This window comes from Orcinus orca, chromosome 2, assembly GCF_937001465.1.
Source record: "Orcinus orca chromosome 2, mOrcOrc1.1, whole genome shotgun sequence".
NCBI classification, from domain to species: domain Eukaryota; kingdom Metazoa; phylum Chordata; class Mammalia; order Artiodactyla; family Delphinidae; genus Orcinus; species Orcinus orca.
In genome coordinates, this window is record NC_064560.1 from 182,388,255 (window position 1) to 182,532,433 (window position 144,179).

Genomic DNA, 144,179 nt, shown 5'->3' on the forward strand with positions numbered 1-144,179 from the left:
GCCTGGATTTTTTCAAATATATAACTGAAAAGATGCAAAGCTTATCAGATCATAGAAAATAGAATTTTCATCTTTCCCTAAAATGATGACTACTCATGGTAGGAAATCAACTTAAATTGATGTTGGATGAATCTAGTTTTGCAAATTTCATACATAGAACCTTAACTCTTTAGCCCATTCATTCATTTACCTCAGATTTCTTCAGCCCATGCTAGAGGCTGAGGACATAATGGTGATTAAAAGCAGATGATCTTCATTTCCTGAGGCCTGCAATCTAGTTAAGAGATCAATCAATAATATAACTGCCTGATAAATGTACACTGACAGCTCATCAAATTGCTAGAAAGAAGAGTGTATGACAACATGCCAGTATAAGAGGGAAATTCCACTTTTTGAGGGTTCAATTTAACAAAATCTCTTTCCTGAGGTTCTAACCCTGAGCTGTGATTTGAAGAATGGACAAGGGCTAAGCATATGAAGAAGTCAAGAGGATATTCCAATCAGAACAAACAAACATATTTGTGGCTAAGAGAAGAATGTCAGAAAGAAAACGAGTGACTCTGGTAGACAGAGTGAGGCTAAGTGAGGCTGTAGGGGCTGACTGTTCTAATTGTAGGTCACTGTGTTAGTTTTCTCTTGCAACTAACAAACCAACAAAAATGTGGGAACTTTCAACAACAACCATTTATGAACTCACAGTTTCGTAGGTCAGGAGCCTGGTGGGCTCAGCTGGATACTCTGCTCAGAGTTTCACTAAGCAGAAACCATTGTGGGATAGCCTGCCTTCCTTATGGGGCCCTGGAAGAGAATCTGCTTCTAAGATCATTCACATCATTAGCAGAATTCAATTCCTTTCAGCTGTAGGATGGAGGTCCTGTTTCCTTGTTGGCTGTCAGGTGGATGCTGGTCTTTGCTCCTAGAGACCACCTGCATCTCTTCTCAATTTTCTCAAATACCGTTTTCCAGGAACCATGGGTCAAGGCTCTGTCATGCTTTGCAACTTTCTCACTTACCCTGCAGCTGCATCTCTCTGACTGACGCTTCTGCTTTCCTCTTCAACTTTTAAGGGCGCCTGTGGTTGCATTGGGCCCACCTGGATAATCCATGATAATATCCCTATTTTCAAGTCAGCTGATGCATAACATTAATTACATCGGCAAAGTCCTTTTACAGCAGTACCTAGTTAGTGTTTAATTGAAGAACCAGAACAGTCATTACGGAATGTTTACTTATTTCTAAGATGTTTGTCATGCCACTGAAGGATTTGAAAAGTAATGGTGGAGGTAGTGGTGATGATGTAAGCCTTAGTAGTATGTCACTGAAATATTTTCAGCTACTAGTAAAACAATAAAGTAAAATAGCATTTCTATCAGGAACTGTGGAAGAGAAGCAATGTGTGTGAACAATCAAGAAATGTTTGAGAAATTCAAGCAGTGAATCCAGCCTGGGCCTTAAATCCAAATAGAAAACATTTAAAAGGAAACAAGTATTCTCACCCCAGGGAAATTAGTTACTAGCAGAGAAGCCTGAATAAGCAAGCAAAATAAAATAGAGAGGGGGTTGAACCAATATATATTGCCAAAACTATTTACTAAGGAGTTGAAAGATATTCTGGGAATGAAAGTGATCAAAGAATTAGAAAGTTAAGGTGAGGGGACCATGAAATTCACATCTCTTTCTAAATATATATTACAGTCGATTTGTTTTAAATTAAGATTGTTTTTAATGTAGGGGGTTGTGGTTTAGCATCCTACTAGGCGCTGAACCTATCTGTAACTCCTGAAAGCAGGTCAAAAATCAAGTACAGGGAAATGTATTATGTAACAGCTCTGCAGGAGACACATTGTAGATGGCTATCCCAAAGAGACATGGTATCTGGAAATCTACCTGGCAAACTCACATCAAGGCAGTACGTGATGCAGAGGAGGGGTTGACATCCTTCTACTTTCTGTGCATGGGTTGATAGCAAAGGCAATCAATGAGAATTTCCTCTGACTTATTTTTTGTGTGTGTGTATGAGGAAATAAATAGAACTCCAGTAAGAGCTGAGATTAGAAATCAGTACTCATAATAAATACTCACATAATACATTTTACTTTTCTATAAATGCTAGATACTTGGAATAACTGTCCCTGGTCTTGTCCAGTTTTCTTGTAGAATAAGACAAACACAAGTTCAAGGAAGATTCACAAGAAAATGTGGGAGTATGTGTAAGCTGGGACATTTTAATTCTGGAAAGCCCTATTTGGCAGTTTTTAGATTAATAATGATACATTTTATTTCTAATTGTGGTCAAACTATTTTTAAGTCTTTCCAAACCAAAGACAGTTTTATCAGGAACATCCAGATTAATCTCTAATACAAGATCACAGCATAATTCAAACGTACTCTCTCACCAACACCAAGGTACAGAAATTTCCAGCTCCCAAAACGTTTCCTTCTTGCTCCTTCCTAGTCAATATCCCTGCCTAAGAATTGATCACTATTTTTAGTCCTACACTAGAATAATTGGCCTGCTCTTAAACTTCATATGAAAAGTAATCACACAATATATACATTTTGTATCTGACTCATTTCACTGAATCACTATGACAGTATCTCAAATAGCTACTGATTCTTTGTCAGTAGACTACTTTTATAATAGCTTTATTAACATGATAGTATAGAGTTTCTGTATAATCCCATACCTGTTTCCCTTCTTATTAATATGTTACATTATCATGTTATTACTAATTTGTTACAACTTATAAACCAACACTGATACAGTATTTTAAACTAACGTCAATAGTGTATTCAGATTCCCTCAGTCTATACCTAATGTCCTTTTCTGTTCCAGTTCCATGATACTACATTACATTAGTTGTCAGGTCTCCTTAGGATCGTCTTGGTTATAGAAGTTTCTCACACTTGCCTTACTTGTGATGATCCTGATAGTTTTGAGGAGTGTTGATCAGTTGTATTGCAGTTATATCAGGTGTATTCCCTGTTGGAAATTTTATGTTTTTCCCATGATTAGACTGGTGCTTTGGGTTTGGGGGTGGAAGATCACAGAAGTAACATGTAGTTTTCATTAAATCTTATCAAAGGTACATAATAACAACATGATTTATGACTTGGTGTTGCCCTTGCTCCCCTGGCTAATGTAATTTTTGTCATATTTCTCAATAATAAAGTACTTCCCCACCCCTTTCATACTGTGTAGTCTTTGGAAGGAAGTCACTATGCATAGGCCAGACTTAAAAGGTGAAAAATTATTTTCTCCCTCTTTTAATTTGTTTGTAATTCTTTTGCATGGGAGATATATCTCTTCTCCCTCACGTATTAATCTATTCAATCCTTTATTTACATGATATGGAATCATGATATATATTTTATACTTGGGGTTTTAATCTGATACTAATTTATGTTTTTTTGTTTTTGTTTTTTTGCTCAAATTGCTCCAGTTTTGGCAATAGAAATCTCTTTTTATAATTTTTTTTTGAAAGTTCATAGTAAGGCAATGGACAAGGAAATTTAGTTATTTTTGAGATATACATTTTAAAGTAATAACTAGAATTATGACATATAACATTATACCAGAACATATAAGATTTTTAGAAATTTCATGTAATATCTGAAACATTTATATTAACATATTTCCATACAAATAACTCAAAGTAGAAAGCTCTTTTAATTGGCTCCTATGCTCATGTGACATAGCCTCACTTACGTGTATGTTTGTGTATGTTTATTTGTGTATGTGTATATGTATGTTTTGAGCACTGCCTTGCTTTCTGGCACTGGGTCATTTTGCGTATTTCATACATAGTCCTATGACCAACCATTTCTTGAATGGATTAAAAACAATAGGTAAATATTTTAATTGTTTAATAGCTCCTCTAAAAACTATAAATATATGGTTCCTTTTATTGGAAAATGGATTGAAGAACTGGGTGCTGGCCTTAATTGTTATTACTGGGATGTCATTTCTATTAGGTCCCCTTAGCTGACAGAATAAAGAAATACATGTGTGCATACTCACCTATGTATATACGTATATCTATAAATATTTCTATATGTAACCATTTATGTTTATATTAAGTTAAACATGGATTGTTACTGATGTCTCCAGTGCTAATCCATTAGCATATGGCTCATTCAGCCCCCTCTCCTTGCTAATCTCTAAATTTCATCCCCAACAGTTAGAAACCTGGCTTTCACTTCCTACCATCCATTTACTTAATTGCTCCATTCCAATATACATATGTATCTACGTCAGAATTGTTAACCTGTATCCCCGTAGGAAACAAGTTTATTGACCTTACTATAGTACTTACGTGCAGTTCCTTTTGCCTTTAGACTTACACGATCAATTCATTTCCAAAGTTACTTATGTCAGCAGCTTTCCTGTCACCCCCTTCAGTGAGGCTCTTTGGCACACTTTTAATACATATAGTTTCTCTTATCACAATCTCTCTTGTCACATTCTTTCTGTGAAGCCACTGGCTTCCTAAATAATTTAAAAGTTTTTATACATTAAGGTTCACTGTGTTATAAAGTTTCATAAGTTTTGACAAATATGTAATGTCATGTGTCCACATCACAGTAACATAGAGTTGTTTCACCATCTTAAAAATCTCTGCGATTCACTTATTCATTGCTTCCACTCAGCTATTAATCCCTGCTAACTACTCCATTTTACTTGCTGTAGAGTCTGCCTTTTCTAGAAATGTTATAAAACTAGAATCATACTATATCACCTTTTCAGACTGACTTCTTTCACTTAGCAATATGCATTGAAGACTCCTCCATGTTTAGCTTGATAACTCATTTCTTTTTATGGATGAATAATATAGCATTACATCATATTAATTATCAAAGTTTATTCATCCATTAACTTATTGAAGGCCAACATGTTTGCTACTGCTTCTTCTCCTTCTCCTTCTTCTTTTGCCATAAATATTCATGTGCAGATCTCTATGTGGTCATAAGTTTGCAGCTCAAATGGTTAAATATCTGACAGCATGATTACTGGATCGAATGACAAGACTTTAAAAAAACAAAATCTTTGTAAGAAAATACCAAAGTTTCTACCATACCATTTGCATGCTCATCAGAAATGAATGAGAGTCCCTGCTATTCCACATCCTTGCCAGCATTTGGTATTGTCAGTATTTTTATTTTAGGCAATTTTATAGATATGTAGTAGTATACATTTGATTTTTTTAAAAAAAAAATTTGAAATTTCCTAATGATGTGAATCTTTTCATATCTCTATATCACATATATATATATAAAGCGAGAGAAAGAGATGATATAGATGTATTTATCTATCATCTTTGGTCAGGTGTCTGTTTAGATCTTTTGTCCATTTTCTAATTGAGTTTTTTTTATCTTCTTGTATTTGAGTTTTAAAAGTTATTTGTATACAGAGAACAAACTGGTTGTTACCAGACAGGAGGGGTTAGGGAGAGGGACAAGATAGGTAAAGGAGATTAAGATTACAAACTACTAAGTATAAAATAAATAAATTGAAAGGATGTAATGTGCAACACAGGGAATATATAGTCAGTATTTTATAATAACTTTGTATGGAGGGTAATCTATAAAAATATCAATTTACTATGTAGTACACCTGCAACTATTATAATAATGTAAGTCAACTACACTTCAATTTTAGAAAAATTCCAAGAAAAAACTTATTTGTATATTTTGGATACAAGTCCTTTATCAGACATAAGTTTAGCACATATTTTCTCCCATTCTTTAGCTTGTCTTTTCATTATCTTAACAGTATCTTTTACAGAGTAAAAGTTTTCAACTTTAGTACAGCCAAATATGCATTTTTCTATCATTGATCATGTGTTTTGTGCTGTATCCAAATACTCATAATAACCATAGATTTTCTTCTATGTTATCTTTAAGGAGTTTTATGGTTTTGCATTTTACCTTTAGATACAGGATTTGTTTTGAGTTAGTTTTTGTGAAAGTTAAAAAAATCTGTGCCTAGATTCTTTTCTTTCTTTCTTCTTTATTTTTTTTTTTAATATATGGACATCTAATTGCTCAGCATCATTTGTTGGAAAAACCTATCCTTTCCTTATTGACTTTCCTCTGCTCTTTTGAAGAAGATATTTTTGCTTTATTTGTATTGACATATTTCTGTGCTCTATATTCTGTTCAACTAATGAATTTGTATGTTCTTTTATCAAGATCACATTGTCTTTCTTGATCACTGTAGCTTTATAATAAGTCTTGAAGACAGGTTAATGTCAATCCTCCAACTTTGTTCTTCTCATTCAGTATCTTTTGGCTATCCTGGGTTTTTGCCTTTCCATGTAAATTTTACAATCAGTTTGTCAATATCTTTAAAATGGCTTGCTGGTTTTAATTGGAATTGTAATGAATCTATAGATCATTTGGGAAAAATTCACATTTTAACAGTTTTGAGTCTTCCAATTCATGAACATGGCATATCTTTCCATTTGTGTTGATCTTCTCTCAACAGGGTTTTGTTTTTCATATAGATTCTATGTGTATTTTGTTAAACTTAGACCTAAGTATTTCATTTTTATACTAATGTAAATGGAATTGTATTTACATTTCAAATTTCAGCTGTTCATTGCTAGTATACTAAAAACAGCAGTTCACTTTTGTATATTAATCTTGTATCCTCTGACCTTGCTATAATCACTATTGAGCTTAAGTAATTTTCTGTCAATTTTTCGAGATTGAAAATTTTGTCAACTCTTTGTCTCTATATACAATCATTTCTTCTATCAGCAAAGATAGTTTTATCACCCCAACATACATATGGTTTATTTCTTTTTAAAAAAATCTTATTGTAGCTATATTTCTCTCTTCAGTTTGTCTATTTCTCCTTGCAGTTCTACCAGTTTTTGTCCCATGTATATGATAACTTGGTTGTTAGGTAGATACACATTAAGAATTATTATGTCTTCTTAAATAATTGACCCTTTTATTTATATAAACTAGGTTTTCAGAGACAACATATAATTTCACCTTGTTTTGTAACCACACTGAGAGTCTGTCTTTTAATTGATTTATTGAGACCACAGACATATAAAGTGACTATAGGGAAAAATGTAATGATTGACAGCCCTGTTTTAAAGGACAAAAGGGAGAAACTGGAAATACTTCATTATAAGGTTTTTGCTGTGAAATTGTCTGGTATTATTTGAAGGTGGACTTCAATTAGTTGTAAATGTATGTTGCAAATTCTACAGCAACCATTAATATTTTCTTAAAAGGAAGTGCAATTCATATGCTAATTAAGGAGAGAAAATGGAATCCTAAATGCTCAGTTAAATACAGAGATGGCAAAAAGGAGGGACAAATTAAAAAGACACAAAAGACAAATGAAATAAATAGGAAACCATCACAAACATGGTGGATATTAATCCAACTATATCAATAATCATTTCCAATTCCATTGGGTCCTCTTCTGTAAATTCTATGCTGCTTTGACCAAGCTGTATGTGCCAAGGGTGTTTTCTTCTTTGTGAAAGCCTTTGCCTTTACTTACACATTTGCTTTTAGTAGCTTTGTTTGTTTGTTTTGTTTCCTTTCTTCTAATATGCTTTGCAAGAAGCTGGCTGTAGCTGTGTGATGCTGAGTCTCTCAATCTTTTTAACATGAATACTCAGCCTGTGTTTTCTCTTTAACACTTCATTTTCCTTTGGAACTGAGATTTTCTGCTATGGAGAATTTCACCCTTGAGCTATCATTTTTTTACTGAAGGGAGTTACATATTATGTCCTGACTCTTTCTCTTAACCACAAAAGATCTGTTTCTTTTTTTTCTCCCTTAGTTTTCTGCACTGTTCCAGGTCATATTAAAAGCAAGAAAATATTTAGAACCCTATAGTAGACACGATTGTGTAAGACCAGACAATGGGGTAATGTTTATTATTTACTCCCAGTGAGCAGTCACAAAAGAGGGAAAAAGCCAGAGTTATGCTCTCTTGTTCCAGCCTGTGTAATTATGCAAAGTCTGACTTTCTTGAAGATGGAGTCTGGATTAAAGTCAAGATTATACTTCCCTCTCCCCAAAATGACAGGATGAATAATGTCTGCTTATCCACTCCCATGGTACACTCGAGATTTCCCTCTGAGGATTAGGCTTTTTTGAAAAGGGACAAAGGCTTGGATCAAACTAATGGATGCACCTAGGTCAGTACTGACAGAGTATTCACTCTCTCTTTCATTTTCTAAGACAAGAAATGAGATTATCAGTAACATTTTTTCAGCGATTGCCCAAATGTCACAGTGTCCTCATATTTCTAGCCAACTTTTTAGCATCTAGAAGCAGAGATAGGTCATATGAAATGAGAAAAGTTTATTCTCTCTAAATTCAGCCTTATCTGTGAGTTGAAATCATGGAAGTGCCAACTTTATGTCGGTGTGAGGTATCTTCTCTACAGCATTGCTTAAAACGGTTGACCCACATTTTCAGACGATCAAAGTAAGAAAACTGTTGTCTGTATTAGCAACTGTCTTGTCTTAACTCATCCCTGCAAAATGAAGCTACATTTATTTAAGTTCTTTTTTCCTAACTGTAAATGTATCTGTTCTTCATATTATAATTTCTAGCGTTACTGGTTGAATGAAAATATATTGTTTTGATTAGTGATGTTTTGTATTTGGGCTATAAACCCAAAGGCTTTTCTTCCCCATCCCTAGCTCTCTGATCATCTACATGTATTTGCCTTCCTTTTATACACTGTAAACTTATGCTGGTCCAGGGTAGGCAGCAAACCACACCTCTTGCAATATTACTCTTTCTTTAAGTGACATTGTTCCTGAAATTCTACCAATGAAGATGAAAGACTTTTGTTTGAAGTACCAAAGTCTAATGAATCTCATATAAATTACACCTCTGTCTAGAAGTAGAAATTGATGAAACTCATACCAATCATTTATATTTTGTTATGAAACATTATGAAATACATGAAAACATTCATCTAATATGAAAAGTATATTATTGTGAAATAATACATATTATTTATTCTTTATGAAATGTTATAAAATTAACTATAAGCATGGGACTAAAGAGAAGAGAACTCATGAAAGCTAATAAAACTATAGAAACCCCCTGTGAGAGGGAAGAGGTCAGCTATCTAAATCATGATATTACCAGGGTTAAAGCCACATGAGTCTGAGCTGGTGGGTGGGCTTAATGTGATAGCTCCTAGCCAAACATGAGCCTCAGGATCAGGTATGTGGTTTCTATTGTTCTTCATATGAGAACATATTTCAACATAATTCATATTCATATTTCACCAAATCTAAACAACTAACTAAAACTCCTACAGTTAAATGGGGTGGGAAAGAGCAGAAACCCTTTCTCAAGTAAACGGTGCATTTTGGTAGAGTTATTATGACCGCAGACAACTAAACTAGAATTGAAAATAAAGCTTCATTCTTAAGGGAAAAAAGAAGATTATAATTCATAGGAACAAAGGAGAAAACCAGGAACATGGGTATAGAAGAAGGAGTAGGGAAAGGAAGGAATGAAAAGTGTGTGAGGTCTCACACAATTTAGAAAATTGTGTGAGGTCCCAATTTAGACAACACACATGCAGGCTTAGGTTACTCAGATTCATTTCAGATATACCCCCGACCCATCATAACCCCCAAATCAAGACTAGAGTACCTAGTACAACACTGGTTTATGCAGAATAGGTTGGGAGCTGGCTGGCACCCAGTCTGCCACTGAGCACCAGGACTGATGGCTGAGCAAGACTGGGAAAGGCAGAGACTGTGACTCCTGAGACCCAGGTCTCAGGGCACAAAGTAAATGGGGACAAGAAGGGAAGGCCATGGTTTGGGGAAAACCAAGCCAGGGGAACTAAACCTGAGGAAAACCAGAGAGAGGGAGAAGAGAAGAAAACAAAAAAATAGTAAGGCTCCTGTACCTCTCCCTTTCCCTAGCTCCCTGGCCCAAATAAAGCAGAAGATATATTTCTCAGTTTTGCTAGAAGTTGGTACTGCTCATAATACAGAATATAAAATTTTGTAGTTTTTCTTGACCACCGAAAATTAGACATCATTTGATCTAACACGTGCATCAGTGAATGAGAAAATGCAGACTCAGAGAGATCAAGTGACTCGCAGCATTTCATAAAGTGTGGATGAGCTGCCTTCACTTGTCCCCTGGTTTCCTGTCTTCCGCCACAGTTTGGGTCCTGAGCCAGGCAGACTCAGACAGAGTGCACAGGGAGTCTATTAGGGAGGGCTCCTCTGAAAAAACAGCTAGGAAGTGAAGGGAAGAAAGCAAGGGTAAACAAAGGTAGAAGATGACTGCAATGCTATCTCAGTGGAAGACTCAGCAAACTCTAGAGGGGATTCAGAAGATGAAATGATCCTTGATAGCTGTCCTAAGTGAGAGAGCCAGGCCTTTATACTCCTGCATTGATCAATGCTTGAATGCCATGGCTCCATAAAGGTGGAGTGACTGTGGGCAAGGGGTACTATTCAGCTGGGGCATCCCTAAACAGGTCTAACTGATGGGGTCAGTCTGCCCATAGAGATTTACATTTCTGGGGTAATAAGTTCTTCATTCCTGATGGGGTACGTATCTGGGTAGCACATCACAGCTTGCACCACATAGGCCTTCTTTTATTTTATGACTCAGGAAGAATGAGATTGTCACAGAGGCAGAGAAAGACATTTGGCTGGACCCACAGAATCAATAGAGACAATAGCTGGAGAACCATTTCAAGATGGTTCTGATTCCAAGGGAAAAGAATGTGTTGCTGTGCAGTGGACATCTCTATACTTGGAAGGCGGCAGCTTTCCTGTTGTGTGAACATCACTGCTGCAGGTTCCTGGGTCACCATTGACTGAGACACACTTTTCTCTAACTGGACTCTTAGAAAGAGCACTGACCTTGGAGCCTGGAGACCAGAGTTCTCCCCTGTCTCTGGTAGGACCTCATTGAATTGGTATCTCAGCCTGCAGTCCATTTCCACATCTACAATAGAGCATTCAAATCTCTGTCTCAGCCCCCCATCAAAACTATGAGAATGACATAAATATTTATGGAAAAATGCTTCATAACCTGAAGGTTACATTGACGTTTCCATGAAAATCTGGGGATAATGTAGGTTGGATTTGTCTCGCACTGAGACCTTATTTAGGATTTTTCTACTTTACTGCTTTGTATGCTTTCACTTGATATATTTTCAGTCATCAATAATCGAAGGATTAATTGCTGGTAAAGTTTGCTGACTTTTTAAAACATATGCAGTTATTTGTAGCAATACAAATATCTTTCTTATCCATGGCATCTGGAAAAACTAAAAGTAACTAAAAGGCAATGTTTTGTTTTGCCTATCTCTCTTCTACAGAACAGTTTCTCTTTGCTCTTACAAAAGGAGAATAGAGTTTCTACTTTATTAGATCATTAATTCTAAGCCTGAGAGAAGTTATTGTGCCCTGATAAAACCTTCTCTTGTCATAAATACCAGAAAAATAGAACTTGGCTTCATGTCTCTAACTTGTAATTTTATAACCTCCAAAGAACTTTAGGCCTCTTTTGTACCTCAATTTGACTCTTTCTAAAATAGGAATTTAAAAAAATATATTGTCATGTTAAGATTCATAGGCAAAATATAATTAGTGATAAAAATGATGAATAATAGAAATGTCTTTTCATTAATTTTGACCATAATGATAATAGTACAGTACTTGTAGAAATGCCTTTCACAGAAATCAAAAGACAAATTTCCTTTCTATAGTCAAGGAACAAATGAGGCTTCATTTCTGGATATGATTTTTCAAACTTTTCAAATATTGCCTAACCTGATGTTTTCAAATTCTGCTAAACAACATCTTTTAATGGTGGCTTAAGTTCCCACTATTATTTCCTTCATTTAGGGTCTTCCAGGTCACTTACAAAGCAAAATACCTATCTGAAGAAATTATTTCTATGAAAATTTCAAGATTTATTCAATGATGAAGTTGGCTAGTGATTTACTTCCCAAAAGAATAAAGAATAAGACAATGGGTTTTATTGCAAGAAACTGGGAAGGTCAGACTTGGGGCCATCACCTTGAGCAGATTTGAGGCCATTATTTTGAGACAGAAAAGGGATTAAGAAACTTCAAAAGAATACTGAAGACTTATCTCAAGTAATTCAACATTTTGTTTAGAATCGTTACTCTATTTTGAATATATGGACATTTAAAATGATTGTTTTCCAAAAATTTGGCTGGATTAGACCAGCAAGCCAGTGATCAAATTATGAAATCTGCTTATCTCTGACATATTCATATGCTCTTGTCATACTTTTAAAATCAGCAATAAGCCAGGAAGGCTATAAAAAGAGACTGTATAATTGTTGTGAGTTAGACTGACCTTTTATCTGAGCTATGAGTTGCTTTGCATAATCAACGAGGCCCCCTATCTACCCAGCTTCAAACTGTCTATTGTTCTGCAGCCATGCTGACAAATGTATTAGAACTGAGAACTTGGTTCCATAAAGGGCAAAATGACAAGTTGCTGAAGTGACCAGAGATTCCGATTGGACTCATCTATTGATAATATTAATAAATTTCTCACTCATTAACCTGAGAGTTCCTGTAGGGCAAGAGATGTGTCTTTAAATTCTAGCAGTGTTAATTGGCCTCTGTCAGGAGCAAGTCTTAAAATCATCCAGTTTCCTTTAGTTAGTGGAGGGTATATTATCAGAATAGATGGAGAAGTAAAAAGATTAGGAAGAAATGTGTCCTGAACTCAAGGAAAACTTCCCTGGACTTCATCTCAGTATACAAAGGAGTTCTGGGAGACAAACATGCATCTCACCTCCCCACTCCTTCCCTGCTTCTTTTTCTACCTGTGTTTCCTTTCTACTACTCACAATTAACTATCATTTGTATCATTTCCTTTTTCTTCTTTCTTTTTTCACCCTCATGGTTTCTGTTTTTTTCTTGGCTTCATTACTTTTTTACTTATCTCCTCTCATCCCATGTTGGCTTACCACCTTCTCTTTTTATAGCTCTACATGTAGGGTCCCTCTCTTTTCTGTGTCTATGTTCAACCTTTTCAAAAGTGAGGAACTGATTGATCATCAGCCTCATTCAAAAACAGAGCATCCCTTTTTGGAAGAGCACTCACTTAAGGCTAACCACAGGCTCCCTAGCAGGCACATAGGTTATTGTTGTGGGACCAAGTGTCTTACCTTTGGTTCTATCACCCATTGGCAGCATGGTCAGGTCACATGTCTCAAAGCATGTTTGCCTCCTTCAGAAAGTCATCGGGGGCGTCAAAGGAAAACAAAGTCAGACATTTGTTAATGGGGTGAAAACAGATTTTATTCGGGAACTACTGACAGAAGGGGAAAGAGATGAGCTCCATTCCGCTTTGCAAAACTGTGACCTGGCATTTTAAAGGAAGAAGGATGGAGTAGAGAGAGGGAGGGAGTGAGGGCTGAATCAGAGTCAGGGAAGTAAATAATTACAAAGGGTTGGTCAGTGCAAATACTGATGTGGCCAGTTGTGTCTGCTCGCTGGCCACTGCCTAACTTAGGATTCTTTCCTCCCACAGAGACTGGGAGGCAGAAGCTCTATCACTCTTGATGATCACATTTCAAAGGGATGGTTTTCAGGTCCTTGAGATAGATACTCCTGAGTTGTAGAAGATATAGAACATCTCAAAGGGACAGAGGAAGAATCCACAATTGTAAGCCCTTTTTAGTCAATGCTGAGAAAGGGCGGTTAAGGGTTTATCATCAGGTGTTGACTAGAACAAACACTAAGTTCTTTTGACACTTTGTGATTTTTCAGATAGGAACTCAAAAAGGTGATAGGTTGTCCAAGGGACTCGGCCTTGGGCTGCTAGAAGCCATGCTAAAGTTTCGTCAAATCTCTTAGTGCAGGGTTTGGACAGAGTTGTTATGTGCTGAGAGTTCTGTTTTAGTTCTCAGGTGCACAGCCTTTCAGAAGAGTGAGAGTCACATACATTTAATCCAGCATGTACAACAGTACTTGGAGCACCAGTACTTACTGAAGGACTGTGTGCAGATATGAATGCACATGTTAATTAGTATGATCTGGAACAATTACATTCTTGTTTTCAAAAAATTGAAAAAAAAATTTAGAATTAAAAAAAATTAATTAGAAAAAATTTAGTTACCATATCAATGACCACTGTGAATGTGAAAAATGTTTTTCCTAAGTGAAGTTACAGAAACTGTTTTACCACATTGGATGAGAATCAGGAAACTTGGGTTCTCATTTTTCTTCTGCCTAGGAACACACACGTAGCTTGTAGGCTGTGTCCCAGATGAGGAGACAAAGTGAAGCCCTACACTGGGAGTTGTGGCTTAGTGAGTGGAGAGTACACTGAATTTCAGCTCCACACATCCTTTTGTCTGTCACTCCCTAGATAAAGATGTTTTATTCCTAGTTTGTCCAAAGGTGACATATTGGCTGGCACTGGGCCTGGTTCTGCTGATACATACCTTTTTAAACTTGTGAAACTCATGTAACTCATAGAAGCTTAAAATTCTCATTTAGAAATCATGGAATTTGGTTCCAAGAAACATGAAAACAAGTCCATTACAATTCTGAGACTTTGTAACTATACTGGGAAATATGTAAACATAAGTCATTTCATCATGGCAACTTTTGTTTGTATATCTCTATATAAACAAATCTAAAGCAAATCTAATCTAAAAATAAAGTAATAAAAATAACTTTTATGATGTAAGTGATTCTAGAAGCTAAATCTAAGATGTACATGAAGTTTACTTACCCCATTGTATGTTTCTACTTTATTTGTTGTCCCAGATAAACTCAGTTTCTCCTTTACTCTCACCCTCAGAACATTTCTGGCACCAGATGGGTGGGTTCTCCACACCAAGCCATTCTGACATTAACTGCCTGGACTTAGCCTCAGATCCCATAAGTTAACGGCTCAGCCCACAGGATAGCTCCTCCTTCAGGCACTGATCACAAACCCCCAGCTTGTCCACAATACTTTTCACTGACTGGCTATAAGCAGGTCTCACAAACCCTCCTTGGGTTTAATAATGTGCTAGAAGTGCTCAGAGAACTCAGGAAAACACATTTACCAGTTTATTAGAAGGGTTATTAAAGAATACAGATGAACAACCAGATAAAGAGATATGTAGGACATGGTGCAGGGGAAGGACGTGGAGGTTCTTGCATGCTCCCTCTGGGTGTGCCACCCTCCCAGGATTTCCCTGTGTTCAGCTACCTGGAAACTCTCCCAACCCCATACTTTGGGGATTTTTATGGAAGTTTCACTATATAGGCATGATCAATCATTATCTCAATATTTGGACCCTCGTCCCTTCCTAGATGATGGGGTGGGGCTGAATGTTCCAATCTTCTAATTGTGGCTTGCTCTTTCTGGTGGCCTGTCCCCATCCTGAAGCTATCCAGGAGCCCACCAATGGTCATTTCACTAGAGCAAAAGACACTCCTATCACCTTGGAAATTCCAAGGGATTTAGGAGTTCTGTGTCAGGAAACATGTTCAAATACCAAATTTTAGAACAAAAGAAGATCCTAGTGCTCTTATCACCTAGGAATTTACAAGGGTTTTAGGAGCTCTGTGACAGGAACAGAGAGCAGAGACCAATAAATGTATTTTCTATTATTTCACATTTGTGTTTAACACAGGACACTGCTAGAAACACTCCTAGATTAGCATAATTGAAATTTATTTGTAATATGTACTTTCATTATTGTAAACAAAAGTGTCACTCTTAAAGAAGCCTACATGGCTTCATAATAATTCATATACTATCATTTTCATAAGATTTAATTATATGTTTCTCTTTAGCTTCCAGATTATGACTTGCATGGCCAAGACCTCAGCCTTCTTAGGTCCCAAATGTTCTCTGTTATCCTGCCTCTCTAACCTTCCAAGGCTGACCCCAACTTCCTCTGTGTCTCAAAGCTTTCTCTGAGATCCCTTGGTATCCTACGCATCTTCTCATCTTGGGGATTTTACACATGCCATTTCCCCTGTCTGTACTGCTCTTCCCCCAGTTAATTACAACTTGTAATTTTACATGTCTTTTCAGTTAAAAATTTATTAGCATTTCTCTCAATTAGACTGTAAGTATGAGAGGAATTCTCTGTCTGTTGCTTTAGGTGTGTTCAAAAATAATTGTTGAATAAATGAATGGAAAGGTGAATAAGTTAATACATTCTACCTTCTTTGTACAAAAGCTTGCAGTTTTGAAGTTTTGTGAGCTTTCTCTCCATACAACAATTTGTTTCTCCACAGAAATGTAAAGTCTTTGTTTTGATTTTAGAAAAAATATGAATAAGATGGCACAGTTATTTGACTATACAACTGTACAACACAAATAAAAGCAAACATGTTTGGGAAACATGCAAGAATTGAGATGACTTAACAGTGAATTAAATGTAATTATGAAGTATAAATGTGAATAGCACATTGTCTTGGGTTTAATTGTGTCCCCTACTCCTAGTCCAGATGTATTGAAATCCTAACCTCTGTACCTGTGACTGTGACCTTATTTGGAAATATGGTCTCTGCAGATACAATCAAGTTAAGATACTACCATTATGAAGATACCAAACTAGGGTGGGTCTTAATCCAATGACTGGTGTCTCTGTAAGAAGAGGAAAATTTAGACACACAGACACATGGGGAAAGTGCCATGTGATAATAGAGGCAGACATTGGAGTGATGCAGCTACAAGCCTAGGAGTGCCAAGGATTCCTGGTAACCACCAGAAAAAAAGAAAGAGGCAGGGAAGCATTTTCCCCTAGAGCTTTCAGAGAGAGCATGGTCCTGCTGAAAATTTGATCTTGTATTAGTAGCCTCCAATACCATGAAACAATGAATTTCTGTTATTTTAAGCCACATAGTTTGTGGTAGTTTGTTATGGAAGCCCTAAAATACAAATACACCCACCAGTGTCTGGTAGTCGCGAACGATACTTCTGGAATCTGTACTGATCTTTGAAAGATCCAACTGCCTTTTTAAATCAGAGAATCCTATTACCATTTATTTCTTCCAACATTCTGAATGACCATCGGTCAACAATAGAGAGACATTTCCAGAAATGCCCACACGTACAGTTCAAAGGCTGAAGATGATTCATCAAACTTTCAAAAGTGACCTGGAGTTTGGAAAAAAAATGTTATTTGTTTTCAGTAACAAAATCCTGAGAAAACAGAAGGTTTAAATAGAGATCATTTTTAACTCGATGGTATTTTTTTTTCCTCTCTTTAATTACTTCTCAATGAAAGGAAACTGAAGGAGGATGACTATAACTGTGAAAAGCCTCAATAATTAAAATGTCACCTAGAAACTTTAAGAAGCCCTGGCACGAAGCTTAGTATTTTGTTTGAAAATAAGGATTTCACTATCTAGTTTTCACAGTTTGGATTTTCCAGCAGGATGACACAGCTGTGTCTACATCGAGCCAAAGCACCATGATGGAGAGTTACATTCAGCCCAACATTGATAGAGTCCTAGGTAACCAGATGTGGAGTTTTGGATAAGCTTTCAGATGACTCACTAAATGTACCATTTTAATCTTTGTGTTGTTATTGCACTGACAATGGTTAAGTTAATTTGGAAAGTTTTGTGAGACTTTAAATAAACAGTTCAGAAATAAGTACTGGTGGAGATGGCTTCTTATCTTTTTAATTTTATTATTTTATTTGATTATTATTTTATTAATGTATTTTATTTACTAAAAATTCTTACCTATCATTTTATCACTCATTCACTCATTTGTTAAATATTAATTATACAGCTATTATGTGCCAGACGCTTCAGTTGTTGGATCATTCAGGATTTTCTTATCTGCAGAGAGCTGCTTCATCCAAGGTCACACCCTTCCCTGAGACAGTCCACATTTAATAGCTGGTGGAGTTGAAGTCAAACCCTTGCCCTTAATTCTAATGAAGGACAACTTTGGTAGGACATATTTGTTTTAAAGCTCACCATGGGGCTGGCTAAGGCTGATGTAAGTCAGAGAGGTCCTGGCATCTTTGGTGGTGGCCCGGTGGCTGGGCAGATTATAGGAAGGGTGCATTACAGTATTGGCCACATTATGGCAATTGGGATGGTAGGATTGGAAACAGTAAAGAGCAGGTAGTGGTGCTTCACCCCCAGAAGGCAGGAGGCTGCAATTTTTATAATGAGTGACAAGGTTAGAGTAGCAGTCAAGAGGCCTGATGAACGTAGTGTTATGGACCAGGTTAATAGAACACAGAATCCCTAGGGATGCACAATCAACAAAGGCACTGCCACGCTCTGACAACTCTGGAAGTCAGAAAGACCTATGATTTTTGTCCTAGCTCAATCACTTACCATCCATGTGGCATCAAATAACTGACTTAACTTCTCTGAATTTTTATTTTTCTAAATATAAGATAATAAAACCTGCTTTCCTGGATTTTTGCTAGATTTAAATTGATTATATACCAAAATATATAAGACAGATTTTGGCTCATAGTAGGACCTCAATAAGGCATAAGGGGTAGCAATTATTACGATTTTATCCATGATACTGATTAGCAGAAAATTAATAAACCCTTCTTTAGAATTTTAACAAAGAGAGCGCTGTAAGCAATAGATTAGGAAAGGTTTGGGAAGAAAAACCACTAGATATCCACAATGACTAGTCATAGAACACTAATAGATGTTATGGATATATCTAAATTGTCTCTAAGATAAAATAATGAGAATGAGAAGGGCCATTTTGGAAAAAAGAATACTCAACAATAAAGTAAAAAGAGAAATTTAAGACCCAGTTTCTACTTTATATTATAAAATTAGACTTTTAAATAAATACATTGGAAAAAATTTATAACTTTGAGGAAAAACTCAAGAGGAGAGCAAAAATACGTTTTTAAAGACTGGGAGATGTAGAAAGATAATTTAAATAATATGATTTATATTTTTATAGTTAAAAGACAATTTTATAGTATGCATCTTGAGGTTTGCCTAGTAAAAAGATGACATTTCTTTAAACCTAAATATAAATGCATGGCAAAAAAGAGAAGACAGAAACAGCCTGTCAACATGTGACAGTCAACTGTAAAATTGTAAGTGAACAATGATAGTAAATGAAGACATATGACTTGAAATCTGTCCTTACACTTGAGAAGGATTAAGTTTGGCAATATTACACATTTTTCATGGAAATAAAAAATTAAAAGTGAAGCTACGCGTATCTGAGAAGGTAAGGTCTGTTTTCTGAAATTAAAACTCTCCCTCCTCAATGCCTAGGCACCCTTAACTTTATCTCTAAATTTTAAATTTTATCTCTAGAATGTAGCTGTTTTAATTGTCAGAAATGTGACAACTTTTTAAAGTCCTTTTGACCAATTTCATTTTCCCTAAACCTTTCTAGCTTGTTCTTTTTCCCTCTCAGATCATTTCCTTCTAGAGGAAACATGAATTTTGCAAATGTGACTTTGGGGTGATAAGTCATTTAATAAGCAAATAGTTCATATAAAATGGACCGGTTGAAAGCTGTAGAATTAAATCTTAAAAATATTTGAATTCAGTTCCAGTTCTACTACATACTAGCTGTGCAATTTGGGGTGGGTTAGGTTTCACTATCTATAAGTTGGAAATTAATAATATCATCCCTTTTTGGATAAGTAGTTTACTTTTGTCTATTCATTTGATTGGATGTTTAATAATAAAATGATATTACATACCCTAAATTATTTTTAAGTGTTAAAAGATTGGTGCACCATGTATTTTTATTTCTTCATGAACTGATTGCTGACTGAACAGTTAAATTCAATGTAAAACTATATATATATATATATATATATATATATTTGTTTGTTTTGTTTGTTTGTTTGTTTTGTTTTGTTTTGTGGTACGCGGGCCTCTCACTGCTGTGGCCTCTCCCGTTGCGGAGCACAGGCTCCGGACGCGCAGGCTCAGCGGCCATGGCTCACGGGCCCAACCGCTCTGTGGCATGTGGGATCCTCCCGGACCGGGGCACGAACCTGTGTCCCCTGCATCGGCAGGTGGACTCTCAACCACCGCACCACCAGGGAAGCCCTATTGTGGTTTTAATTTCTCTAGTGATCAATGATGTGGGGCATTTTCCATGTTCTTAATAGAATTTACATCTTTTCTAAAGAATTTTTTCAAGTAGTTTGACCATTTATATTGGACTATTTTCTTTTTTTAATTGTATATATGTTTAATTATTTATAATCCTGTATACAAACCGTTTTCCAAATACGTCTATTGTATATGTTTCTTCAAGTCATTGGATTGTGATTCACTTTCTTCATGGTGACTTTCAAGAACCAAATTTATTACTTTTTATGAAGTCCAACTTATCCTTTTTTTTTTTTTTTTACTGTTATGAGCTGAATTATGTTCCCCCAATATTCATATGATAAAGTTATAACCCCAAATAATTCAGAATGTACCTGGATTTGGAGATAGGGCATTTGAATATGTTATTAAGGTAAAATGAGGTAATATGCATAGGCCCAAATCCAAAATGGCTGCTCTACATATAGAAGATAATGCACACAGAGGAAAGACCATGTGAGGACACAGAAAGAATGCAGCCACCTCCAAGGCAAGGAAGGAGGATTCAGAGAATCCAAAATGACAAATATCTTGGCCTCGGACTTCTGACCTTCAGAACAGTGAGAAAATAAATTTCTGTTGTTTAAGCTACCCAGTCTATGGCTGCCATAGCATCGCAGTTCATATAATGACTATTTTAAATATATATATATATTTCTAAGACATCTTTGCTTACTCCAAGCCTGTAAAGCTATTCTCTTTATCCATTCATCTGCCAATGAATACTTAGGTTGCTTCCATGTCTTGGCTATTGTAAATAATGTCACAATAAACATGGGAGTGCAGATATCGCTTCAAGACAGTGCTTCGCTTCCATTGGATGTATGCCTAGAAGTGGGGCTGTTGGATCATATGGTAATTTGATTTTTTAATTTTTATATTTTGAGGAACCTTCATACTGTTTTCCATAGTGGTTGTACCATTTACACTCCCACCAATAAATTACAAGGATTCCCTTTCTCAACATCGTAGATAGCATTTGTCATCTCTTTTTCTTTTTCAATAGCCATTCTAACAGGTGGGGTTTTGATTTGCATTTCCCTAATGATTAGTGATGTTGAGCACTGTTTCATATACTTGCTGGCCATTTATATGTCTTCTTTGGGAATATGTCTATTCAAGTCCTCTGCTTGTCCTCTGGATGCTTCTACAGATCTGCAAGTGTATAATCAGCTTTGCTAAAATAAGGCTGTACAATAAAATATCTCCAAACTCAGTGGCTTATAACAGCAATAAAATGTGTCTTACTAATAATTTTTCAGATCAGCTGGGGCACTATTGACCTTAGCATGTATCCACATTTCAGGTTGGATTGAATCTAGCTTTAAATTTCTCCTCAGTCCGGAATCAACAGCTAACTAGGCATGTTCTTCTGAGTAGAAGGAAGAATCACAAGAGAGTAAGTGGTAACATGTATTGCAAGATAGTTTAGAAACGGTAAAGTGTTATTTTGCATATATTCTTTTGGTCAGAACAAGTCACGTGGTCAAATCAAAAATCACTAAAGTACGTGCTCTGCCTATTATACTGGGAAATACAACAAAGTTACATAATAAAGGGTAAGGCTGTTACTCCTAGAAGGGTCTAGTGAATAATTGAGAATGAACTTCCTATCTTTATTTGAATGCTTAGTGTTACTTCTTTTGAATATGCTCCAGCCACTTTTTCTTTAATAAATCCTCTCCCCTCTGTCCAAAACCCAACAGTAGATAGAGGTTCATTCTAAGTGTGTTCCTCTTATCCTATGCTTTAACCTATAATAACACACTTCACAATACATATTATCACTGATTTTATTTCCACTTATTCAATGACTGTAGTGGAAATCTTAGGTCATACTGTGTTTTTTTACCTTGTATCTTCAGCATTTTGCGTCTCACCAAGAACAGTATTAGCATTTGGAAATGTTAAATAAATGACTGGATGAATGAATGCCTTATCTGCACTTATTCCTATCTACCCTTAGTTAGTTTTACTTCAAATTTAACTTTGAGAGAAGATGCACGAGTTGTTAAGAAAGTCAAATGTACCCAAATTGCTTTCCAGACTGAGTACAAATATTCACAGGGGGAAGAAAGAAAGAAAGGAAGAAAGAAATAAAGAAAAAGAAAAAGGAGGGAGAGAGGAAGGAAAGGAGGGAGGGAAGGAGGAGGAAGGGAGGGAAGAAAGGAAATAAGAAAGAAGGAAGGAGGGAAGAAGAAAAAGAAAGAGAGGGAAGAGGGAGGAAGGGAGGGAAGAAAAGAGAGAGTGAGAGCAAGAGAGAGAAAAAGGCTTTAAAAGAAGGAAATAGTCATAGTTTTAAGATCTGAAAAGTGAATAAGATATCAAATATATATTGAGGCAGTGTATTAAATGAAAAATATGGCTACATATAGTGAATTTAAAACACATTCATGTACTGTATTTAAATAAAATCAATTTGCTGTAACTAATTCTTCCTTTGATTTGCATAGAACCTACTTTTGTTTAAGCATTTCTTAAAGATTTTTTTTCCTACTTGTGGCGGGATGGGTAGGATACAAGATTAGAATGATGCTGTACAAAATTTGGGGTAAGCACATTATGATTTTGTACACATAATTAAGAATTACATTTTTGGGGTGATTGTTTTGTTTATCCAACAAATGTTAAATTTAAAACAACCTTGGAAGGGACGTGTGTTTCTATTGTTAATTTATAGGTGGTGATATAAATTTTAGGTGGTTAACTATATTTCCCAGTGACATTCAACTATTAATGACAGACGTGGAATTAAAACACAGGTCATTATTAAAAATAATATTAATATACTTAATTTCGCAAGTAGTGTGTGTACATAAAATAATCAAGGAATTCTAAATCAAAACAAATTATCAGTTGAAGCCCTAAGGAAAAGTGTATAAAAATCTTATAGTGTCTAGAACGATTATCTTCCTCTTAACTTTTTCTAAAACTCATGAATATTTTCCTAACTCCATTGCTAATAGGCAAAGTAAAGAGATAAAGTGAGACTTTTTCTTATTTAATTCTTAAGAAGATAACAACTTCCGTCCTTTCTCTCATCTTTAGCCTTTGAAACTGGGACTCAGCATGAGCATATTTTTGGCAATTACTATCATCTGGAATAACTTTTTATCTTTCTTTTCCAATGGCTTTTTACCTGGTCCTCATTACTCACCACCAAACAAGATGTCTTCCTCTTGTTAACACTTCTTACCTCCATTCCCTTTCAACTGTGAATTACTATCAGCATAAGCTATGTATCTCGGAAAAGCAATTCCTTTGATTTGTCCAATCAAATCAAGTCATGCTTCATGATGGGAAGATTTCCAAAGAGGCAGCCCTGCATTTCTGAGGATAGCTTCTGAAACCTAAAGCACCCACAATATCCATTAATTAACACATATTTAATGAGAGTCCTCTTTGTCGAAAGTGTGGCAGTGCTCTTTGCAGTGGAACTCTATGAAGATTAGACCCAATTACTGACCTTAAAAAGTATCCAGTCTATTTGAGGAGACTGGAATATACATGTAAAAAGATTATGTATTATTATTTTAACAAAATGTGGAGTATGTCCTACATTACAGGTTCGGTACTGGATACTGAGGTTATGGTAATATACAAAAGAGACATAACAATCCTCACTCTAGTGTACCTTATATTTAAATAGAGAACACAAACAATAAAGAATAAATATGATAAATAATTAATAACATACTTAGGAAGTTATAAGTGCGATGGAAATATACACAGGTTAATGTAAATGGAAAGTGCTGGGGGTTGTATGGGGTTTCAATTTTAGATGCATGGCCAAGATAGGGTGTAATGAGAAAGCAGCATGTGGTTACCTTGCTGATTAGTGTCCCTGGAAGATGGAGCAAATAAGGCATAGACTTTGAGATGGGAGCGCCTGGCATATTTGTAATCAAGAAATGGGGAGTAGAACAGTATGTTGTAGCAAACTGTGCAATGCGGTACTGATAGGAAGTAAGGTCAATCATTTCATTTGTTGACAATTTTTGTAGGGTCTTTTAGGTCATTGTAGGTTCTCTGGCTTTTGTTTTGGAAGAAATGAAAAGGTATTTTCAGAAAATATTATCTAACTTTATGTGGACAAAGGCATTTGCCAAAAAATCAATTGAAGAACACAGCAAAAACCCATGATAGTGAAGATGGAGGCTTGAACCAGGGTAGCAGGGGTGGGTGTGGTGAGAAGTTGGTCTCCCTAGATGTAGTGAGAAATTCAGGATACATTTTGAAGGAACAGCCAATGGCATTTTATAATAGATTGGATGTGGTGTTTGAGAAAATGAGAGATGACTTCAAGATTTTTAAACCAAAACTAAGATAGAAACTCCTAAAATAAAACTATGGATTTCTGGAATTGAGGTAATTTGATACAACCATAATAATACTTTCTCCATTGGTGAAGTCACTCAGAAAATAACTACAATCTTATAGATGCAGCAGGTTTAAAACTGAGTCTTCAGGGATGTGTAGGATTTAGCGAGAAAAGAGCAGAGGTATGTATGAGGTAAATGTCACAAGCAGAAGAAATAAGATACACACACACACACGTGTGTGTGTGTGTGTGTGTGTGTGTGTGTGTGTGTATATATGTGTGTATATATATATATATATATATATATATATATAGCAAGCTTGGTCTGAACCAAGAGTCAAGGGAGCTAGGTAAAACAATTAGAAATCAGTTAGGAATTAAATTGAGGAGACATTTAGGGGTTAGATCAAACTGAGTACGATTAGTGAATAGAAAATATACATAATAGTTTCAAAAATTATCTAGAGATAATAAGGGAATACAATGATTCTCTTTAATCGAATTAAAAGCTATTTTCATTCTAAGTGACAATACAAAATTTCATACCTGTGCTAATATATTCAATCCATTATAGTATGTTTTATCCATTTAGAAGCCAACCTTTAGATTACTAGCAGTTTCAAGTGCAATGCAAAATAGGCACAACAATAACTAGGCCAATTTGGACAGCATTTCAAAAATGCAACCATGATCAAATACTTAATCCATTAAGTATGTTTGGTTACCTCTAGTTGAGAGCGGTACTGTTGTTTTTGAGTTTTATAATAGGCAAATAATCAGGTGTCACCCAGAGAGATATTGGTGACCATAAAGTGACTGAACAATGCCCCAAAAGGACTACTTACTGTTTGCTTTTTACTACTCAGTAATTTAATGGAAGTTTCCCTAAAGACAGTCTTTAACATACTATCTTCTCAGTAAATGTAGTATTACACATGGACTTTGTTGCGTCAGATGCCTGTCTTTTTGGTTTTTTGTTTATTTCCTAACAGAAAACCTCTAATTCTGCATATGTGTATTCTCTAAGGGAGCCACGCTGTAGAGTCCATTTATGGCTCATTGATAGGAAAACTGAGGGATGACAGGGAAGCACTGTGCTGTATACAATATTGTATTACTTCTAGAAGAAAAATACTGAAAGAAATATAATGTAATTTGCATGTATATGAAAGAGGTAATGTCAGTTTATATAAGTAATTATGTACAGTATACAATGCAAGTGCATTGATGTACATGCACTTTAAATGGGTGTCTTTCTGCAATATGAAATATTTTCAAGGACAGCAGCTAGAGTCCCACAGCTGGAATAATTTGTAGGAGAAGTTTTCTAAAAAGGGACTTTCTAAAATTCACTTTCACACTAGCACCTTTAAAATAAACTAAATGACCAAAAACGGTTTAATCTAATCACTGATTCAGATTTACTACAGATCTCTTACAAGTAGACAGAGGTACTTATCCTCGACATGAATCTCATTACTGTCTGCTGACTTCTGTGTACCATGTAATGAACGTTGGAGAGCTCTGTCAGCCCATCACCAAACTCCTATGGCCCCAGAGTGTGAGAAATAGTGCATTTATTCACTCACAGTAGCTGCCTCCAGACCACAAGCAATTTACCTAGAGAATGAGTCAGCTTATCAGTTCTCTCCCTCCTATCACTCTTCTCTAACCACATTATCCTGAAACTGCATTTCCCAAGCTTCTTTTAACCAGGTATCATTCACGTGTTTCACCACTTGCAGTACTATTTAATTTTTTTCATTAAATTGACAAATTTTAAACAAACAGGCTGATAATACTAATTTCACAGTAATATAACCTCTTAAATATTAAAAAAGAGAATGTTTCTGGGCTTCCCTGGTGGCGCAGTGGTTGAGAGTCCGCCTTCCAATTCAGGGGACACGGGTTCGTGCTCCGGTGCGGGAAGATCCCACATGCCGCCGAGCGGCTGGGCCCGTGAGCCATGGCCGCTGAGCTTGCGCGTCCGGAGCCTGTGCTCCGCAATGGGAGAGGCCACAACAGTGAGAGGCCCGCGTACCACAAAAAGAAAAGAAAAGAAAACCCTTTTTAATATTGTTTATCACGTCTTGAAATATACTGACTTCCAAATTTTGACTGAGGGTAAGGTCGGATTCTTCCTAAATCCATGTTGAGGTTGGGCTCAACTGTTTTCCTCTATTGTAAAATTGTGAAAATTACTTAAGAGATTCATTCAAGAGAAATGATATGCAACTCATGATCATAAGGGAGTATTTTCCTACATCGGAGAATCACATGAGAACATGGCTTGGTATCCATTTTCAAAGAGCTTATGAGATATCAGGGACACAAATTACCATGTTGCAAGAAACTAAGAGAGTTTAGATAAAGCTATAAAGGAATTTAGAAGAAGGAAACATACTTCTCATTGGGGGATAAGAATTCAGGAATAGGCAGAGTTTGTACTGGCCTTTAAATGGCACATTAAACATTTAGTCTATGAATATTAATGAGGGGTTGCGGGAAGATGTTGCTAAAGATTTCTGGTGGCTGGAATAACATTAACAAAGATACTGAAAAGGGTTGGGCAGGGTCAGGAGACTACACGTGGCTCTTAGAGTACAGGGTACAGGAATTTCACTTAGTAGAGAAGAAGGCTGGAAGTGGATTCAGGTAGTGGATTGTGCAATACTTTATATGCCAGCATATAGGATTTGGAATTCTGCAGTAAGGTTTCTGTAATTATTTTTCTTTCTATTACATGTATACGTATTTACTTGCTACATTGTATAATGCATCACCATTATGAAATATTTATCATCATCATTATTACTACTGTTATGATAGTATATATATTACCTTGGTATTATTATTAATGTGATATATTACATGACTAATATATATAGTATTTCATATGTATGTCTATATGCATATTTATGTGTATACACACACACACATGCATAAGGCATTGCTGCTCTGAACATTATGCATTACTTAAACCGAAAGAAAAAGCACACTCTTAGGTAGACTTTGTTATCCATGTTTTACAAATCTGAAAACTGGCAATCAGAAGCACTGTCATAGTTTAAAGTCACAGAATTATGGTTCATACCCCAGTCTGCAATGACTCAGTCTATGCTTCTATGAAGTAAAACCTCCATGATAGACACTGACTAGGGTAAATGAGTTTCTCTTATTCAGATTCTTCTGGTGGCTGATAACTCTTTTCATGAGTTATAAATCGAGTCTCTCTGTTTCAGAACAAACACATAGTCTCTCTAACAACAGATTTGTAGAAGCGCCACAATAACCAGAATTTAATAACCATTATACTGAGGATAGCTAGCAGAATCAGATGTGGATCCACGACATCTAGCTGATGGATACGTTACTGAAGTCACAACTTTTCTGAACGTCAGTGTCTTCAGTTGGAATACAAGGATCTCTGAATTCAGTTATCCTGGAAATCCTTGCAAAAAATATGAAGATATGAGAACATACTTATCACCAGCAAGGAAAGTAGGTCTCAGTCATTTTTATCAAGTTCTTGATTTCAGTAATCAGTATGGTCAATTTTAGGAAAAGTAAAATAATTGAGGTTGTTTTGAACTGTTATTAATTTTGAAGACTGTACAAATAGAGAGATGATCTTTATTGTGTTTCAACTGTGGTATCATCAAAAGAAAAAAAAATCTATGGGTTCAACCCATGGATCAGTCATTTCCTGCCTATGTGATCATGAATAATGTATCTATAGACTCAATTTCAGCTTCTGAATCTATAAATTCAGGGTGTTAAGGATTAGAGAGGCTAGCCATACATCTGGCCCTCAATAGAGATAATATAGTATGTTTTTTACAGCACAGGTTTTGGCATCAACTGGCCCTGGGTGATGAGTTGTATAACCTTGAAGGTACATGACTCAACCTCTCGAGGACTTTAAAACAGAGACTGTAATAATACCTACTTCATAGTGTGGTTGTGAAAAATAGAGGAAATATTACATAAAAACTGCTTGTCACAGTGCAGTCAATCAATATATACATATATTTTTTTCACTAGTTTTAATAACTAGTAACAGTCACAAATACTAATAAGCGATAACAAAAGATAATTGCTATGGCTATTATTGTTCCCATAAGAAGGACTTATGATCATGTCATTTTGACTATTTGAAATGCATAATTTAAAATACCAATTTACAATTTTGAAAACAATAGGCATATTTGAAGTGACATAACATATAGAGTATTTATTCCGGTAAGGCTTTAACACTGGCCACTGAAAATTAGGTGCCAAGAACAGAATTTCCCTAAGTGGTGAGAGTCGTTTTGAAAATTCTTTCATTTTCTTTTTAAGACGTGAATGACAGATTAAAGTTGCCAAACCAGGTTATTACCAAGAAACTTTTCTAGTATGATATAATTAAACAGTATGAGAGAGGGCAATGGAATTTCTTAGTTTTATTTCTAAAAGTTCTAGGAAAAAAAATATCCCAAATCCACATTTTGGTCATTGCTTATGAAAGTTAAGAAAAGAGATCTATTTTCTCTTCTAATTTTAAATGCAAGAACACATATTCTGTTACATAAAGTTTCAATGTCTAAACACAAAACTACTAAAATATGTATTGGAATCAATTTATAATGATTAGGAGTTTGAATAGGAAGCAATGTCTTTCTGGTGTCATTTTTCATAAAATACCAGTCTATTTTATTATTTAATTATAACCACAAGTTGTTTCCTTTTCAGGGTAAAATAGCCAGTATTATTTTACTCCTTATGTGAGTGTTCTCCAAGTTTATTTATTCTTGTCCTAACTTTTGCCCTAATGAATGCATTATCTGTTCTTTCCTAATCCTGCTACACAGGAATTGTAAGGGAAATCCGGCATGAGTGCCTTTTGACCTTAATCTTAAGTGCATTGCAACATTCCTGAAAGTCAAACCAGCGTGCCTTTTCACTTCTCCATTCCTGAAATCTCATACTTGTAGTGTGTTGTGTTTGTCTGCCTTATTTGCCTCAGGACAGAAATCCTGACCTTCTGGACCATTAACTCTACCATGCACCTTTGTGGTTCTTGAGAGCTAGGTTCTTGAAGGAAAGGCAGATGGTAAGATCAATCATTTAGAATATCTTTGAATTCTTTCATGTAAATATCTATATGTATATGTTTTAAAACCATTAATATATATTTTTATTTATACATTATATATATATTGCATACGTATTTTTTTCTTATGTAAGTTTCTATTAACTCCTATGTTAAGACAGGGGGTTGGTGCTATGACCAGGTCATGTGCTTAAAAAGTGAAATCTCTGTCTATCATAATAGATGAATATCATAAACAAAAAACAGCCAAAGGAGTCAAACCCAAAAGAGGACATTAGTTATGATTCCATTTTGTACCAATCTGTGTTCTTGGAGATCATGCTAGTAACTAGTCCTAACAAGGCAGTAACGACTAGACAAGAGTATGAGGGGTGTTTCTAGATGTGGGTCCTTGGATATGTGTGTGATCACTATGAAAATTCATCGTTATACTATTATGACATAGTCCTTTATATATATTTCAATTTGATAGTGTTATAAAAGGTACTTCATGTAGAGAATCAAACTTACAATTCTTATTTATAGAGGTGCAGGCTTCTTATATTTTATCAATCTTGAGAGGCACAGAAAATTGCATTTTATGAAAAGACTGTTCCAAAAAGAAATAAGGAAAGGAACTATGATTTAGCATAAAATTACCAAAAATGTCTAATTATTCTTCAAATATTTTTTAGCACGTTCTCTTTAAATGATAATACCCTGACAGGCTTTGGTCACACAGAAGTGATTAAAAGGGAGTCCTGCATATAAACACTACCAAATGTAAAATAGATAGCTAGTGGGAAACTGCTGCATAGCACAGGGAGAATCAGCTCCATGCTTTGTAACCACCTAGAGGGGTGGGATAGGGAGGGTGGGAGGGAGGGAGACGCAAGAGGGAAGAGATATGGGAATATATGTATATGTATAACTGATTCACCTTGTTATAAAGCAGAAACTAACACACACAAAAAGGGAGTCCTGACTGCAAGGAGCTTACATTCTAGTGGGAAAGAGAACAAAAACCAAGGGAAATTAATATAATACTTTTAATAGGTTAATTACTCTAATAAAGGTGTATTGCCTATGGTAATATTTCAGCTCTGAGGGAGAACATATGGAAATATGCATTTGTACATCACCTACACACATCCTCCCCTATACTTTTTTTTTTAAGTCTTTATTGAATTTGTTACAATATTGCTTTTATTTTATGTTTTGTTTTTTTGGACACGAGCCATGTGGGATCTTAACTCCCTGACCAGGGATTGAAACTGCACCCCCTGCACTGGAAGGTGAAATCTTAACCACTGGACTGCCAGGGAAGTCCCTTTCCCTATACTTTAAATCATTTCTAGATTACTTATAACACCTAATACAATGTAAATGCTACAGAAGTAGTTTCCAGTGCATGGCAAATTCAAATTTTGCTTTTTGGAAATTTCTGGATTTTTTTTTCCTGAATATTTTTGGTCCAAGGTTAGTTAACTTTGTGGATGTGGAAACTGCAGATTTGGAAAGCCAAGTTTGCTCTCAACATTTTCTCAGTTGAACTCCAGATGAGACACTAATGAGCCTTCCTGAAGATAAGGCCAAAAAAAGAAAATGTATGTGGCTTCTGAGTGTCCCAAGTGATGATGCCCCAGAAGAAGGACATATGTGTGAAAGGAGGATAAACTGAACAGCCCACAAGAACTATTTTAAAGGTAATTAATTTCTACTTGAAGCTAAGAATCTTAGCTTCTAAACTTTCGCTGTTGGCTAATTTAGGATTCGTGTGGTTTATCAGCAGGGTTTTAGAAGTAACAAATTTATTTACAGAACAGAAACAAACTCACAGACTTAGAGAACTAGCTTATGGTTACCAGAGGGTAAGGGGTCAGGGGAAGAAATGGATTGGGAGTTTGGGATTGACACGTACACATAACTATATTTAAAATAGATAATCAACAAGGACCTACTGTATAACACAGGGAACGCTGCTCAAAATTTCCCATTTAATAACCTAAATGGGAAAATAATTTGAAAAAGAATAGATACATGTATATGTGTAACTGAATCACTTTGCTGTATACCTGAAACTAACACAACATTGTTAATCAACTATACTCCAATATAAAATAAAAATTAAAAAAAAATAAATATGTTTCTTCTTGTCTAGGCATAACACAAAGAAAACAGACATGTGAATACTTGTGGTGAAAGGGAAAAATTTAAAGCAAACAAACAACAACAAAACTTTTCTAGAAGAAAAGCATTTCAAAAATATTTACTATCCTGGAAGGGCTTGAACCAGTGAATACACATGCTTAGATCAACTCCCTAAAAAATTATCATTGGAAGTATAAGTTTCCTTCAGAGTCCAATGGGCTAAACATTTATTTGAATGAATAGAAAAGCAGCTCTAATGAAAGTGTTTAGTTGAACTTAAATGTTAGCATACTGCAAATATACAGTATATATTAGTCTACATATACATTAGTCTACATAACAAAGTCAAAACTCCTTATTACAGCACACAAAGCTCTTCATCATCTGGATCCTGACCATCTTTCCAGCCTCTATTTTCTTTATCCCCTCACACTCACACAATGTATTTCTACTGGGGTGACTTCCTTAAAATTCCCAAATCAGTTGTGTTTTGTCATACTTCCACATCTTTAAATATGCCCTTTGCTTTACCAAGAATGACCATTGCATGAGAGATAATACATCCCAATACCTTCACAATGCTTAACATAATGAAGGATTTCCATAAAGATTTGTGGAATGTAAAACATGAAAGAGAATTAGATTGTATTTGTGAACTTAAAGACATTATTCAAGGTTATTGAAAGATGCTAAATTTAAATAATCCCTGAACTTGCAATGATGATTACCTCCTTCACTGTCCTGAATCTTCATCAGACACAGCTCATTTACTCTCACTGGGTACCTAATAAGAGAATGGTTCAGGAGACAGGGCCTGAGGTGAAATGCAGTTGTTCTTGATAAGTTTTGAGACCGAGAGTTTACATCTGGAGTGAAGTGAAAGTATGTTGTTTTTCCTACCTTGGAGCTTGAAAATGCCGATTCACATTCTCTCTTCCAGTTATCTATGCTCAATTGTCTATTCCAATATCACTGCTGATTTGTAAAATTCTCTTGAATGTCACAATACTAAGAGGTTGCAATTATTAGAGGTTTACTGTATGCTAGGCACTGGCATATACTGACTACCTCATTTAATACTTTAAAAAAATGCCATCAATTAGATTCCAATAGATGCACACATTATAAATGAGGAATTTAAGGCAAGGGATTATAGATAGATTGCCAAAGGGTACACAGCTGATAAGAGATGGAGCCAGGATTTTAAAACATGAAGAGCCCAGAGTCCTTGTCTTTAATTTCTATACTATCATGTTTCCATGTTTCCCCTGTATTAACATTATCTCATTTGAAATTTACTAGAATTTTGTTTTCTTTATAGATGTCAAAAACATAACTCGGATAGGTGAAGACCCTTGCCGTAAGCTGTGAAATTAATTAGTTAATTGTCAAAACTAAGTTCCAAATCCATGTACTCTAATTTAGAGAAAATAAATAATGAAATGATTATGCTTTAGAAGAAAAAGCAGGTTATTTCATAAATGCCTTCCAATGACAGTAGTATGGGAACACAAAAATAATAACAAGAAAAATGTAAAGAAGCATGGGATGAAAGGGGTAACTCTAAGAAGTTGTGATGACAGGCAGAGACCCAGATGATTTCTATGTATTTCTCTCTAGTTAGGTTAAAAGGATTAGGGCTTTACCAAAATGTTGTGCACAAAGACAACTGTGGACCTAGAATGCTTTCAGCCACCTGTAATGCAATTTTAGAAGAAAGCTCACACATTGCCCTCTCCTTCAATGAGTCCTTGAACTTTACACATAAAACCTGTCTGCTGTCTTCTTCCTTACCCCTGTTTATCCTCTCTCTTATCATAGACCACATTTAGTTAAGTATTTGCTATTACAGAATTATGGCTCAAAACAACACTCAGTTAGTGCCATTGCCAGTTTAAAGACCCGGTTTGTCTAATTCATTCCTTTGATTGAATGCCAATGTATGCAGTTTCATTTTTCTCATTTTATTCTCAGTACCCAGGGCAAAACCACAAAAGCGTTCACAGTCAAACAGAAGAAAAGAAACTGGAAATAGTTACAATATACAAAATAAGCTTAATAATGTGGATATGAAGGACTTTATGAGCCCATAAGAATAAATTCATAATTTAGCCCAAGGAAGTCCAGAAAGACTTAGTAGGGCAGGAATTGTCACCCGTGTCCTCCCGGAGGTTTGGGGTAGGACAATGGATACTTAGCTCTGAAGAGACAATTTTCGTTGCAATTGCTTCTTTTATTTTAAACCTAATGCAGCTTTACTATCATTCATAATTTATGTGTTTAATTTTGGATAGTAAAATATCTAAATCCTTGAGTAAAATGAAAAAACCAGGGAGAAGCCCCTTGCCATAAATGAAGTCCAGTTTAAGAATCAGAGCCTAAGTAGAAGACTGCACCTGGGTGAGTGGAGGTCTGGGTGTGGAAGGAGGCCCAGTGGATGTGGCTCAGGGTGTGCAAAGGCAACCAGTTCTAGAAAGCTAAGAGGTCTGCATGTTCCATGAAAGTCAGGAGATCAGAAAGGCTGGAGCACAGGGCAAGCAGACAGTGAATTTTACTACCAGTGTAGGTGCTATTGGCTTTGGGGGGATTGGATAAAATAATAAGAGTTTAAAATTGCTATCTGAAGATGTTATCACACATTTTTAACTCAGTTGTTTCCCCAGATAGCTGTCACAGCAGGCTGTCCTCTTGTGTTTGGGGTACTTTTTTTAAATTGGGAAAAGAAAGGGAGAGCTATGCTTTAAGTTCTTGCTCTAATGTCATCTTCAATTTCCACTCTCTTCATTCATCAGGCCATAGAAAAGCAGAAAGTAATGCCTGAAATTCTGTTTGTGAAATACTACTCTCTAAACACTGTGGGAATATGAAACATGAAGTTTTCTGTATGAGAAACTTTATTATTAATATTACTCTTGTTTTAAAATTTTAATTATACTTTTTCATTTATTATTAGAGCATTTTTTTAAAAGAAAGCTCATTCTACATTCCCCACTTGAAACCAATTTTTATTTTCTCTTGGTTCTTTATAGTGTTCTTTGTCATTGAAAAGTCAAAGTGTTCCACATAGAAAAATGCTATCCTTTTGTTTTATGTGTTAAGTTAAACTCCTGCTTTCACTCTTCCCTGAGAAGCAAATGCCACCTTCTCACACAGACATACACTTCAAGTCTTCAGCTTATTCTGATCATTTAAAGTCATTGCTCTTATGTACTGCAAGCTGTAACTGCTTATAGCAATATAATGCCATACCTCACTAACATAATCGTAATGCAGTTACTAAATATTTTTTACATGGCAGTATCTGTCTTTAGATAACTATTATGTTGGGTATTATTATAACTCTCTTTGTACTATTGTGGCTTGAAGATGTATAGAATAGAGCTGGCTTCTATCTGCTGAGCAATTAAATGAAATATTATAAACAGGACAGTCTATCTGTAAAGCTTGAATGTTTACTTGCTGAATTAGTGTTTAGCAGAGAAGCAGTTGCAGCATGTAGTCCTCTAGGAAGGAACACACTTTATCGAAAATAATGGCAGCTTGCTTCCTTTATGAGGTCTGTATTCAGTCCCTCTGTTATTAGAAGATGATAACAGGGCAGGCAATCCAGCAAGTTTTGACTGCATAAGAAGACAAGGAAGGAGATGGAAGCATCCCCTCTTCAGCTCACATTCAGAAATTCTGCTGACCGAATAGGATAATAAAAACTGGCATTTAGATTATGACTTTCATCCCAAGATCTCAGCCTATGCAGAAATAATTTCCCCCTTTCTATATAATATGATCATCATCACTGGGGTACCTTTAAAAAAATTACCTTTAAAGAGCCCAGTCACCTATCCAAATACCCTCATATCCTCATCCATACAACAATACATAGGAGTTATAGTCAACAAATTGGGATTTTTATAAGATCTGAGGTTGCTTTCCAGTCTTCTTTTTATAATACTTGTGCTGATGAAATGATTATGAGACCTATTTTCATATCCTAAAGAATTATGATACAGTATTGGTCATTAGGGTCATAGACACAAAAAAATTTATATGAAGGGATGTTAGCAAGTTTCTATACTACATTTCCTTGAGATGAGCTGATGTTATCTGTCTTTGATAGCCGGATCCAAATAAATTTCTCTCCTTTTGAGTTGTTATAGCATTTAGATCAAATAATTTCTTGCTTCTTTAGGCATTGTCATGAGCTTTATTTATTTTAATCTCCCATTAAAAATAAAACTCTCTAGAATAAAATTGAGATATAAGATTGCATCCCCCTCACTTTGCAATTACCAGAGTTTAGAGTTTAGTAGGTTTTCAATTGACAATCAACAATTAATAAATTACATGCTCTGAGGAAGTGTTCTATACCAGATGGCTTTCCTATTTCTTTGAAATATATTCTTCTATTTATGCATCTCAAGGCACAGCAAACCTGGATTATTATTTTTTTAAATGTGGGTTTGTGGAAGTGACAGACTTCTGATTAAATCATGTCTGTGGGCTCCTTGAATGTAGGACGTCTGGATAATCAAGGTTTATTCCATACTGTAGTGGTTTATGACTGGGTAGGCAAGCTTTAATTCAAAGGACCTCTAGACCAAATTCATTCATTTTAGGAATGGAGCCAACTGTACTTGTAAAATCAAGAGTATTAAAACTAGATACATTTGTTAAATAGAGAGTTATCTACAGCAAGAGAATATAATTTTTCTGTCAGTCACTTTGCTGTCATGGAATTGAACCTAATCTTTGTCACACAGGTAGGACCCCAACTTTCACATCCAGACTGTTGATGGCAGAAGGCGGAAATGGAGAGAGGGTGACTTATTAGTAGCATTTGTTAAATTTGAAGTAAACTAATCCTGCCACATTGGGTCGAAAAATAAACAAGGTTTTGAAAGAAGAGTACATGCTTCCTAAATTATTTAAATCTGTACTATAATTAATATATAGCGTCATTGATTTAATTAAACTAAGTTGCTTTCTACTAGAGAAGGCCCAAAGTTAATTAGCACCATAGCCTTAAGCAGTTCAAACACACTGAGAAAGTAATTTGGTGGTAAAATGCATGTTTTTCTATTGTAATTTCAAAGACCTTAGCAATTTCTTATTAGTAGTAGATTTATCCCCCCAGTGCATTCTTCTCTTATACAGCTATATGAAGTTAGGTATTATAGAGACATTATCTGTAGTGAGAATGGTGCCAATTCTACAAATATGTCTGTTTAATACAAACTTAGAGCTCCATGGAGAATTGACAGAACCTTCTGGGTTCAACATCCCTGGGGATTAAAAAAAAAATAAAAGATTCTTCTGTCCACTCTCTTCCTTTTTATCTTGAAAAGTTAGTGAGCACTTACTAAGTAAAAGGTAGCCCTGAGAATACAAAAGGCAACCTAAGTGTGAGATCTGGGAGTTATCTGCCATTTTTCTTCATTCTCCGACATCCAAGAAATAGCCACTAATTGCTAATTCTGCCTTTTCAAGGCCAAGATTACAGGCACAAGCAAAGAAAATGTTTTCAGAAGAGACTTTTAAAAAGCCATAGTCTTTCCCTACCTCTGATGCTCCTTTCATTTGAGCTGCTTTTCTTGTGTTCTAACCAACCTCTCTTTAGACTCTGAGGTTAATTCTCCACACAGTTTTCAGGGGGAATTTTTTAAACACCAATCTGTCCATGTGAGCCCCTCCACCCCTTACCCCCAGCTTAATCCCTCCAATGACTTCCTGCTATATATCAAATACAGTCCAAACTTCTTAAAATGAAACCCAAAACTCCTGCTTAGAAAATGGATCTGCAGCACAAACAGGCTTGCAGATTAGATAATTCCAACAGCTAATGATTTGCATCTTTTGTGCTTTTCTCACCGTGTTCTCTCAGCCTAGGTGGCCCTCTTTGATCCTCACCCACTTCACCACCCCGAATCGTTTTATTTAGCATTCACCAACCCCACCTCCCAGCCTACTCTGAATCTCTTGGGCTGAATCACACGTACTGTTTGAAACTCCATAATATGGTATTGATACCCCGCACCTTACTCGTGACACAACAGTCGATACTTGCATATGGTGTGCCTGCCTCACTAGATGATGAACCCTTTTAGAAGAAGGGATGTTCTTAATTTATCTTTATATTTGTAGTGTCTACTACATAGCCTGGCTCATCGTATAGTTTCAGAAATGCATTGTTTACATCTTTAAGAGGAAATAATTTATTTGAGTTATGTAATAATAATAACCTGTTATGGTATACTGTCTAAATGCTAGGCAATTTGCATGTATTATCTCATATAATTTTCCAAGTCATCATGGAATATTTATGTTACATGAAACCTAGAAAATTAAAACTCAGAAGGTTTGGGGACTTAATCATGTGCTTTATTTTATTTTATTTTGGCCATGTGGGATCTTAGTTCCCCAACCAGAGATCAAACCAATGTCTCCTGCATTGGAAGCATGGAGTCTTAACCACTGGACCACAAGGGAAGTCCATTACACATGTGCTTTAGAATAGAAGTTTGATGACTTAAGGGAGTCAGTGGTTCGAGAGTCAATGCTCTTAATGACTATCCTGTAGAAATCAATTGCCTAGACCATATAACTTAAAAGTCTGGGCTGTTATTAGCATACTCCACATAAATACAGTTAATATTCCAAGGATCAAAGTGACACTACAACCTGGAGGCCCAGGTGAAATTTCATGAGAGAGTTTAGGCTTGAGTCTGATTTTCCCTTCTGGGTTTAGATTTTCTCTTACTTCTCCCAACTGACTCCTTCTATCCCTCCCCCTGCAGTGTTAACTTACACATTTATAGCTCCATTATGGGTATTCTCATAAGCAGCAAACTTTTGAGTGTTTTCTTTTTAATCTCTGAGGACTGGAATGACTTGATCTTCAAAGATGCTGAAAATTTTGGTGACCTTGACCTCACTCTGAGAGTATGCATTATCTTTTGGAAAAACTTAACCAGATAAACATATGTTCGCATAAAATCAATAGTTGACATATCACATCTTATAGTGACCTGTCAAGAGGAAGAGCTACTATAAATCCAAGCATTTGTAAAATGTAAATTTAGAGGGCATAAAAAGCCTGTACCATAATACAAAGCAGTATCTAGTCAGAAGAATATAGGGAAGATAGAAAAAAATTATGCACTAACTATAAACTTGAATACACTATAAGTAAAGCACCTGATTAAAGTACCTTTTCCTCTCTCCTTTGTCTATTGTCTGGTACACTTTCTAAAGAAAAGCAAAAGACAATGAACTATGATTGCTTAGAGATTGAAGAGATCCTTCAAATCTTGTCTACAATTGGAGAATGAAAGGAAAAAAAGGTACTTTTTCGTCCCTAAGAATCCAAGATCCAGAAAAGTATCAACTCCTCTCTTCACCCTGCCAAGACTCAATGTCCTTCCTCCCCATTAGAATCTACTGAAGAGGGCTTCCCTGGTGGTGCACTGGTTGAGAGTCTGCCTGCCAATACAGGGGACATGGCTTCGCGCCCCAGACTGGGAGGATCCCACATGCTGCGGAGTGGCTGGGCCCGTGAGCCATGGCCACTGAGCCTGCGTGTCCAGAGCCTGTGCTCTGCAACGGGAGAGGCCACAGCAGTGAGAGGCCCACGTAACACAAGAAAAAAAAAAATCTACTGAAGAAAAAAATTGCAATTATCTATATTTTGTTGTTAATAGTTAAGTATTTTAACAATAGATGGGCATTTGCACTTCTAGGCTACTTGCTTAGCTAGGTATGAAATGTGTCCCCAGAGTCCAGCTTCTCCATATATATCATTCTAAAAAACCTGCTTTCAGAAATCAAAAATGACAAAAAGAGATAGAGAGATATACCATGTTGTTGGATTAGAAGAATCAATATTGTGAAAATGACTATACTACCCAAAGTGGTCTACAGATTCAATGCAATCCCTATCAAATTACCAAGGTCATTTTTCACAGAATTAGAACAAAAAAATTTACACTTTGTATGGAAACACGAGAGACCCTGAATAGTGAAAGCAATCTTGAGGAAGAAGAATGGAGCTGGAGAAATCAGGCTTTCTGACTTCAGACTACACTACAAAGCTACAGTAATCAAAACAGTATGGTACTGGCACAAAAACATAAATATAGATCAATGGAACAGGATAGAAAGCCCAGAGATAATCCAGACACATAATATACAACAAAGAAGGCAAGAATATACAATAGAGAAAAGACAGCCTCTTCAATAAGTGGTGCTGGGAAAACTGGAGAGCTACATATAAAATAATGAAATTAGAACATTTCCTCACACGATATACAAAAATAAACTCAAAATGGATTAAATACCTAAATGTAAAGCTGGATAATATAAAACTCTTAGCGGAAAATATAGGCAGAACACTCTTTGACATAAATCACAGCAAGATCATTTTTGATCCACCCCCTGGAGTAATGAAAATAAAAACAAAAATAAAAAAATGGGACCTAATTAAACTTAAAAACTTTTGCACAGCAAATGAAACTATAAACAAAATGAAAAGACAACACTTGGAATGGGAGAAAATATTTGCAAATGAAACAACTGACAAGGGATTAATATCCAAAATATATAAACAGCTCATGCAGCTCAATATCAAAAAAGCAAGCAACCCAATCAAAAAATGGATGGAAGACCTAGACATTTCACCAAAGAAGACATTCAGATGGCCAACAAACACATGAAAAAATATTCAACATAACAAATTATTAGAGAAATGTAAATCAATGAAGTATCACCTCACACTGGTAGAATGGCCATCATCAAAAAATCTATAAACAATAAATACTGGTGAGGGTATAAGGAAAGGGAACCCTCCTACTTTGTTGGTGGGAATGTAAATTGGTACAGCCACTATGGAGAACAGTAGGAAGTTCCTAAGAAAACTAAAAATAGAGCTACCATATGCCCAGAAATCCCACTCCTAGGCATATATCCGGAGAAAACCACATTTTGAAAGGATGCATGCACCCGGATGTTCATAGCAGCACTATTTACTATAGCCGGGACATGGAAGCAACCTAAATGCTCATCAACAGAGGAATGGATAAAGAAGATGTGGTACATGTATACAATGGAATATTACTCAGCCATAAAAAGGAACGAAATAGTGCCATTTGCAGAGATTTGGGTGGACATAGAGATTGTCATACAGAGTGAAGTAAGTCAGAAAGAAAAAAAAACAAATATCATATAATGTCACTTATATGTGGAATCTAGAAAAAAATGGTACAGATGAACTTATTTGCAAAGCAGAAATAGAGTCACAGATGTCGAGAAAAAACTTGTGGCTACCAACAGGGGAAGTGAGTGTGGGATGAATTGGGAGATAGGGATTGACATATATACACTAATATGTATAAAATAGATAACTAATGGGAACCTACTGTATAACACAGGAAACTCTACTCAGTGCTCTCTGGTGACCTATATGGGAAGGAAATCTAAAAAAGAGTGGATATATGTATATGTATAACTGATTCACTCTTCTGTACAGCAGAAACTAACACAACACTGTAAAGCAACTATACTCCAATAAAAATTAAGAAAAATATAAGAAAACTGCTTTCAAATTCAGTGATGCCTTATTGTCAAATCCAGTAGCCAATTATTTATTTTCTTAACTGAAATTCTACAGTCACATATTGTTGACCAATTTATTTTTCCCTAGTATTCCTGTATTTCTTTTTTATAATTTCCTTTCTGATTTCTTCCTATGATTCTCTTCCTCAGCTTGCTCCTAAATGTCAGGATTCCTCCCGCTTCTTTTCTGTTTAATCATTCTATACATTTCCTTTGGATTATGTCACCCAAGTGTATGCCTTCTATCACCATCTGTGTCATCATCTGTGCTAGTGCTTATGACCCTAAAGTCTAAGTTCCCATCCCTAACTCTTCTCTTGAACTGCAGATACACATGCCTCCTGGTCATCGTTAGTCAAATGCTCTGTAGGTGTTTCCAACTCAGTATCACCAGAGTCTAACACTTGCTTCCCCTCCCCGAATTCCCTCTCACCTTCCTGTATTCTCTGACCCAGTAGGTGACCCATCCCTCTCCAGCGTTTCAAAAAAAGCTGTTTTGGAACTTATATGTTACAAATGTTATGTTAAAGTTCCCCAACATTTGGCACTGTCTCAGAAAAGCAGAGCCAAGCTGTGTTCTGCGTCAACATTGTAGACAGACGGAGAGCACAAAGTTCTCTAATAAAACTCATAACTGCCCAAAACTTGCAGCACTTTGACCTTTATGTGGAGGCTGCCAAAATCAACTTGGCAGGTCCCTCTGCCAAAATGACCTCAAGTGATGTACAAAGAAGTCACCTAACAATCAAAATGCTTGTAGAGCCAAGAAATGTTTATTTTTCAAGGCAAATGAGAGGATATCTTTAGGGTTCAAAGTTGCATTTCATTATAGCATGTAGGTGCATTTAACTGGAAGTCTTCAGCAACCTGAACACCATAGAGACAGAAAGATTAACAAGGAAAGGAAGGAAGAATTGAGCTAGCACCATGGGGATTTCTGGTGTACATTTTTGAATCTCTTCCAAGGCTTCAAAATGGGATTTCTTCAATCTAAAATGCCTAAAACCCATTTTGTCAGAGTTTAGCAGCCTCCTCTGTGAGAAGGTAAGGTAAAGGGAACTAGCTCCTCTGAACTTGATAGCTCATTTCAAATTAGCTTCCTTTATCATGGCCTTGCCCTTTCTGAAACCTCGGCCCTGACCGCTCCGTGGTCCCTAACACTCAGAAGAAATGCTGGGAGTTTACAGTGTGCCTTCTTTCTGTATAGCTCTGGGGATTGGAAGGAAAGCAGCAGGTAAATAGGATCAATAGAATTTTCTAGGATCCCAGGCTCACTTGCTTGTTTTCAAATTTAGGAAGAGGTTATAGAAAATGGCTCTTTCCCTGCATTACAGAAGTTCCCCAACTCCTGCCTGGTCATCTGTGGATCATTTAATGTTCTGTACTGAGCCCACAGTTATATTAAATACCATATCTAAACAGAACTAACAGTTTTTATTCCTGTTAATTAAAACCCAGATTTATAAATTATTTAGTGATCAAAGCTGATATTTACAGAGTTTAACGAGAGATTTTGATCTTTAAACAGTAATCTCCCATGAAGTCGATTCATTATCTAACATTTAAAGGATTCCACTGTCATTTGGCTTATCACCAGACTGTAGCACCCTTCATCACTTCCAAAATAAGAGCTAAGATCGAGACCATTTAAAAAGCATTTTAATCATGGTTTAATATAGAAACTAGCAGAGTGATTCAGCTATGTTACTAACTATTTAAAACCTTGGCCACGGTGGGAACTTCCAGGGAATTTTTAAGTATGGAAGTCTAGTCTATCTAGTTAGGAGGACACATTTTGTCTGGTCCAGTTATTTCATGCATTCCAGAATGTCACTTAATTTTCTATTTTGATGAAAGTATCGTTCTTTTATCATTTGTTTTCTACCACTGTGGTCAAACTGTTTGAGTTTGGGGGTTAAATTCCACTGTTTTCTCTTTTCAGAAGTTGTTTTATTAGAGACTTTTCTCCTATTACCACTTCTAAACACTTGTCCGTACTTATTTTATCCATGCATTCAGCTATACTCCTCTTACTGGGTTGGGGAAGAAAAAAACCCAAAATGTGATACTTAATTAGTTCTGCATTCTCTCCAGTGTTATTCCTAACTTAAAATACCATAAAAAGTAATTTCTCGTCAGAATGCATTTTTATTGAATTTCCTCCTGTGTTTGACTTCAGTGGCAATGTCTAGTTTCAGAGTCCTGCATCAATGTCTATTCACTGGCACACATTATTTGTATCGCATTTCAGGAAACCATCAGTGGAGCTCCCTTGCTTCCTTCGATTAGAGAATCAAATCTGTGAACCAGATCTTAAGTTCTAGGGCTGTACAAATAGATGTGTGCATTCCTGGTAAGTGAAACATACACTTCTTGTATCAGATGCTGTCCTCCATTTCATTCCTTCACTTAGTTTTAAAGAAGTGCAGGAAATTGTGTTTTTGGAGGATAACGTTTGTGGGGCTTTGATGATATGTTACTTTGAAATAAAGACCTCTATAGACTGTTCCTAAACATCTGAATCTCTGTAATTACTACCAGAGAAGGGAAAACAAGATCCTGTTTATATAGTAGATAAAATAAATATTAAGTTCTTCTGAGACTGATATCAAGTTGTTTACAATTCATCAACCAGAACATTCACATCTTATGTCAATAGATCAATACTGCTATTAAATAACACATCAAATCACACTTAAATCCCTGCACTTTGTAAATATTTCAAAATAATCTTCTAAAACTAGATTAGGAATAATACCACTCACTAATTGAAACCCAATAGGTCTCTATAGTCTGTTTTTAGCCTACAGGGGAGTCTGTTTTTCTGAGGCTGACTTATGTCTGAATTGTATCAATCAACCTGTCTCTGCTTTTAAGACATAGTTAGCTGTGAATATAAAAAACAAAGCAACTATATAGGTTGTCAAAGATTATATATAATCCCTCCGGTTTTGATTTCTTGAGACTATAATATGTAGTATATAGAAGCAAGTGTTTTAGTTATTTAATATTATCAATGTTTAATTTAATTAATGGAATATTTCAATAAACTTTTGCTTTTGTGATTCAGGATTCTGAGAAAGTTCAGAGACGCTAAGATAGTGTCAGTGTAAAACACAATTTTATGAAAGCAAGAAAAACAGGAATATGTACCTGATTTGGCTAGGCAAAGTATATGTATGAACAAGTATATGCAAAGTATGACAAGTATGTGCTATGAACCATGAGGAATCTGAAGGAACTGAAGAACAGTGTCTTTTCTGCTCTACAGAAATCAAAATGATTGTAAAAATAAAAACCTTACAAAAAGGAAAGTATGAAGGAGCCATCTAACATAATGTAAAATCACATGGAGAGCTATTGTAGGTACCACACTTCAGGAAAGAAAGAGAGCTGTATGCAGTCACTCAGGGAAGTCTTCTCTGACAGTGGCTGTCAAGGATGGTAGGATTTAGGCAGGCAGAGAGGAAAGGGAAAATCATTCCTTATTGGAGGTATTTATAAACAAGGACCACACCTTGTACTTGGATGGCAAGAAGGTGACTGGAGTGGAGAATTGGGAGGCAAGACTGTGGGTTCTACACTCTATGACAAGATGATGGAAGAGCTTTAACATTACATCACTATCATACATAAAAAAACAATATCAAATTTAGTAAACATTTATTTTATACTCAGAACCATTACATTATATAATTTAAAAAAAACAGAAGACAAAACAAAACAATAAAACCCTTTACCACAATACACTACCTACAGACTCTTGACTTGAAAACTGCAGAAACATGTACTTTAAATATTCACCTTCCTCTCTACTCCACTGACGAACCCCCCTTTTACTCTCAATTCTTTCTTGGTCTGCCTGTCCTGTGTAGGAAATTGCATCACTCATGCAGCATTTTAAAGGATTTCAATGGTTTTCTTATGCACCTAGGGCCACTGTTGCCCTAAATTAGTTTGTGGACTTCAAACAGCAAAGTTCAAGGCCCTCAGAGTTGTTTTGGATCACTCGCTTCAGCTTCACTTGGTAGAATGTAGATTTGGAGTTATGTTTTCAGAGATTCTGATTCAGTGAATCCAGTATGAAAACCCAGAAACTGCTTAAAATCAAGATGAGACAGAGTCCACTTTCTTAACCACAGCCTCTTCTGTTTTGTCATCGTTGTGCCCTAGAGCTGATTTACTAAAATTCCAGTGTGTTATCATGGCTGAGCTGGAAATGACTTGAAACATCTCTTAGAAAAAGGAGAAAAGTCAAAAAGATCATGATAATAAGTTTTCAGTTTATTTAACATGTGGTAGCAATATCTTGCTTGCCCATACAATGACTGGCACAAGAGCAACTGGTAGATATATAATAAAAAACATCAAGTTAATGATTGCATCAATTAATTTATATTTTTCCACATTAATGTTCAAGGCACTAAAAAATAAGGAAAGATATTTGGTATCTCCATGCACCAAAACTCTTTTCTAGATGAAACAGCAGTCCAACTGGTACCTTTCCAGAATAAAGTTTAATTTTTAGATAATCAGAATGTTTTACAGATCAATAATCCTTATCATCCTATCAGGCATAGTGAGATTATTGCTCTAGATTCACTTTTAAAAGAAGATAGAATACTACTATGAAAAGAAGCTAATATGTCGTGGCTCTCATGATGTTCAATGAGAAAGTCATTTCACAATGAAGACTTTTCTACATCCACTGCATTCATGGGGGTTGTCTGTAGTATGAATTCTCTCATTTTGGAAACACTGCTTCTTTTGATTGAGGGCTTAGCAATTTTCACTGCATGTGTAGCATTTATCTCCAAATGAATCTTCTGCTGTTGCAAGGGATAGATTCTTGATGAGGGATTTCCCACATTTATTATTTCCGTGGAACTTTGCCTGCATAAGTGCTCTGATGTTTCGTTTGACATGAAGTGTGTTTAATATGCTTTTCCATATGTCTCACATATGTGGGACTTTTTTCTTTTAGCAACTGTCTGCTTTGTAATAGGAATTGATCTGACTCTCAGACTGGTCTCACGTTCCCAAGATTTCTTTCTTCTGGGGAATTGCAGTTTGCTTTACTTGTATGAGCAAGAAGCACATGCCCAGAATTCTCCTAATCTGGAGAACTCACCTAAATTTCTTCTAAAGGTCATTTCCCAGAAATGCCCTGCTTTGATAATGATGTCTCAGTTTCAGAAAATTTCTCATTATGAAATGGAATGATTGCATTTAAATTTCAACAGAAATCTGAGAATGTAATAGGTGTGAATACCAAATTTATGTACCAGGACAAAATATATTCAAAGCAAATGACACACTAATGCTCCTCAACCACCTGAAAAATATATTAAAATGTCTCAGAGATAATTTTGGTAATAAAAAACTCTTCCAGAGCCTCTTTCCCTCCCAAAGAAGGAGAGTGTGGAGTATCTACTATCCTAACTTAAGCCTGGTAAGGAGAACCTTCAATGTAAGTATTAGAAAAATCAATATATGACTCCTTCACTTGAAAAGATATAGGGTGTTTTAATTATTGCATGGAATTAGGCATTCTAATAGAGACTTTAATTGCAATTGAAAGTCCACTTAAGACTTTATCAGAGAAGGAGCAGTACAAGTGTGAGCCTTTGTAGTTTTCACCTAGGAAATAGAAAGAACACCCCTAACTGAGAGAAAATTCCAAAGAAATAGTAGGAGAGAAAATAAAGTTGTATATTGATCACCTGTCTTACATTTTTCATGATAAATATAGGTTCTGTGAATTTTGGATACATCTCTTTTCATCTGTAACAATCCCTTGTCCTGATTTGAGGATCACACCTATCATCAGGGAAATGTACAAAGTCTATTGAGCTGACTTCACTTGGCTCTTTTCCTTGGGTGAATTCCACAGACAGATTTTAATGATACAGAGTTTCAGAACTTGCCAACACGTTTCTCTTTTCTGTTTTAAGTCTTAAGGTTTTGCTTTTAGAGAAGGAAATACAAAGACATCCAAGAGAAAAAAAAAACAACCCAAAGTGTGTTGCTGCCCTTTTATCTTTGAGAATACAATGGTATGTTTATGAATTCTAGCTTCTGCCTGAAAATTGGTCTTAATTTGTTCTGTGAAGACTGTGGCCCTTGATCTCAGTGCTGACTCATTCTTTCAATTTTTGAGGACAGTGTGCAAAATGGGTGCCCATATCTGCCTATATGTAGCCAGTCTCCACCAGGTCAAGTGGTAACATCACCCTACATGTTATTTCATTCTGGACTTGGGGAACAATTTTTTTCTATTATACCATTGAAACATAGGACAAAAGCCATACAATTTTCTAAACAAAGAGAAACTTCAACAGGACATGTTTTCCTCAGTTTCTACAAATATACAAATTCTTTTCTCAGAAAAGACACACAGAACCTTGTAGTGCATTATTGAACAAGAATAAGAGACAGTCACAGTCTGTTAATTCCTTCTATTTACAATGAGCAAGGAAGAAATGAGTACATGTTGCTACCAGAGGATTTTCAGCTTTAGTGACCATTTTCTTTTTCTCTGTTCATCATAAGGAAACTTGGGTCTTGAAAGGATCTCCATCTTCAGATATTGTGGTGAAAAGTCACGCTTATGATACCCATGCCCTCATTGCTCTCTAGATTTTATGACTTTATCTAAGCCTGGTCATCCCTGGTCTGATGGCCAAAATCTATGGTATAATATGAATTTGAGAAATAGCCTAAAGTTATAGGAATAGACATATGATGTAGTGTTCCAAATTGTACCATGTCTATTTGTTGAAATTAAGTTTGTGAAAACTAATCTCAGTGTCTGCTCTACTGAATGAATATCAGTGGAATTATTGAGAACAAAACCACTGAAGTCAGTTCACATTTTCAAAGGCTAGACAATTCCAAAGATTGAAAAGTTGCCTAATTATATTAAAATAGTATTATTCACCAAAACTCTATTTGAGGAGGATTTCTGGCTCTGTGGGTCACTACAGAGCCCTACAAATCATTTGATCAAACCATCTTCTTACTTAAACTTGGATCTGAGGAGATAGAGCCATGTCCAAGGCCAGGTCCTAAAAATGAGAAATTTCTGCTGGACATGGAAATATGATCTCCATCAGGAAGCCAGTTATCTTTAAATTAAGTTAGAAGATGACTTTGTGTACACCTATCAATAGTGTAATGAAATTCTGTTTCATAAATTCACTCTATTAGTCAGGGTTCTCCAGAGAAACAAAACCAATAAGATGCTATGAAAACTAATTTTATGTGTCAACTTGACTGGATAACAGGATGCCTAGATGTCTCATTAACATTATTTCTAGGTGTGTCTGAAATCAGTTTACATGAATCAGTAAACTGAATAAAGTGAATTGTCCTCCCCAATGTGAATGGGCATCATTTAATCTGTTGAGGGCCTGAATAGGACAGAAAGGAGGAGAAAGGGAGGGTTCTCTTTGTCTCTGCCTCTCTACTTGAGCTGGAATATCAGTCTTCTCTCACCCCCAGTGATCCTGATTCTCAAGCCTTCAGACCCAAACTGGAATCTGTACCATCATCTCTTGAGCTCTCAGACCTTCAAACTACACCACTGGCTTTCTTGGGTCTCAGGCTTGCAAAGGGCAGATTGTAGGACTTCTCAGCCTCCATAGTCACATGAGCCAAAACCTTATAATAAATCTCTTTATATATATATATATATATATATATATATATATATATATATATATATATATATATATATATATAAAATGTGCTATGTTTCTCTGGAATTCCTGACTAAGTATGGTCTGATAAACTAAAGAACAAGTATAGCTAATATTTCAATTCTGGTCCAAAGGCTGGAAGACTGGAAAATTCCCTCTTGCTCTAGAAAGTCTGTCTTTTTGTTCTATTCAGGCCTTCAACTGATTGGATGTGCTCCACCCTCATTACAGAGGGCAATCTGCTTTTCTCAAAGTTCACTGATTTAAAGGTTTGTCTCATCCAAAAAAACCTTTAAGTTGACACATAAAATTAGCCATTACACTTACAGAGACAGAGGATTATCATTAGAAAGAACATAAGAGAGCAGAATGCATGGAAAAATTCGAGAGGGAAAACCAAAAGTGCATGCATAGGATCTGTGGCTGTTGTTATTAATTTTGTTTGTAATTTAAAGAGAAGTTTGAATTGAATGAGTAGTAAAATCTCTTTCACCTCTAAAATTCTGAATGGCAGTGAGCTAGGCGGCTATAAATAATATAAAAATAGGAAGAAATACAGAAGATAATTTTTATTTGGTCAACACTATATTAGTTAGGAACTAATGATTCAATTTGCAAATTATCCAAAATTCTTTCTTTTTCTTTTCATCCACATTATACCTTTCAGATAAGGTAGACCTTCCCAAAATTGACCTTGACCTTGCTGTCAGTCTCTTCTTATAAATAAGAAATTGTCTGAGAGACAAAATTATGATCAATCAATTCTGCTACTAATTAATTTTTTATGTTATCTAAGGATTTCAATTACACACTCATGAGTTCCCTTTTATCATAGTTAATTGGTGGTTTATACCTACAGGGAGTACAGAAAATATTGAATTTCAGAAATAATTTGAAAATCAAAAAATCATGTTATCTAGTAACTCAAATATGTTACATAACAAATCTGATTTTTATAAGGCTAGGATGATTGGCAAAGAAAAGAAAAAAACTCTTGCATTTTTTATTTCTAGCAATATTCATTTATTTTCAGTATAAAATGTTTTTATGAACCATGTTAGTATTGCAATAAGATATTAGCTAGCCTAAAGGAGACAATTTTGATTTACACCTGAGTACTCACTAGGACCAATGTGTCCTTTTGGAACATTTGAGTAAATTTTGAAAATAATAGATACTAATGCAGAAAGAGCCCATAAACCAACTTTTTTTCTTATTTTCTTGGAAGTTTCTCTGTGCTGAATAAATCTCAAAAGTGATGGAATTTTTAACTTTCTGTCTCTTAACTGATAGCATTTCCAGCTTGTACCCATTAACTATTATTTTAAAATTTAATTATTATTCTTCAAATTACATGAAATGTATTTCATAGTACAGGGATAGTTATTGATTTCATTAATATGTCAAGATAAAGCTACAACAATAACAACAACTGATGTGTCATTTCCTGATCAATAAAACAGCTAAAACCTAAAAGTAAATTATACATGATTCCTTTTAAAATATATTTGGTTAGGGCTTCCCTGGTGGCGCAGTGGTTGAGAGTCCGCCTGCCGATGCAAGGGATGCGGGTTCATGCCCTGGACCGGGAAGATTCCACATGCCACAGAGTGGCTGGGCCCGTGAGCCATGGCTGCTGAGCCTGTGTGTCTGGAGCTTGTGCTCCGCAACGAGAAAGGCCACAACAGTGAGAGGCCCGCGTATCGCAAAAAAAAAAAAAAAAATATATATATATATATATATATATATATATATATAGAGAGAGAGAGAGAGAGAGAGAGAGTTATTTTTGCTCATTTGTACGTAATACACAACAAATTAGATACGAATTTTGGGAGCTGGAGTATGATTTATTAATATCACAAAATAAAAAAGATACTCGGTAAATATTTAGAAATTCATGCACAAAAGAACACATTTCAAAGTCTTCTAAAAATATTTTCAAATGTGAACCAACTAAATAGACAAATTCCAATTATAATTGAAGATTTTAACACACCCTCTCTCAGTAACTTATATAACAAGTAGACCCCCCCCCCCAAAAAAAAATCGGTAAGGTTGTAAGTTATGTGAACAACAAGCACATTGACCTATTTAAACTTTTAGAACATTACATCCAACCACTGAAGAATACACACCTTTCCAAGTGTACATGGAACATTCTCTAAGATAGACCATATGCTGGGCCACAAAATAAATCTAAAAATTAATTTAGATATCAATGACATTGAGATGTTGAAAGGAGACAAGGGTATTTGGAAATTTAAAAACATATTACCAGGTAACTGATAACACAGTGATATCATAAGGAAAGTTTTGAATTGAAGGATGATGTAGATATGACATACACAATTTTGAGGTGCAGGTAACGGAGTGCTTAAAGGGAAAATTATAACTCAAAGTGTCCATATTGGAAAATAATAAGCATTAAAATAAATTATTTAAACTAAAAAAAAAGCTAAAGTAAGTATTAGAAATCAAATAAAAGCAGAAATCAATGAAATTGATAATAAATAATACAGAATATTAACAAAATTCACAATTCATTCTTTCAAAAAATTTAACAAATTAGTATACCTTAGCTGACTAAACAAAGGTAAAGAAGGAAGGAGGAAAGAAGGAAGAAATGAAGGGAAGGAGGAAGGATAAAAGGAAGGACAGAAGAAAGGAAGGGGAAGAAAGCAAAAAAATGTTACCAATATCAACAGTGAAAAAGGAAATATCATAGCATCTACAGAAGTGAAAGTAGAATATGTGAATATTATGAGCAACTTTATTCAAATTAATTCAACAATTCTGATGAAATGGACATATTCTAAAAGCATGAGTTGCCAAAACTAACTCAAGACAAAATAAATAATCTGAATACCTCCTATATATTGAAGAGATGATTTGTAATAAATAACCTTCAGATAAAAAAAAATTCCAGGTCCACATGGTTTTATTTGTAAATTCTGCCAAGCATTTAAGGGTAAAATAATACCTATGAAAATAAAGAGAAAAGAGAACCCTTCACAATTTGTTTCTGTAGCTAGCATAGCTACAACACCAAAACCTGACAGACGTATAAGCACAGATAGGTAAACCTGAAAGCACAAAGCTTTAAAACAATTAAAGTACAATAAACTTCTGTTCTTTTGAAATAATATTGCAAAGTGAGCTGTCTTTCTTTGATGAAGGTCCATCAAGGTCTTGCTCTGTTTCTGAATAACAGTGAATCTCAATAAGTAATTAGCAGCCGTCCAAATCATAATGGATTAACATGCAGTTAATCTGTACTAATTCAATCATTTCATCTGATGGTACCTCTCTGAATGCATTGCCTTTATTTCCTTGCTTGCTCAACATTTCAACTTTCTATACTAAAATGACATGACAAAAATCTGTTGGACCTTCCCAGCTTTCAAGATCCCAGAGAGATAGGAAATGCTATTAATTTTAACCAGACATGATTCTGATACATCACACAGCTCTTATTTTCCAGTTGAAGTCATAATTATCCTTTTTGTTTCTCTGTCTAGAATTTAGGTTTATCTCCATGGGTTTAAATCAATGTTCAGGCTGACTAAGGAATGAAGGTGATTCATATCTAAAAAATGATCTTCTATAAGTGATGGTTATTAAGAAAGCCAAGTTGACATACCTTGAAACTCACATTTCTTCTAGGAATGTAACAAATTAATGAGAATGAGATATTTTATTTTGTTATGTACTATTTCTCTTTGGGTCAAGTAAGCAGAGATTTTTGCTTAGGAAATAAATATTTACAAAATTATTTTCAATTTTGACAAGAGTTAACAATTGCTGTCTCATTTGTGGAGTTAGAAACTCTCAGAGGATTTGAAGAACACTCTGATACTCCCTTCACACAATGCACATATGTACACAGATGAAACAAGATGCAAATAATTTCAGAAATCCTGAAGTCCATCCACAGATGAGCTAAGAACTTCAAAATGAGATTTATTAATCTAGGGCTTCCTTTCCACATTTTGAAACAATAATTAATATTGGGTTTTTAAGAGGAATAAGCTGTAAGATTAAGGATTGCATTTTTAATGTAATTGAATGGCTCTGTAACTTAAAGCCAATTTCTCAGTTTAATTAGGAAATATTTAGAACAAAAAACCTAAAGATAACATTTTGACAGTAGATCTAGTTCAACCACAAGTTTGCTGTGTGACCTTGGACAAGGTGTTCAAGCAGAGCAAGACTGTTGCTGCATTGTTAGTTCAGAAAAGAAAACGACCACTTTAATGCAAGGTTATTATAATAAATGAATGATGAAATTTTCCTGAAGCATCCCTAGCTGTGACTGGCGTATTGACTGTTTCCATAAATATTCATCAAACTCACATAAAGCAGATTACAGGGCCCAAGTCGTAATCGTCAACAATTCTCCAGAAGAGCTGCCTTGAAGTCCACAACTTGATTTTCAGAGAAGTCCCACAAGAAACTTCTCTCAGAGGTGCTGACATATTGTATCACTGAAACTACAAATGCAACAGTGTAAACAAACAAAGCCAGGGCCCTTGGAACTTAAGAAGCCCAATAGACTTATTTAACTGGTTTCAAATCCTACCCAAACCCAAAGTACCAAATTCATTGGTTACTTAATGAAAACATGAACAGAGCCTAAAGGTTACAATTGTAGAATAGAGCTGGGGAAAATGTGCACCTGTGAAAGTGATGCCCACCCCCGTGCCGGCAGACAGTCAATGATTTGGAGCCAAGACATGACTGAGTTTTCCACCATAACATCTTGAAGGCCCTACAGTTGCCAGATGCTTCTTTTTCAAATACCAGGAGCTGAAATTCAGGAGGTGTGACTGCTTATGTCCACCTCCACCAACATGGGCTCAGTCAGAGGTTGCTTTCTAGTTCCTTGCCTTCTTTTTCCTGCAGCTGCCCACATCTCTGTGCTCATTTTACGTATTCTAGTTCAGCAAGCAAAAGTGAGATGATCTAGAAATAACAGGGCTTTTCTTTTATTTCTATAACGTGATGTATGCCATCTCAGTTCTTTGCTACTACCTGTTACAATTTTTTCCATTTTCCTGGTGATTCTGGCATGGGCACGCTGTCAATGCCGACCTATTGTAAGCCCCTCACACTTACTCCCACCTCTACGCACACAAAGTGCCCACTTCACTATTACTCTCCTGTCCGATTCCCTTTAGAGGGCACTAGGCATTATGCTAAGCATTTTACAAACATTATCCCGTTTATTTTTTTTCAGGCATCATTGATGTTTTACTAATGAAGGAATCAAGTCTTAGTTTCCTCTTCAGTATCATAACCTATAAAGTGGTAGAGTCACAATACTTTTCTGACATCAAAGCCCAGGTCTTTTAATCACTAAGTTATACACTTCTCCATATGCCTAGAGGATCTATGTGTGGGTATACACAGGTGTTTTTCAAACCTGAAACCTTGTACAATTCAGGAGTACCGTGAGCTTGTATAAATAGCTTGAATGAAACCAGCATTAAATTATTAACCAAAAGGAACAATGTTCTCTGTTTTCTCAAAAGTTTGATGCAACTCTCAGTGGGGTCATAGCGATGTAAGAGAGAAGGCCTGCTAGAGGATAAAGCTACATTGTCAGCCCTTCATATCCTTGGGTTCTGCATCCACAGATTCCACCAACCATGGATCAAAATACTGAAAAAACTTCAGAAATTTCCAAAAAACAAAACTTGAATTTGTCTCATGCTGGCAACTATTTACACAGCATTTACATTGTATTAAGGGTTATAAGAAATTTAGAGAGGATTTAAAGTATATGGGAGGAAGTGCATAGGTTATATGCAAATACTTCGCCATTTTATGTAAGGGACTTGAGCATCCATGGATTTTGGTATCTGCTGTGGGTCCTGGAACCAATCCCTTGTGGATACTGAGGGACAACATTTTTAATGATGTTATGGTCAAGGGTCAAGAATTGTCCAAATTCTTTCCTGTCCAGCCAACCATCCCCTCACCTCTCCTAAAGTTCTAAGAAATCTAAATGCAAAGATCAATGACAAAATGGAAATCCAAAAGCTACTTAATTACTAGCTGTAGAGCTCTGACATCAAGGTTTCCTAACAGTAAGACTGACACTTGGCCTAAGTGGGGTCTCATACTTAGCTTTTGCCCCAGTCCCAGTACTTAGCTTTCCCCTCGGCCACAGTCAAAATACTTGTCAAACCTTAGAACAAGTGCAGTTCACAAGATCAGTGCTGAAGTCCACTCACCTTCATAATCACATGAAATCAGCAGAGCAAAAGAAGAGGATCCAAAGAGCCTCTAATTTATCTAACCTACTGGTGCAAGAAATGTAAGAGGAAGTGAGAAGTTGTGGAGACCACCTTCCTAACAATAATTGTTCTTCTTTAAACTGTCAAGGTCTGGCCAATCACAGCACCAAGAATTCCTCTCTGGTATGGACCCTGGGTGTGTGAGGAAGTATCTAGCAGAGGTGGTACAACCTCCTTAGCAAAGGGAGAAAAGGCTGAAAATGCCTCCTCAGCCCCCCCACACAGATATACTCTAAAGTTTAATATACTCTAAAGTATATTAAAAGTTTAATCAATCATTCATTCATTCTAAAACTATTTATGCATAAAACTGTTTATGGTCCCAGAGAGATTTCAACAAACAGGACAAGTACGTGTCATGCCATCATCAGGATTATATCACAATGATACCTTAGTGGAAATGTGGGAACAACAGACATTATTATGTAAAAAAGTAATTTTAGAGAGTGATAATTGCTATTAAAATGAAAATGAAACAGTGCATATGACAAAAATGCCACCCCATAGGGGAACAATGCAGGTTTGGAAGTCAAAAAGCCTGACTTCTTCAGATATATATTATGGCTCAATGTGCTGTTGCATACTTAATGTAATCTCCCTTGTATTCTCATCTGTAAAATGGAGAGATCAAAATTTTGTGAAGGCAAAATACTCATGAGAAGCAAATATAAGTTACAGCTAATATCAGTTGAGCTCTTGTTTTGTCCAGTCACTGCTCTAAGAATATATCTCATACTAATTTTAATCATTATAACAATCTTAGGAGGTAAATGTTACTGCTATGCCTGTCTTACAAATGATACACTAATGTAGAGAGATGTTAGATAAGGTTCCAAGAGGATGCACCTAGAAGTGGAAGTATCACAAATTGAGCCAAGGTTATCTTCTGTTAAATTTGAGCATACTGGTATATTACAGTTTCTTTTATTAAAAAATATATTATATATACATATATGTATGTATATATATATATATATATATATAAATTGCTGTAGTTGACTGATTTTTTGTGGCAATTAATATTTTTCCCTGGACAGGAGACATCCAAGTGGAGATCCACGAGGTCTCGGGGTTGAGTTATGACTCCTTGTTTCTCTTAGACAGGATTCTCTTATCTAGTAGAGGTGACTGTTGGTCCTTAAATATGTAGATGTATTTTTCTTAAGACATAAATCCTACTGAGATGGTAATATGATAAGTAACATCAATACATTTCAAAGTTTTGTTGCTGTTGTTGTTGTAGTTTTTTATTTTTAAATTTTCCCCCAGTTAAAATATGCTTTTAATAATATGGAATTCCAAGTCATTGCATCTTCTGGAGAAGTGAGATATAGACAGGGAGGGAAATTAGGAGACAGAAAAAAAAAAAAATCAACACTTGGTACAAATAGCCTAAGTTTTGCTCAGTTTCCAGAAGTAGAAACAGTAGTGAGGAACGTGGAAGTCGGATAAGGTGTTCACTTCTTTTCGAAGAGATTCAATGTTGTTGCGAAACCAAGCAGGGATATAAAACCAGTAATTCTTATATAAGTAGAAAATGTTATGGGATTAAATTCACGAAGAGTGAAAAAAATTCTAGAATTTAGAGGAGAGAGATAACCGTGTTGAAGTTACCAGCTCTCCATGGTTTCATATATGTCTTTTTCTTTAGACCTCCCTGGAGCACCACCCAGTTTAACATCCTGAAGGGGAGTGTGGAGGATATACATCACTGGCAGGAACAACAGGTACACCATGAACGTCATATTAGAAATAATCTTTGGGGCCATTTAACCAAACTCACACTAGCGGCAAGAATATTAAATAGGAGCAGCATGAGATGTAGAGGCAAGAATGACAAAGAATGAGGGGAAAGAAACAATGATAAAGTCACATGGAATGGAGGATGCTTGGTGTGAATAGCACAATGTGAAGTAGAACAGATTGTGAAGGGCTTTAAATTCCAAAGTAGTTTGAACCCTAGTCTCATTATCTAGGGACATTTCCTTGGCCAGAAATGATTATCTTCCAAAAGAAGTGAGCTGAGCATCTGAGCTTAGTAGCACTGCATTGCTTTGCCTTGCCTTAGATGCTGTCCCTGCCTTGGACGGAGCCAAGTCAAGAGACTTAACAGCCTTTTTATACAGCGCCATCGTTAAGAGACAAAGTGCCACAGAGATTTGAAATGAAGAGATTACACATGCCTGTCTCTCAGCCCGGCTGTGTATGGTGGCTAATGAGGTTGTCTCCGCTCTATTTGAGCCTCGTCTCTTGGGAACAATTTTAAAAGTGTGACTTAAATGGAATCACTTTAAATGAGTCTGTACAGGGCAGGCTCTGAATATATCATGTGGGAATCAGGCTGTTTGTGTCAGAGAAGAGATGACAGCCTGAGAGGTGGAGGGAGTGTTGCATTTTAAAAGGAGGGCGTTCGGTCTTGAAAATGTTTAACACTATTCTTCTCATTACTACAGAAGTGAAACTAGTCTCTAGTTCCAAGATTGAAGATATTTGTATATTAAATATATGTTCTAATGTCCAACATTTAACATGTATCTCAGTTTAGAAATAACAAAGAAAACTTACAAAAGCATGTGGGTGAGGTCTTCTAGACCTGTGTTCTCAAGTTATCTTTACATATGATGTCTGCGCAAAGTAAGGAACTTTTAAAAAGTGTACTCCCCAGGATATCTATATATGTAAATGTGCTTTTATATCTTAAACAGCAATTATGTTCAAAAATAGTTCATAATTTAGAATCAGTCTGGAATTCTAATATTAAGGTTTTCAGGGGCTAACTATATAACCTCCAACAAAACATTTCACTGAAACCTACCTCAGTGTATTATCAAATAGTCATAATAATATAGACATAATGTTATTGGGAGGAATAAATAAAATAGCAAGTAAAGCTAAAGTTGATGCATAATAGGTACACATCAAATAACTCTTAGTACACCTACATATTCCAATGTGCTGTTATTGCTTTAACCTCCTTTTAAAATTTTCTTAATCTAAGTCTTTCTCAAAGGGAGGACCACAGTAGGATGAATGCTTAAATGAATGATTTACAGACTTGTTTGCTAAACAGTAATCTTCTTTTAATCTGTAATCAGATTATGTGTTTGAAAAAAAATAAATTTACCATTAGTTTACTCAACAAGTCAATTAAAAATGTCAACACATCTTTCCTGGGCCCTTCTTCTAGAAAGGTGAATGTTCTTGGAACAGATTGCTTACTTTATTACACAGCCCTTACTCCTAATGATTTTTCACCACTTCCCAAATTCAGATATCAGACACAAGTCACAGGCAGGCAGGTTGTGAAATCTGCCACCCCTTTTACTGCCAGCCTTGACTCAGCTGATCTGCCCACTGAGTGGATGTTACCTCTCTACATCACAGCTCAACAGGCATCCCTCCCAAAGCTGCTGGATCAAAAATGATGATCTTTATGATCTGTTCAGAAAGAGGAGGTGATATCTTCCCCTCAGTAGTTTGCAGCAAGTAGCTGACCTCTGCCTGAGTCTCCAAATACTTATGAAGGACTATTTATAGGAGAAATGAAGTTTAACTTTAAAGCAGAGATCAGACACGATGACAGGTATCCATATAAGTACTCCCCAAGAATCTAAGGGAAATAAACGTAATCCCAGAAATATTTCAGGCAGTGACAACAGCTATTCCTGGGGAAACACTTAGCCTCACATATGATTTTGGGAGATAATTTTTATCTGAATTGCTCATTTTTGAATCCCGAACTTCTAGTACTTGCCTGGTCCATAGTAGGGGCCACTGTAGTGAATCAATAAATATTTAAGTGAAATAATTTAGATATGTAACTTTAAAATAAAATAGTGTCATTTCTTTGAAGCCGTAGATCTCCTAGGATTCTTTGGAAACATGACATGTTTTACAAAGGTTACTGCATAGAGTCTGTTTCCAAAGTCTCTGACAGGAACACATTATAACCAAAAGTTGTTTACAGTTTAACTTCAACCATCTGATTGTTAGATGCAGCAATAATACTGCTATACATTTTAAAAAACATTCACTATTTTCATATCTGTGTTAGAATGCCAGACTTAACTTCTTGGTTGATTAATCCAATACGTAGTCCAGAACTTCAGATTTTTTTTTTACATTTTAGGAAAACCAAATATATTTCATTACTAAAATGTTTTACATTATGAGACTCCCTTCAGCATTGTTTCTAAACATCTAGTTCAAAATAAAGTAAATTTTACTCTCACAATTATAAGGACAGCTGTGAAAACATTCAGTCTCATCACCAATGAGCATGGATGTTGCATAAGTGGGACTGAAGCCAAATGGAAAGAAAACAGGCTCAGTGTCAGGAATTGTGATCCCACCTGTACCCTTGATTAACTGAGGACTTTGTCAAGAAGTCCCTTTTTTTGTATAAAAATAGAGACAAAGATTTATACCTCTTGGGATTATTGCAATAATTACATGATACAAAGGAAATAACTACATATTAAAGGTCTTGGTACATAGCAGGTACTCAAATCAATGTGTAATCATAGGGGGGTTGATAAGAGTGGCTCTCAGATTATAAAGCATGGTTATTTCGAGGGATGGGCTACTTAAGGAATTTTAAAGGGTCTTAGAAATGAACTAAAGCCAAATTCCATGTGCATTATCAAAGTCTATATATAGAATATTAACATCAGATGAAATAGCTGGACATCTATATAAACAGGAATTTTAAGGCAAGGTAGTTATTTCAAGATGATGTACTTTGATTTGGTAACTGGTAGTTAACCTGTGTGCAGATGTCTTGATTCACAATGTTCTTATTTAAAAGAAATGTTCACTGAATATGACCGTGTAGTATTTTGACTCCAGTTAGCAACTTCTTAATTTGAGTGCTCCCCAGAATCAATATTATCATTGTATTTTAAGGGAATTCTTGGGGAAGGAAAAAGAGCTGCAAAAATCTTAGCTAAAGTCAAGAATTTTCAATAAAGTTAAAGTTTCCTCCCTGACATGACAATACAAGAAATCTGTTAAATATTTTTTTTTTTTTGAAGATCACAAAATGTCAGGAACTCTGAAAATGAAGTGTTGCTTCTCAGCGAGGGTCTTGAAGATAGATGCGAGGCTTTCCCTATCTGACAAAGGGTTCTCATTATCAAGCACACAACAGAAAACGAGGTTGATGCCAAGGCCTGCTTAACTTGGCTAGTAAAGATACACCAAGCCACTTTTAGATTCAGACAGTTTATTATGTACATCAAAAGGAAGAATAGGGCTTCCCTGGTGGCGCAGTGGTTGAGAATCCGCCTGCCGATCCAGGGTATGGGGGTTTGTGCCCCGGTCTGGGAAGATCCCACAGGCCGCAGAGCGGCTGGGCCCGTGAGAAGCCACAACAGTGAGAGGCCCGCGTACCGCTAAAAAAAAAAAAAAAAAAAAAAAAAGGAAGAATAGACGAAGGTGCCATCCATCCTCCCTGTCCTCGCCAATATGTATGTTACAGGACAACGATGGATGACTGCAATGTGAGATGTGGGATATATCTCACTTCTGAGGTGCCAAAGCTAGGCTGCAGCTATGTGGTTATATATCCTGCGGCTCTGTGCTGAGGGAGGCGGGGCAAAGACCCCCATACTCATCAGAACCTGGGAGGTAATGAGAAAGTATTTCATGACAGCCTTCCAGGGGAGGTAGGGAGGTGTGTGGGAGATGAACCCCTAGAAGCCCCTCAAGGTCTACAGTGCTCTCAAGTTCTGGAAGGACCACAGGAGTTCCTCCGAGTCTCAGATAAGCTGTCACGCTAGCCTTTGCCTTGGTGGCCTATGTGAATGTGTGCGAGGTCACCAGGGCACAATGATGGAGACATTCTTTACAGTCACACTCATAGTACTCTTTCATGGTAAGGGAAATACATTATTTTTTACATTATTTGAGAGGAAATACATTATTTCCACCCAAAATATGGAAAGCAAATAGTATCACCATAAAGACGAAAGTCATAGAATTTTCACAAATAGTTTTTAATCCATAATTTGACTATCATGGTCTAAGAATGAAAGTTCAAAATTGCTTAGATAGGGCTTCCCTGGTGGCGCAGTGGTTGAGAGTCCGCCTGCCGATGCAGGGGACACGGGTTCGTGCCCCGGTCCGGAAAGACCCTACATGCCGCGGAGCGGCTGGGCCCGTGAGCCATGGCCGCTGAGTCTGCGCGTCCGGAGCATATATATATATATATATATATATATATATATACACACATATATATATATTTTTTAATGCTACACAAAGTATATTTTGGTTATCTAAGCAATTTTGTGTTTTTGGTTTTGGTTTTTTTTTACGGTACGCGGACCTCTTACTGTTGTGCCCTCTCCCGTTGTGGAGCACAGGCTCCGGACGCGCAGGCTCAGCGGCCATGGCTCAGGGGCCCAGCTGCTCCCCGGCAAGTGGGATCTTCCCGCACCAGGGCACGAACCCGTGTCCCCTGCATCGGCAGGTGGACTCTCAACCACTGCGCCACCAGGGAAGCCCTTAAAAATATATTAAAATAGTTTTTGTTTTGTCACCAAAAAACGTTATAGAACACCTCTGATATTTCTTATCTTTGTGATAGAAAAATTAATAGAGACACCTCTGCCTCTGTTTTCTTATCTGCCAAACTACTGTGATGAATTTTGTGAAATATTATTGACTAGCATTCCTCTTGGGGAGAGCACTAAATTTGTTAGGAAAAAAAAAGAAAAAAAAAGTATATATATATAGGTAAGGGAAATAAACTCTAAAGGAATACACACAAAAAGCAATAAAAAAGTAGATAGCCATTAAATCTGTTCGCATGATTAAGAAGAATGTATTCTACTTCAGAGAGATGGGAGGATCAAATCAATAAAGAGAAGAATTAGGAAAAGGGGAGAAAAGAAAAAAGGTCAGATGACACTGTACTTTCTACAATATGACCCTGCTTATGACCCCTGAATATTCATTTAAATCTTTTAAGCCCAGAAAGTGTTTACAATGAAAGATTTCTTTTTTAACTCGAGTGAGGGATATGCTATGGTTAGATATCAATATGGTTCTTTTAATGAGAAACCTTTCACACTGAATATACCTTACCAAAACCTGGGAGGCCGGGAGATAGTATCTATATCCTCATCCATATCCTTTCTACACTTCTACAAGCTGACATTTGAGAACACTTATAAAACAACCTCTGCCAAAGGGATTTTTTACTGGATTCAGGAACCCTGTTCTATCAATGTATATAGCAGACTGGCAGTATTGGACAGGCAATGTCCTTGGAAGTAGCCCCTCTAATTGTTGGCTGGGATGACAACTCTTAAGGCATTTGCTACAATGTCTCTAAGTTTTCCTCAGCAGAGCTGAGCTCCAGTTACCCACAGAGGTAATTGGCTTGATTACACAACCTTACTGGCTTTTTCCTTTCCTGCCTTATTTTTTCACTCCTCTACCAGAATTCTCTTGGATAACCCCACACACAAATTATTGGCACTTAAATTCTCGTCTCATCATCTGCTTCTGGGAAAACCTAAACCAAGATATGAGTTCATAAGGTGAAACTCACAAAAGAGTGTACACACAGTAGGGGTCCAGGAATCAAATGCTGTCATAGGAGAATACGTTGCTTGGAATTTTCTAAAAATTAACAAGACGGGCTGGGCATTTACACAAGACGCGTAATTACAGTAAGTCCCCTACATACAAACTTTCAAGTTGCAAACTTTCAAAGATGCTAACGTGTGTTCGCATGTCCCATCAAGTAAGTTAGTTCATGTGTCTGGCATACATTGTCACGTGCATGCATCCTCTACAAGTGGTTGTGCTTTAGTGTACTTTACTGTACAGTTTGTTTGCAATTTTTGTGGATTGAGAAGGTGGATGAGGAGTCCAAAGATGTCTTCAGCAACTTAGTGACCCTCCGAGAGAAGCTGGAGCTAGATCTGCAAGAGGATGACTTCACTGAACTCCTTGTTCTGCAACATGGAGCTTACTAATGAAGACCTGATGGAATTGGAGACCCAGAGAAAGGACAAAGAGAGACAAGAGGAAGAAGTAACTGAAGAACTGAAAAGATTCACGATGCAGGAAATGGCAAAGAGATTTTCTTTATTTCAGGAGGCACTATTAGTTTTTGAGGCACAGGACCTGAACATGGAACAAACGGTACACAAAAGTTGAAGCAGCCATTCAGAATACAAGCCAGTGCTACCCTGTCATCTATGATAAGAAAAAAAGAGCTACTACCCAGACATCACTGGATCATATTTTTAAGAGGGTAGATGATATTGAATCCATCAGGGAGCTAGAACGTGTGCCATCAGCGTCAGGTGTGACTGAAGTTGCAGCCTGCCCTCTGTCTCCTGTTGCTGACGATCCTTCAGCTCTACTGTCTCCCACCTCCTCTCCCTCCTCCAGTCAGTAACTCTTTTTGCCTGTTCACTCGATGCCAGCCCCTGTATGCCAGCTGTTGCATTGTACTACTGTACTTTTCAATGTACTGTAATATTAAAAATGTTTTCTTTATTTTTTGTGTTTGCTTTTTTTTTATGTACTATTTGTGTGAAAAGTATTATAAGCCTATTACTGTACAGTATTATATAGCTGATTATGTTAGTTGGGTACCTAGGCTAACTTTGTTCGACTTAACAAGGAAACTGGACTTATGAATGTGCTCTAGGAATGGAACTCGTTCATATGTAGGGGACTTACTCTAATGGCTTCTTAGCAAGTTAAAACTATGTCTATGAGAGGAGTATCTGTCATCTGACTTATGTTAGTATAATAAGCCTTACCACATTAGATGGTTGTGAGGTCTAAAATTAAAAGGATAATACATATTTAAGTGTATTGTAAACTGTTAAGGTCACGAGAAATGTATATCATTTCTCAACCTTGTGATTTTGATATATCGGTGACATTAATGTGATCAGGTATATTTTATAGCTTTGACCTACTTTGTCAAGTTCACTTAGCTTTACCACAGGTCTGTAAGAGAACACTCATGGTTACCCCTACTCTACCTTGTTCCAAGTCTCCAGTCTGTCCTTTCTCTTATTATCACATGAGATCTGCAGCTACAGCAGTTTTTGTGTGAAATCCCTGTGCTAAAATAGTCAGCTTGGGGGTAGGTCACATAGGTGATTCATTGCACAATGGAAGTGAAATGTTATCAGAATTTAACAGAAGATTGATCCCTTGCCTCAGTAGTTATGAAAAAGCAAAGCTTGACATTGTCATGCATATTTTGTGTGTTAGGGTTTTGCTCTCTGAACCAATCATGGCACAGTCAGTAAACAAGTCTTAATACTGTTCTTGTTTACTTTTGTTATCTGATCTATGTTTCTTAATTGATAACTGCTACCCTTTGGAGTTCAAGCCTTATAACACTGATATACTAAGTGTTGAATAGTAATCTTGCTTTATGACATCGGGATTCTTGAAACAGTATCATATTGAGAACAGGGGTTTGTCACACAAACAAACTGCAAAGGTGTTCACAGAGTGTGAATGACAGCTTTGAGACATATATATTGTGGCATTTTTTTTGGTTGTTGGAAGTAGTATGGGCCTCTCACTGTAGATGTCCGAAGTAATTTCAGGTCAGGATGTAATAGAAGGTATTTGTTGCTCCCAGGATTCACTTTTCTCACTCCCTAGCTCACCACAATGCTGTTTAGCAGCATTGTCCAAAGCATTTTTATGGACTTTAAAAGGAAATCATAGCTAAAAAGAATATCCAGTGGGTAAAGCCTGAGTTACCAGACTGAAGCCAGGCCACCATGGAGACTGTGACCCAGTGCGTTCACACAGAGGTCAGCAAAAGATTTGTCCCTTGACTCATTTCAATTCCCAAAAAGGAAAGATGAGAATTAGGATCTTGGCCTTTCCATATTTTGTTGTGTAAAATCATTACCACACATGGACTTCTATAAGGAAGCACATGTGTAGGTCAGCCTTGGAAGAACATGTGCTGGGATATCCTCCCGGGAGCCGAGGGGGAGTGGAAGGCTGGCACCAGGCTGAACTCTCCCACTCCGTTTCTCGTGTGGTTTAACAGCTGCCGAAGCTGAAGGTCCAAGTGTTGCTAACTGACCATAAAATTAAAACCATGACCCCCTACACACTATGCTAACCCATAGACCCACCTGGGTTACATGTGTACAGAAATTTTTAAAAAAGAGGAAAAGAAAGAGAGAGGAAGAAAGAAAATGAAAGAACCATTTAGAAGAATTAGATTGCTACTGCAAAGTTCCTGACACTAGAATAACGCTACTACTTGTGTGAAGTGGTCAGAGAGAGAGAATATGCATCTAGGATTAGGAGAGGGTTTGAGTCCCCACTGAGTGAAACCTTGAATTTCCTCATCTGTAAAGCAGGAATGTCTATCTATCTACCTACAATTCATCTACTTATTTATTTTTTTTGCATAAAACACCGAAGGAGGAAAGTTGTAATAATTAAAGTCTATGTTTGCAAAATGTTTAGCACAATATCCATGAAAAAGGAGATCCTGGATCAATGCTGAATATCAATATGATTGTTCAATGTTTTTCAATGAAAGGAATCTGAATGGATCTATAAATTAAAACAATTTGTTTACATATTCATAAAGTCCCCCTTAAATTCTACCACTGTTGCTGTAGAATTAAAAGTGTAAATAACCTAAAATGGCAGATAAACCAGAAGTCATATATATTTGGAAAAAGCTGTGTATGGTGCTGATTTTGATGTTAGTCTGCACTTATAAACCTGAATCCAAAGAATATGGCAGAAAATGAAGAAATGTAAAGGAATTGGGGTTGTATCCCTAATCTTTTGGTCTAGATGAAAATAATGTCATCAACATCTCAGTTGCACTACAGCTCTCCTTATAATATACTGAATAACTTTGAGTTTTCCAATATATGACCTTGCACAAAGACATTCACGTAGCAGATGTTGACCTTAATTTCTTCATATACTAAATGAAGAGGTTGGATATGATATTTTGTATAAGCCAAATCTAAACTTGCCTGGTTATAGAAAATTCAATAATTTTGTGAACTAAAAAATGAATTTAAATGATTTCCCTGAGTCATAGACCAACACTTTTTTTCCAAAGAATTGCATAGAGTTAGATATTTTTCTCAAAGTTAAATTTTAGAACACTTTTTATATTGAGGAATTTAATATCACTACTGTGAGGTTCTAGTATAGATCGTCACTACCGTGACACTCTCTCTGTATTTGTTTCTAAATCTCTTCCCTGAGATCAGGGCATGATATTGGATTTAGGGGTGTGGGGAAGGAGAGAAGTGGAAGTGCCTATCTTGCTGAACATTGGAAATTTAAATTTGCCACAGATTACCCACAAAATAGATATTCCATAGGTCAATTATTGTAAAGAAAGATATAGAAAATATGTAGATATACATCATACCCTAAGGATACTCTACCAGAATTTCTTTCCCCTGACTATTCTGAAGAGTGAAATAAAAATTATAGAATACAGTTAAATTCTGCATTCCATGAGACTTTATGATACTTACAGAAATTGAAATGGAAATCAGGCCAGCCAATAGAAGTATCAACACACAAGATGCTTTAATGGAGTGCACGCGCAGGCAGCTTGGAGCCCAGTTAATTTTATGTATTCGATGGAAATAATATTCTTTAGCCCTAACACCTTTACCCAGGCTACAATAAAACAAGCTGCATCCCATGAGTCTTCTCTCCTGTACTCCTTGTAGCCTCTCAATTTGTCTAAGGATTGAAATCCATATGTATAAAAGTCTGTTCCTTTTACTGTATAAGCAGGCTATGTGGTGTGTGTGTAGTAGTTTAGGGTTTTTGGAAAAAGTGGGTGGTTTCAAATGCTCATATTGCAAAACAACCATCACTGTTCCTCAGAGAACGAAGCTCACAAAATATTTGTTGCTGGCAAATGGATATGCTCTGAAGCCATCCCAAGAGTTTGCTTTGACAGATGTCAGCTGATGGAGATTTGCACAAAAGTCTATGAACTACCATATTTTATACCCTGTGTCAGTTGGCACATTACTTTCTTGTACCTTCTGTGTTTCCATTAAATTAGCTTGGAAACAAAGCCTCCTATTTACTGAGCAAATTCTTTGCTATGTGAAACGGTGAACAATTACAACCATTACCCTGTCAACCATTTCTATCAGTTCCGTTAAAAACGCCTAAAGGAAAGCGGGGGCGGGTGTGGCGGTGGTGGGATGAATTGGGAGATTGGGATTGACATATATACATTAATATGTATAAAATAGATAACTAATAAGAAAAAAAAAAGACCTAAAAAAAGATGCCTACGCATTGCATTCTGAATCATAGTCACTGTGAGTGGAGCCTGACTCTGGTGTTCAAGACTGGTGAAAAGTCTCTAATCACATTGGGGTGATGGTAGAAGGTCCTTTCATTTGTAGCCTTCTTAAGGATTCTGAGAGTATTAACCATGTGCTGTGAACTGTCAGCACAGTGTTATGTCCCCATTCAAGGGAACAACTTTCCATGACTTACCAAAAAGCCATTATGACTGTCAAAGAGATGCAATGAAAGCATATTTTAAGGAATTAAGTAGAAATAAAGGCAAATTATACACAGTGGGAGATTGTACTTTTTAACAAAGAGTTCAATACCCATGTATTCAAGATATTGTCAAATTCAAAAACATGGGACAAATAGAAGAAACAATTGAGTAATTTTAAAACTCCAAAATATTGTCATATTCTCTGTGTTCCTGTTGGTACTCTTATAATTACCACAGGTCAAATATTATATCAATTTGATCATATTTTATATAATTACAGGAAATATATCTGAATTCATACCTCACTTACCATTATAGAAAAGTTTTAGTCATAAAAAATTTAAGTATAATAACTCATTTATTATCTATTTATCCTATAAGTCATTCATTATATAATATTTTGCTGGGTGACTATAAAGTCCATAACACTTTGCTGGATCATGAAAGAAATTTAGTTGATAACAACTCTAGCCATCTGGATATTATGCATGTTGGTGGTGAGCAAAGTATTCAAGAAACAGTATATATGAATTCAAATTAACACATCATTACAAGCTCAAGTGAGCATGTCAGAGGATGCCTTAACTGGTTTCAGGAGGCATAAAGAGAGGGAGAGACAGACTTTTGGAAATGCATAATTAATAGACACATTCTAAGATTTAACATTAACTTATCATGACTGTTTCAATCCATAGTTGACCAAAGGGGGTTGAGAAAAACACTTGATATTTTAGAAGAAAATGTTTTTAGATTCAATTACAATTTTTTATTTTTTTTGGTACGCAGGCCTCTCACTGTTGTGGCCTCTCCCATTGGGGAGCACAGGCTCCGGACGCGCAGGCTCAGCGGCCATGGCTCACGGGCTTAGTTGCTCCGCCGCATGTGGGATCTTCCCGGACCAGGACACGAACTCGTGTCCGCTGCATCGGCAGGCAGACTCTCAACCACTGCGCCACCAGGGAAGCCCTCAATTGCAATTTAATCAATGTCCATTTTGCTGACATTTAAGTTTTTACTAATAACTAAAAACGTTTCTGGTGGAAAACATATTGAGGGTCAAAATAAAGTGTTATTGTTTCCTGCACTGGAAAACAAAAAAAACTATTATTACAGACTGATTCCATGCTACATCTAATATCATAAATTCTATTTTCCTGTAACATTGTCTGATATGTTGGATATAGAACTAGATCTCAATAAATTCCAGGCTTGCAATTCAGAGCATATTTTTAGGAGGAAATTAACAAAAGAGTTTGAACTGTTCTCTGAATAACTGAGTTCCATAATTCATTGATATTGACTCTTTATTTGTTTGAAATTCTTTTCCTTACCTGCCTTTACATTATAATGAACATTTGCAAGTTTTCTGTTAGAAGTGCTCCTGAATTTGTTTTCATATAACATTTTGAATTAAAAATATAAACTAAATTTGACCAAATGGTTTCTTGTTTTCTCATCAGGATTCTTCTGTTTAACCAGGGCTGCCCCACTTCCCAAAAGAGAAACAGTATCAGGATATATTTCTTATAGGTTTACAAATCTGATTTTTTTTTTTTTTTTTTTTTTATGGCTGCATTGGGTCTTCATTGCTGTCACGGGCTTTCTCTAGTTGTGGCGAGGGGGACTACTCTTCGTTGTGGTGTGTGGGCTTCTCATTGCTGTGGCTTCTCTTGTGGAGCACCGGCTCTAGGTGTGTGGGCTCTAGAGCACAGGCTCAGAAGTCGTGGCGCACAGGCTTAGCCACTCCACGGCATGTGGGATCTTCCCAGACCAAGGATTGAATCCATGTCCCCTGCACTGGCAGGCAGACTCTTAACTACTGCGCCACCAGGGAAGTCCCTGATTTTTTTAAGTTTTTCCGATTTCATATATTCGGTTATCTTCAGGTAACAAATATCCAACCTAGTTATAGGTGGAATACACATATAGGAAGTAACAAAAGTGACAGAACAATATATAAATAAGAATGTGATAATGCCATATGGAGGTAAGGTTATGGGAACTTAAAGTGAGCAATGATCAGAAAATAATAGAGATAATCGGGAAATTTTTATGAAAGAGAAAAATTGGAAAAATTGAAATTCTCATTTATCAAGAAAAGGAAATAGATGGAGTCTTCTGGATTCTGAGTCAGAGATTATGGTTTCTGATGCAGATTCTGCCACATACTAGATATGAATTTGGAAAAATCATCTAGCCCCATTTGTATACCAGGAAAGAGAGACTTACATGCTTCAAGAAAGGGTGAAGCTCAATTTTAATAATGTGCTGAAAACATCTGTAAACTATAATAGGATATGAAGAATAATTATAATTATTGCCAAGGTCCCAGGATGAGAATTTCTTTTTTGCCTGCCTGTCATAAGAAATTGAGTATGCTATAAGAGCTCAAGGAGAAAGAGAAATAGGGCACATTAGAATTTCAAGCTATCTTTAAGAAAGACTCTAGCATTGAACTGTCCAACAGCAGTCATGAGTCATATGTAGCCATTTAAACTAACATTTAAATTAGCAAAATTAAATATAATTAATAATTGTAATTAAATGTAATTAATAATTATACATTTCAAAGGCTTACTAGCCACATATGGCTAATGGCTACTATATTGGACCACAAATATACAGATCACTTCCATCATCACAGAAAGGTTTTTTTGTTTGTTTTGTGTGTTTTTTTGATAGGTTCTGCTCTAGAGCTGTGGTTCTCAACTGAGGGAAATTTCGTTCTCCAGGGGATATTGGCAGTGTCTAGAGACAATTCTGGTTGTCACAAATGGAGCTGTGTAGAGCCCAAGGATGCTGCCAACTACCATACGATGCACAGAAGGGCCTTTCACAACTAAGAATTATCAGGTTCAAAATTTCAGGACTATCAGGTGAGAACCCCTGCTCTAGGGCAAGCAGAGCCAAGTTTCAACTGTGAATTCCCCAGACACGTGCAGCTTGGAGAAAACATTCAGTGAGATAAAAAGTCACCTCTGCTTGTAAAATTGATCAACTTTTTGAAAGATGCTCCAGTATGATATCGATCTGTCACTGGACATGCCCCATGAAGGAACTTACTGCATGTTCCTCAAAGCAGAAAGTCCTGGAAAATAGCTGTAGACAACATATTAAGGAAATCAAACAAAAGTCAACACTACCAGGAGCTAGGACCATGCTTAGGGACCATGTCATTAAGATCAAAAAATAAGTATCAGGATTCCCTGGTGGTACAGTGGTTGAGGGTCTGCCTGCCGATGCAGAGGATGTGGGTTCGTGCCCCTGTCCGGGAGGATCCCACGTGCTGAGGAGCAGCTGGGCCTGTGAACCATGGCCTCTGAGCCTGCACGTCTGGAGCTTGTGCTCCGCAACGGGAGAGGCCACAACAGTGAGAGGCCCGCGTACCACAAAAAATAATAATAAGTATCAATGTTGCTGTCTTTAGATTATGACAGGTGCAGGAAATACAAGAAATGAAAGAGGAACATGATGCCAAAGCAACCATCTGGAAAGCCCAGGAGGCGATGTGAAGAAGGAGTTAATACATCCAACATTTACAAACCTGTAATTTTTGTCTGTAATGAGTAATAATAAAACCTGTGTCCACTGGTGTATTAGAGATTATATTCTTCAAATACTAAGCTATTTTTTTTTCACCTTGAAAAGGAAAATAAACCATAGTAAGTGTTGCAGACACTGCTCTTATTGCTTTGGATTTATCTTATCAATTCTGCCCCCCATTCTTATGTAGTCAATGGCTGACTCTAAGAAAGCCCAACTCCCTTGTCTCAGATGCAGAGCAAACTCTGAGTGGAGTTTATGCTCCAGAATTCACTGCAGGGTCAGGTTGAGGTTAGAATTTTGCCTGAAATTACATCTTTGTTTGGCTTCTTGCCCTTCTGTCCTGCTCCCAACTCCATGGGATTCTCTTTGTTAAGCTTGTATATTCCCTTAATTCGTCACTTTCATGATGCTTCAGGATTGGCTTCTGGAAAATCTGTTCTAGGATAATAATATTCAGAGGTCATTCATTCTCTCTATTGTTTTTGTTTTCAAATTCTTTTATTTCTGCTCTGTGATTATTTTCTTCCTCCTCACTGATCTGAATTTATACTTTTTTTTTTTTAATTTCTTCAGTAGGAAGTTTAGATCATTGATTTGAGATCTTTCTCCTTTTGCTAATAGCATTTATTACTGTATATTCTAAGCAGTGCTTTAGCTCTATTCCACAAATTATATGTTATGTTTTGATTTGTATTCAATTCCATATATTTTCTAATTTAGCTTGTGACTATCTTTCAGACTACCCTCTTGTCCAGCTTAATTTACACATTTAGGGATTTTCCAGATATCTTCATGTTACTATTTTCTAGTTTAATTCTGTTGTAGGGTAAAAAAAACATTGTATGATTTAAATTTGTTTAAATGCATGCACATTTATTTTATAATGTATTTTGATAAAAGTTCCAAATATACTTGAAAATATTTGTATTCTAATTGTTTGTGGAGTGTTCCATTAATGCCAAACAGTTCAAGTTGGTTTATAGTGTTAGTCAGATCTTAGATATCTTTTACTAATTTTTCTGGTTACTTTTTTTTTTCATCATTCACTGAAAGAAAAACTTTGAACTATAATTGTGGATTTGTCTATTTTTCCTTTATTTGCTAATAGTTTTTGTTCCATGTATTTTAAAGCTTAGTTTTAGGTTCATTTATATTTAGGGTTTTTCTACCTTCTGGGAAAATTTACTCCTTTTTCATCATGTACTCTCCCTCTTTATTGTAGGTAATATTTCTCATTTTGAAATGTATTTTTCTGGCATTAACATAACAATTTTAAGTTTCTTTTGAGTGAGTTTGCATGGCAGATCCTTTCCCATTCTTTTATTTTATCTTAGGTATGTCTGTATATATAAATTGAGTATCTTGTATTCAGCAGATATAAATGGTAGATTTCCTCTACCAGAAATTTCCTCTTCATATTATTTATTATCAAGTAATAGAAGTAAGGCAGGGTGGGATTATCATGAGCATAAGCTAATAGGTCAATGGCACAAAAATAATTTTTTAAAAAATAAAAATTTTACTTGAGATATATATGACATATTTTACATATATATAGTTTACATACATATAGTTTTAATATGTATAATATATATTCTACAAATTTCCCAATACATTATTGGCCCAACATGTATACGGTAGAACTCTAAACTCTTAGGAAAAAGAATGGGAAAACATCTTTACATCTTCGTGTTGATAGCAATGGGAAAAGATGTTTTAAACCAAAAAGCAAAAATAAGATGAAAGATAAATGCTACTCTTTTAAAATTAGCAATGTCTGTTTCTCACTTCACACCACAAATAAAGTAAAAAGACCAAACACAAACTGGAAAGAAATATTTATAGCATATATAGTGAATGAAAGATTGCTATACAACATGCATAAAGGAACCATTATAAAACATAAGGAAACAAATAGAAAAAATTAAAAAAAAATTTGACAAAGGAGGGAAGATTAATGACCAAAAAACATGAAAAGTCTTTCACTTTATTAGCAAACAATGAAATGCAAATTAAAATAATGATCTCATTTTTACTCAACTATTAAGGCATCCAAGGGAATGAGAAACAAAATTTGGAATAGTGATTTCCCATTAGAGTGAGGGAGAGAAATGTGATGCATTTAGCACATAGGTTACTCTATGTCCTAATCAGGATGTCAGGCAGAGGTATATTTCTTTATTATTATTGTATAACAACCAATTGTATATATTTATATGTATTTGCACATTGCATATACTTATATATTTATATGCATTATTTCATAATTTTAATAAAAGAGAAATAATTTTTCAACAAACTCATTGGCAAGAAAGGAAAAATGTTATTAAGGTTGTTATGGAAGAGATTAAGGAAAGTTTTCTATTTTATACACATTACCACCATACATTTCTATTTTGTATGTCATCCCCATGCATCAGTCAACCAGAAAGTCTCACATTTTTCTTTCTCCCATATCTTCTCCCTGTAGTAGTCAGGGTCCAGTCAAGACAAAAGGAAACTGAACATCTCAAATAGAAGTGATGTGGTACAGTGATTGATAACCAGATATCTCAAATAGAAATAATATAGTACAAAGATTGATTACATAGTTGGGCAAAACTTCAAGAGAAAATAAGAGAAAAGGAGGTAAACCAACAATTATCAACCCCAAGAAGAATGGGGAGTGAAAAGAAGGAAGGGGGCTTCTGAACCAGGACTTGGGAGCAGAATAAGCTCCCAGCTTCAAGGACTGCCACCGCTTCCAGCCCTGAGATCTGGGAGGAAGAGCCACCGCCTCCAATGCTGGGATTAAAGAAGCAGTGCACCATTTCTGAGATTCTATGAAAGAAAGGAAAAGAGAAAGAGTAAGTGGAAGAAATGCCACCTTCTAATCTGCCCCCAGTCCCTCTTGCTAATAGAACTTAACAATAAACAAACTATCAAAAGAAAATGGGAAATGTAGTTTGCAGAATCCTAATTCTCCATCTTAGTCCCTCAACATTTGCATAGTCGTATCAAGTTTTCATACAACCCCCTCCCTCTCGTATGAAACTCTGCATGAAATATACACAAATGAAACAAGATCTTGTTCTAAAGACAAGTTGCTGAAAGTGGAAGGGTGTGACCTGTTATAAGTGAAGGAAGCTAGTGAGTCTGCATACAGGAGATGAAGCTGCTCTGATGCTTTGTGATCAATAGCACTCAAAGAGTGCTCCCATAAGACAAATCCAAACAACAAAAGATGGGACCCAACAAAAGCCAGCTCCTGCTGCTGGATGTGCCATGAAACCCAGATCCATGGCCAGCACCCTCCATCTTGATCTCATCCTCAGAGGGTGAGGAATATGCAGCTTAGGGCGAAGTACCGTTTGCTTTTCCTACCCTTTTCATTTTCCCTTTAATTTAATAATTTAAAAAAATAAGTGTTTTCCTTAACCTAGTAACTGGTGTTCATGAGTGGACTTTTAGAAGTCCCTACACTATTTTATTTTATTATTATTATTTTTAAATTTGATTTAAATTATGAATTTATTTTTATACAGCAGGTTCTTATTAGTTATCTATTTTATACATATTAGTGTATATATGTCAATCCCAATCTCCCAATTCATCCCACCACAACCACCTTCCCAGTTTCCCCCCTTGGCGTCCTTGCATTTGTTCTCTACATCTGTGTCTCTATTTCTGCCTTGCAAACTTGTTCATCTGTACCATTTTTCTAGATTCCACACATATGCATTAATATATGATATTTTTCTCTTTCTGACTTACTTCACTCTGTATGACAGTCTCTAGGTCCTACACTATTTATTTTAATCCATCATATTGCTATATCCCATGCTATGATATTAACTGATTCTCATTATGAGAATCAATTCAAAAGCCACCTTTCTCATTTACTCTTTTTTTTTTTTTGACATCTTTATTGGAGTATAACTGCTTTACAATGGTGTGTTAGTTTTTTCTGTATGACAAAGTGAATCAGCTATACATATACATATATCCCCAAATCTCCTCCCTCTTTATTCTCCCTCCCATTCTCCCTACCCCACCCCTCTAGGTGGTCACAAAGCACTGAGTTGATCTCCCTGTGCTATGTGGCTGATTCCCACTAGCTATCTATTTTACATTTGGTAGTGTATATATGTCCATGCCACTCTCTCACTTTGTCACATCTTACCCTTCCCCCTCCCCCTGTCCTCAAGTCCATTCTCTATGTCTGCATCTTTATTCCTGTCCTGCCCCTAGGTTGTTCAGAACCATATATATATATATATATATATATATATATATATATTAGATTCCATATATATATATGTTAGCATACAGTATTTGCTTTTCTCTTTCTGACTTACTTCACTCTGTATGACAGACTCTTGGTCCATCTACCTCACTACAAATAACTCCATTTCTTTTTATGGCTGAGTAATATTCCATTGTATATATGTGCCTCATCTTCTTTATCCATTCATCTGTCAATGGACACTTAGGTTGCTTCCATACCTTGGCTATTGTAAATAGAGTTGCAATGAACATTGTGGTACACGACTCTTTTTGAATTATGGTTTTCTCAAGGTATATGCCCAGTAGTGGGATTGCTGGGCTGTATGGTAGTTCTATTTTTAGTTTTCTAAGGAACCTCCATCCTGTTCTCCATAGTGGCTATATCAATTTACATTCCCACCAACAGTGCAAGAGGGTTCCCTTTTCTCCACACCCTCTCCAGCATTTATTGTTTGTAGATTTTTTGATGATGGCCATTCTGACTGGTGTGAGGTGATACCTCATTGTAGTTTTGATTTGCATTTCTCTAATAATTAGTGACGTTGAGCATTCTTTCCTGTGTTGGCAATCTGTATATCTTCTTTGGAGAAATGTTTATATAGGTCTTCTGGCCATTTTTTGATTGAGTTTTTGTTTTTTCGATATTGAGCTGTATGAGCTGCTTGTATATTTTGGAGATTAATCCTTTGTCAGTTGCTTATTTGCAAATATTTTCTCTCATTCTGAAGGTTGTCTTTTCATCTTGCTTATGGTTTCCTTTGTTGTACAAAAGCTTTTAAGTTTCGTTAGATCCCATGTGTTTATTTTTGTTTTTAATTTCCATTTCTATAGGAGGTGGGTCAAAAAGGATCTTGCTGTGATTTATGTCATAGAGTGTTCTGCCTAGGTTTTCCTCTAAGACTTTGATAGTGTCTAGCCTTACATTTAGGTCTTTAATCCATTTTGAGTTTATTTTTGTGTATGGTGTTAGGGAATGTTCTAATTTCATTATTTTACATGTAGCTGTCCAGTTTTCCCAGCACCACTTATTGAAGAGGTTGTTTTTTCTCCATTGTATATTCTTGCCTCCTTTATCAAAGATAAGATGACCATATGTGCATGGGTTTATCTCTGGGCTTTCTATCCTGTTCCATTGATCTATATTTCTGTTATTGTGCCAGTACCATATTCTCTTGATTACTGTAGCTTTGTAGTATAGTCTGAAGTCCCTTTAAAGGACATATGCTGACAAATATTACAGCCAGTACACCACCACTAAGAGCAAAATAAAGTCAGAACCCTTCCCCTCTACACTTCGGCAAGTGGATGTGCTCAAAGTTGACTCAATTTGTTGCGTGTAATTGATTTCTCTAGTCTCTCTTGACTGCTGCCTTCATTTTGTTTCTTTGATGGCAGTTTGAGAATTCCTTAGATCTTGATACCAAGCCTGCAATGCTAACCATGATAAAAGGAGATAAGGGTTGGAATGAGTTGAAGGAGATTTGAAAAATAAGGCCAGGGTGCAATTCAAATAACCTGCGAAAGAACTGTTAGAAAATTGCACATTTTTATTTTCTGGAGACAAGACTGGAACATTGGGAATATAAGAAAATATCTTTTTGGGATGTAAGAATACAGACACAAGCCTCTGGGTTTAGCAGAATCATTAGTGTGAAATAACGTACCTGACTCCAAAAATATGTCAAAAAGCAATACGGAATATAAGCCAATTCCCAGCACCTTAAATTTATTATTTATGATCCCAGTTAAACAAGGCTAATGTGCTTTGCAAAAGTGGTTATAGCTGCTGTGCAGTATTAGTAGAAATTAGTCAGACATTACCAGCTCAATACAAAGTAAATTTGCAAAGGTTTCTACAAATGACAGTTTGGCTGAGTTAACATGACAGTTGAGAGCATCTCTGGTGTTTCAGTCTTGGCAAGTGGGTTTAGAACCAAGGAAGTCAGCATTTATCAGTGTAGGAAACAAATTAAACCAAAGTGGGGGAGGAGCAATAATGAGCTCCAGCATTTTACCCATCGTGCAGAAAAAGTCCATCACATCCTCCTCCTCTCGAATTCGTCTCTTATGAGTTTCAGGAAAAAAAAGCTATTAAGGATCACCTTCGTCATGTTGTTGGGATACTTCTCTATCCAGCTTCTTCTCATAAAATTGCGTGCTTTAGGAATAAACTCTAGCAGTGAGTTCTGCCCTACAGGACTGCAATTATGTCAGCTTGAGGTTTCTCAAGGAAATGGTACAGGGGGATGTTGTTTTACAATGTTGGGTTGACTAGTAATGTGCTAATCAAAATACATGTAACCATAAGATTTTCTTTTTAGTTTATTAACACTTTATCACAAATATATTGATGACATCTTTTGATAAAATGCTTGAGGCAATAAAATATTGGCTCTTTTTGAAAGCTTATATAACACATCAAGAAACAGAGAATATACATATATTCAAAATTTTCATCTGCATTTCTCAATCTGAGCAAGGAAATATCAGTCTGTCCATTAGAGACTTTTTTTTTTTTAACATCTTTATTGGAGTATAACTGCTTTGCAATGGTGTGTTGGTTTCTGCTTTATAACAAACTGAATCAGTTATACATATACATATATCCACATATAACTTCCCTCTTGCATCTCCCTCCCTCCCACCCTCCCTATCACACCCCTGTAAGTGGTCACAAAGCACCGAGCTTATCTCCCTGTGCTATGCGGCTGCTTCCCACTAGCTATCTATTTTACATTTGGTTGTGTATATATATCCATGTCACTCTCTCACTTTGTCCCATCTTACCCTTCCCCCTCCCTGTATCCTCAAGTCCATTCTCTAGTAGGTCTGTATCTTTATTCCCCTCTTGCCCCTAGGTTCTTGATGACCATTTTTGTTTGTTTGTTTGTTAGATTCCATATATATGTGTTAGCATATGGTATTTGTTTTGCTCTTTCTGACTTACTTCACTCTGTATGAAAGACTCTAAGTCCATCCACCTCACTACAAATAACTCAATTTCATTTCTTATTATGGCTGAGTGATATTTCATTGCATATATGTGCCATATCTTCTTTATCCATTCATCTGTTGATGGACACTTAGGTTGATCCATGTCCTGGCTATTGTAAATAGAGCTGCAATGAACATTTTGGTACATGATTCTTTATGAATTATGGTTTTCTCAGGGTATATGACCAGGAGTGGGATTGCTGGGTCGTATGGTAGTACTTTTTTTACTTTTGTAAGGAACATGCATACTGTTCTCCATAGTGGCTGGATCAATTTACATTCCCAACAACAATGCAAGAGGGTTCCCTTTTCTCCACACCCTTTCCACCATTTATTGTTTGTGGATATTTTGATGAGGGTCATTCTGACTGGTGTGGGATATCGTATTGTTATTTTGATTTGCATTTTCTAATGATTAATGATGTTGAGCATTCTTTCCTGTGTTTGTTGGCAATCTATATCTTTTTTGGAGAAATGTCTATTTAGGTCTTCTGCTCACTTTTGGATTGGGTTTTTGTTTTTTTGATATTGAGCTGCAAGAGCTGCTTCCATATTTCAGAGATCAATCCTTTGTCAGTTGCTTCATTTGCAAATATTTTCTCTCATTCTGAGGGTTGTCTTTTTGTCTGGCTTATGGTTCTTTTGCTGTGCAAAAGCTTTTAAGTTTCATTAGATCCCATTTGTTTATTTTTGTATTTATTTCCATTTCTCTAGGAGATGGGTCAAAAAGGGCCTTGCTGTGATTTATGTCATAGAGTGTTCTGCCTAGGTTTTCCTCTAAGACTTTGATAGTGTCTGGCCTTACATTTAGGTCTTTAATCCATTTTGAGTTTATTTTTGTGTGTGGGGTTAGGGAATGTTCTAATTTCATTCTTTTACATGTAGCTGTCCAGTTTTCCCAGCACCACTTATTGAAGAGACTGTCTTTTCTCCATTGTATATTCTTGCCTGCTTTGTTCAAAGATAAAGTGACCATATGTGCGTGGGTTTATCTCTGGGATTTCTATCCTGCTCCATTTATCTATATTTCTGTTTTTGTGCCAGTACCATACTGTCTTGATTATTGTAGCTTTGTAGTATAGTCTAAAGTCCGGGAGCCTGATTCCTCCACCTCAGTTTTTATTTCTCAAGATTACTTTGGCTAGTCGGGGTCTTTTGTGTTTCCATACAGATTCCAAAAATTTTTGTTCTAGTTCTGTGAAAATGCCAGTGGTAGTTTGATAGGGATTGCATTGAATCTGTAGATTGCTTTGGGTAGTAGAGTCATTTTCACAATGTTGATTCTTCTAATCCAAGAACATGGTATATCTCTCCATCTATTTGTATAATCTTTAATTTCTTTCATCAATGTCTTATAATTTTCTGCATACAGGTCTTTTGTCTCCTTAGGTAGGTAGATTTATTCCTAGATATTTTATACGTTGTGTTGCAATGGTAAATGGGAGTGTTTTCTTAATTTCACTTTCAGATTTTTCATCATTTGTTTATAGGAATGCAAGAGATTTCTGTGCATTAATTTTGTATCTTGCTACATTACCAAATTCATTGATTAGCTCCAGTAGTTTTCTGGTAGCATCTTTCGGATTCTCTATGTATAGTATCATGTCATCTGTAAACAGTGACAGCTTTAATTCTTCTTTTCCGATTTGGATTCCTTTTATTTCTTTTTCTTCTCTGAGTGCTTCCAAAACTATGTTGAATAACAATGGTGAGAGTGGGCAACCTTGTCCTGTTCCTGATCTTAGAGGAAATGGTTTCAGATTTTCATCATTGAGAACGATGTTGGCTGTGTGTTTGTCATATATGGCCTTTATTATGTTGAGGTAAGTCCCCTCTATGCTTACGTTCTGTACGGTTTTTATCCTAAATGGGTGTTGAATTTTGTTGAAAGCTTTCTCTACATCTGTTGAGATGATCATATGTTTTTTCTCCTTCAGTTTGTTAATATAGTTTATCACATTGATTGATTTGCGTATATTGAAGTATCTTTGCATTCCTGGGATAAACCCCACTTGATTATGGTCTATGATCCTTTTAATGTGCTGTTGGATTCTGTTTGCTAGTACTTTTTTTTTCCGTTACATGGGCCTCTCACTGTTGTGGACTCTCCCGTTGCAGAGCACAGGCTCCGGACACGCAGGCTCAGCGGCCATGGCTCACGGGCCCAGCCACTCCACGGCATGTGGGATCCTCCTGGACTGGGGCACGAACCCGTGTCCCCTGCATTGGCAGGCAGACTCTCAACCACTGCGGCCACCAGGGAAGCCCAGTCTGCTAGTATTTTGTTGAGGATTTTTGCAACTATGTTCATTAGTGATATTGGCCTGTAGTGTTCTTTCTTTGTGACATCTTTGTCTGGCTTTGGTATCAGTCATGGTGGCCTCATAGAATGTGTTTGGGAGTGTTCCTCCCTCTGGTATATTATGGAAGAGTTTGAGAAGGATAGGTGTTAGCTCTTCTCTAAATGTTTGATAGAATTCACTTGTGAAGCCATCTGGTCCTGCATTTTTGTTTGCTGGAAGATTTTTAATCACAGTTTCAATTTCAGTGCTTGTGATTGGTCTGTTCATGTTTTCTATTTCTTCCTGGTTAAGTCTCAGAATGTTGTGCATTTCTAAGAATTTGTCCATTTCTTCCAGGTTGTCCATTTTATTGGCATATAGCTGCTTGTAGTAATCTCTCATGATCTTTTCTATTTCTGCAGTGCCAGTTCTTACTTCTCCTTTTTCATTTCTCATTCTATTGATTTGAGTCTTCTCCCTTTTTTTCTTTATAAGTCTGGCTAATGGCTTATCAATTTTGTGTAGTTTCTCAAAGAACAAGCTTTTAGTTTTATTGATCTTTGCTATCATTTCCTTCATTTCTTTTTCATTCATTTCTGTTCTGATCTTTACCAATTCTTTTCTTCTGCTAAATTTGGGGAGTTTTTTGTTCTTCTTTCTCTAATTGGTTTAGGTGTAGTTTAGGTTGTTTATTTCAGATGTTTGTTGTTTCTTAAGGTAGAATTGTATTGCTATAAACTTCCCTCTTAGAACTGCTTTTGCTGCATCCCATAAGTTTTGGGTTGTCGTGTTTTCATTGTCATTTATTTCTAAGTATTTTTTGATTACCTCTTTGATTTCTTCAGTGATCTTGTGGTTATTAAGTAGTGTATTGTTTAGCCTCCATGTGTTTGTAGTTTTTACAGTTTTTTTCCTGTAATTGATATCTAGTCTCATAGCATTGTGGTTGGAAAAGATACTTGATACAATTTCAATTTTCTTAAATTTACCAAGGCTTGATTTGTGACCCAATATATGATGTATCCTGGAAAATTTTCATGAGAAGTTGAGAAGAAAGTGTATTCTGCTGTTTTTGGATGGAATGTCCTATAAATATCAATTAAGTCCATCTTGCTTAATGTATCATTTAAAGCTTGTGTTTCCTTATTTATTTTCATTTTGGATGATCTGTCCATTGATGAAAGTTGGGTGTTAAAGTCCCCTACTATGAATGTGTTACTGTCGATTTCCCCTTCTATGCCTGTTAGTATTTGCTTTATATATTGAGGTGCTCCTATGTTGGGTGCATAAATATTTACAATTGTTATATCTTCTTCTTGGATTGATCCCTTGATCATTATGTAGTGTCCTTCTTTGACTCTTGTAATAGTCTTTGTTTTAAAGTCTATTTTGTCTGTTACGAGAATTGCTACTACAGCTTTCTTTTGATTTCCATTTGCATGGAATATCTTTTTCCATCCCCTCACTTTCAGTCTGTATGTGTCCCTAGGTCTGAAGTGGGTCTCTTGTAGACAGCATATATACAGGTCTTTTTTTGTATCCATTCAGCCAGTCTATGTCTTTGGTTGGTGCATTTAATTAATTTACATTTAAGGAAACTATACGTATGTTCCTATTACCATTTTCTCAATTGTTTTGGGTTTGTTATTGTAGGTCTTTTCCTTCTCTTGTGTTTCCTGTCTGGATAATTTCCTTTAGCATTTTCTGTAAAGCTGGTTTGGTGGTCCTGAATTCTCTTAGCTTTTGCTTTTCTGTAAAGGTTTTAATTTTTCCATCAAATCTGAATGAGATCCTTGTTGGGTAGAATAATCTTGGTTGTAGTTTTTCCCCTTCACCACTTTAAATATGTCCTGCCACTGCCCTCTGGCTTGCAGAATTTCTGCTGAAAGATCAGCTGTTAACCTTATGAGGATTCCCTTGTATGTTATTTTTCCCTTGCTGCTTTTAATATTTTTTCTTTGTATTTAATTTTTGATAGTTTGAGTAGTATGTGTCTTGGCATGTTTCTCCTTGGATTTATCCAGTATGGGACTCTCTTGTGCTTCCTGGACTTGGTTAACTATTTCCTTTCTCATATTTCATAAGTTTTCAACTATAATCTCTTCAAATATTTTCTGAAACCCTTTCTTTTTCTCTTCTTCTTCTGGGACCCCTATAATTCTAATGTTGGTGTGTTTAATGTTGTCCCAGAGGTCTCTGAGACTGTCCTCAATTCTTTTCATTCTTTTTTCTTTATTCTGCTCTACAGTAGTTATTTCCACTATTTTATCTTCCAGGTCACTTATCCGTTCTTCTGCCTCAGTTATTCTGCTATTGATTCCTTCTAGAGAATTTTTAATTTAATTTATTGTGTTGTTAATCACTGTTTGTTTGCTCTTTAGTTCTTCTAGGTCCTTGCTAAACGTTTCTTGTATTTTGTCCATTCTATTTCCAAGATTTTGGATCATCTTTACTATCATTATTCTGAAATCTTTTTCAGGTAGACTGCCTTTTTCCTCTTCATTTGTTAGATCTGGTGGAGTTTTACCTTGCTCCTTCATTTGCTCTGCGTTTCTCTGTCTTCTCATATTGCTTAACTGACTGTGTTTGGTGTCTCCTTTTCGCAGGCTGTAGGTTCATTGTTCCTGTTGTTTTTGGCATCTGCCCTCAGTGGCTAATGTTGGTCCAGTGGGTTGTATAGGTTTCCTGATCGAGGGGAGTGGTACCTGTGTTCTGGCGGATGAGGCTGGATCTTTTCTTTCTGGTGGGCAGCTCCACGTCTGGTGGTGTGTTTTGGGGGGTCTGTGGCCTTATTATGATTTTAGGCATCCTCTGTGCTAATAGATAGGGTTGTGTTCCTGTCTTGCTAGTTGTTTGGCATAGGGTGTCCTGCACTGTAGCTTGCTGGTCATTGAGTGGAGCTGGGTCTTTGCATTGAGATGGAGATCTCTGGGAGATTTTCGCCATTTGTTATTACGTGGAGCTGGGAGGTCTCTTGTGGACCAGTGTCCTGATCTTGGCTCTTCCACATCAGAGGCACAGCCCTGTCACCTGGCTGGAGCACCAAGAGCCTGTCATCCACACAACTCAGATTAAAAGGGAGAAGAAAAGAAAGAAAGAAAGGAAGAAGAAGATAAAATAAAATAAAAAAGTTGTTAAAATAAAAAAATAATTATTAAAAAATATTTTTAAAAAGTAATTAAAAAAAGAAAGAAACAAAGAAAGAAGAGAGCAACCAAACAAAAAAAGAAATCCACCAATGATAACGAGAGCTAAAAACTATACTAAAAAAACAAAACAAAACAAAACAAAATGACAGACAGACCAAACCCTAGGACAAATGGTAAAAGCAAAGCTACACAGACAAAATCACCCACAGAAGCATACACATACACACTCACAAAAAGAGAAAAAGGGAAATATATATATATACACACATATGTCATTGTTCCCAAAGTCCACCTCCTCAATTTTGGATGATTCCTTGTCTATTCAGGTATTCCACAGATGTAGGGTACATCAAGTTGATTGTGGAGATTTAATCCGCTGCTCCTGAGGCTGCTGGGAGAGATTTCCCTTTCTCTCCTTTGTTCGCCCAGCTCCCGGGGTTCAGCTTTGGATTTGGCCCCGCCTCTGCATGTAGGTTGCCTGAGGGCATCTGTTCTTCTCTCAGCCAGGACGGGGTTAAAGGAGCAGCTGATTCGGGGACTCTGGCTTGCTCAGGCCTGGGGGAGGGAGGGATACGGATGTGGGGCGAGCCTGCGCGGCAGAGGCCAGCGTGATGTTGCACCAGCCTGAGGCGCACCATGCGTTCTCCCGGGGAAGTTGTCCCTGGATCCCGGGACCCTGCACAGGCTTCCGGGAGGGTAGGTGTGGATAGTGACCTGTGCTCGCACACAGGCTTCTTGGTGGCGGCAGCAGTGGCCTTAGCGTCTCATGCCCGTCTCTGGTGTCCGCACTGATGGCCATGGCTCACGCCCGTCTCTGGAGCTCCTTTAAGCAGAGCTCTTAATCTCCTCTCCTCGAGCACCAGGAAACAAAGAGGCAAGATAAAGTTTCTTGCCTCTTTGGCAGGTCCAGACCTTTTCCCGGACTCCCTCCTGGCCAGCCGTGGCGCAGTAGCCCCCTTCAGGCTGTGTTCACGCTGCCAACCCCAGTCTTCTCCCTGGGATCCAACCTCCGAAGCCCAAGCCTCAGCTCCCAGCCCCGCCCGCCCCGGTGGGTGAGCAGACAAGCCTCTGGTGAGTGCTGCTCGGGATCCTCTGTGCGGGAATCTCTCTGCTTTGCCCCCCGCACCCCTGTTGCTGCACTCTCCTCCGCAGCTCCAAAGCTTCCCCCCTGCCACCCACAGTCTCCACCCATGAAGGGGCTCCTAGTGTGTGGAAACCTTTCCTCCTTCACAGCTCCCTCCCACTGCAGGTCCCGTCCCTATTCTTTTGTCTCTGTTTTTTTCTTTTTTCTTTTGCCCTACCCAGGTACCTGGGGGAGTTTCTTGCCTTTTGGGAGGTCTGAGGTCTTCTGCCAGCATTCAGTAGGTGTTGTGTAGGAGTTGTTCCACATGTAGATGTATTTGTGATGTATTTGTGGGGAGGAAGGTGATCTCCACGTTTTACTCTTCTGCCATCTTGAAGCTCCTCCTGAAACTTCTTGTTGGAGAGAATGCAGAGCTGAGTTTTAGGGGACTTTGAACAATTCTTGAGGATTGAGAAAGAAAGCAATGCCCACTTAGTGGAAATGTGAGCCTGAGGAAATTCATCTTCAGATTGGGTTTAAATAATTCCTTCTCTGCCTTCCCTTCTCTTCTTTCTTTTAATGGGCATATATATATTGAACTCTTATTAAATATGAATTCTCCCTCCTTGGGGTAGAAAAGACACATGCTCCATTGCCCATGGAGCTTGCCTCTGATCATTAGACAGGTGAACTGTAAAAACTTTAACAATACTTTGTGCATTTTGGTGAGTATAAAGGTAACTGGGGTATTTCTCATGATTAATTTTATCATTGGAATATGGGAGTCTAAACACTGTGTTGCAAATATATGCAAATTAATTGAAGGTACAGATTCAAATCAAGAACCAGGCTCTTAAAGCAAACATAAGCTTATCCAAGTTACGCTCATGATAGTTAACTTTCTTCTCTCCACTAATATTTCAAAGTTTGTCACTAATATTCTTAAATAACAGTATGCATTATTCTATTCTACTTACCATTTCTCTATCTGGACTATTGCTCTGGCCTCTGAACTATTCCTAGTGACATTTTGAACATTATTTGTAGTTTAATAAGGTCTCTAGACTACAGAAACAAATAATTCAGAATTTCATATACTTAGGTAGTAAGATGATAATCTTGAACACCATTAAATTTTACTCATAAAAACACCTACTTGTGACACTTGCCTCAAGCAGTGTATATACAGTAGCATACACATGCAGCTATTACTATGGTCATTTTCTTATCTGAGCTTTGATAGTATCTTCACAAATAGATGAAGTATGTATAATTACTCTATATTATATTTAAGTAAACAAAGGTCCAGAGGCAAGAAATGGCATGTTTCAGATTGTCTATGAAATAACTGACAGTTATGTGTATTAGTTTGCCTGGGCAGCTGTAACAAAGTACCACAAACTGGACAGAAATTTATCATCTTACAGTTCTTGAGTTCAAAAGTCTGGAATCAGGGTATTGATGGGTTGGTTCCTTCCAAGGACTGTAAAGGAAGGATTTGTTCCATGCCTCTCTTCTTGGTTTGTGTTTGGCTGTCTTCATGTTCAAATGGCATTCTGTTTGTATGCCAAATTTCCCCTTTTATGAGAACATCAGTCCTATTGGATTAGGGGTCACACTAATAAACTCACTCTAAGTTGATCACCTCTGTAGGGACCCTGTTTCCAAATAAAGTCACATTCTGAGGTAGTGGAGGTTAGGACTTCAACATATGAATTCGGGAGGGGACACAATTCAACCCAAAACATTATAAAGCACACATCTCTAGATTTTACTACTCAATGTCTTTACTGTCATACCTGGCTGCTGAGGAAAGATAAGAAAGTGTTAGCAGAGATGAATCAAAATAGAGCTGAATGGTTGGGAAAATAGGAACAAGGTAGGCAGTCACGGGGAAAGTTAAAAAAAAAAAAGTCAAGTACCACAGCTTGAAAACAGATCACAAAATTACCCCTAGATGGTTTTACATTTGATAATACATGCATTTCCTTTTATACTTTGATAGGATTAACTACATCAAAAGAAAAGTTTAGTAGCAAGTAAGTAAGCACTTGCCTATTCTATTTAGTTTATGGTAATAAATTCCAATTATTTTGAATTGACATTGTTCTGCACAGCCTAGAGTTAACTTCAAGAACTTCCTTCTCCTCTCTAAGTACCAAAGACAAATGTCTATGCCAAGTTCTTTGGCATGGCTCCATTTAGTTAAAGCTCAGCTATGCTTTTCTTTTTCTCTCTGCAGGGGTTGGGGGGGGAGGGGAGGGGAGAAAATACACATGGACCAAATGCTGAGCCTGCTGTCAATGCTGTGATTTCAGAAGAGAAGTGATCTAAGCCTGAGGTTCAGCTCCTCTGTTTAGCAGCATCTATAGAGAAATTATCTTAATAGGAATAGATAACAGTTTATTGTGTAAATCTAGGGGGGTCACTGTCTCACCTTCCCACCCGCCAATCTTCCTGCTCCTCTAACCCCATAAAATACTGAAGCTATTAATTCAAAGGACACATTCAGAGGTCCTGTTTGGTTCTGTCCCTAATCTTGGTCTCATAAATATTTGAAAATTACAGCTAAAGCCAAACTGTTCTTCTCATATAATGGAACTGCAGGCTAGTCTAGCCAGTACAATGCCTTAAAGTTCCTGGAGGAAGGAAGTGAGAGATGACGAGATTTGGGGACAGTTTATGTGAACAATTTGTTATGCATGCAGGAGAGATGGCGACTTGATGACAGATTCACTTCTTGGTCCTGAACCGTAATTCACAAGGCCCTCTGAGAAACGCACAGAGAAACAATAGGAAAATTCTTCTGAGCATTTCACAGATAATTCACTCATAATCTTTGGGAATTTATTTTATTATTTTTCTCTCTTTGTGAGTTGCAGCTTTGTTGCCTTGACATCCACACTCAAGAGTTATTGGTATCAAACCAAGCTATATAAAAAGCTATCAAGCACTTCTCAGATTTTCCACAGTTCAAAGCAGTGTTGGCAGATGGCCAGCCGTGAAAGATGAGCTGAGCCCCAAAGTGGTGAGTGTGGCTGCATGTGCAAAAAGGAGCCTGGGGTGAGGGAGGAGGGGCTGGAATCTTCCTCCTGGACCTGAGGGTCACATTCTCCCCCTGCAGGAAGCAAATGGAACTTGTAACGTCCTTCACTAAATACAACCACAGTAGAGATAGCACACCCTTGGAGAAGGAAGTTATCTTTTAAGGAAAGAGGAGATCTAGTTATATCAACCAGAAAAACAATATTAAGGAGGGTTTCATTTATGTTGGCCTCAGATGGAACGAAGACCTTAAGGGTCAGGAATCTGCTGAGACCAAAACACCAATAGTTATGGTGATAATAGTCTCTCAACACAGTCAGAGAATATGAATTTCCAAAATTTTAAGAAAATTTGTGACATTCTATTAATCTTGATTCTGTTCCAGGCACAAGTTTCAAATTTATTTTAACTTCTTGGTCTGTATTTTCCAACCACAGAGGTGGAAACATGAGGCACATCTTCGTTCCTTATCATCTTTCCAAAACATGATTATCTTTGGTGTCATTTTAAGGAAAGATTGTAGGCAGGCAGTGCTGTTGATATTTCATAGATGAGGACATTAAGACTCAGAGATGTTCAATGTTTGTCAAAGCCTATATAGCTCCAAGCAGCAGAATTGGAACTCAAGGTTAGATTTCTACCCTCCCATCTAATCCTCTTAATCCAGGGATAGCTTCCCCTACTTAAGAACATATTCAGTTATAAATGCAGGTATCCTACAAGGCTAATGGGAGGTTCTGTTGGTGTCCCAGGCCTCTTCCCTGCCAGTCATCTGTGGACATTTTGTGGACACATTGGAAGTGGATGTTAACACTCTGGGAGTGACCCTCAACCAATGAGGGATAGAAATTAGTGTACAGTGCACAGCTTCCTCATCTCTCAGTGGTGTAATTCCAATTAGTATTCAACACAGATGGGCTGAATGTGTTAAAGGGTCCACTTTGGATTGAGCCTCAGCTGTCCACAGCAATAGCCTCTGCTCAATGATGCAGCCTTTTGTGGACTTTCCCTGTCTCATGTCCCGTCTCCTTTGCTTCCAAATAAACTACTTGCACCAACATCAAGCTAAATTTACACTGTTAACTTGAATACTTCTTCTGTAGTACACCAATCAACTGACCTTGAATCCAAAGATCCCACAGCAATCAGAAAAACCTAGCTAGACCTAAGGCTTCTGCTCCAAATATATCTCCAAGTAGTGACTTGCATTGCTACTTTCTTTTTAAAGCATTTTAGTATCATAATATTTTAAGAATAAAGCAAGTTCATTGAAGGATCTATTTAAATAAAGGCAAGAAGAAAAAAAAATATCCTCAAATTCTACTAACTAGAAATAGCCATACATGTTGGTAAATATATATACAAAATTAAACAATTTTATTTACTGTTTTATAATCATTTTAATATATCATGAACATGCTTTAGTCTTCAAATATTATTTTATAAAATTGCTTTTATAACTGTAGATAGTTTAACCTGCTCTATATACATAATTTGTCAGTAATATAGAACATTTTTTTCTATTTTTTACTAATATAAGCATTCTTAAACTTTCTAAATGTTCTTTTTTATATCCCAGCTAGAAGTTAATAAAAGCACCAGTGGCTTCTTCACAATTCAGCATTATATCCTTAAAATATTTGCTAATTTACTAGTGACAATTGTATTTTACCACTTTCAAACACGACTTTTTCTTTACCCAGTGATCTCCCCTTTTTATGGTTATCAAAAGTGTAGCAGTCTCCTTCTTTGAGAATGGGAAAAAGTTTGCTGTGAACTTTTCAACTTACGTATCTTTGTGGTTGAAAACTATCGCCAACAGCTGTCTGAGAGTTTTAGTCATTTCCACCCTAAGCAGCTGTTGGTTTTTGGTGGCTATTGGGGTAGTAAGAATGTGCCAAGGGCTTGAAGCAGGAAAGAGACAGGACTTTCTGAGGTATAGGGAATTAAGCTTCAACAAGATATTTTATTGTGGGTTTTTTAATGTGTGGGAGAAAGACTTAACATGTGACTTTCCCATAATATTTAAATCAACAGTATCCTGTCTGTCTCCAGGTTTAAAAGCAAAGCTCCTTAAAAGAACGCAATAGAGCTGTACGTGAATCTGACTTTATTTAATCTCTGATTTCCCCTATCAGGAACATTGCACTATGATTCTCAAAGTACTTAGAGGGTTATCAGCTTAGTATCTGCCAGGAAAACTTTAGTGATTTCAGGGGTTTTCATCTTTCTTACTGCATCAGTTCCACTCAGAAATTTAGGGGAAGCAATCTGTCTTCTGAGCATCTGTGCAGTTTGGAATCAGATTCCCAAAAATTTAGGCAGCTAACCACAATGTCAGAAGAAAATTGTTTTAGTGAAAAGGAAAGAAAATAAGGAGGAACAGAGAGAGCACATAGAGAGGGAGGGAAGAAGGGGAGAGAGAGACAGAGAGAGACAGAGAGAGAGAGAGGAGAAAGAGAGGGAGGGAGGGCAGAGGAGGAAGGAAGCCAACAGCACTCATATTGTCCATGAACACGTTTGCCTTAGGAAAGCATTCCCACCTAACATACCTATTCAAGGTTTACCAAATAGCTTCAGTTAGCACCTGTATGAAACCGAGGCTAAGTCGATGTATCATGCAGCCTTTCAGTAATGAATTTTTATCACCAACTTTTTATTCCCCAAGTGAAGTTGAATTGTCAGCCAACTGAAGGATATGAGATGGGGGGAAGTGTTAAGTGATATGGATCTTTCCTCTAACCTTAAAATGACCCCCAAGCCAGTGTTTATTGTATAAACAAGTACAGTAAAGCCTATAATGAAGTATGAGTAGCCCCAGGACTCATCAATTGGTAAAAACACAGAATCAAAGCAATGCTAAAAATACCTATAATTTAGGAAATGTCTATGTTGTGCTAGTATTTGAAATACATGACATTATATTATTATTTTTATTTATTTATTTATTTTTGGCCATGTGGGGTCTTCGCTGCTGCATGCGGGCTTTCTCTAGCTGTGGTGAGTGGGGGCTACTCTTCGTTGCGGTGTGCGGCCTTCTCATTGAGGTGGTTTCTCTTGTTGTGGAGCATGGGCTCTAGGTGCACGGGCTTCAGTAGTTGCAGCACGTGGGCTCAGTAGTGGTGGCTCGTGGGATCAGTAATTGTGGCTCATGGGCTCTAGACCACAGGATCAGTAGATGTGGAAGCCGGGCTTAGTTGATCCGTGGCACGTGGGATCTTCCTGGACCAGGGCTCGAACCTGTGTCCCCTACATTGGCAGGCAGATTCTTAACCACTGCACCACCAGGGAAGTCTGACATTATTTTGTTTATTTCACAGATATTTATTACAAAACTACCATGTGTCATGCAGTTTCAGCATGCTGGAAATATAACTATAAAACCACCCCTAAATTAGAAAAAAATGCTATTATTTTACCCATTTTACAGATTACTAAATTGAGGACCAGAAACTTAGGTTATTTGCCTCATGTCAATTAGTTGATAAATATCTGTAGAAGAACGGAAGTACTCTAACTGATTCTTTAGTATGTGCCTTTATACGTCTACACTCAGAGTCAAACAATAAGTTTCTATACATATTTTAAAGTCTGCTCATATCAAATTTGAGACATGGAAGGAATTTATGCCACACCTCGCTTCCTTTCCCTTTTCTTCTCTTCCTCTTCTTTCCCATCCTTTCCTACCATGATATCCTTTTTTTCAACCTTCCATATATTTTCCTTACAGTGATAGAGGCAATATTATCTATTTTCCTTATGGAAAATGAAAAAGGGAGAATTAAGGTACAGGGAATCCTTGTATTTTCTCCTAGTCTCTATGTCAATTCTTCTTTTTTAAAGTGCCTTTATTTTCAGTAAAAATATAAAGTGACATGAGTTGAAAAGTGTAGGAAAGAGTATTATGAGAATAAAAGAGTATCATTCCATTTTGCAAAATTGCAAATCACTACAAGTAAATTAAGTAGAGATTCATGATGTATAAACTGGTTTTGTTGGGTAGGGGATTAGGGAGATTTCATTATTCTGCAGAGAAATAAGAAGTATTTTGATTTTGCTGAAGTGTTAATATTTTAACCAAAGTAGAGATTTGGTTTTTTAAGAGGATATGACAAAACACTCCAGTGTTCCAAGCGACTGAGACAAATATCCTGTACATCTCATAAATCAAGAAAGATGTTTATATCGTCTGAGGCATTCTGTTACAGTTTCCTTCTTGAATGATAAGTGTCTAGAAGAGTGTTAGATTTGGACTACAAAACCAGGAATGCTCTTGGGTTACAGAGTCACCATCTTTGAAATAGAAGGTGACTTCTATTCTAGGAATTGTTTTTAAATGATTTCTTAGAAAATGTAATAAATGGTTCCACTCAAGATGTAGAAATGTGCTTCAGAAGGACCAGGCTGGAGGAGAAAATATGCAGAAAATAAAAAGCGGAGCTTCAATTTCATGACTTCAAAATGTGAAGATAAGGATGTCACAGGTAAGGAGGTTATTGTTTGCTTTTTTTAAAAAATTCAGATGTGGGGTTTGTAAACTTAGTTTGTTTTATAAATTCTGTCCTCGTGCTTTTGGTGTAGTTGTTGTTTTTAAGACCAATGAACAACAACAATTAACACACCTTTGCTTCACATGACTATTTAATAAAAGTAGATAACATAAGTGCACACACAAACATACACACAAAAATTTATCACCTGGGTTAGACAAGAAACTAAGCTGTAAGTCCTCATTATGTCAACATTGGCTCTGCTGTAGATATGATGTAGAACAGTGATGCACTCAGCATGTCTGGTCACTTATTAGATATGCATAAGGCATGTGATGGACCACAGGGTATCTTTCACTTGAAATTACAGGAAAGTGGCATGAATGCAAAGAGTTTTTTTGTTTTGTTTTCACCTAATATAATCATGCTGGACTATACCCTGCAGTGTTGTTGCTGTGTAATGTGCTTGCTTTCAACTTCTTTTAAAAATTATTTTTAGTTATCTGAAGATACGAGGTACAGTAGTTAAAGTGGCACGTTTTGAAATCAGTTATACATGTTCACACATTTTGAAATTTTCTCGTATAATTGGTATCTGTATGTCCTGGTCAGCTTCCTCAATGACTAATTTAAGCCTTCTCATTTCTAAAAAGGAAATACTACTTAAATTACAAAGTTACTAATGAATTCAAAGTTACTAATGATTTCAAAATTACTAGTGAATTCAACAAATATCAAGCATCGATAACATAATATCATCTGGAAACTCTCTTTACTTTTGAGATTTCAGTTAACTTGGTTCAAGCTCACAAGTTCATTAATTGTGAGAAGGCAGAAATCATTGCATAATTCCAGATCACCTCTAATAGCTTACTTCTTCACGGTTCTGACTTTCTCAGCTGCTTTACCCCTACATGCTCTCTAAGATTTATTCTTTGTCAAATGGGTACCAAGCTCATTTACTTCTACACACACACTTCTACTCACAAAATTCTCGGTGAATTTAATAACAAATTGCATATCTTACAGCATTTTGCCAACTCCTGTTTCTGCAACCATACTCTTTTACATTTTGGCAATAGCTGACTGAACATCATTTTTCTTGACGCAGGCAATATGATTTTACTCACAGGCAGGCTCCTCAGGCTTTCAGTTTCAGCTCCAAGTTCTTTTAATCAGGAATTTTCTTAGAATTTTTTATAGGAAAATATCTATCCAAGAAGAGTTCATTTTACTATACAAAATGTGCTGTATACTTACTATACATAGTTTAATATTTGTTGAGCTGGGAGAAATGGTTCCTGCTCATTATTTTTTGTTTGTTTGTTTTTTCGGTACGCGGGCCTCTCACTGCTGTGGCCTCTCCCGTTGCGGAGCACAGGCTCCGGACGCGCAGGCTCAGCGGCCATGGCTCACGGGCCCAGCCTCTTCCCGGACCGGGTCACGAACCCGTGTCCCCTGCATCAGCAGGCGGACTCTGAACCACTGCGCCACCAGGGAAGCCCCCCTGCTCATTATTGATAATAATTAAATGTGGGAATAATAAACTTGATGTGCTTGGTTATGTGCTCCTTGCTCTTGAGTTCTGGTGGCCCATAGAGAATTTTTATCCTGCTCTCCTTACTCAGTACTCCATGAGTACCTACTGTGTGCCTGGTGCTATTTCATACACTACAGAGAGAGCTTGTCAAGGGATATCCAGTTTTGGGAAGATAAGCTGCCTACTTCTGGGGTCCAAGTTTAGGAAATCCATTTTTATCAGACAAAAAGTTGATATTTTGACATCTGTCTGTCTTACTCCTTGTCTATTTTTATTTAGTTCAGAAATTGGGCGGGATATACTGATTTAATTTAGAGGGCAAACCCCAGCATTATTATTGTTGTTAATATTTGACAACATGTTGTCATTCATTTCTCAAGCTTAGTGACTTTTGACTCCAAGATACTTTTGTTTTTCATTTGGGATACGTTATAAACAGTCATTAGCTCAGAAAGAGCCAGTATATATTTCCATCTCTGCTTAATGAGTTTTTGCACAAATCTAAAGAGTGATGCTGCCTTCTTTCAATATAAAATGAAGGCCAGCTACACATCACTCTCAGCTGGCCTCAGCTGTGATATTTCCAGGTCACCTATGTCAAATTTTTATAAGTGGTTATTTTTAATAGAATTTTGAAATGTGAATTTATGCTAGCAGAAAACACTTTTTATTACACTCACACACCTTCACATGTGGGCACAGGCACCTACACCACTGCCCTGCCAAATGTTGCTGATACTTAATTAAGGTGCCCCTTTGGATTTTCACCCACGATCTTCTATGTCAATTGGTATGATTCATTGTTTAGCATATTTTGGAGGGTTGATACAAGTTTACTTATGATGGAAACATTAATGTAACAGCCTAAGATGAAATAGAGAAAATAACTTTGTATAGAATGGCAATTATGGCAACATAAAGGAAAGTGAGGCTGAATGAGAAAGCCATGTGTCAGCTGCTCCGGATCTGGGTTTTACTCCGATTATAGGAGGGCTGCAGCCCCTCAGAGTGAGCAGAGGGAACTAGCCAGAGTCAGGCAGCAGGTCAGGGTCCCAGCTAAATAAGCTGAGCTACAAGGCATTGTACCCATCCTTGTGGAGTAATGTTATGCTGACCATAATTCACAGAATCAAAGGTTGAGTCACACGATGAGTTAATCTGGTCCAGAGATTAGTTTAGGCATATACGATACAGGGTTCAGAGCTATATTTTAGGCACAAATAGTAGTGGGTTCATTGCCATAATTTCCAACTCTACTGGCTGGTAGCTGTAAGCCTGCTGATACAGTCACCTGCCTCGACAGAGTTGTCCTCTGTGTCCTCAAACTAAAAATTTTGCATTAGGGCTTATACCTAAGAAGGGAAACAGACTTTAGTATTTTATAAGGACTGGATGACAGTGTCCTTACAAAAATCATGAATTACTGAGAAACTATTTGTAATTTAATTAAATAACACTTTTATACTATCAGCTACATTTAATTCAATAGACAAAGTAATTATGTGTAATAAAACTGCAATAATGTAGGAAAGGGTGGAAATGAAAGAACTTCTAAACTTAAAAACAATGGAAGCAAATCACAATTATAAAAATGGCTTTATAAAGATTTAAGAGTAATCATTCCTCAAAGCATCATAAAATTAAAAGGTAAGTGATGTCTGCATAAAAAAACATTCTGACAAATAATACACACAGGATTAGTATTAATAACCTGTACTAAAATCTTAGCGGGGACTTCTCTGGTGGTACAGTGGTTAAGAATCTGCCTTCCAGTGAAGGGGAGACAGGTTCAAGACCCGGTCCGGGAAGATCCCACATGCTGCGGAGCAACTAAGCCCGTGCACCACAACTACTGAGCACACATGCCACAACTATTGAAGCCAGCGCGCCTAGAGCCTGCGCTCCACAACAAGAGAAGCCACCACAATGAGAAGGCCACGCACCACAACAGAGAGTAGCCCCCACTCACCGCAACTAGAGAAAGCCCACGCGCAGCAACGGAGACCCAACGCAGCCAGAAAGGAAGGAAGGAAGGAAGGAAGGAAGAAACCATTCAAAGCAAAAAAAAAAAATAAACAAACATTCTAAAAAAACGTAAATAAATAAAATCTTAGGGATGATAGTTAAGGGAATGATTAGACGATTCACAGAACAAAATTATATGGTTCAAAAAGTGAAAATTTCAGGGCTTCCCTGGTGGCGCAGTGGTTGAGAGTCTGCCTGCCGATGCAGGGAACATGGGTTCGTTCCCTGGTCCAGGAAGATCCCTCATGACGCGGAGCGGCTGGCCCGTGAGCCATGGCCGCTGAGCCTGCGCGTCCGGAGCCTGTGCTCCGCAATGGGAGAGGCCACAACAGTGAGAGGCTCACGTACCACAAAAAAAAAAAAAAAAAAAAAAGTGAAAATTTCACATTTATCAGTGATTAATGACAAGGCATTAAAATGAAAAAGTACAAGTATTTTTCTACTAAAGTGGCAACATTTTATGAAGTTTGCACTTCCATATGGGTGGGTGAGGGAATGGTTTTGACTCGCTGAACTGCAATTAACCAGTCACTAACCAGAGTGTTAATAAATTCATTAACTTGTTCTCACTCTTTTCTGAATGTCTCATAGGAATTTCAAGCATACAAAACCTAAGATTGACCTCATTTTCCCCTACTATACATACACATTTAAAAATATTCTTGGGACTTCCTTGGTGGTCCAGCGGTTAAGACTCCACACTTCCAATGCAGGGTGCGCTTCGGTCCCTGGTTGGGGAACTGAGATCCTACATGCCGTGCAGCATGGCCCCCAAATAAAAAATATTACAAGAAAAAAATATTCTTTATATCAATAAATGTCAGTGTAAATCTTCTAGTTATCAGGCTGCCTAATCTAGAGGCAAATCCTGTATCTCATATCTGTTATGACAACATTTTTCTTCCCATGTGTCACCACCCTAGTCCAGGCAATATCATTGAGCACCATCACCTGGGCACCTATGCTAACCATTTCACTGGTTCCCTTTTTCCACTGAACTCTTCTTACTATCTCCCACCAGCAACAGAGCAATCCTTTCAAAATTCAAGCCCAATCATATGATTTCTGTATTCAAACTCTGTAGGTGGCTTTATATCATAATTAGCATGAATTGCCAAGTCTTATATGTAAAACCTATAAAGCTTTACATGATCCAGTCCTGATTTTCTTGTGGACTCTATTTATCTATGTATTTCTTATTCCATTGTTCATTACAATCTGGCCCCAGTGGTTTTATCACAAACCTTTAAGCATGACTTTAGGGCAATTTGTATGATTCTTCTCTCAGTCTGGAGCATTTTTCACCTATATATACTTGTCCTTGTTCACACAATATATTCAGATCCCAGATTGAAAATAACCTCCTCAGAGAGGCATGTCTGTCCCGCTGTATCCACTTACTCTACTTTAATATTTTTCTTAGAACTCACAACAATCTTACATTATAATATATATGCCAGTTTATTTCTTTACTGTCTCTTTCACTAGACTCTAAGATCAATGAAGGCAGGTATTTTCTATCCTTTTCTAGATACTCAATAAATAGTATGAATAAATGCATTAGTTAATAGGAAAATATTAGAATTAACCTAAATAAGCAACAATAAAAATTATTAAATTGAATAGACTATTACAAATTATATTTTCAAAAATAATTACTAATATCAATGAACAATTATTTAATATTAACTGAAGGATCAGGGTGTAATATGTTTATAATGGTTGATTCAATTTAGCAAGCATTCTTATACCAACACACAAAACTTTAAATTACAGTGACTGTTTCTGAGGTATAATATTATGAGTGACCTTCATTTCTTTTTCATAAACTTCCTTATCTTACAAAACGTCTGTTATTCTTTAACTTTAAGTAAAAAATAATTCTCAGTCAAAGGTCCAAAACCAAGTTTGGTCCTTGCCATCTGTAAAATTAGTCAAGGTTAGGCAAGATTGATGCAAAAATGACCATTCAGTCAAATACCTCATTGGATCATTGTGCCAGACATCTTCCTTTGCTCTCCCATGTCTACTCTTCTTTCTTCACCTTGCTCTCTGCCTCGGAAGGCTGATGTGTAGAGACCACATCAACTAGTCTCCATGCCATCTTGGTTCTTAGTTTCAGTTAACCAGGATTCCCACCAAGACACTGAGGGTCACAGGAGAGTTATGTATCCCCTAAGTTCCTTCCCTGTCTACTCCTTGCTGCCTCTGTCAGAAGCTTCTCTAGAGGAAGCTGAACCTACTCATCTTTGCCTGGGTTCCAATAGCTGCTCATCTCCTAGTCATTTTCAGGTAGTAAGAGCTCAGCTATTACTAAGTTCTCCTACTGCTCCATCCCTGTGGTCCTCTTACATCAAATCTTGGTAAATGGAACATTTTCAAATTATTGAGTTCCATTTATTCTATTTGTTTCCCACGGGGACCCTGAGTGACACTGCTCTGGTGCCCAGCCTCACATTCCCTCAGCCCATACTTTCACTCCAGGCATTGCTGAGGCAAACTAAGGTAACCTCACATCACTTCACCTCAATTGCACCATGTTTTCTTGTTTCAGCACCTGGGCTCTGGGCTTCCCTGCATGGAGTGTCTTTAGGAATCTGCTCAACTATTCTGATGCATGAACAGTTTGGAATTAAGAAGGAGTTAACAAGCCATGACATAACCTTTGACCTATAAGGGACAAGAACTGATGAAAAATTCTTCCTTATCCTTTCTTTTTTTAAAATTAATTTTTATTGGAGTAGAGTTGCTTTACAATGTTGTGCTAGTTTCTACTGTACAGCAAAGTGAATCAGCTATACGTACACATATATCCCCTCTTTTTATGGATTTCCTTCCCATTTAGGTTACCACAGAGTTTTGAGTAGAGTTCCCTGAGCTATAGAGTAGGTTCTCATTAGTTATCTATTTTATACATAGTATCAATAGTTTATATATGTCAATCCCAATCTCCCAATTCATCCCACACCCCATTCCCCCTTTGTATCAATATGTTTGTTCTCTATGTGTGTCTCTATTTCTGCTTTGCAAATAGGATTATCTATACCATTTTCCTAGATGTGTTAATATATAATATATGTGTTAATATACAATATATGTTTTTCTCTTTCTGACTTACTTCATTCTGTATGAGTCTCTAGGTCCATCCACATCTCTACAAATGACCCAGTTTTGTTCCTTTTTATGGCTGAGTAATATTCCATTGTATATATGTACCACATGTTCTTTATCCATTCCTCTGTTGATGGACATTTAGGTTGCTTCTATGACCTGGCTATTGTAAATAGTACTGCAATGAACACTAGGGTACATGTGTCTTTTTGAATTATGGTTTTCTCAGAGTATATGCTCAGTAGTGGGATTGCTGGGTCTTATTGCATTGGCTATTCTGAGGCACATAATTCAGTGTCCCAGCAGCATTAAACCTTGGTTGTCCATGGCAGTGAACCAGCTCAGTAATGCATTTTTAGATTGGTATCCCTCTGTGCTTGTTTCATTCTTCCAGATCCCTAAACCCTGTATCTTGAAAGGATCCCAAAATAAACTACCTCTTGCAAACACCCGCTTTCTTAGGGAGATTCTGAGCTGAGAGATATTGTGACAGATACAGTAATCTATACTATATATATAATGTATACATACACACACATGCACATACATATATAATTTTCACTTAATACCAAAATGTTTGTTGCATACAATCATTAAAGAAATTATAATTGAGAATTTTCCAATGTGCTGCTGTTCATTTACTGGAGTAATTTCTAATGTGTCCCCCATCCTCGACCCTGCGCCCCCACTCCAACCTCCATCCCTGCCATCTTCACATGAATGGGAACAAATCTACCTTGGTGCACATTGGGTAATCCATCAGTACAATTTTCCAGTATGCTTCCTGACAAGTCTCAAAAAGGTTCATAATAGCATTTCCCTGAGGGCAGCCACAATATTAGTCCGAGGTAATGAAACCTTTTAGTAAAAGGGAAATAGGAAAAAAAACCTTCATGTTCTCTGTACATTTTCAAAATTGAGTAAATTTAAACTTCAGAGTCTAGACTTATAGAATAAATTCCTAGCTTAATTTCCATAGCAAAGCCATAGGCAAACAGGTGCTGGAAAGAATTCTAATCCCTCCGTTTCATAACCTGGTCTCCAGGAGCCCTGGCCTGTTAGTGAGTATCGTCTGCAGTGAGGCTGTGCAGGCGGCTTCGTCCGCAGAGCAGCTGGGGGTTTCCTCTGACTTCCTGAAGTCAGCCTGACTTCAGAACACAGGAGTTTGAAGCTTTTCTTCCTGGAGAAACGACTGAGCAAGCGCACCAGCCTAAACCTCACAGTCCCAATTAGAGGAGCACAAGCTCCGTGAACATATTCAAGTGTAAATTCTCAGAAAGATGAAACAGTGGGTAACATATCAGCATGAAAAACATCTTTGCATTGAACAACATCTGTAAGTTTTATTTTTCTCTCTTTATAAGTTAGTTTCCATGGATTTGGTTTTACAGATAGGAAGTGGAGAAGTAGAAGTATTGGAACAGCAAGGGGAATCTATTCTCAGGCCATTTCCGAGCAAGCGGTGAAATGGGAGCTCCCAGAGAGGAGACAAGAAAGCCTGCTCTCTTGAGAGATTTTCAAAGAAGCTTTGCATCTGAAAGAGGTCTGAATTTGCAGAAGATGCCCATTAATAGTGCTGCTTTGGTACACTAATGTAAACCTCAGATCCCTTGAGGTTTGCCCTTCTCTCTTCAAAATGGTACCTTGTACTACACATGAGTATAAACACTGAAGGTCATATTCTCCCTCCCTTTTCAATTCTGATTTACATTTACAGGAAACTTAAATAGAAAACCATGATCTGGGAAAGGCTGCTCATTTGCAAAGAGGCATTATTTTCCAGGCCTGTGGGCTGAATCATGCAGTTCAAAGTCGCAGGTGCCAACCTCCCTGACACACCATCCCTGCTCACACCACACACAGAACTTCAACCTAGAGCCATTTTATGGATCTATCTGACTTTCTAAAAGAAGTTGATTGAGCGGTGCACTCATGGACCAGATGTGAGACCTGTGTATGAGACCCTGAAGGTCACCAGGACAATAGTCACATCTGTCCACAAGGTAGCTCAAAAACTATCTACGTGGTATCCTCCTTGGTCACAGATTTTATGTGCTGGCTTGGGAAGTCTGTTTCAACTGGCAAAGCACTTAATCTAACTCATCCTTCCTCACATTTGTTTACTTTTTTTAAATCTCTCTGACCACAAAATTCCCTAAGATATAAAATAGAGCCTGATTCCGGGTTCTACTTGATAGTCCATTTTATCCATTTATTTTTCTCAGTGTGCACTGGTTATATTATCCCCCTGTCCAAGTAGGGGATTTTTATGCACTAAGAACATGGGCATTTAAAATACAACATAAGAGACACATTTATCATCATAAATTCTCCTTTGAAATTCCTGTTACTTCTTGTTAAAATATCACTGTACAATTGATATGTTGTTTTTTCCATTTCCAGATTGTCTTGTAGTCAACAACTTAGCACTACCAGTTATAAATGTTATTGAAAAGTTGCAGAAGAATAGTTATTAGAGTCTCCAGTTTTTCATCAGTTGTAACTTTATGAATAAAGTATGCTGTTGTTTTCTCCTGGCAAAAATGTTTTTCTGATCCAAAGTCATTTGGAGTAGGGAAATGGGAACATGTCAATAGAGATAAATGAATGTGTTCAATTGTTTAGTTCCCAAATTAAGGAAACAGACATTTTCCCCACTTTTAAAACACAAACCTCATTGCTCATTATGTCTATGATGTTGAGTAGAATTATTTTCCTCAATTAGAGAATAATATAGAACAACAGTTTTGATGCCTCAATATTTTATGGAGGAAAGTTTAATATTTGGAAGTAGCATAAGATGGGGATTGTATAGTTTTGGTTTTTATTGTTTTTCCTTTTTAAACCTATAGCTGCAATTTATAGGTTGAGGTGTCTAAACCGTAATCTGTTCCATTATTAGCATGCTTCATTACTTCACAGCTCTGTTATTTACGCCATAACAATAAACAAACTAAGATCACACATGTTTTAGTATATGCCTTAATCAAGCTGACTAGCTATATTGGAAATTAGTTAATTTTCTTTCCAATATACATCCTTTTGTTTCCTAAGCAGTGCACCAGTTTCTGTCCAACATCTACCCACAACTCCCCACCCCATTCTCAAACTCACTTTGGTGATACTATGGCTATTTCCTTATCCAAGGCTGGAGAATGTAATTTAAGTTAGAGTGGTCCAGCCCCCTGGCCACAGGGGCTGGTTCAAGGACCTGAGACAAGCAGAGAAGGTCAATAAGACCCATTCAGGGACCTTTCTTTGAGTCACATAGTGGCAGTCAAGTCCTTTTCACTACACATGGTTTTGTATTCATATGAGCCTGAAGGTTCCAGGAACATGAGGTTGAATCTGAAAACAAATCCCACATTTTTTAAAAAATGTAGGTAAAATACATTTTTAAGTGGAAGAACAACTCAAATTATTATTATAATAATATTATAAGTGGAAGAACAACTTATATTATAAGTGGAAGAACAACTCAAATGGATGAGATGGAGGAGGGGTGGGAGGGAGGGAGGTCCAAGAGGGAGGGGATATATGTATATATATGGCTGGATCATTTCGTAGTACAGTGGAAACTAACACAACATTGTAAAGCAACTATACCCCCATTTAAAAAAAAAAAAAAAGACTCCACAGCATCTCTTTCACATTTTAACTTTAAATTATAGGTATATATTATCTTTTGGGAAAACACAGAAGCAATTCCATGGAATTAGAACAAATTCTAACTTATCTACACCACTCTAGTGATGCCCGTAGGAGTCCTAAGACAAATCTGCAGATTTCCTATTGAGAGAAAACTTTAGCTAAATAGCCTTACCTAATCTTTCAGTACTATTTTGTTTTATGTTATATAAATATTATATATATTATATTTGTATATAACATAATATATATGTATATATAATGTAATATGTACATATATATATATAAAATACACACACAGTGTACACAATTAAATCTCCTCTTCTTAGGTTTCTATTAGTAACAGATCTGCTGTGCTCCAGCTGTAAGAAAATCCTCTAAATTCTCCAATTAAAATGAAAACTAAAATAAAGCTAAGTGTTCTGGAACAGGATCAAGGGATGCACCAAAGCTTTCAAAGACCATTAAGTTGAATTGAATTATATAAATAATATTTTCCCAAAAAATCAATATGTTTTTTTTCTAATATGCATTTTAATACTCATTCAAATGTCTACCATATCATAAAAGTTGGCCAGTAAGAATAAGCAAGCCCTGCATGAAGTAGATTAGTAAATTTTTCTCCACAGTGTGATTTTCTGAGTGACAAATGATCACTCCATTCCAAACCAAATTTCCTTTGGACTTTTTAGCATTCTGCAATTTAAGGTATGGGAGGCTACAGATTAAATGCAGCTACCGTTGAAAGGATACTGTACTGACTATTACAAAATCACTAATGAGTAGCATGTATTTAGAATCATTTCGTTTGCTTGTATTTTTGTTAGAACAGTTAAAAAGGCAATGATGTTATGCACATGAGGAGAGATATATTTTTATTAGAGAAGAGAAGATCAAGGTGTAGAAGCTGAAGAATTGTGAAGCACTTTCCCAACTGGCCTGCTTGGCTAATAAATTTCACAAGGATATTGAACAAGCAGTGAACAGCATGAGCATTGGGAGCAGAGGTAGGATGCAAGCATGTTTAGGAGAGAAAAAAGCACTGAAAAGAAACTTAGTGTGCTTTTATATATCTCTCATGGTTGAAGTCCTTGAAAACTTATTTATAAGAATGTGACACTAGCTTAAAGAAACCAGCTTTTTCACCTTATAAAGCACTTTCTAAAGTATAATGTGATCTACCACATCCTATGACCCGAATCCCCAGAGGCTAAAGCTTAGGCTTTTGCAGTAAGAGAATTCATTTCACAATTGAAAGAATTAGAACACAGAGACTGAAGATTAAAGGCTCAATCATGACTATACGGAACACCAAAACCTGAGTCAGGATTCTGACTTAAGGGCCTATACTTTTCCTTGTCATACAAGGCCCTGGAAGATGATGGAGCCACAAGATGAAAGGAATCTGGGTCCTGAATCACCACTTAGAGAATAAATGATTGACCTGAATCATTCTAGTGGATTGTCATTTGAGTAAGGGAAAAAAAAAAAACAAACTTCTGTTGCTTTTGAGCCACAACAGTATAGCTTACTATAACTAATCTATAGGAAAATAAGTATTTATTGCTAAAATTTTCCTTGAGTTTCCAAGAAACTTACAGCAATCTTTCAAGATTTAGCTCAGAAGACAACATCCCATAATCCTCCAGAGTTAATTACATCTTTCTTTACACTCAGTGTTTTCTATATGCCTCTATCATGCATAACTGGTAAACAAATAATTACCATATAGTTTCACAACTACTGACTAGATCCTGAGCTCCTCAAGAGGTAAGACATTTCCTCATTCAAATACATCTTTTCCTGTATCTCTACTGATGTGCAAAAAATGATTTTTAAAAGAATGGATGGTTATATAACTCATAAAATATGATTCATTGCACAAAGTTTGGGTAACTTATTTTCTTATTTAGAACACTTTCTCTTTTTTTATTTTATTTATTTATTTTTTTTGCGATATGCGGGCCTGTCACTGTTGTGGCCTCTCCCGTTGCGGAGCACAGGCTCCGGACGCGCAGGCTCAGCGGCCATGGCTCACGGGCCCAGCCGCTCCGCGGCATGTGGGATCTTCCCGGACCGGGGCGCGAACCCGTGTCCCCTGCATCAGCAGGCAGACTCTCAACCACTGCGCCACCAGGGAAGCCCTAGAACACTTTCTCTTTAATAGTCAGTATTAAATTCCAAAGCTTTGATTCAATTTTCTTTCATGTAAATCTATAAGTTGACTGCAACCCAGACTGATACAAACAGAAGATGTAAGTACTTTTAATTCTTTATTTCCTTAAGAATGTTTTAGCTTTTGAAGTCACCCGGTATGTAAAAGTTTTAGTTTGTGTATGTATGTATTATTTTTGTAGTTGAGAATTAGAAGGAGGCATTTAATTCTCAATAAAATATTTGAGACATTGGCTGATGGATTTAAATTACAATCTACTTTCTAGTCATGCTCATATCCTTTTTGGGGAGGATGGAGGGAATAGAGTCTGTTTACTTCTGTTTACTACATTAGCATCTTAAAACCTCATTCCATCCAACTCTATGTTCAAGCTGACACCAAGGCTCAGAATTAATCTCAGAGCTCTAAGAAAGAGCCCCTCAGAAGGTTATTCTTAACATTGTCATGAGAAGAGTACACATTTCAAGTAGAATCATTAGAGAGTGAATGAGAAGCTTCTTTGCCTATAGATGAAGTTCTTACAGAGACATCTGCAATAAAAAAGACCAATCACAGACAGCCATTAAGACTCAGAGAGGTGGAGAATTCTCTTCCTGGGTAAAGGCCAATAAAGTTAAACTTTCTATTTATCCAGTTTATTAGATGATGATGATGGTGATGGTGATGGTGGTGGTGATGATCATTGGTGGTGGAGAAGAGAATGGTCAGTTTTAAGACCCCAGAATGATGTAACATTCTCTCATCCTTCATCTGACTTCCTTGTTTCAGAGCGCTTCTCCACCACCTCCATCATTAGCAGGTGGGACCTCTTCTAAATCATGACCAAAGGAAAGAAGCTGTAGTTTGAATTAATTTCTAAGGTGATATTTGTAAATGTAATATAGACTATTTGACCTGAAACTTCTGCAGTTGTGAGTGACCGCAGAACTACTCGTGGTGTCACATGGAGAATCAGATAGGTTAGGATTGCAGTGGATTCTCTTCCCTTGTTGAGACCCTAGCCTTCTGAATTTTAGCTGTGAGGTATTATGTAAAAATTGTTCCAAATCAGTTATAATTAACTAATGTGGCTGTGATTCACAGTCATACCTCTTGCCTTATTTTGTTCATGAAAAATTTCACTCTGCTTCCAATAATATTTCCAGAGCACATTTAACAAACTAGGCTTTATGTGGTCTATAGAAATATATTTTATTTCCGTGTTTTGTTTTAGTTTAGTTTAGTTTGCTTTCTGTACATGTGGGTATGTGTGTGCGTGCATGTATGTGTGCCCTTCCCCCTCACGTGTGGCACTTTTCTTCCCCTATTTAAGAGCATTTGTTCTGTCTGGCCACTGGATGGCGATTAAGTGTTTTCTCCCTGAGCAGGTAGATCATTAAGGAGCTGGTAGCCAGTGCAGATTGCTTTTGATTCATGGATGGGATTTCAAGAGACTTTATTAACAAGAAAATAGAGGAACATTTTACCTTGTCTTCATCAATTAAATGATTTATTAACAAAGCTTGCAACTATGCGTGATTACTAAAAAAGGCAATAAGGCAATAATTTACACAATATTTTGAGTTCAGACAGAAATGCTTACACTTTTGTTATGAAGTGTCCGGTTGCATCTATGAAGTAACATTGTAACTTTTCTCCTGAAAACCCCTACATTCAGTATTCCTCTTAGGATCTGCTCCCTTTCTGCCGAATCTCAACCTAAAGGAAATGTTTTGGGAAATACACTGAGAAATGTTCATAATCTCTCAGGACACTGTATTGTAATTGCTTAGTTAGGTGTAAAATCTATTAGTTTTGTTCCTCACTGAATCTTGAGTACTACACAGTCTGGTAGTTAGCAAACAGTAGTTGAGTGAACGGAAACAACAGATGTCTTCTCCTGTATCCTGGTTATCCTTACCCATCTGGGAGATAAGATAGAGCACAATTCCACAAAATGGGACTGCTCTGCCAATAAAGTGATCTAGGCATTTGAAGAGAGGAAAGGAGAAATGTATCCCATATTTTCTTTTCATAGCTAATTAACTGTTCTATATATTCTTCCCCTACTTGAAGAGTGAGTTTTCTATTAAGTGAAGAGTTGAACTGAGTTGCCCTAAGCTGAGTTTACAGAAAAGCTTGCTTCCTCCCTGTTCTAAACATCCTTAGCTGTACTACTAGTCTTTAGCACATAAGACCAATACTCTGAAAACTTCAAACTTGCGTACCAAGACATGTATATGGATTTGAAAATCCTAATTTTAAAAAATTGTCCACACATTTGACTGAGATGATTTTTTCCATTTCTTAAAAACTCTGGACATTTACTTGAGACTATTATAGCTTATTTATCAATTGAAAAAAGTATCAATACACTCATTTTCCAGATACCACATGCTCATCTTTTTCTCTATAAACAAGCTATAAATTTTACCTGGATGACTGACCTTAACTGCAATGTAGGACAGCAAGGGGAGAAAAGCAACAGCAACAGGTAAGGTGTTGCTGGAAGCAGAACAAAGTGAGAGTATAAGAATACTTATAGCTCCTAGGAGGATTCTTTCAGTGAGCCATGGGAGCCACTAGACGGAACTAGGAAACATCCAATGTCATTTTGCCCAACAATATAAAGAGCATCCATGGAACACATTCAATTAAAATATGTCTCTTAAAAGCAAATACTTTTTTGTCCTGCTCCCAACATCAGCTTCCTCTGCTATGAATTCCTGGCCCCAAAGCCTATGCTGGTCTCCTGAGTGCAGACCATTTTTTTTATGAATTGAATTGTTCCTTTTTTTTTTTTTCTTTTTTCTTCTGGCTGGGAGAATGAAAATGGTATCATTGCATGGTCATCTCTATTAATTTTTAGGGCTGTCTAAGACAAACTGCGAGGCTTACACAGCAGGAATTTATTTTCTTACAGTTATGGAGGCTAGAAGTCTGAGGTCAAGGCAAGGGCTGGGTTCATACTTTCTGAGAGCTGTGAGGGAAGGATGATCTGTCCTAGGCCCCTCTTGTTGGCTTGTAGATGGCCATCTTCTCCCTGTGTTTTCACATTATCTTTCCTTTATGTGTGCCTCTTTCTTTTCACATGGCCTCATTCTCTTTATAAGTTCACTGGTAATTGGATTAGGACCCATTCTAATAACATCATTTTAATTTTACTAATTAAGCTGCAATGGTTCTATTTCCAAATCACGTCATGTTTTGAGGTAGCGAGTGTTAGTACTTTCAACATACGAATTGAAGGCTAAGGGAGAGGCAGGTACTAGGGATTAAGACTTTCAACAAAGGAATTTTGGGGAGGTCATAATACAATCTATTTCCTCTATTTCATACTGCCTCTCCTTCCCTGTTTTTCTACTACTACAAGGTAACGTTAGTTAAGATCTACTCAAGGAAGTAAATGTCTGAGGCATTGAACTCATCAGTTCTGGAAGCATACCATCTGGACTGCATCCTCGTGTTGTCCCTTCCTAGCTCTGTGTCCTGGGTTTGCTCATCTGTAAAATGGGGATAATAACATTATCATGTTAAGTGCTTAACTATTTTATAAATATTATACTTATACATATTTATTATAAAACATTATTGAATAAGTAAATTGCCTTCCAAGTACAGGTAGTAGTCCATACACATAACAGTGCCCTTTATTATACTGTAGTGAGGCCCAATCAACTACTGAATGGTTTTGAAAATGAGATTGTCTCAGCTTAACTTCCAGTCCTAGATTCTTTTAATCCAAAACGGTCTCAATTCAGAGATGTATATATGACTATAAACCCAGTGGATTAACAGATAATTATTTTTCATCCATTTCAAATACAGTGTAAAATTTATTCAAAAGCACAAAGACAGCTTCTGTAAACAATTCTTAGATGTCTATTCACATATACTACAAAGATATCAATGACCAACTGAAGTGCACAAAGCATAAATCCAAACCCTCAGGTTCTGGCATCATTTGCTTTAAAACTACAAGCTCAAATGACACAGGGCTTTTAGTAAGTTCTCAAATTGGATCTTTAAATTAGATCTTTAAAATCTAGTCATATATTATGTTTACAGAAAGGCTCACCAATTCTGAATCTTTATAATTTTTGAATAACGTATCTTAATTTAATTTCTATAATTTCATATATCTGAATTCAAGTTTTATTTTCTTCATTGTGATAAACAAATTTTCTTGTGTGAATGTGAAAAATGTTTATTTTTAATTAAAAAAATTATTTTATATTGGAGTATAGTTGATTTACAAAGTTGTGTTATTTTCAGGTGTATAGCAAAGTAATTCAGTTATACATATACATAGATCTATTTTTTTCAGATTCTTTTCCCATTTAGGTTATCACAGAATATTGAGTAAAGTTCCCTGTGCTATACCTCCTGGGCATATATCTGGAGAAAACCATAAATTGAAAAGATACAAGCACCCCAATATTCATTGCAGTACTATTTACAATACCCAAGACATGGAAGCAACCTAAATGTCCATCAACAGATGAATGAATAAAGAAGATGTGGTACATATATTCAATGGAATATTCTTCTTTTTTTATTACCATAAAAAAAAGAATGAAATCATGTTATTTGTAGCAACAGGGATGGACCTAGAGATTATCATACTAAGTGAAGTAAGTCAGAGAAAGGCAAATATCATGATATCACTTATATGTGGAATCCAAAAAAATGATACAAATGAACTTATTTACAAAACAGAAACAGACGCACAGACTTAGAAAACAAACTTCTGGTTACCAAAGGGGAAAGGTAGGGGGGAAGGATAAATCAGGAGTTTGAGATTAACATATACACACTACTATACATAAAATAATCAACAAAGACCTACTGAATTCAAGTTTTCTTAAAGTAGGACTTAAATTTAAAATGCAGTAAGAAAGATCAATTGGATTCAAATAAACAAATATATGTTGAGGAACTACTATGTGCCAGGTGTTGAAGATGTAGATAGATGGATAGATATAAACATAGATATAGATAGATTGATTTTTCTGTCCATCCATCTATATTCATACATTTGGCATTGAACATTGGGCAAATGTGATGATCTTCCAATTATATAACAGGAGATTAGCACTGTGAGAAGAACAGTCTTTAAATATTGTCTTTATGCCTCTGATAACATGGGGCATAGAACCAAAAACTCCTGAGCAAGTTGAAAGCAGAGTGAAAAGATTTTAATAGAAAATAGAAGGTAATTCTAGCATCACTTTCCCCAAAACTTTGTATTATGTTGCTGTTTACTTTTTTTCCTAGTAAGATTGTACCTCAAGCTAAAATTATAATCATTAGTTCTTAAATAATAGCAAATAGTAGATTGAAAACACACATAGACTGTGATTTCCCTATCATTTTGTCTTTTGTTTTATTTATAGTTTTCACTTCCTAAGCTATGAAGACATATTTATAATTAAGAATCTCAATCTTCAGAGTTTAATCAACACATTTGACATATTTTATGTCTGAATTGGTTTCTCTGTATGACTTAGATTGTATGCCTTTAGGGTAGGCACTGTGTCTACGATGATTTATATAGTGTTGCCTACTTGGTGTTCAATAAATAATAAACAATAAAGAAAGATTGCCTAGCAAAGTTACAGCTCTCATGCTAACGACAAATTGGCTAAATGACTTAGAATTACTTTTCTTTTGTATTGGAAAGCAATGACTTAACATATCTTCTTTGAATGGAGTAATGTTCTCCATTTTAATATCTCAAATTAATCTATTTGTGTGTACTCTCTCTTGCTCTCATTTGAAGCTTTAAATATAGCTTTACACTCATTTTTCAAATGTTATTATTTTATTGAACATGCGCTTTTGAGTAAGATTTAATAAGAACATCAGTGAATTGGCAAATGACATACTCTAGTTCATCTGCTGAGTGCAGTATATGCAACAACATTTGGAGCGATTCCAAATTAAACTTATGTAATGAAGGTGAAAATAATTCATTTATATTTAACCTTTATTTCTGGCTTTCATACACCACTGCCTTTCAGATCATGAACGGTTCATCTTTTGCATTGTTCTCAGTGTTCAATTCTTTGGCATTTTATACATCAAGGGTCCCTCCCAGATGTCAAATTGGAGAAGAACATCCTTATGTTTCTTGCTTCATTGTGACATCTGTCTAGGCTCAAGTTTGGTGGGAGAAGAAAATCATGAAGCCGTCAAATGTCTTGTTCAATCCCACCTCAGGGGCTCTGACAATTGTTTTCTGCATGGAGCCCTCTTTCCATTTCTTCCCCTTATATCACTTTCTTATCTTCTCTGGGAAGTTATTACTCATCATTAACTTTTCAGAAGAAATGATTCTTCTTCAGAAGAGTCCTCTTCCCTATCTCTACCTTGCATTTGATTAAGTTGGTACTTATATCAATACCCTTAGTTCCTGGACTTCCCCAACATTATATTCATTAGATTTGTCATTACTTATTTGACATGCATATTTTTGACCAGATAATAAATTCCAGAAACGGATGAACTTCCTGAATTAATCACTGATGTATCCAGAACACCAATCTTAGTGCCTGGCACATAGGGACCATTCAACAGAAATGTGCCTAATGATTGAAAAAAGCATAGTTTGGCCTTTCAAGACCACTTCACAAGAAAATTGCATACTTTTGTGGCAAAGTAGTTAAGGCTTCCTTTTGAATTTGGCTTGTAAATCATGGAAAGCATGTTACTCTCACAAATAGCTTTGAGACAATCAGTATTTGATACAAATTATGTGCCTCCCTTGAACAAAGCTAATATCCTAATGCAAAGTGTCATATACATTTTCCTACAGGCTGAATATTTTTACATTTATAACCTGCTATTAGTTGATCTGGTAAAGATAACTTTGATTTTTCCATAAAAATGATATGAGGTTATAATATATTCACATCCTCTGCAGGAAATATAAGTTAACTATCTCCATTTAAACTTAGCACAGTCTGAGAGCAATCCATCACAACAGTTTATTTTTGTTCTTTTAGGAGACCCCTAGAATAGGCTGTGCAGGATGAGAGCAAAGAATGTGAGGATAAGAGGAAATGGCTACAGAAGTTTAGGGAGAGAGAGTAGAACCTAAAGTCAGGAGCTGGTGAAACTCAAGAGGAAAGAGCTATTTTATCTGAAGAAAGAATCCGAGCTACAGTATTGAAACACACAGGCTCATGTTCACTAATCCATCAGAAAACAGACTCACTACCAAGAGGGACCCAGAATGCCAATGCAATGAAAACACATATGTGTAACTGGCAGAATTATGTGTAAATTGCGATATGCTTTTGTTTGTTTGCTTGTTTGTTTTTTTGTGGTGAATCAATAAATTTCTATATTACCAGGCCACAGGAAGTTCCTAAATGGTTCTAAATATGTATATATTTTATGAGGGAAAGAAGAAAGTTGCAATACTAATTAATATTCCAGGACAAAACTCGATCAAGATTCTTTCACTTCCCATCTAATTCTAAACATTTTCAGGAATTTAATCTCATTTGTTTATTTAAAATTATTTTCTGGGACCCAAAATTTAATATGACAGATCAAGTAAGCACATTATCCCAGACGGTATGAGAAATTGTCTTTCTATACATATTGAAAAATCCTATATCTACCTGTAAGAAATCTAATTTACTTACCTTAAAAGAAAATTAAATTATTGCAGGGCTTTCTGTAATTTGAAGCACCTGTTTAAAAAAATGTTAAACACAGCTTTAACAGGAAAAAGTTTTCACTAATGTGAGCATATGAATAATCTAAAAATTTAAGCTACTTGAAAATAATGCATGTCTTACACTTAGCCTGATTTTAGCCCACCAAACAATTATTTTAGAAGAAGAATTTATGTTTGATTTATGGACCATCATGATTCAGTAATTAAATCAAATTTGAAAGTATTAAAAAATGGAAAACAACTGGCTGGTCCAAGTATTAGCATGATTTCTCTTTTATTTCCCCATCCTAAAGTGTTAATCTTGATTGAAATCAGTGAAGGACTTTCTCCCATTCCTCTCTTCATTTTATTCACCTACTCACAAATTTCATCTGACAATATTTCCACTAAACTGGTGTAGGGTTAACCCTTTTAGATATATATTTGAATGGGAATACTAACTTAGTCATTCATTTTGCTTTCATAATCATTGATTATTCTGAGAAAAACTCAAGGAGTAAGATCTTTAATTATCTTTAGACAGTCCCTGCTTTGTTGATTTTATATCATTAAGTGTGAAACATTTATGATAACAGTTCTAATGTATGTGTTTTGAGGACTTTATGAATATAGAGTATTTGAGGTTCTAACAGGTGTGCATACACATTTTCAAAATATGAAATGTAGCCTTGAATTTAACTTTATTGTGCATTCTTAGTCTTTGTACCATTTCATATCACTTTACAATATTTAATATTGTATGTTTGCAAAATAAAGTTACTTCTGAATAACCCTATAATTCCAGTTTCAAAATAAGATGCAGTTGGAAGAAAAGCTAAACCTTATACTAATTACTTTGAGCTATAGTAGTAGTTTAGATTTTCCCAGGAAAATAGTTATACTTCTGAGGAGTAACAGCTTCCAGAAACCTGAATTGCAAGGCTAACCAAGCATAAAGCCTTTTATTTTTGATTTTCTGTACACTTCAGAAATGGAACCAGTTGCTTTATAGCAAAGTCCTTTTTTTCAACAAATCAATTCTGAAGGATATTGAGACACTCAAATGCTATAGAGGGAATCTATGAAGGATGTTTGAACTCAGGAACACCAAAATTCTTAGTGTGAAACCCATTATTCTGCCATGATTAAAACAGTTCATCACCAATTAGAGGAGCGTGTTCTTAGGTGATCAATGGAGGTTAAAGAGTTTTGTTTCTCCCTTCTAGAATTGGCTTCCTAATTAGTAAAAATGAATTTTAAAATGGCCTTCTGAGGAACAGCTCTGTTATCTATTGTTTATGGAATAGCCTTGCAGACATCCTTGTTTTTTGGCATTGAAATAGAAATGAGAGTGATTTGCATAAATGGAATATTAGTTGCTCTGTTTGATTATTTTTCTCTATTTCCCCTTTTCTGCATATTGTTTATTTCTATTATTTTAATGATAAGTAACTTTTAGGAGGAAAACAGCTGTCTGCTATTTTTTGACCTCACAGAACAGGCTAAAAATATGTTCATATTAAGATAGTATTAGACTTGACTTTGCTTTAAATTAACCACAATATGTTCTTTGAAGAAGAGTCATATTCAGCCCCCGCCAAAGTTTAAGATATACAAATAATATACAGCATTAACATATAAAGAGTTACATCTTCATTTGTAAATTGACTTCACTGAGTAGTTTTTAATAGCAAAATATGATTTTTGAGGGACTTAGTGCCATAAACTATCTTAAAATCTAGAAGTTTTAACTAGTATTAGTTTAAAATTTCAAATGGATATTTCATTCAGACAATGCTTCTTAAATATAATGAATATATTTTCTTTAAAATAAAAAAAAAATCCCTATCTAAATTTCACTACTATACTGTACATTTTTTTCTCATAGCAATTGTTATGAGTTGAATTGTTTACCTCAAAATTCATATGTTGAAGTTTTAAACCCCTTTACCTGAAAATGTGACCTTATTTGGAGACAGGGTCTCTCTGGAGATAAATAACTTGCAGTAAGATCATTAGGTTGGATCCCAATCCTATATGACTGGTGTCTTTATAAAAAGGTGAATTAAGACACAGAGAGATACACATAGAGGAGAGACAATGTGAAAACACACGAGAAGATAGCCATTTAATAGCCAAAGAGAGATGCCTGGAACAGACCCTTCCCTCAAGGCCTTAAGAAGAAACCAACCCTGCTAACACCTTGATGTCAGATTTCCAGCCTCTAGGACTGTGTGTAAATAATGTTCTGTTGTTTAAGTCTCCCAGCTTGTGGTACTTCATTACAGCAGCCTTAGCAAACTAATAAAGAAACATATTTACTGCCATGTTTTCTATTTTCAATCAAAATGTTTTAGAACTGTCTCTTTTTTATTTCTTTCTTTCTTTTTTTTTTTTTTTTTGTGGTACACGGGCCTCTCACTGTTGTGGCCTCTCCCGTTGCGGAGCACAGGCTCCAGATGCACAGACTTAGCGGGGCCATGGCTCACAGGCCCATCTGCTCTGCGGCATGTTGGATCTTCCCGGACCGGGGCACGAAACCGTGTCCCCTGCATCGGCAGGTGGATTCTCAACCACTACACCACCAGGGAAGCCCCAGAGTGCTTTTTAGATGTGGAGTACTAGTACTAAGAGTAACGGGCTTAAATATGCAACACACCTATCCTCTAACTGTGAGATGCTAGGCAATTTGTTCAACTTCCCTGTGCCTCAATTTCATCATGAATAAAATGGAAATAATACCAGTTCCTAACTCACGAGTGTGATTGTGAGGATTAAAATAGATAAAATATATAAAGTGCTGATATAAGTGTGTGGCCTCTAGTTAGCAATCTATAAATTTTAATGGTCATAAAGGTGACAATTTATCTATACAAATTATTACTGAAGTTATAGCCATTGTGAAACACAACCAGGGATCTACAGTATTTCTGAAAATTAAGACTTACAAGTCTACTATTGTTACATCCCATGGCATAGACCTTACCAATACTTGGCACCATGTTATGACTTCAACCAAAACTCCCTTAAGACTTTCTTCATTGAGCAATGTGTGTGAACCACGCATCATCCTGCAAGCTCTCAAGGAGAAAACATGCCTCAGTTAGCCATCCTGATGATGAGATACTGAGGTCTTGTTAGAGAGATAACACATGGACACACATGGCTCTAATACAAAGGAATAATTCCTACTACAAGAGAACTGTAGCTGAAGGTGAATCCCACACCCAGATTGCACAATTACTTCTTATCAGTGCCAGCATCCTCACTTCCCCACTCTTTTTTTTTTGCGGTACACGGGCCTCTCACTTTTGTTGCCTCTCCCGTTGCGGAGCACAGGCTCTGGACACACAGGCTCTGCGGCCATGGCTCACAGGCCCAGCCGCTCTGTGGCATGTGGGATCTTCCCGGACCAGGGCATGAACCCGTGTCCCCTGCATTGGCAGGCAGACTCTCAACCACTGAGTCACCCGGGAAGCCCCCTTACTTCCCCACTCTTATCTGTGCTTCTCAGAGAAATCTTCTCTAAATCATTTTACCCCATGCTTAGATCCTTTAGCAAGTGATCCTTTTCTGAATTAATATATGCATTCACCACATCTTTATTTACATCTTCATGTATGTCAGGTTTTGTCCTAGGCTCATCATTTAGGCATGTGGGATGAAAGGGCAAGGGAGGGGGCTGTACTTAGTATACTCCCCTTACGTACTTTTTGTATACTTTCTCTGTTTAATAACTCTGGAAATATTGGGACATAAAAAAGTGCTTCTGAGATGCCCCAAACAAATTCAGTCTCACTTGTTTACGTTTACAGAGAAGCTGTGCTGACTTTAGTCATTGCACTTAATCATCTTATATTATAGCTAATTCACAAAGAATCTGTCTACTCTGCCACATTCTCTAACATGCATATTCTTACAGGCATCATGTTTTCTTCTTTATATGCTCAGAATCTAGCACAGTGGCCAGCATCAATCGGGTGCAATGCAAATAAAAGATGAATTAATTATTCTAAAAGAGGGAAGGTGGGGAGTAGGTAAACAATCATGAAGAATTCAGTATTCCTGCAGAGTGTTGCATAAGGGGAGTGTATAGACAAGAAAATATAGTGGGAGAAGAAAATTCCAGGCAGATGGAAAATCAGGAGCTAAAGCACACACGTGGGGAAAGGAATGTGTGCTGAAATTGCAAACAAGTCAATTTGGCTAGGGCCTTGTGTATATGAACATGAATAAGGTAGAATATAAAAAGGCAAATCCCATTTACATCATGGAGGCTCGTAAATGCAAGGCCAGGAAATTTCAACCTTAATTGCTACAGCTCTGAAAACAATACTCCATGATTCTCCATTTCCTCTGGCATAATCTTTTAACAGTTTGTAATTTGGAAAAGGCACAGGAGAGAATTTTGTTGTCCAGATATACTAACTCATATTACTCTATGTTTAATTCAACCTAGATATACTTTAATCCACTAATAGAATTGTTTTCTTTGTTACTTTGATATATTTTGAACATAGCATTTAGTTGAATATATTAAATATCATATCTTAGGTTCTTTACTCTTGAATGGACAGTAAATTTACCTGCCGTGTCCTATAAAATGCTGATTAACTTTGATTCACTTATGCATATTAGGATCTCCTGGAAGATGTGAGACTTATGAAATATAAATACATAACAAGTAACAATGTAAGATCATGTCATTCATAAAATCAAGGATATTAATTATTTACCTAAATAGTCATCTACTTCTATATACAGCTTGAAATAAAATGGAATCAGAAAGCAAAGTTTGAGCTAAATCTACCTAGTGCCCAGACAATTTCGAAAAATGTAATACAGAAACCCAGTTTACAGTTTAATTAATGGTGGACAGTTGATTGAAAGATAAACCCCCAATGTGCTAGAAAGGAAAAAAAAAATATCTGAAACAACAAAAATCTACATGATTCAGACAACTGAAAATACATATACTATGTATGCTTGTATAGAATAAATTTTTGAGTGCTATTGTAGGAAAATACTCATAATACCCTACCAATTTGTGTCAATATGGATGCATTTCAAAATCACAATATTTCATGAAGAAAAATTTGAAAATTATTCTTAAACTTGGATGTCATCTAAAGTGTCATCTAAATTTTAATATGTCCAAAGCAAAATGTATATTATTTATTGATACAGATATATGTGCTAAAATTATACAGTTCTCCTTGGAAATGATCTACTCCAACCTCAAGATCATAAACTTCTATGAGAATGATGGGAGAAGTATTACACAGCTTTCTGGGGTTCTAGTTGTAGTGGTATATACTGTTCTTAAGACAAATATCTGTATTTGTTATTTAAAAACAATAAAATATTTGAAGCAAATGCAAGTCACTTGGAGAAGCACCTTTGCCAAGCCAAAACACTCACTCTTAGCACTATTGCCCCCTGGAATAGTAGGTTCCCAGTTGCCTTAAATGAAGAAATATCCCAAGAAGCTTTTTCCAGAGACAAACATTTCTAGATTACATGATGTTTTTGCCTCCAGAAGAAGCTAGGCACTTTTATATCAACAAGACAGGAAGGTAGAAAGGAAAGAATAAAGACAAGAAAGTTAGTTCTGCTTCTGCAGACAATTCATAGTTTTTAATATGTTAGAAATTACCTCTGAGAGTTAGTCTTATAACATATTTTAACATGATTGCCATCCTTTTCTATAATATCTAATATCTCTAAAATGAGTGCATATAACTTTTATACTCAAAAAAATTTAAAAATCATTTAAAAGTTTATAAGAAGATTAAATGTTAAAATAAGCAAAACAGATTTTTTAAAAATTTAGCATTTTTAAAAATCATGGAACCTACAAATACTCTTAAAGCAATAAGAAAACAAACAACCCCATTGAAAAATAGTGAAAAACCTTGAACAGATACCTCACCAAAGAGACACAGATGGCAAATAAGCAAAGCAAATGAGAAAAGATGCTTAACAGTATTTGTCATTAGGAAATTGCAAATTAAAACAACAGTGACATACTACTACATACCTATTATAATGGCCAAAATCCAAAACACTGACAACACCAAATGCTGGTGAGGTTATAGAAATCTCATTCACTGCTAATAGGAATGCAAAATAGTACAGGAACTCTGGAGGACACTTTGACAGATTCTTACAAAACTAAACCAGAAATCCAGAAATTACATACAATCCATACAATTGTATGAAATTCTTTATCATATAATCCAGAAATTACACTCATTGGTATTTACCCAAAGGAGTTGAAAACTACGTCCACACAAAAACCTCACATGAATATTTATAGCCACTTTATTCATAATTGACAAAACCTGGAGGCAACCAACATATCCTTCAGTAGGTGAATGGTTAAATAAACTGTGGTATTTCCAAACAATAGAATATTATTAAGCACTGAAAATAATTAAGCTGTCAAGCCATGAAAAGAAATGGAAGAAACTTGCATATTACTAAGTGAAAAAAGCTAATCTGAAGGGGCTGAATGTGATATGATTCCAAATATTTGACATTATGGAAAAGGCAAAACAATGGAGTCAGTAAAAATATCAGTGGTTTCCAGGGTAAAAAGAAAGGAAGGTATAAATAGGCAGAACACAGAGGATTTTTAGGGCAGTGAAACTATTCTGTAGGATACTATAATAATGGACACATGTCATTATACATTTGTTAAAGTTCATAGAATAGACAACAAGAGTGAACCTTAGTGGATTTTGAGTGATAATGATGTGTCAATGTAGGTTCATTGTTTATAATACATGTACCACTCTGGTGATGGATGTTGATATTGGGGGAGGTTGTCCATATGTGGGGGCAGATAGTACATGGAAAATCTTTGTATTTTATGCTCAATTTTTCTGTAACCCTAAAAATGTGCTAAAAATAAAGTTTATAAATAAAGTCTATAAATAAGTAAATAAATAAATAATTAAAAAATCATGGAGTCTATAAATATTACTACATTGTGAGATATTTTAAATTAGCTCAAATCAAAAATTAAAATGCTTATTCAATATTATATACGTTTTATTGGACTTGATTTCTATCATTTTGAAGCAGAAGCATATTCTCTAATCATTTGATTCAATTTCACAAATTTTAAAGAACTGTAATGCATAAACTGTGATATAATAGTAAACAGGACAGAGTCATTTCCCTGAACAAGCTCACAATATAGTAAGGAAAGCTAAAATGTATACAAATATATCACAATGTAATAGCGGTTATACAGTAAAAAATGCTTTACCCTGAATGAAGGCCACCTAAACGGGTCAGTGGGGGTGAATAAAGGCTTCAGATCAATTTAAAATATGAATGAGGCAATGTCAGAGAGTTCTCTCCTAACAGAACCTCTTACACATTGAAGATCTCTCACATTCCACAAGGTAGGCTGGGGAGTACTGAAGGCTCATATTTCCTTCTGTTTATTTTAATTTTTATTTATTTGTTTGTTTATGTATTGGTGGAAGGACATCTTAAACAAGAAAATATTTCTTTTTCTCATGTAAAATTCTAGGTAGCCAAGTTTGGTTTAGAGGATCCACAGTTTCTCCAGTGCCACAGTTTTCTTCTCTTTCCATTTCATCACCCTTTACATGCGGCTCCCATGTTCAGGATCAGCTCATGATTGCTAGAAGGTTTCTATAATTCCAGCCATCATATCCTCTTTCTGGGCAGAAAGAAAAAATATAGGACAACAGACTTGCATTCTTTTTATTTTTTTGTTTATTTCTGTCTTTTGTTTTATTGTTTGTTCATTTTGTTATGGAAGTATAGCTGAGTTACAATATTATTTTAGTTTCAGGTGTTCAGCACAGTGATTCTATATTTTAATAGGCTATGCTCTATTTAAAGTTATTATAAAATAATAGCTATATTTCCCTGTGCTGTACAATATATCCTTGTTGTTTATTTATTCTATACATAGTGGTTTGTGTCTCTTAATCCCTTACCCCTATCTCACCCCCATTTCCTTTCTTCTCCCCTCTGGTTACCTCTAGTTTGTTCTCTGTATCTGTGAGTCTATTTCTGCTTTGTTAAATACATTTGTTTTATTTTTTGGATTGCATGTATTCATGATAATATGAAGTATTTGTCTCCTCTGTCAGACTTATTTCACTTAGCATAATATTCTCTATGTCCATCCATGTTGCTGCAAATGCAGAATTTCATTCTTTTTATGGCTGAGTAATATTCTATTGTATGTACCACATCTTCTTTATCTGTTCATCTGGTTTTGGTCACTTAGCTTGTTTCCATAGCTTGGCTATTATAAATAATGCTGCTATGAACATTGGGGTGCATGTATCTTTTTGAATTATTATTTTAATTTTCTTCAGATATATAACCAGCAGTGAGATTGCTGGGTCATATGGCAGTTCTATTTTTAGTTTTTTGAGGAACCTCTATACAGTCTTCCATAGTGGCTACCTGAATTTATATTCCCACCAATGGTGTAGTAGGGTTCACTTTCTCCACATCTTCACCAGCATTTGTTATCTGTAGACTTTTTGATGATAGACATTTTGACAGGTTTAAGGTGATATCTCATTGTCATTTTGATTTGCACTTCTGTGATGATTAGCGATGTTGAGCATTTTTTCATTTACCTGTTGTCCATCTCTATGTCTTCTTTGGAAAAATGTCTATTCAGGTCTTCTGCCCATTTTTTGAATGGATTGTCTGTTTTTCTGATATTGAGTTGTATGAGCTGTTTATATAATTTAGATATTAACCCTTTATTGACCACATCACTTACAAATATTTTCTTCCATTCCCTGGGTTGTCTTTTCATTTTGTTGATGGTTTCTCTTGTTGTGCAAAACTTTTAACTTTAATTAGTCCCTATTTGTTTATTTTTTGCCTTTTTTTTCTTTTGCCACAGGAGACATATCCAAAAAAATATTGCAACAACTTATGTCAAAGACTGTTCTGCCTATATTCTCTTCTAGTTTTATGGTTTCCAGTCTTATATTTATATATTTAAACAATTTTAAGTTTATTTTTGTATGGTGTGAGGAAATGTTCTAATCTCATTCTTTTACATGAAGCTGTCCAGTTTTCTCAGCACCACTTATTGAAGAGATTGTCTTTTTTCCATTATATATTCTTGCCTCCTTTGTTGTAGATTAATTGATCCTAAGTGTGTGGGTTTATTTTTGGCTATATATTCTGTTTCATTGATCAATGTGTCTGTTTTTGTGCCAGTACCATCCTGTTTTGATTACTGTAACTTTGTAGTATATACTGAAGTCAGGGAGTGTGTTTCTTCCAGATTTTTTCTTTATTCTCAATGTTGTTTTGGCAATTAGGGGTCATTTTGGTTTCATATAAATTTTAAGCTTAGTTGTTCTAGTTCTGTGAGAAATGTCATGGGTATATTGATAGGAATTGGATTAAATCTGTAGATTGCTTTGGGGAGTATGGATATTTTCACAATATTAATTCTTCCAATCCAAGAACATGGGGAAACTTTCCATTTCTTTGTATTATTTTCAAATTCCTTTATCAATATTTTATAGTTTTCAGAGTATAGGTCTTTAACCTCCTTGGTTAAGTTTATTCCTAGGTACTTTATTCTTTTTGATGCAATTATAAGTGAAATTGTTTCCTTGATAGTTCTTTCTTATAGTTCATTATTACTGTGTAGAAAAGCAACAGATTTCTGTATATTAACCTTGTATCCTGCAACTTTACTGAATTCATTTATTAATTCTAATAGTTTTTTGGTGGAGACTTCAAAAATCTTTCTTTTAAAATACATTATTTATTGTAGCATATCATACATGTACAAAGAGTACACAAATCAAAGTATACAACATCAATTAATATTCCAAAGTGACAGTATCTATATAATCCACCCTTAGATCAAGAAATAGAACATCATCAGCACCCAGAAGACCCTCATTCCCTTTTGAATAACTACCTCTGAAAGGAAATCACTAAACTGATTTTTTAATTATAAATTTATTTTACCTGGCTTTAAAATTTAAACAAGTATTACAGTATATGCTCATTTGTGTCTCTTTTCTGCAACATTATGATAATGTGATTCAGTCATTCAGTCATGTTACTGAGGAGGGCATTTATTTTTGCAATGTTTTGTAATATTCCATTGCATGCAACAAAATTTTTATCATTTTACTGTACGTAATGTATTTGGGTAGTTTTCAATTTTAGTCTATGAACGGATAGACCTAGAGTCTGTCCATATCTTGTAGTGAACCTGTACACTTATTTCTGCTTGATACATGCCCACAAGTGGAATTCCTGAGCCATAGGAATATGTCAGTTTTCTCAAGAAATTGTATCAATTTATTCTCCCATCTGCAATAGAGTTCCAGTTGTTTCACATCCTCAGCAGCACCTTGTATTACCTATTTTTCATTTTAGCTTTATGGTGGAGGTGTGATAGTATCACAGTATTATTTTAAATGATTTTTTAAATAATTTAAAAATTTAAATGATTATTTTCCTAATGATTAATAAAAAAATTCTTAATGATTAATAAAAATTGAGCCCTTATTTTATGTTAAATGGTTATTTTTACACTCTTTTGTAAAGTGATACTGTATGTTGCCTATTTTCTGTTAGACTTTTTGATTTTTCTTGTTGATTTTCTAGTTGCTTTAAAAAATATTTTGCATATGAATCTTCATCAGATATATGTGTTACAAATGTTTCTCCCACACTGTGGGTTACTTTTTCACCCTCTTAATAATATTACACCCTCAGAAAAATTACCAGTTTTCTAGAATAAACAATACACACTAAATAAAAATAAATATACTGAAAACAAGTTAATTATCATTGGACAATCTAATACTATTAATAAACAATTATATATTTTCTACAATTTAAGACAGAGCAAACATCTAAAGCATTTAAATGGGATAACTTAGGAGTCACAGGCTGGCTGAAAGTGGAAACAAAGTAATCAACACTTTTAGAGTCATGTGAGTTTCCATCCATTTTTCTTTATGTAATTGTTATACAAATCTGGAGAAGGTAACAATTAGGAGATGTGAGAATCTGATTAAAGTAATGCACTCTCTTTTTATAAAAATTATATGTATATGTACACACACACATTTTGGTATATGATTTTAGAGACTTTACCTCCTGAAACTTGAAGATGCCATGGGCACCAGAGTTAAGCCTGTGAATCTAGTACGTCTGAGTTCAAGCCATTTTCCTACCTCTAGAAAAAAATGTACCTGTACCTTTGCAATCCTACACAGATGGTTTCTCCTTGATTATGATTTCTGTCCATCTGTGTTGTTTACTAGATAGTATGAAGCAAATTATCTCAAGCCTATGGCAAAACACACACTTATAAAACCATTTCACAGTGAATCAGTGAAAACGAACGTAATTCCAAGAAATCTGAAAAAAATGTTTTCCATTTTTTTATTCTTGTCATTTATTTTCTCTCGTTCACTGCTCATTCACATTCTAGCTCTCCCTACACAATTATTGAAAGAAGGGAGAAAATGTTTTTCCTAGATACTGTATTTTTGAATAATTATCCTCTTCAATTCCCTCCCTGTCTGTAAACTGTACATCCAAAGCTATGAAATATTCAACAAATACAATTTTGATACCCACCATCTAGAGACTTCTATTTTACAAAACAGATTGTTTACAACTGTGCTCCCCTTCTGCCTAATGGGTACCCTGGGGGGAATGTTGTTGGTCTTGTGATTGAACCACATATTTTCAACAAATAACAGTGTTGAAGCCAATGCAATCTGATAGTAGCAAGCATTATTCAGTGATCTCTGAATAGAAGAGGTTCATATTTCTCTTCACTTTGTGGTATGAAGGAAAAGGACACAGTGGATGTGTGAGCTGCAGCCACATATAAGCCAATGATTTCAAAAAGTAGTGGAGTGTTTCATGTTTTTGGAGTCAAATGGGAGTCCTAAACTGTCATGCTTAGCTGCAGTAGAAATGGATTTCTCTTTGGGGACCAAGAGGCACATTCATTTCCTTCCCACTTTGTTTGCTGATACAGCAACAATACCCTGGCAGGTGCTGCTTTGGACTGCCAGAGGGATGAAAGCAAACATAAACCACATTGCTCTATTGGGTTCTTAGACCAATAGCAAGAATTTATATTGTTCCATGAAGACCAAAATACTTCCTAGGAACCTGGGCAAACCAATACTGTACTGATAGTGCTAGCTAGTGTTCTGTATGAAAACAAAACTTAGTGAGTAGCAAGATGAGAAGAGGTGAGGAAGAAAACTTCTAATAAGGAACCAGAAGTGTCCTGAATACTTAGGTTAACAATTTTAACAATGACAATTTAACTATAGTAGGATAGATGTACATTCATCTCAATGCCATTTGTTAAACTTAGCATCTATTTATTGTGCACCTACCATGGGTCACACATTAGGAATACTGCACAAAACACAGTTTCTGACATCTAAAGCTTGGAGTTTATATTTGAAAAGGAAGAGTAAATAGTTTCCAAATGGTGTATTTGATGATAGGTTAGGCAAATGATGTTGTGAGACCAAAAAGAGGGGCACCTCTCTCAAGCTCAAGAAAGTTCATAGAAGTGACCCTGGAGAGGTGACTGCTAAGTCAAGTTCTAATGGATGATCAGGGAAAGGCCAGGTAAAGTGGTGGGGAGAAATGGGGTGGTGATGATGATGATTTAAGAGCTATTATGATGGTAGAGTTGAAAGCTATTATGACATGATTGGTTGTAAGTGGGAAAAAGAAAAAAAAATGGTGAATCCAGTAATGACCTAGTTGTGAGATAAGGTCTAAAATTAAGGCCCCAAGAGGGGTCTTCAATGTCCTAACCACAAGCTCAACTCACATTGTGCTCTCATTGATAAGGAGCTATAGCCAAACAACCTTCTTTATCCTGGGGATCAAGCACAGTGCCTGCTTGTCTCTGAGTAAAAGGCCTCAATTCCCTACCAGCACACAGAATTATTCAAACAAGCCAATCATATATTCCCACAGGAATTAGGGTTCAACCTACCCTCTTTTTATGACAAAGCCTAGGTCCCACAGCCTCTGCTGATTCACTCATTTCCAAGGTGCACCCCCCTTGTGGCCCTGTGTGGCATGGTGTCCTCATCCCCCACACTGAATTTATGTGATTAGTAAACTGCTGTTGATCTTATCTGTCCAGTGTTGGTTATTGTGTCTTCAGCCATCCTAATAATCCTGAAACAGGCACTCCTCCTTCACTAATAGGGTGGAGAGGAGATGAATAAAACACTAGCTTAGACAATGTTTTGGTCCTTTTAGATGATAACAGAATATCATAGACTAGGTGTCTTAAACAACATATATTTATTTTTTACAATTCTGGAGGCTGGGAAGTCCAAGATCAAGGCACGGGCAGATTCAGTGTCTAATGAGGACCAGCTTTCTGATTTATAGATGGCTATCTTCATACTGTGTTCTCATATGGAGGAAGGGAAAGGGCTAGAGGAATTCCTGGGATCTTTTTTATGAGGACACTAATCCCACTTATGAGGGCTCCACCCTCATGACCTAATCACTTCCCACAGGCCCACCTCCTAATACTATCACCTTGGAGTTTAAGAGTTTAACATATGAATTTGAGGGGGTCATAAACATTCAGTCCGTAATATTCTGCCCCTGTTTCCCCAAAACTCTTGTTCTTCTCTCAAGCAAAATTCATTTATTCCATCCCGACAAAAGTCATAACTCATTGTCATTATCAACTCTAAAGTATAAGTCTAAAGCTTCATCTAAATATCATCTGAATCAGATATGGGTGAGAATCGAGGTACCAGGTAATAGTTTTTCCAATCATTGAGTAATGAAATACTTTTTGTTTGTTTGTTTGTTTGCTTAGTGAGGGTGAAATTAGAGGTAGATGAGGAATGTAGTAAATTCAGTTTTGAAGAAAATGGAAAGAAAAAAGCAAGCCATCTGTTATGTGAGAGGAGGAGGGGGAAAGAGAAGGGAACATGCACATATATATAAAAACATTTGCAGGTTGCTTGGCAGGAAATTGAGCAAGTTTCTACTTAACTACTTCCCTTTCCTACTTGAGGTGGGAAAAACAAAGTCCCTGGGAATGATGGAGGATGTGGTTAGGTAAGAGATTTGGGGAGAATGAAGCAAGTTGGAAATAGCTGAATAACTCTGGTGAAGAATCAAAAGGTGCATCCCTCAGGGTAGTGGAATTATCACTGCCAAAATCTTTTATTCTTCTTGTTTTAAAATTAACATTGATTATGTACTTTATGTATAAAATAACAATCCCAGGTTCAGAATCTTTGTAGGATAACTCAGCAGGATGCAATGGCAGATGAAAATTGCCCATGCCAAGAATTTTGAAATTGTATAGTTTATGCATATGTGTCTATACATCTATGTTTATATTTCTCTGTTGCATAGTAGTTTATTTGTTCATTCATAAGAGATTCTCTATTGGCTTGGCAGAAATGCTAAATTGCATTTCAATGAAGGCAAAATCTTGGAAAACTGCTTGGAGGTAGGAATTGAGTAATGGAGGAAAGAGGGAAATGTGTGATCTCTCAAATTGTAGGAAACATCTGTAAAGATAAACAACATGAGGAATTTTAAAGCCTATGTTGGTAGAAAGCTTCAAGATGAAGAAAGAAACAGTGAAATGTGATATAAAGCAAAGAGATATGCTTCATGATTTTAGATGTTTTCTCTTAATTTATCACTTTTAAAAGTTCCTTGTTCAATGACTATTATCCTTATAAGATGAAGGAAATTTGGACAAAGAACACACAGAGAGAAAGCCATGTGACTACAAAGGCAGAGACTGAAGTGATGTTTCTATACACCAAAGAACACCAAGGATTTCTGCAACCCACCAAAACTATGGAGAGGCTCCTAGAGCCTTCAGATAGCATGGCCCTGAGACACTTTTGATTTCAGACTTCTAGCTTTGAGAACAGTAAGAGAATAAATTTCTGTTGTGTTAAGCCACAGTCTTAGGAAATTAATGCATCAGGTGAAATGTTCAAAAATGTTTTCAGAAAGCCCAATAGTGGCAGAAAAGTCCCTTTTCTGAGAGTCTTATTTGTTAAGCCAGATGCCCTTGTTTTCTGACTCAATTCATTTTTTACTGAAGTTTTCATCACCAAGCGCCTCACCATTCTTTTTTATTTAGAAATACATCACTACCAAATTCTATAACCAGAGCATTCCAGGATTAGGCCAACACACAAATCATCTCTACAGACTCAGAAATTTATGTGTCTAGACTCCAATGGGCTCTTACAAAGAACGGATCTGAGCTCCATGGAAAACGTTTCCAACCAAAAAATCTACTGAGCTACAATTCAACACATTTGACTTCATATTTTGTGCACTTTTTTCCATTGTGCTGCATACCTACACAGGTCTACACAGGAAAAAGGTAAAAAATGGGTAGAAAGAAAGAGGGGTAGAAAGAAAGAGGGGGAGAAAGAAGAACAAGAAGGTGGGAGAGAGGGAGAGAAGGAGAGAAGTTTCCTTTAAAATAATGAACAACTTTGGCTGAAATCAAATACATCCTTTTCCTAAACTTTAACCATTAAGACCACAATATCTGCTATTTTTTAGAACTGAAAGATTCTGGAGAATAAAAGTAGATCAGGAGCAGAGAACAGAGTAACTCCTGATGGACCAAAACACATCTTAAAAAAAAACAAACTTTTTGTTGTTGTCAATAAGATTCTAAAAACTAAAATGAGAGAGGTGCTTTCAATGTGAAGTGTTCCTTCAAATTCCCAACAGCAATTTAACCAGCATATCACAAACCTGAAGTAGCTCCCTGAACTCCATAATAACCAGTTCAAATATTCTAAAATACCTCATTCTTTTTTTTTCCCCATAAATTACCAATTATATATTTCTCATAAGTTCAATTACTTCAGCCAAAATCTGGAAATGGCTTAATAAATGAACAATATAGTAATAAAAAAATTTCTAGGACTTTCAACAGAAGAATGCTACAAAATGCAATATTCATTGAATATCTATTACATCCTGAGTGGTTAGGAATGTGGGTCCTATGCGAGAATGCAAGATGGATGTGAAAGAGATTTTGAAAACTTTTCATTTTATTTGGCGATATCCTCTTACTATGTGTATTCTTATTCATTTTTCCTCTTTTCATTCCCTCAGTCAAGCTATTCTAGTCATCATCTTTAGGTAAAATCAACCTATTTCAATAACATGAGAATTTTTTTAAATGACTTATATTGAACACCTAAGGATGCAACATTTCTCCAAGAATGCAGATGCAGTGTTCTGCTTTTACTTGAATTTTGAAGTGTTTCTAGATGATCCATACAACATTGACCATAACTGTAGGCTAAATTGTTGATACAAAGTTAAAATTTCTTAGAAAGATTAGATGGAATTTAATTCAGTTTTTCCTACTCAGCTCCTTGACCCCTACTGGAAGATGTGTTTGCCTTTTAAAATGAGCCTAAATTTATGAATCACCCACTTGACACTAATCATGTAAATTAATGATACTTGATAAGTATGCCTTTTGCAATTACAATGATGACTAAACTGTGTGTTTTGTAAACTGTACCATTTATAACTCACTGATTTTGGAATGGGAAGAAGACAAGTTCATTTTTTCTATAAGTGTTTACAATGCCATTGCTCTTTGAGTTTAAAATAACGTTGACTATTTATTCAAAGGCCTCCTTATTGAACATTTAAAAATTCCTCATCAAGTATCAACTCTTATCTACTTTTAATATAATTCATATGTATTGCTTACAGCAGACACAGTCAGACACAGTTCAGGAAGACCGTCAGCTACATTTAATCTCTGATTCTTGGCCACTACTCCAATTTCTCTCCCTTTGTAATAAACAACAACAACAAAAAGCAATAGCTGAAACACCACTCTAATATCTGGTGGACGCTTTGTCTCCTCTCTTAGAGAAAAAGCTCCCAGTTACCCACGGACTTTGGCTCTAGGATGGCACTCTTTCATTCCATCCCACTTCTGTCATTATCTTACTTGAATTTCTCAACCGAAACATCAACACATACAGCTGCCCAGCTCTGCCTATTTCTAAGGAGTCAAAACCCCAGTAGCCTTCCCCTCTAATCTTTTGCAACATCTTTTCTTATAGCCACTACTGGCTGCTCCAACCGTCACATTAAATTTTCTTTGATATTGATATTTCTGGTACTTTTATTTTACACCATTTTATTTGTAACCATTCTTTTTCTCAGTGGGTCAGTACCATCCTGCCAGTATTTTAACCTTAGATAGGCTGGTCCAATGTTTAGTTATGTGAATCTTTTACAAATGTCACCAAATTTAGAGTTCCATTGATTCTTTGTCTTAAACTCTCTGAACTTCAATAGATCTTAAAATGTAACTGCTCTCTCTCTCTCTTTTGTATACTGGGAACTAGTAGGGGGAAAAGTACAATTTTTGTATAGACTGGCATCATAGAAAACATGTCATTTATAATTCCAGCTGGGTCTTCATTGTCATCTGGCAACATTCTTACATATTCCTGGTTAATTCTCCCATTCTTCTCAGAAGATAGATTTTTGTCATGTTCTTCAAATCTCCCATCCTAAAACTTGGTACATTATAGATATTTATTTGAGAGAGATGATGAAGACACCAGGATATGATAAACTTATCTTCCTGTCCTTACCTACAAACTCATTTTCATCTATACTTATCTTAACATCTTTCTTCCCCAAGAACTTGACAGAATCATCACCCTCTCTCCTCCCTCTATGACACTCTTCTATATGACTCTTCACTCCTTCTTTGTGAACACAAAAGAGGGTTCATAGTCTTTGAATAAAAGAATGAAAAGCCTCCTTTTAAAACCATGCATCCTTATGTATACTGTTACTTTTCTCACCTCTGAAATCAAGATTCTTAATAGTTTAAGCCAATCTTGGTTTCATTATTTTTTTTGACTTAACCTCTCCCAAGCCCTGTTAGAATCTGATTTTTTAATTCCTATTGCTCCCAAGAAAACAATGATATGTCACTAGATATTTTAACATTCCCTGCACTGACAGATGTCTACATGTCACTTTCACATCCTTTGACATAACTGACATTTCATTTCTCCTCAAAGTTCTCTTTGATCTTCAACAGCAGGCCTTTTTGGGTTTACATCTATATTAATGACTATTACTTTTTAATATGTTTATGAGATTTTTTGTCTTCATTCATTGAAGTCATGAGATTGGTTTTAAGGTTCTGAGAAAAGTTCTTTTATCTGTTCATTTGCATAATAATTCCCTTACACACCTTATCCACCTTTTGCCAAACATCTTATCTTTGTTCCAGATTCTTATACCTACTGCACATCTTTACTTAAATATGTACATCTCAGTCAAACCTTATCATCTCTCTATGCTCACACCTTCTTGCCAACCCTGTTGTCAAAAACAAAAATTCCCACTCTCTTTATTTCATATAGAAGTGTTTAACTCGATCATATAACTGCCATGTTATCTTTGTGGTGATACATTGAGAAATATCTACCAATATTTGGTGGGAGAGGGGATGACGGGAAAAAAATCATTGGAAAGCAACCACTTCCTAGACATCGGTAATAGGAGATATCAAGATTCAAGTTGTTTCAAGAATGACTGCTCAATAATTTCTTGGCTGGGCCCTAGAAACCATAGGAAGGGAGGGGAAAGTAGAATAAAAGAGCTTCCATTGGTCATAAGCTGTCTAACCAAGGAGTTAACCATGCTGTATTTCAGTGATTTCCACCATGGGAATGGCCATGAGGGAGGATGGACCAGCAGTGGTGTCAGTGCAAAGCTTTTGTGTTCCCTTGCAGGCAGGAAGCAAGTTTCTTCCAGTTTAGTTTTGACTGAAATCGATCAGACACCACACAGAGCTGGACTAAGAGGATGAGGTCAAGAATATCTAAAGTTGTCTGCATCAGCTATCTTTACCCAACTTGATAATCATAATTGTAGCCTACTCCCGTGTTACAGCACATGAGGAAGAAGAGGGGAGAGAAGCAGGTATATCCTTCTTTACCAAAAGACTGTGATGACAAAAGTGGTATTTTTTGGAGGTGGCAGTTATTTAAAGAGATGTATAGATTCTACTATGAATACTAAAGACATTAAAAGGATAAAAAAGTCATACCATCAATGATTTTATGCCAATAATTTTCATGCATAGCTAAAATAGAAAAGGTTTGAAAGATACATAATACCAGAAATGACACAAAAATAAATAAGAAATTTGAAAATCTCTTTATCTGTCAGAAATTCAATTCTACATTATAAACCTTTCCACAATTAAAACTTCCACTCTTAGATTCATTCCAGAATTCTACCAAATATTTTAAGGAGATAATAACAACAATATTAAACAAACTCATTTTTTCCCTGATACAAGCATGTAAGTATCTAAATTTCCTCCTAAGGATTACGTTATAGTTACTCTAAAATTTTTGATATGCTGTGTTTAAAGTATTATTTAATTCAAAAGCTGGATAGCTGGGACAGCTGGGCCCCTCAACCTCAGTATGTGCTCATTCACTTGGGTGTTCCTTCCCTTCATGCAGTTTACCTGTGTAATCTCTTCAGCAGAAGGGCCAAAATTCCTATGTGGTGGCTCCAGGCCTTCTTAAGACTTAGATCTAGAACTATCATTGCATAATTTCCACCAATTTTACTGGTTAAATAGAGGCAGAAAACCATCAGAAAATCAATGTAGGAGTGAGTGTGAAAAAAAAAAAACACAGAATATTGGGGACCATCTGCCAATGTTATCTACAACAGAGATATTCTGCCAATATCATACAATGATTGATTACAATTATGATAGATATGATAAATAATAAGTATCCATAATCAAAACATTTAGGGACTTTTTAAAAATTTCCAATGTCTTAGTGTTGGTGCCAATGAGGTAAAATATTTATTTACTTCCACCTCAGCATCATTATTAAACATTGTTTGATCTCAGTCCTTTTTAATTCTGAAATGTCCATTCCACTATACTAAGTTTCTTCTATATGAACAGTTTCTTCTATATGTCAGTGTAGTTTGTCTGACTGGTCAGCTGCTTTGGACTCCTGGAGTTAGATTTCTACCCAGAACCCCAGATTGCATGACTGGAGCCTTGAAACTTTGTCTAACCCTTTCCAATGTTTGTTTCTTTGACAATGGATCTTATTCTTTAGTTATCAGCTGAATACCTTTGAATCAATGGTACATATTGGCCATAAATTCTAGGCTTCATCTGCTAATGGGCAAGAAACTTTTAAAATATCTTCAGGTTTGTTCTTTCTGTTTTGGTACTAGTTTAGAAACCTGTTGAAAACCTTCAGTAAGTAGCGATTGGATATACAGGAAAATGTTAGCCCTTGTGTGTGACTTATCTCCTTGGTCAAACATCAAGCAATGCTTTATAAAATTATTGACTGGGGGAGTAATAAGGGGTACAGTCCTCAAGGAGCTTGGTGATACACAGCAATTGTATAAACGTGTCTTCTGGATGACACGTCAATACTGTTGATGCTTAATAAGGAAGTGTTCATACTTAAGAAAATAAAAGCTAAGTCCATGGAAATTTAGTTCTGAGAAAATATTTTGTGGAAAAAAGTTTGAAATTCCAATATAAAATACAATTTTGATTGCCAAATCATTTCATCCATGGCATATTTATCTTTCAAGATCCCTCAAGGATAAGCAACACAAAATGGGGATATGCAATTCATACTATGTACATTTCATGACTATAACAATTAAAATAAATCTTGGATCAGCAGCCATTAAAATTAATCTGATTCATCTTTTCAATTAATTTCAATTTTCAATTGATATTCAGTATGCATTCTATATAACACACACCCACAAAAGCACACATACTCATACAGTACAATTTAAAGACATTGCTTTTAGAAAGTGCTAATGTGTATATAACCACATTTGTACTTTGGATTAGAAAAACAACATGAATAAAAAAAAATTCCTCCTTCCTTATGAACTTGTCACATGTTACACTTTAATGCCACATCTGGTAATACCCTATAAGCAGACCACAGTATGACACTGACATTAACTGCTGTCTGGAAATAAAGAAACCACCAAGAGAGATCTAAATTAAAATGCCTCTGTGTGCTAAAGTGGAATTCTACAGACTTGTGGAAGAAATATTATTTCATGATCAACAGCCTGGAATCAAGGTTTCTATTCTCTTCCAAGTTAGTCACCAGAATATTTGTGATACCTTGGGCATCTCTTAAAAACTATATTTCCTTTAATTTTATTTAACACCCTTCCATATAATCAAGTAGTATAACCATACCTGGAACTTAAGAAGCTTAATGAATATATATGTATATTATCTAATCAGAAGACCATAACCATGCTTTCAAACAATTATAGTCTGCCATATGAGTCTCTTTTGGATGCCATTCAGTTTCAAGGCTCTCTGAGCCATCTGAAGTAACTTATGAGCTCAAGATACAGTTCTTAAAGAATGAGTTACCTGTACCCACTGATCTAGAAAAATCCCAACTAAAATAATTGCACTAAATGATTTCTTGCTTTTTCTATTAGGGAAGACATTTCCCTTTTGCCTCCATAAAACTGACTAAACCATGGACCATAGTAATATTTTGTCTATAATGGCCTTAAATTTCTTATAATGCAATAACTATTGGAATTACTTGACCAAGAGCAGGCAAAATCTAATCAATCAATAGACAACAAAAATTTTCCATGGTCTCCTGCAATTAAGTACCAAGAAGTAATGATGTTTTTAAACATTTTAATGGTCCTTTAAAAATGCATTATTTATCTAATTGACTGTAATCCTATTTTTGGAGTTACTGGATCTATTTTTTAAATAGACCTAAAAGGAATTCAAACGTTGATCTGAAATAATTACTATGATCCATGAAAGGAATAACCATTCATGTTAAAACCCTCAGGTCATTTCAATTAAAAAAAAAAAAGAGTGAAATTTACACATATATTGGAAGCTGAATTTTAAGTAAATAACTTGGTTGATTATTTTTTCTTTAAAATACCCCAAAGGTACAAATGAACATTATGCCATCTAGAAATTGTCAGTTTGAACAATGAAGTAATTTGTGAGTTCATGGAGTGCCACAAAAAAAACAAAAAGAAAAATAATGATGACAGTAAAAATAGCTAACTTTTTTTTTAAACATATTTATTGGAGTATAATTGCTTTACAATGATGTGTTAGTTTCTGCTGTATGACAAAGTGAATCAGCTATACATGTACACATATACCCATATCTCCTTCCTCTTGCGTCTCCCTCCCACCCTCCCTATCCCTCCCCTCTAGGTAGACACAAAGCATAGAACTGATCTTCTGTGCTATGCAGCTGCTTCCCACTAGCTATCTATTTTACATTTGGTAGTGTATATATGTCCATGCCACTCTCTCACTTCTTCCCAGCTTGCCCTTCCCCTTTCCTGTGTCCTCAAGTCCATTCTCTATGTCTGCGTCTTTATTCCTGTTCTGACCCTAGGTTCTTCAGAAACTTTTTTTTTTTTTTTAGATTCCATATATATGTGTTAGCATACAGTATTTGTTTTGCTCTTTATGACTTACCTCACTCTGTATGACAGACTCTAGGTCCATCCAACTCACTACAAATAACTCAATTTTGTTTCTTTTTATGGCAGAATAATATTCCATTGTATATATGTGCCACATCTTCTTTATCCATTCATCTGTCGATGGACATTTAAGTTGCTTCCATGTCCTGGCTATTGTAAATAGTGCTGCAATGAACATTGTGGTACATGACTCTTTTTGAATTATGGTTTTCTCAGGGTATGTGCCCAGGAGTGGGATTGCTGGGTTGTATAGTAGATCTATTTTTAGTTTTTTAAGGAACCTCCATACTGTTCTCAAAGTGGCTGTATCAATTTACATTCCCACCAATAGTGCAAGAGGGTTCCCTTTGCTCCACACCCTCTCCAGCATTTATTGTTTGTAGATTTTTTGATGATGGCCATTCTGACTGGTGTGAGGTAATACCTCATTGTAGTTTTGATTTACATTTCTCTAATGATTAGTGATGGTGAGCACCCTTTCATGTGTTTGTTGGCAATCTGTATGCCTTCTATGGAGAAATGTCTATTTAGGTCTTCTGTCCATTTTTGGATTGGGTTGTTTGTTTTTTTAATATTGAGCTGCATGAGCTGCTTGAATATAGCTAACTTCTAAAAGCTCAACTTAACACACACTTACCTGGCCAACTTTTTAAAGTATGGATGGACTCTTACCAATGTCATTATGTAATAAATAGCAAAAATTCATAAAGAAATCTAAACACTGAAAATTCAACAGACTCATGAGAAATTTTGAGGAAATAGTTGCCAAAAGTTTTATCTTTGCTGAATTCTTTCACCCTTTGATGTCCTAACAATAGATCAACCCAATAATTTTCTTAACTCCCTATCCAGCTCTTACTATTATGATCTTAACCATTAACTCATCACTCATAGTTATGTCTGCTAGTTTTTATAGGTATTACTATCTTTTATGGTAGCATTTTTTCATTTGCAGAGCATATCATCATTATCAAATATTTTAATTTCATACACTAGATTATTTAACTCCTTGTTCCAATTACTATTTCTGCCTAGATTACCAATAGTTTCCAGTTTTTCAATGAAAACCAGGGATTGATTTTTCTTTTAGGTCTACCTATATAGAATTTTAAAACAAAGCTTGCTACTCTTTACTTAAAATGTCCTTTGTAATTTGCCTTGTTTCTCCATCATCATAAACTCCATCACTACTATCCTCATCATAACAGCAGCTTAGAGTTGCTAATAACTTTTTAGCACTTTGGAAGTAATAGAGTCAAGAAGCTTGGAGCTTACATCTGGTAAATTGCTTAAACTTTCTGCGCTTCAATTTTCTCATCTTTAAAATAAAGGTAGCAGCAACCCTATCTTAAGGTTGCTTTGAGAATTAAAAATTAATTCATATAAAAGGTTTAGAACATTGGCACACAGCAAGAGTTCAGTTTATTTTTATTTTATGTTTTTTTTTTTTTTGCCAGAAATTTTGCTAAGAATTTAAAAGTTATCATCGGATCTAAGGATCCAAACAATTTGATGAGGTAGGTATCATTTCTGTTTTACAAATGACAAAATTTAGAATTAGAAAACTACTCTGCTCAATGACATAAATCAGAGATAGGATTCATATCTGGATATATGAACTTTCAAAGCCTAAATTCTTCACATCTTTACCTATTCACCTTCATTTCAGTTGGGTTACTTAGCTTTGACAGCTGGGATCCTGAAAAGGTCAAAGTAATAAATGGTTTTCATATTTCCAATATCTGGTTTTCTAATCATTATTCACACCATTATTAAATAACCTTGCATTAATGCTGCTCCTATATGATTTCCATACTCAAGAGTCTCAAATGTGTTAGTCACTATCTAATTTTAATACTCACTGTAATCTCATTTTACAAATCTTGGAGGAGTCAGGTGTAAGCCAGCAAATAAGCAACCTGTTATCTTGAGAAACTGCTCAACAGCCTCAGTTTTTCTTGTGTATAAAATATGAGAAGTCCTGTAGTTATTGAGATAACTAATTACTTAGGAAAAATATTAGCACAGTATCTGACACATAGTAGAAGGGAATTAAATGCCATTAGCTTTTCCTTTACTTTCAGCACACAAATTTCATCCACTTGTATAAGTCAGATCTAATAATATTAATATAGTATCATATCTTAGACTTGATCATTTATTTGCTCAAAAAACACTTATTGATCTGTTAATTTCCTCATAACTCTATGAATAAGCAGATATTTTCCCATGTCCCATTCCCTTGAACTTATCACTGTTAATATTTTGGAGAATATTTTTAAAGATACTTTTTCGATTCATATATTGTTATATGATGGCTACATTGGATATATAATTTTTTATAGAAATGTGAATATACTATAATCATATGAAATATGCCTAATTAAATAAAAACTGAGCAAGATATTTTGGGTATCTATTCAGAGGTATTACTTTTCAAGATAGATGTACAATATTTGTTTATACTAAAATTTTATAGTATATTAACAAACCCATGTTCTTATTTATTACAGCAGACAAGTATACCAAATGTATACATCTTTGTATGTGTGCACATGTGTATATACTTATATATCATAGAAATATATATAATTTTATAACAACTTTATTGATATATAATTCATATATTATAAAAGTTCACCCTTTCAAAGTTATAATTTGGTGTGTTTAGGATATTCACAGTTGTTCAACCATCACTGCAATTGATTTTAGGACATTTTCATCACTTCAAAAATAAATTCTGTATCTGTTAGGAGTCACCCCCATTCCTTCCCATCCAAACTCCTTAGCTGTAGGCCAATACTAATATATTTTCTATTACTATAGAGTTGCTTATACTAGGCATTTCATATAAATGGATTCATGTATTACGTGGTGTTTTATGATTGGTTTATATTATTTATCATTATAGTTTAAAGATTCATTCATGTGGTAACATGTATCAGTACTTACTTTTCTTATTGTTAGATAACACTCCATTGAATGGATATACCACATATTGTTTATCCATTCATCAGTTGATGGGCATTTGAGTTTTGCTTACTTTGTGACTATTTTGAATACTGTTGCCATAAGCAATCATTTACTCATTTTTGTGTCAGCAGATATATATATATATACACACACAGGTGTTTTTTTTTCATTTCTCGTGAGTGTATACCTAGGGAGGAAATGCTAGGTAAAATGGTAACTCCTTGTTTAAGCTTTTGAGAAACTTTCAGACTGTTTTCCAAAGTAGCTGCATCATTTCACACTCCTACCAGCAGTTTACAAGATTCCCAACTTCTCTACATCCTCACCAATTCTTGTTATTACCTTCTTTTTGATTATAGCCATACTAATGGGGGTGAAGTGATATCTCAATGTGGTTTTAGTGTACATTTTCCCCATGGCTAATAATGTTAACCATCTTTGCACATTCGTATTGGCCATTTGTACATCTTCTGTGGAGAAATGTCTGTTGAGATCTTTTATCCATTTTTTTTTTTTTTTTTTTTTGCGGTACGCGGGCCTCTCACTCTTGTCGCCTCTCCTGTTGCAGAGCACAGGCTCCGGACGTGCAGGCTCAGCGGCCATGGCTCACGGGCCCAGCTGCTCTGTGGCATGTGGGATCTTCCCAGACTGGGGCACGAACCCGTGTCCCCTGCATCAGCAGGCAGTCTCTCAACCACTGCACCACCAGGGAAGCCCCTATTTGTCTTTTTATTATTGAGTTGTAGTAATTCTTTCTTGGGGAGAGATTTACGCTCTCTGTTTTTATGAACCACCTGTCTCTTGGCAGAATCTCTGAGCTGCTGCTCAGGGCATTTGAGAAGGATTGGTTGCCTCTGGTCTTTGCATCTTACCTCTCCCTGCATGGAACACCCACCCTTTGAGCAAGCTGGAGTGAGGTCACATGAGTTCCAGTATCTCAACCTATTATACCTGAGGTATAGCCTTCAGCCTGTGAGTGAGGGGTGGGTGGAGGAAGGGAACCCCAGACCTTTCAGCTGTCTTCATCAGGATATATATTCTTCAATTCAGAGTTTTTAGGTAATTAGAAATACTGAGTACCTGCCACTCCCAGTGAGAATCCATATCCCTTGATGGGAGCTGAAGGGAGGAGGCCAGTCTTCTTCGGCACATCCATCCAGATTGAAGCTTCTGTCAGTCTGAGTGGGGTAGTGGAGAAGGAGTTGCTCAAGTGGCTCAAGTGCTACAGACTTTCTATTCTTACTGGGATTTAGTAAATTTCCTTAAATAAATGTTCCTTCATTTGCTATATGCCCTTAGGGACAATTTTCAGAGACTTTTATCATTGTTTTTGTTTTATTTATTTATTTTTAATTTTCACTTGTTATGGGTGTTTCATTGGGGAAACGGATCTGTCAATCTCCTCACACTGCCACTCCAGGTATACACATAATTATAAGTTATATAAATGCAACACAGAAGTAGAACTTCTGCACAAAAAAATGTGATGGTAAGTTTAAATTTTAATAGATATATTCAGATTACCCTCCAAAAAGTTGGAACGATTTATAGCATATTGAGTAGAGAACAAGTTTTTGGGGGCGAGGGGAGATTTGTGTGTGTGTGTTGTAGATGCAACCATTTCTAAATTCTGGGAAAGGAGCAAATGGACAGAAGCTGCTTGAAAATATATATTAAAAAAAAAATCATGGATGAAGCATCTTGGGCAGAGGATTGAGAATGAATCTTCAGAATTAAATAAATAATTAGTTTTGGATTGGAAGGATAAAGAAATAGAGGAAAAATTGGCCAATAAATAAATGTTTTATTGAAGTTCTAAACATGTTCATGGTTTAGAACTTGCATGGTTCCCATATTGATTCTGTGCTCTTGCAAACAATGCCTGAACCTTGTCATTAATAAACACGTGACTTAGTGGTTTTCGAACCTTAACACATTGACATATCTCTGATCATATAACCATATATGATCATAAGGTATTTTTTTTCTTAGAAATAAAGAAAGCAAACTATAAGTCTTGGCTATATGGCAGATTGTACTGTAGGAAAAGTTTTACCACATTCTTAGAGATTTGAAAGCTTCCTTAGAGATATTTAGCTACTGTTATAAGGTTTGTTTGGCTTTTATTAGAAAATTCCTCAATAGATTCCATTATCATTCATGAACATGCCATTTTATAGAGCTGAAAATAGCAAATAAGGCCAAACTTAGATGACAAAGTCTGCTGCAGATTGGGCATTATTTCCCAGCAAAGCAACTTATCTGGGGTTTTAAATTTTGCTTTAGTGTATTTCTTTCAATCTTTAGTAGTAGAATATTAAAGTGAATATATGAAATAGTGATTTGAAACACTAATTTCAGCAGTTTGAATAGGAAATATGCATAGAAGTATGCATTTTACACACCTGGAATTATATCTCCTACTGACATGTGCTGTACTAGCCCACTCGATATTTTTAAAAGTTGTATGTTGAGCTCTTAGTGTTCTGCTTTGAAACATATTATGTATTTTACTTCCCCATATTTTGGAATTGGGTAATCACCAACTGGAGAACATCTTTAAAAAGGCAATCAGAAGAATGAATGATGTGGAAATGATGTTTTAAGAGTAAAATTTGAGAAATAGAAATTATTTATCCTGGAGAAGAAAAGGCTAGTGGTGAACATTAAAGCTGTCTTTAGATGCTATGGGGTAAAAAGCCATTGGATTTAGTCTTTATAGAACCAGAAAGATTAACAAAATTATTGAAAAAATACTTTATTATTGTTATCGATCAGGGTTCTTGGTCTCCTTAGTCAATAGAAGTTGATCAGAGGCTGGACAAGAAATTCAGACAAGGCTTTATTGGGGTCCCTGCCACAGCAGGGGGAAGGGAGAACAAGTAACATGTTCCCTTGCTTGCTCACTCCCCGAGGGGGGCAAACTGATTCCTTACATGGGGGTGAAGGTAGGAGTGTGTCCAGAGGTTGGGCTGGAAGAATGGCTTAGGTGGTATGCCCACCCCTTTGCGGTGTTGTATGCAGGGGGGCATGTGCAGTATCCTGCCTTTGCTCCAGACCCCCTACTTTTGCTCTTGACTCTTCAGAAGTGGCAGTTGGGCATTTTGGGTCTTTTTATATCTTTTGTCCAGAATTTGCCCCAACTTCACATGAATGCAGTTATTTTTAGTCCCTTATAGTTTCTTTGTACTTTGTAGTTTGAGGAGAGGTGTGTCCAGGTGTAAGCATTGCAGCACTGCAGCAAAAGGTCCCAGGTCCCAGGCCTGTCTCATTCTCTCCAAGAGACTCTATACCCTTATTCTTAAGGGGTAAGGGGCCAAAGGTCTCTTCTTCTGAAACTTCTTCATCTGGGCAGGGGCCGCAGATGGTAACCTACCCTAGAGGTATGGAAGTCCCTTGCTGACTGTTCCAAGGACCTATAGGGGCCTGAGCCTCTCTCCACTGGCATGGATTGAATTCCTTGAGCCATGATGAGCCTTACTTCAAACTGTTGGAGCCTAGAGGGCACAAACTTAACCAGAAGGCGAAACAAACAAGACCTAAGACAGGGGAAGAACAACAAGAGCCATTAAAGGGCCTAGAAAGGGAAGGAACGAGGTTAACTTTGGGAGGGCTTCCTTAAGTGTTGACCAGACAGTGGAGGCGATATCACCCCTGCCATAGTTGTGAAGCTGCTCTGCCCAGGCATATATTTCCTTAATATTGACTTCTACCTGTCCTGTCGCATTGACCCAGGCGAAGCAGGAAGTATTAGTTATCACACAAAGTATCTGTTGATACTGCCTATCTTTTGAGTAGACGTCTCAGATTTTCCACTGGCTCACAGATGTATTGTTCTTCTGTTGTAACTTGCGGGGTTTCTGGAGGTCAAAGCTTTAGTCTGGACAAACGTACCCAACTAGCTATCCCTTGCAGTTTGACAGCAGCGGGGTTGGCTAAAATTACTCTACAGGGGCCCTTCCATTTTGGCAATAGTTAGTCTTCAGGGGACCCCTCTTTCCAGGTTTTAAGAAGAACTTGGTCCCCGGGATTTATTTGTGAAGGAACAGCTCCTTTCGCTGTATTTTTAGTGGGAGCCAGCAGTGCCTTGTGGGCATAGTCCTGGATTGCCTTCTGAATTTGTCCCAGATTAATAATATATCTCAGGGCGTGGTTCACTTCCTCATCCAGGAGAATGTCAGTAGTAAGAAAAGGCCTCCCATAGGTCATTTCAAATGGGTTGAGTCTCAGACCACCCCTGAGGCTACACAGACCCTGAGGAGTGCAAAAGGGAGCAGGTTGGTCCAGGGTTCATGAGTTTCTTGGCAGAGCTTTGCTAAGGTTTTCTTTAAAGTATGGTTCATTTTCTCTACCTTCCCTGAAGACTGGGTTTACCAAGAGATGTGTAGCTTGTAGCCTATCCCTAGGGCAGTTGTGAGCCCCTGTGTGGTTTTGGCTATAAAAGAGGGCCCCTTATCCCTCTGGAGGCATTTTGGAAGTCCAAACTGAGGAATTATTTCTTTTAAAAGGGACTTACAGACTTCCATAGCCTTTTCAGATCGGGTGGGGAAGGCTTCAACTCATCCTGTGAAGGTATCAACAAACACCAGAAGATATTTATATCCTGATCATGGGAGCATTTGGGTGAAATCTGCCAGTCTTCCTCCGGATATGTCCCTCGGCATTGAATTGGCCTGAGTAATGAAGGGGGGATTGGATGGGCCTGTGGGTTACTATGGGCACATAAATCACAGGCAAGTGTTACTTGTTTTACAGTTCTTTTAAGCCCCTTCCCTAAAAAAGCCTTTTGCATCAAGTCCCATAATGTGTCCCCCACATAGTGGGTGACATCACGTAAGCTCTTAGTGAGTTTTCATTGTTGGACCTCAGGGATTAGAAACGTATCCTCCTTTTTCTACCAACCTGTGCTTCCCTTCTCATAGCCTCATTTCTCAGCATTTTCTTGTTCCTGTGAGGAATACTGGGGAAGGCCAGGGAGTTCAGAGGGGCCAATCACTAGAGCCATAATTTGTTCAGGTTCTTGCAATCGAGCTGCCTGGTTTGCAATGATCAGCTTTGCTCTTCCCTTGGCTCGCAGAAGATCCATCTCTCTGATGGTCCCTACCATGGACTACTGCTACCTGGGTCAGGAGCTGCACTGCTTCTAACAGAGCCATAGTCAAATCTTTATGTTTTATGGGGGAATTTCTAGCAGTTAACCTTCCTCTTTCTTTCCAAATGGCAGCATGAGCATGTAGCATGTGGAAGCCATATTTAGAGTCAGTAAAAATATTTAATTTCTTATGCTTCCTTAATTGCAAATCTCTCATTAATGCAATTAGTTCAGCTTTCTGGGATGATGTCTGGAGTGGCAGGGCCTTGGATTCTGTGATTTCGTCTAGACTAACTGTAGCATACCCCGCCTTTTGGGTTCCCATTTCTATAAAACTGCTCCCATCAGTAAACCATTAGATGGTTTTCAGGGCTTTCATGAGGCTCACCTAGAAGATCAGACCTACTGGAGTAAGTTTGTTCTGTGGTCTATATACACTGATGCAGTAAGTCTCCACTCTACAGGGTTCCTGGGTTCAGGGTTTGGCACACCTTTAAGGTAATGTCGGGGGTATCCATTAGGAGGGCCTGTTACCTTGTCAGCCTTCCCCCAGTCAACCAATGATGTCCTTTGACCTCTAGAACAGATTGTACCTGATGAAGGATTAATACGTCTAAGTGTTGTCCCAGGGTAAGCTCGGCAGCCTTATTAACCAACAAAGCTGTGGCTGCTACTGCCCACAGGCAGCTTGGCTATCCCAGGACAAGTGAGTCCAGTTGTTTTGAAAAGTAAGCCATGGGTCTCT